Source organism: Parus major, chromosome 1 (assembly GCF_001522545.3).
Source record: "Parus major isolate Abel chromosome 1, Parus_major1.1, whole genome shotgun sequence".
Taxonomy (NCBI): Eukaryota; Metazoa; Chordata; class Aves; order Passeriformes; family Paridae; genus Parus; species Parus major.
In genome coordinates, this window is record NC_031768.1 from 72,037,706 (window position 1) to 72,158,870 (window position 121,165).

Consider the following 121,165-nt stretch of genomic DNA (forward strand, 5'->3'; position numbering starts at 1 on the left):
ATCACGCCCATGGAAATCCCTTAGCCATGGATGTCATGGCACAGCTCACGGAAATCCCTCACTAAATATGTCATGGCATAACTGATGGCTGTAGGTCTCATTCTACAGAAGTCACAGGACCATGGGGTAGCTCAGACTGGGAGTGACCTCAAGAGGCCACTGGTTTGACCTTCTGCTTACAGCAGATCAACTCTGTGATCAGTGATTCTCCAGCTGGGTCTGGAGAACCTCCAAAGACTGCATAATCTGCACATCTGACTGTCTGTCCTCATAGGAAAGATTTTTCTCCTTATAGCCAAGCTGAAGCTCTGCTGTGTCAGCTTCTCTTTGTTTCTTACCCTTCCTCCCTGCATGACTGTAAAAAACCCATCTCCATTCCCTCTCCATAGGCATTAGGGGCTGCTGCTAGATGCCCCCAAAACTGTTGCTGCTCCTGGCTTAGCAAGCCCAGGCTCCCCAGCACCCTGGGGCCCTCACCTGAACTCATTCATTTATCAATGTCCTCGGGTGCAGTAATCAGGTGTGACCTAAAGAGTGCTGAGTAGGTGGAAGTAATGACTGCCTGTGCTCTCTCTTTCTGCCCCTGTTTGTACAGCCCAGGCCACTGCTGGCCATCGTTGTTACTGGGGTTTGCTGCTGGCCTGTGCCCCTCTCACTGCCCACCAGGACCTACAGGGTCTTTCCCACAGACCTGCTCCTTGGGCAGCTTTGAGTCTGTGATGTTGCAAAGGATCCTTTGATACACATTTTGCATTTGCCATTGCTTAATATTTTTTTGTTGTAGTCAGCCCATTCCTCCATGTCCCTTGGAGTGGCAGTGGGGGCTCAATTTGTAGTCATTTCACTGGTTGAAAAAGGTCTCTGTTCCCTCCTCTCACCCACTGGTAAAGATTCCAAACAGATTCTTGGGATAGGTCCCAGTGCAGATTGCTTTGGTATTTCCCTTGTTGCCAAACTCCAGGTAAAGATGACTTATTACTCAATCACTCTCTAAACCCCAAAATCTATCCAGACTACAAACCACCTGACTTTTTCCCATTCCTACTGTAACATCCCATCTTGAATACAAGAATATAATGGAAAAAAACTTGAATAAGTTTAGCCTTGCTAAACTCAATGAAGGTAACATCTGCTGCTCTGACATCTGACACAGTCTGCAACACAGTCATAGGTGGAAATTGGCTGGCCAGGCATGACTGATGCCTGGCAAATCCATGCCTACTGCTACCCGTCACTTTCTTCTCCTTCCTGCACCCAGAAATATGCTAGCCACATGACATTTCCAGGCACCAAAGGAAATCTGACTGGCTTGTGCTTCCCTGGTTGTCCTCTGGCCTTTTCTGAAGATGTTTTGAAGAAGTTTCAGAACAAATGAGAAGGAAGACCTTATTTAGGCCTCTAAATCTACACCTAGTGTTTAAAAAACATTTCCCAAATTATCTTTATTCATCATCATACCCAGAGATGTCTCATACCCATTTAACAGTGCTGGAGAGTTTGATCAGTTTTGATCACAATTTTACAATATCACAATGAATTCTAGTTTATGTGAAAAAGCATTTTATCTTCCAATTCCCTCAGGTGTTGTGAGAGAAGATGAGGGTGTTTGGTACACCACCATGTAAAGTTACCCATATAAAATCTGTTGATCTGGGAAATTATAGCAAAAATCTATTTGTCTGTTTGATGCAAGCCCATATTTTTAGAGAGATGATAAGGCTGTTCTTCAGAAGCTGTCATATTCAGCTTTTTAACATCTTCTTTGTGGGTAGATTTATTATAGTCCTTTAATCACAGACAGAGAACATCAAAAGGTTTACAGAAGTTCATGAGTCTCCATGCCCAAACTGCAAGGCATCTGAGACTAATTTACAACTTCACACTGAAAAAACAAAATGTAAATGTCAAGTGCAGCTCCTCATATACAGCTAGAAAGAAAATAAAAGTCATGCAATTTATTCTGGAACAAATTATTTTGGAATTCCTGGAGAGCATATTGAAATACGCGTGACTCCACGCACAAGTCCTCAGAAACCCAAATGAAAGAACATTCATTGGCATTACAGGACTGGTCAGGATGTTCCAAACACTGTACATAATGTTGTAAACACTGCAATACCATCTCTTTTACACATCAATCAGTCATAAAAGGGAACATCTATATATATCCTGTGGAAGCCAGAGACGAAGGCCTTCCCTATAGCTCAGGACTCAGACTTTGAGCAGCAGCCAGCAGCTCCAAGTAAATACTTTATGAAACAGCTACTGTTAGATGAAAAATACATGTTGCTCAATTGAGACCCACTGGTGGGTGAGGAGAAAAGATTGAAATTAGGATGATTAAACTGAGAAAAAGTGCTATAATTGTGGCACCATCAAATTTACAGTAGCAGTTAACTTGTCTGAAGCTACTAATAAATTATTAGCATCCTGAAAAAAAGAATCTGTGGTAGAGGTTGATACTACAGTGTATTTCTTGCAATAATCTTTAGTATTTATTAGTTCCAGTCTGCAAACTGCTTGAAAAAGAAATTACTATTAATTTAATCTCTTTTCTCCCATCTAACTGAACATGGATTCAGATATTTGATTTTACAGTATATTTAAATTTATGTAGGTAAGATATGACTAATAAAATAAGGCTATACATACATCTTTGCCAAACAGCAACAAGGGTTTGTACCCAAAAGTCTGTGTGATTAATTTAAGAAATAACTTTTCAGAAAAGATCAAATACTGCTTCTAGTCACTCCATAAGCTATTCTACGTCTCTGATATGCTGCTACTTACTCATATTTATCTCTATCTCACACTTTAATATGTATTACTTGTCAGCAAAAAGCTTAAAAATTAGTTTGTGATAATTTTACTCTTTTTAGGTGAATAAGTAGTTTTGAGTTAAAATTGAAAAAGTGTTATGACTATCCAATCAGTTTTCTCCTGTGCTGAGGGAAACAAAGAAAGGCTCTGTAAAATGAAAAAAAATCTACTGAAGAGTTAGTTTATCCTATAAAAATGAATCAACCTCTCTCTATTGTTACTGTTTTGTCTTGTTCAGCAGGCTGTTATTTTCTGAAATAATATTCATTTGTGAGACAGGAGGGAATTTCTTCTGCTTGCTTTCATCTTCAAAATGCTGGCTGTCTAGTCTAGGCCATGTAGCCATTTCCTAAAGGAGGCTTTGCTTGAAACCTCAGAATGGTTTCTCATTTAGACAGGCAACTCTCTTTCTCTGATGGAAGCCCTGGTCAGCTCAGTTGAACTGCATATTTAGCTTTTAGACACCTTGAATGCATTTGTGAGGATGTAAGAAATTCTACTTATACACAGGAAACTTAATTCATAAGAAGCATGAAATGTCATTGATAAAATGACACAGGAACAAATATAATCTGTGGCTGAGATTTTACAAATGCTTCTGAAGGTGCATAACCTAATCCCTGGGAGTCGTTCTACACGTGCTAGGAGAGCTAAGTCCATGAGCAGATGTATGAGTGGAAGTGTATGCTGGGGTATTTGAGGTACATGTAGTCAACAGCAGGAAATTTTTTAGCATCTGCCTTTTGCAAGAGACCTTGGTATGACAAAGTGGTTTAAAAGTATAAAATGAAATTTTGTAGTATCAAGACCAGGCAATCCAAGGTGGAAAAGAAAAGATGAGTGCAAGTTCCAGTTTTATACACAAGATATTCTCTTCCAGTTAACCAAATGGCAAAGAGTATGTCACCATGTGATTAATAGCTAAATATAATATGCTGCTGCATAAACAACCACTGTAAATATAGCTATCTTCACAGCAGGGGAAGCCTGAGCACATATAACAGCAGGCTAGCTGACAGCCAGAGAGATTACAGTATTTCATTTTCATGCACAAGTCTCAGTTGGAGTGGCTGCGGTCAGCAAGAAACTGCTTCTAATATGTTTGGCTGGACCTTGAAGTTAATCTATTGCCTGCTGCCAGATTTACCAGGCAGGCTTTAATGGTCCATTGATTTTAATGGACTCTTAATCAACGTGGCAAATTATAACTCATAAGGCCACCAGGAACAGAGACACAGGAGAGTATAGGACAGCACTGGTTTGATGTAGGCAGCAGTCATTGGAGAGAGGTATCTCAGTTACATGTACAATATTACTATTCTCTTTCCATATCCTCTGAGCATACAGCAAGCATAAAACCAAAATATCATATAGTTGCCTGCAATGGCAATGTTTATTCCCCCTTCCCACATCAGAAATAAAACTTTCTTCGTGGATTTAGGTGGGCCAGAAAATTACATGCTAAAATACAGAGTTCTGTACCACTGTCTTAAAAATACAAAAGTAGATCACAGCAGAAAGCAAGTTCAAGCTTGTCTGTTCAGACTGTTCTGTTTTTCATCTGCACAGGAGGAATACAGCTGGCTAACTCCTCCAAAGTTAAGCACATCATTCACACCAGTCTCCAGGCTTTTTCCTGAGCTAATTCCTTCCTCAGAAGAAATCATACTGCCTATCTTCAACACCTCATCTCCAGGTAAATGTACTTTTCCCTGAGGGCTTGTTAGGTAAGATCCCCAGAAGCTTGAGCACCTTTGGCTTTTGAATAGAATCATAAAGTCTTTTAGATTGGAAATCACCTTTAAGATCACTTAAATCCAACCTTGACCCCACCACTGCCCAATTCACCACTAAACCATGTCCCCAAGTGCCACATCTACGTGTCTTTTAAACACCTCTGAAGAGGAATTAGAAAACTTGGGGGTGTGGACCTAGTGCACTGTATAGCCACAGTAAACTCTGACAGCAAGGAAATAAAGGTGAACCCAGGCATGGCACTAATTTCAGCTCCTCATCACGTTCACGATTGTGTTGGTGTAACAGATGCTATTCCTGTAGAAGAAGATAAACTTTGTAGTGTTGGAACATTGTCCAGTGGGGAAATATAGTATAATAGCAAATGACAAATAGTTGCAACATTGTAAAAGCCATATGCACTTTGTTTCTTATATGCATATTGATTTTCATGTTCCAGAAAGATAAATTTAGCCTGGCACATGTCCAGGTTATACACCTAGGAGAAGTGAGGAATGTAGAAATGATCATGCAAGAGATGACTGGAAAAATTTGGCTTGTTTAAAACAGGAAAGTAAAAACTGAGAAGAGAAACAGTTTTGATTTATATGTAACATCAGGGGGTAGTTGTCTACCAAGAATGAAGCTGCAGGGCAGTTCTAGCAGAAGAATAAATGAGTACAGCCATGAATAGATTTCAGAAAAAAACCTGTTTGCACGAATAAGAATTATGTCCTAGCAACAGTTTTTCGACAGGAACAATGTGAGCAAAAACCAAAGCTACTTTTAAGATGCAATTCAGTATTTTAAGAAAAGGATTGTATAATGTGTTGGCGTGTGACATCAAGGGATGGAGCCTGATAAATCTAAAAGTTCCTTCCCATCCTGCATTTCCTGTAGCCAGCATGTTGTGATGCTGGTTTGACAGTGCAAAAAGGTTACAGGTGCTTTTCGTAATCCTTAGACAGAGCCAGGTTACATGATGCAAAGAACAGGGACGACGAGTACTCCAGGACCAAGATGTCCTTGGAAAATGCTAAGTTATTTTTTTCAGTTAAAGTCAGGTCTCCCAAGTATCAGTGTTTTTTGAAAGCTGATATATGATAAGATTAAATCCAGTAGTTATAAATTGCAGTGACAGGTGTTCAGCTGGAGATAGAAGCAAAGAAAGTAATTTTGGGAAGCTAGTGAACAAAACACAGTACACACTTAGACCAAGGAAGCCATTTTTAAGATGCCAACAGACAAAGCGAAAAAGTTGAACATGTGGGGCCATAAAACTTCCCAGTATCCTTACTGCAGTTTGCAAAATCCCAGGCTTCACAACAGTTGGAAGCTTGTGGTACAAGCTCTCCCCTAGATCCTATCTCCCGTGGATTGACACTGTTGGATGGGTAGAAAGAAGAGACAAAAATGCTACTGCTGAAGTTTTTTGGTCCTTCATTTTTTAATGGTGACCAGGACTCAAAAACCCGTATAAAGCTCAAGGAGATTTAGAAGGTTTTGAAAACAAGGAAAAGAAAATGTTCTCAAAAGTAAGAGGAGTCCTGTTTTCTCTGAAAGGCTTTACACTTTCCCACGCAATACTCTTTTTCCATAGGGATTCCAAAGAAGTCTGCAAGTGCAAGAACAGTGAATAAAATGAATTAATGAGTAGTCAGGATAAAATGTTGAGAATGGATGGTAGCTCCTCAGAGAGACAGACAGATTTGCTCAGGTCAGTGTTTCCCGTGGCCAGGGTGTGGCAGGCTCCCAAGCCACCTGCTGTCACCTGGGAGCAGGGTTTGACACAACACCTCTGACAGCAACTCTGATAAACAGCCCTTGGGGGTTTTTGCAGCTAAACCAAACTCTGACACTTTTGAAGCTCTCAGTTTACAAAACAAACTTGTGTAAGCATTTCATTCATCAAAAACCACAGTGGGTTATGGCAGCTGCTTTACAATCCTAAGGGACCCTGGAGCAGACCTTTTGGCAGCTCTGCATCCAGCACTCGCTATCCGGCAGTCCATGTTCTGTGGCTCCTAAGTGGAAGTGACAGTCTGTCATGACCTAGAGGACAGCCAGCCACCCTCCCAGTCACAGAGGAAATGAAGAACGTCCTTCTTGGATATGAGAGCTTCAGAAATGCAAAAGCCCTTGAGATTCAGGGTGTTATTTATAAGACTCAGTGAATGAGAGGCCCAGAGGCTTCAGCTGGGAATTGGGGATGAGACAGGAGCTCTGTTCCTCTAAAACAACAACTGCTAACCTTACAGAGGCCCAAGGGCTGGGCTCAGCACAGGGCTGAGCACCTTCTAGGCTGTTTCAGACAGGGGTTAGAGTGACCAGCTGGTACAGCCAGAGGAAATCCCTTTGCTTTCTGTAGGCCAGATGTAAGCCATTTGGTTGGATCCTTCGCTTAATATTTTGACTAATTCCTTCCAGGTATTCCAGTCCCTTTGCAACTGCACCGTGGGGCCAGTCTGGGCTGATGAGGCAGTCTGGGGGCCTTACAAGAGAGTCTCAGGATTATAAAAGTTAATGACAAAGAGGTTTTTCACAGAGCCACAGGTTCAGCACATAGCAGATTTCAGGGTACTCCTCTGCAAAGAGCAGAGTATAAATACGTGTTTGTACATACAAAGACTCTGTTGTCTAAAAGATGCATCCAGAAGCCCTGTGTTTGCTGCCCAAAGGCACTGTCCTGGCTGTGGTGTGAGGAACAGGAAGAGCTGGGTGCTTTTTCTGACCAGCAAGGGGATAGACAGGATGGACAGACAGATCCTAGTACTGCCATGCCAGTGCTCATTTCAGTCCCAACAACACTGGAAACTACCCACAGCTTCCTAATAAAAACTGCTAGGTGGGTAAAATAAATATCTTTTATTAGACAGATCGATATTGTTTTTCCAAGCCTGAGTAACTCATTTAATAAAAGGATGCAACCTCTAGCCTCAAGTCTTAGGATACTTTAAATGGGCCTTATAAACATTTAATGCAGTATACAAATGGAATCTGTGGGGTCTTTAACCTTGGACAGCCTGGAGTATGGACTTACCCACAGGTATTTCTCCACTCTAAGTGGTCTTAGAAAAATGAATATAGCTTCAAAAAAGTTTATTTGGTCTTCACAAGGTAGTAAAGTATGTAGAGGATATTATAACAGCATAAATAATGAAAACTGTGACCAGGTGTAAAGTATGACAGACAGAAATGACAGTATATTGTAGAGCATCAGTCAAATTATGTATGAGTTGAATGTGATGGGTCCATCCCTAACAGGAGAAATAACAGTGGCTCAAATATCACCAGTAACATCTCTCCCTAGAATCATAACATAATTTTAGGAAGGTTCAATTTTCACTTGAAATTCAACACAAGATATATCCTTCAGCAATCCCTGCATTTATCCAGGGTCTATTCCCCACTGATAAGAAGATCAGATTTTTTTTTTTCTGTAGAGTACAAGATCTTTTAAGAAACATGAGAGAGACATAGCTGAAGCTCTGATTCTTGCCTGCAATTCTGCATGAAATTTATCACAAAGAACAGCTCTGATCAGGTACTGCACTCATTTGGGGTCCCTAGATTTTGAGTCTTGGAAGAGACTAGATTTTCCAGTTTGTTTACTAATCTTTGGTGTCATTGTTTTTGATGACTGTCACTGTTCCACAGTAGTTTGTTTTCCTTTTGCAACTTCTGTACACAAGGAAAAAAACATTTTTAAATAGCAGTAAACTTCAAAGTCATAATTGGCAGAAGGGGAAGAGCAATGGGTTTTTAATATTTTTTTAAAGGTTTGAATTTCAAGTTGAGAGCATCACTTCATGCTAATGAGACAAAGTAAGAGGTAGAAAACATGCAAATGCACTAGGAGAAGGCTAGGTTGGCACTGTTTACAATTAACTAATGATTATTAATTCCCCTGATACTCATTGTAATAATGGTAATTATGATTTACTAATTTTGTTTCATTTTGGAGGCTGTTAACCTTTGATTTCCCAAGCTTTTCCTGGCAATTTACATTAATTACTGTCCACCTTCTCTCTAGTTTCTCTACTGAAACTAAAAAAATTAACAGCCTTTAAATTCTGCTGCAGAACTCTTTTTCAATTGACTTGCAAACTAATTGGAATGGAAGTGTTTCTGGTGCCTGTCTTCCCCATCATCACACCTCTCAAAATTTGAGTTTTGTTGAAAGAAACTTATTCTTCCTTTTTCTACCTTGACTTGCAGACATGCTTTTCCCCTTTGCTGCCTCCAGGAACTGACTTATATTCCAGCCCAGATCCTTACCTTTGTACATGGCTCCACTCAGTCTCGTATTTTCTTGAGTCCAGCATCTAAGCTACCGACTCATTTCCTGGCCTTTTCTGCTGAGGGTCATTTGCTGCCTCTTCATCCACATCCATCTGCTCGACTCCCCAGCTCCTTGCACAAGTAACCTTCTCTATTAAGTCCTCCGAATAAAGTCAGTGAAGACCACTCAGTTGAAGATCTAGATCATTGTCACAAATTATGGGTTATCTACATAATGCAGATGTAGGAAGAATAAGCTTGACATTATTAATTTGATACAGAGATAAAAGCTTTCTTTCTAAAATCTAGCAATGGCTACCTCTTATGAAGCTCATACCCATCCCAACCTACACTTATTCTGGACAATTAAAACCATGCAGGAATTTCCAGATTTTCAAATTATTTTTTTATCAGATTTTTTACCAAAAAAATCCCCTCAGAATCCTCATGTTACTAGTACTGATAGAGCCTGGGAAACCTTCGGTGATCTCTGTTGTAGTGACTCCAGACTTTCAAAGTTTGTTGAGTCCATTTTAGGGAATTTTTAAACTGTAGTTTCCAGAAGCTGAAGTAAATCTATGATTCATACTAATACCTCTTTTTTTTTTTTGTTTTCTCCTCCTCCAGCAAGTTCAGAATTAAGCTGTCTCAGTCCTCTGGTTGTTGCCTGGCTGGTGTAAAGGCCACACTGCAGCTCAGCTCCCCATGAACCTTGGCAATTACAATGAAGCAGCCAGTGCCACCCTGACCTCTGGGAGACAAATTATTCTGTGAAATTCCTCCTGGAGAGCTGACTTGACCTGGTTGTTTCCCACCAGCACAGCTGTGGCTTGTGGGCCTGTGCAGAGTGGTGAGGTAGCAGAGCAGACAGTGGCTGAGATGCAAACTTTGCATTTGCTTTGGGGCTGCCAGCTTTGTGAGACACAAAGCCTCAAGTCTGCAGAGCAGAAGAGACCAGAGCTATGGGCCAAGTGCCACATTCCCTTTTGGTCCCACTGCTGGACAGTGAAACCAAATCAGCCTGGAATGTGCCAGAGGGCTCTCTAGGGCCAATGTGCCAGCAAAGCTGCTTTGCAGCGCTCCTTGCCTTCATTTCAGTCACTTAATCAGATTTTCTGTGTTCCTTACTGGCAGATCAGCTGTCCATGTCTTCAGTGTCCTTCCACAAAGAGGCCCAAGGACTAAACCTGTGATAATGCAAGCACATAAATATATTTGCATACCACTTTCTTTAGCAGAAAACAAGTTTTTCCAGGCCTTGTGTAGATGAGAAGAGCAATTATTGATGCAACAATACTGTGGCAGTGTTTGCAGAAGCTTTCACATCCAACTGCTACTTCACTATTGGAAATAAATCCACAAACCACAGTTTGTACCTACTTGCAATCAGAGTCCCTTTCATCTGTTAGTACCTAAAGCAAAAAATGAAGAACTGAAAGAAAAAAAAAAAGCTTTTTTGCCGGTATCATATCTCTGAGGCCTTAGGTTTCCTTCTTCACATGTCCCTAAAGTGCTTGGGAATGCAGGAACATTCCACAAATAATGGGAAATTCTGAAATTCCCTTACCCTGCCTAACAGCAGATACAGAGTGAGAGGTATTTATGCAGCAGAGGGAGGCAGGAATATGAAACACAGTCCTGGATTTCCATCTGGCTGCTCTAGCCACTCAAACCATGCTCCCAAAATGTAGGTACAGAGCTGGGCTGTTGGGAAGGGACTCAGGAGCTGGAATAGCTGAGAATAAGGTGGAGCCCAGAAAAATTGTAATGAGCATCATGAGAATGCATGTCTAGTACAAACAAGGACATTTCTTCCTTCAGTGCCTTCTAGATTTTCCATGACATAGGTCCAGGAAATTTGTACTTGTAGAGGAAACTCATCAGGACTGATGGTAAATTCTCACCCCTAAATAGGGTGATTTATTCAGTATGAACATCACCTTTTTTGAGGAAAAACCTCACCTTTCAGCCCACTGAGAAAACCAAGGTGCTGACTTTTCCTTCAAAGCTCAGGAAAACAACAAGTATGTCAGATGCCCATACTCCAGAGCCCCTGGTTCACTACGCAGAGAAGCACTTGGAAGCTGAGATGTTGCTGAAGGAGTTGGTGCTGGGAGGCAGCCTGACCTTTTGCAAAATAACAAAAAGAGGCTGAGGGATGTTCCTGTTAGATATGAGGATAATATCTGCCCCATGGCATGCCCAGAAGGAACTGAAAGTATAGGTCAGGTGGATCACTGTTAGAGAGCACTCATGGCAAGGAGGGGGTTCTCAGCTTTGTTAGAAGGAGAGAAACAACAATTATTCATCAAACATTAAGAACTTTGGGGAAAAGGAGAGGAACAAGGATATTGTGTTATCTGGAGAAATTCAGAAAAGAAAGGGGAAAAGGGAGGTGAAATATCGATATAAGATGGATGTGCAAAGAGGGCTTTCTCTTGTGGGAATGGGAGTGAAAAATTTGCTAACACCTTCCAGTGCAGTTCATCTGTTTTTCTTGTTATTCTCCCTGAAAATAAAAATGCACCAGATGGATATGGTTAACCAAATCCCTTGAGGAGAAAGGTTTTAATTTCCTTCCTTTGTTTCTCTTCACCTTTATCAACACTAAGGAGGGGATGGGACCAAAACAAATTCACAGAACCATTCATCAGCAGCCCAGGGGAAGTCAAATCCCTGTGCAAAGGTTTCACTGGCAGAGGGACAAATACATGCCACATGCCAATGGCAGCCCATTGTCTGGACTTCCTGCATATTAATTATCCTGCCTGATATTTTATGTTGCAAATATGGCAATAGGAGAGTGGCATCCTCATGGTGCAATGTGATATCAATATGCCATAAACAGCAGCAAGACAATGTCTGAAAGCAATTAAGGGCTACAGTATACGACTCAATCATTGCATTTAAGATGATTTGAAATAGTCTAGTTTGGCTCCCGCAGATATGAATAAGGGTTTGTCTATTTAAATTCCCAGGAAAGCTCATCTGAATTTATTTCTGAATGATATAGCATAACCCCCTGCATGCAGGATTATAACTGCCTTTGATGATACAATTTAGTTCACTCCCAAAGGAGCAGTGGATCAAAAACTCTCATTAAGGACAGGTTGTCTGTTTAAGATTACAAAGATCTTCATTTGCAGTTCCTGTGGTGGGGGTGACTGAGCAGCAGGTGGCATGTCTCATCCCTTGGTTTTTGTTTCTTGTGGTCTCTGGGTGAAAGGACATATTTTGGGTTTGAATGACTTTGCTGGCATACAGTGCTTCTTCTAGGGAGGCTTGAGTTGCAAAGAGTAGCTTTTGGAGAAACTCAGATGTGTTCTCTGGTGGTCACATGTCCAGGGCTTGCTTTGACATGAGCAAGGAAAGGATATCCCCCCAACTCAGGCATCTGGGAGCAGAGGTGTGTCCCCTGGTTAGACACTGAGTGCTGCACAGGAGCTGTGGGGCTGTTCTACCTCTCCCTGTACAGGCTGGAAAGTCCCAAGCACAGAACGAATGCGGAAGGAGGGAGATCCCTGTGAAAGGTGAAAGGCAACTTTTTGAAGTTATTCTTCTAAACATAAACATAACTATTTAGCTGCTTGTACAATGGAGGCATTGATCTTTGTTGAAGTATTAATTAATTCACACGGTATTAAATTTAGGACTTATTTATTTATTTTTCGTGAGTAGGTGTTTTATCTGCGGGAAGTTATAACAGGCACTGATCTGATCTTTACCAGTGGGAATATGTTCCTGCAGCTGTTCACACTGGGAGGAGCTCCAGCAATGTCACTGATTTTACTCTCTCTCTAGCAACACCCCACTTGCTCTCTTAGACCAAACACCTGCCCCACTAATGTGGAATTGCTCATATCTCAGCTGCTTCATTAATCACACTGATGTTTGGGTATTTTGCATTTCTAATCAAACCCCTAGCTGCCATATCAATATCCAATTGATTGATTATGTTTACAGAGCTAGTGAATGCTTTGCAAGAATACTGATAAACTTTCCACTTAAAAAGCAAGACTGCATCATCTGTATTTAACCAAAAGAGAAAAATCCAGATTCTCAGTATTAGGAAGAACCAGAACACCAACCACTTAATTTCACTGAGTTATTCTGTGCTGAATCTCATAATTTCTGTTTGATTTAGGCAAACTTCAAAAAGGCATTTGGACACATGGGGAGATGCAGAACAAACCATTTTCTTCTGCATTTTGCTTCAATACTTTATAACCTCCTTAAAATATATTTGCAGCTAATTTCTCATGTAAATTTGCCTAGCCTTGCTTTGAATCATTATTTCTTGTTATGCCATTGTCCATAATCATAAAGTGAATGAAATAACACTTCTATTCCCAGTTAATATTCCTTTTGAGGTCCCCTTAAACTACTCTTTCCTGAGCTAAAGTGATGGTACTCTTTACAGCTCTCATGGAATTGTATCTCCTCTAGTCTCCACAATTTTTTGCACTCTCAGCAGCGTTTCATTGTTCTTTTAATAAAAGTATGCCAGAATATAACATAATCCTAGACCTATTCTTGCCAATTTTGTACATAAAGGTAAAAACCATCTTTCCACCCTTAATCATTACTTCCCTCTTTACACTGTCAAGAATGTTTTTAACCCTTTCTATCACAAAATGCTGAGCAGTTTGTGCATTCTGACTTCCCTGAATGCTTTCTAGAATTACTTTCCACAACCTTCAACCCCTATCTGGGTGCCAAAAACCAATTCTTTTTTGGCCAAAACAAATACTGCAGGCTGTACTCAGACACACAAGACACAAATGCTGCCTGCATGCATGTTAGGCCTTCCAGGTGAATATAAATTTAGCCATGTCAGTTCACAGCCAGCACAGGAACAGACAGATATGAACATTGCAATGACTTTCTTGTTCATACGGAGATAACTCTTCTTGAGTTCAAAAAAGCCTAAAAACTTGTATGGACTCCATCATCTAGAAACCTGACTCCCTTGCAAGGTCTTCTTTATTCATGCAGAAAACACACCTGGATACATTCAGATATCCATACTGGTGTCTGAAGAAGAAAAAGAAGTCACTGATGCATAAAAAAAAGCTCTTACATTAAATACTCTGCAACTTTCCCCATCCTTGGCATGGAGAACACCCAAGTTCCTGTGTTACTGGCTATCCAGTGGGAGGCCACCCTCCAGTCCTTCAGATAAACTTATTCTGTGCTTTGTAAAGCAATGAGGGATTTGATACACAATAGCTAATATTTTAGCTGAGGATTTGGCACTTGCTTGTACAGGGGGAAAACTGAGGTCTAGTCCCTGCTCTGAGGGCAATACACATATTAGACTGGAAGGGATTTGTTAAAGTGATAAACTGCTTCTTATTCCAGGAGCAGAAATCCTAACAAGCAAAATGTTTGCCCCAAACTGATCCCTGGACTGTGCTTAGATTAATTTATGGCAACAAAGTTTCTGCTCTGTGCAGTATTCATTCCGTTTAAATGAGTAACAATCAAAATGTTTTAAAATATAGCTTTATCTAGGGTGGAATTATTTACCATAAATACTTTGCATCAAGTTTTGATTAAGTTTCATAAGGCCTTGTTTATTTTGTCTGTCTACAGGACAATGTCAAGTAAGCTATGACATGAGTTATAGAACAATATTTCTGGTAATAATTTGGTTACACACTGGATCACTTTTCTCCACTGCAGTCCTACTTTTTCCAAATGTTTTATCTCCAATAGCAGCTTCAAAAATTTTTTTTGTGCACTGGTGGTAGTTAATTATGACCTCTAATGAGCCTGCTGAATTACACCAATCAAGAAATACATTTACTGGGGCTTTCCACGGATGCAGCTATATTGGTGTACTGAATATATACCCTCAAAAAACCCCACAGGCTTCCTAACTGCTCTGTGCTAGTGATTAGACAAGATTAACATTTCATGGGAACTGTGTCAGCACGAATGTGAATGTGGAAAAATTGAGCACAGTGATAATACTTTGTGGTGAACAAGTTTTCAATCAATGATTCAAAATTATAGCATGTTATCTTTCCTCAGCTAAAATTGCAGAGGCTGCAGATAAAATGTTGACTTTATTTTCCATATTTGACTGGAGATTATGTATTTTCCTGTACTGACAGCTCAGAATTTTCATTAAAGATTAGTCCTATTCACATCACTTTTGTAGCAAACACTAAGAAAAGTATTTAAAAAGTATACTCCAAGTCAACTTTTGTGTCTCCAGCCACAGGCAAGAGTACATAGCTTTCCACTTTGCCCATTGCTACTGTTTTGGGGTGGTGATAGGGATGAGCAGTGTGGAGGAGTGGTCATGGTTATCAGGAGACAACGCACCAGCCTGTGCCTGGTTGTGAAAAGGATGGTAGAATCATGTCCCCAGCCTTCCCCTTCATGAACCAGTCATGTCCACACCTCTGCCCTCAAATCCTGGTCTCAATGCCACCATGCTGCTAAACTTTCCTGACTTCTTGTGATCCTCTCTTCAAACAACAGTGCCCTTAGTGTTGTGAAGCACAGGACTACAGATGGATGAGGCTGTCTCATTCACAGGGGAGATGACATAGGGGAAGTGATGAGGCTTCTGCAATCCTGCCAGGGGTTTCCTGCCAGACAGTGGAGGGGAAACATGGGACATGGAAAACAGGAGTACTCAGAATAATTACTTTTGTCAAAAGACTGAAGAACAAACTTTGTCAAAACCTCACAGGTTTGTGGTTTTGGCAGTTTGTTGAAATCCTGGTACTGAGCAGTGGCTTGTTGCAAACCTTTAGGGCGTGGTGCAGATGTCCCCAAATTTTCAATAATCTGTTAAATCCTCCCCTACCTCACAGCAAAGGCTCAAAGACAAATAGACACACCTTAAAATAAGGCAATGAGCTTCTATTAATGACAACTACATGCACAAACATTGGAATCAGATGCACAGCACAACTAACAACATGGTCTCTGTGCTCCCCACAGCACAGCAAACAGAAACAGCCAACAGTGGCAAGAACTTCCACAGCTGACCTTCCCAATCTTATCCTTGAAGATTCATGGGGAGTGAGTGAGTGAATGAGTGAGTGAGTGAGTGAGTGAGTGAGTGAGTGAGTGAGTGAGTGAGTGAGTGAGTTGTGGCTGGTGCTGTCAGGTAAGGGTGGCCAGACAAACTTTTATTTTTTCAGAAAACTCCAGCTATCCTTCCTCTTAAGGTGCTCTTGTCTCCAACTGGCAGCTCATGAGGGACTCCCAACAACAAGTTCGACAAGGTTTAGAGTCTTAGACAGCAGGAGGTCCAGTGCACATTGGGGGGAACAAGTCAAAGCCAAAGCAATTGTTGCAGAAAGGTGCATGGAAAGAGGCTGAAAACTCAGGACAGAATACACATGCTTAATAGTGATGGAGACAATGGAGACACACCACAACATGTGGTCCCAAATACCACATGGAGCAACACAGCAGGACCTTTGTCTCAGGCTCAGCTCTGGAACACTACACAGGTCTGTCCTGGGCCTGTTTTTCTCCAACACCTTTACCAAAGCTCTGCAGGACGTGACAGAAGGTTTGCTCATTAATTTTCCAGATGACATCAGACTGGGGACACAGTTGTTATGCTCACCAGCAGGGCTGCCATTCAGCTGCAGAGACCTTGTCTGGCAGGAGGAACAGGCTGATGGAGACCCCGTGTAGTTTCACAAGGACAAATGTAAAATCCTACATATGGGATGGTGGGGACCTGTGCAACAAGATGGATGGTTTGGGTGGGCAGCAAACTGAACATGGGCCAGCAGTAAGTCCTGACAGCAGCAATAGCCCATGGCTGAATGAACAGGGGCAGAGACAGAGATCAGGGGGAGTATTCAGCTCCCTGCTTGGCACTCATTACACGATATCTAGACATAGCACTTTTCTCCTCTCTCACTAGAAAGAGGACACCAATAAATCGGAGTGAGCTCAGGATAGATGCTGGGGCTGGAGCGTGCATCCTGTGAGGAGATGTTGGACAACCCCCACAAGGGAAGTGGACTTGTTTAACTGGAACAAAGATGGCTTTAAGTGGCCTAGCAGCAGCTAGTGCCTGTAGGAAAGTCACTGAGGATACCTTCAGAGTGGGACTAGGCAGGAAGAAAGACAAAAAAGGCATAAAAGTTGAGATGTAAGAGTTTCAACCTGGGCATAAGGAGACACCCTTTGTCCATGAGGACAATTGGCCAGAGGACAGAGAGGTTTTGCAGTCTCTGGCTTTTGAGGCTTTCAAGATTGAACTGTATGAACCACTCAACAACCTAGTCTGAACTCAGAGTTGACCTCCTGTGAGCTGGAGATTGGACCAGAGACATGTGAGGTCCCTCCCAGCCTGAGTTATTCTGTGCATTTATTAGAAAACTATCCCCTCCCCATCACTGGATAACACTGCCCTACTCTTACTAGATATGGCCACCAGTGATGGAAAGTTAACTAATAAGTAAAAGTAGTCCCAAATAAATACAAAGTAATTAGAAAACAAGTGAAATTAGGTGAAACAGAAAATTAGGTGAAACAAAGGAGACTCCTGTGTAAAGACAACATTTCACCCCTACATCAAACCTGTAGGTATGAGAGGAGAGGAGCAGCAAAAAGCCTGATTTATGTCTCCATTTATGGTAGTGTAACACCAATAACACTGCATGTTAATGGTAGAAGCTCTCAAGCAGGCTGGTCAAACACTGGAGCATATTTCTCAGAGAAATTGTGGTCTTCACTCTTAAAGATACAACTTGGCTATATGTGCTCTGATCTAACTTTGAAGGTGCATCTCATTTCAAAGCTGGCCTTTTTTTGGAGAGGCGTTAAGAGCAAGTGGCCTCCTGAAACCCTGTGCAACATAAAACACAAGAAGAGAAACCTCTCAAGAGAGCTGAGATCTAGGCAAGAAAGATGGTGCCGGGAGAGCACTGAGGAAATACAGATGAACCCTAATAAGCATGGAAAGCTTTAGCAAGACTCCTGACTGTCTCTTACTCCTTCTCCATTGGTTCTTCTCCCCTCAAGAGAGCAGTGCTCACCTCACCAAGAGATGGGGCAGAAGGCTGAGAACATTAATAACCTTTTCAGTTACAAGTCCATCATGTGAAGATCTTACTATGAGAAAATGAGGTCCTTGGTCATATCACATGGGGCAAAAATATGTAGCTTCTTCCTTAAGAACCACTCTTTCTGGAGACATCTGATATAATTTGATAGTATTTGTTTTGTCTCTGGTGGCAAGGCATCAGCTGAAGATGTGATTTCTATGACGTATATCAGATAGGAGAACCTCATCTAAATCAGATGTGGCTCAGCTTTTCCAGCTGATGTGGCTGAATGCAGCCCACAGGAGTTCAGCAGAACATCCATCTTCCATCTGCCTGCAAAAGGGTAGGCAGGGATCTGGGATCTCCCTCCTTGCTTTTGAAACACCTTGCTCAAATGATTTTAGAGACCTGCCAGAGAGTGCAGCTGAAAAATGCTTGATGCTCATTTTGTGTGAATAGAGATGACTGAAATAATATCAAGAGTAGCAGAGGCTGCTGTTTCTGAAGTGAGCACTGAGGATAGTTCAGGTCACCTAAGGGAAGTGGTGGTGCTGGAGGATATGATGGAGGTGTCACATGTCCCCAGCTCCCCTTTTGCAAGCAGTGATTGCTGCTGCTCACAGCTGCAGCATCTGCTGCTGGAAAGGCTGGAAGCACCTACAAATCTTTCACGATGGAACTTAAAGGGAAATACCCCCTGGCTCCAGCTGACACCAAGTAAAGCGAGGCATTGCTCTGCAGCTCTGTGCAGGTAAGGGGAACTGCTGTCCTCAGCCTCCCCACCACCCTCAGGTATGCTTTTAACCAGGCAGCTTCAAGGAAGCAGGTTCATGACCACAATCTGGAAACTTGCTCTGCCTTCACTAATGTCCCAAAGGTTTCTGATACAGCTATAAAGCATAAATAAAACCCATAAATAAACAATCTGTGACAGAAATGAGGCATTTTAACTGATGTGTGGGGATCTAATTTTTGTTTCTTATCTGCCTTTGAACATTTGCTACAGTTCTGCTTTTTATCCCAAGTGGGTAGGAATATTTATAAAACCTGAAAAATACCTTGCTTTCATTTTTTCAATCTAGCCATAAGTTCAGATAAAACATGCCTGCTACAGGGTGCAGTGCCCTGTGTTGTGGCAGAAGATTGTTATGAAAGAGTAAGGTGAAACATAACTTCTGATAATGCAATGCATTGGATTCAGGAGTTGACAGGACTGTTACTAGAAATAAATTAAGCTTTTGGCACATGACAAGAACATGGGTTCTTGTCTCTGAGGCTCAGGATGTTTCCTCCCTATTGGGGCAGACTCCATTTTTCTGTGATGCTTGTACTGCAGTGACCTTCTTCAGGATTTATTACAGCTCTAGATGGCACAAGGAAAGCTAAATAATAATGACAGATTCATGCCCCCAGGGAGCATTCAGTTTAAGAAAAGCACACTAAAAGAGATGGCAAGGCACAAAAGATGTAGGAAGAAGAACAAGATATCCAGAGAAGAAGATGCTTCCATCCAGCTTTATACTTGCTGTCTCTGCCCCTTGTTGCTGTCAGAGTCAGACAGCATCTCTGATGATGAGTTGGTAGAAGCCAAAGTGATGTAGCCCTAAGCCAGAGTTCTGAGTTCCTGCTCCCAGGGCACATGGCAACATGCAGACGTGTCAGTGTTCCTGGTGGAGATGCAGGCAGGGCATTGTCACAGATGGACGAGTGTCTGTTGCTGGTGTGACAGATGAGCAATGGATCTAATTATATAACTGGAAGAGGAGAGCCATCTTGCACTCTTCTGAGGTCTAGGGAAGTCATTGCAAAGCTGCTGTGTAGTACAAGGAGTAGTGTAACATTAGCTGCTCTACAGCACTGCAATACATCACGCACGTACCCATTTCATGGCCACCCTAATATATGTCACTGCCTTTGCTTGCCAGTCCATCACTTGAAAAAAGGGACAGGAGGTGTAAAAAGCCTCAGTCACATAACTGCACTGAGAGTGTAAGTTTCACACAATTCATACAGAGAGCAGTGAACTGTAGCAAGGACTTATATTCACTTTCCCTTGACTGCTCAGCTGCTATTCATAAAAGAGCATGGAAAAACAATTCCAGCTGACTGCATGTCCTAATGCATTTGTGTTCCTGTAATCATTCTGTTTCATCTTGATTATAACCAGAATGCGTAGAGCAATGAGAGAGGGGGAAAGGCAGCAGAAAGGAAGCATATTAGCATATATGCTAATATATGCTATATTAGCATATAGCTATATTATAGCTATATAATAGATAGATACTAATATATATATACAATGATATATATTAAGGCACATGGAAAATGACATGATTGGTGACAGTCAACATGGATTCATTAAGAGCAGGGTGCCTGACAAATTTGGTGGCCTTCTACAATGGGATTACAACATTGGTGGATGAGGGAAGAGCAACAGCCATAATCTAGTGCACAAATTTACAATGTCCTGTACAATATTCTTGTCTTTAATCTGCAGAGATGTGGATTTGACAGATGGACCAGTTGGTGGATAGGAATTGTGCAGACACTGAAATAGCTGCAGTCAGCAGCTCAATGTCCAAGTGTCGAGCAGCATGAGTGGCATCCCTCAGGGGTTGGTGCTGTGACTGGTGCTGTTTAACAACTTTGTCAGAGACGTGGAAAGTGGCATTGAGTGCACCCTCAGCAAGTTTGCCAGTGACACCAAGCTGTGTGGTCTGATTGACATGCTGGAGGGAGGGGATGCCATCCAGAGAGACCTTGACAGGCTTGAGAGGTGGCAATTCACAAAACACAATACACAGTGGAGTGATGGGCATGCAGAAGCATGCACTCTCCTAGCTTTCACTGTGCATGGAAAAGCTGCTAATGAGATTGAGTTATCCAATACAGTCAGCTAACTACGTTACCCTTGGGCTGCAGAGGCGTTTGAGGTTTTGCAAACCTACAGTTTTTCCTTTTATGAGAAATGGCTATATGGAACAGGCAGAAAAACTGATTATATTTCTAATCCTCATAAAAAGTGTTTTAAAGAAACTATCTATAGATATTAAAAGATAGAATTTTTACCATATTTTTTTACTCTAGCTTAGCTAACAGATTTCCTGCCGCTTCAGTATTGGATCTACATATCCTAGGACATAAGGCACTGCATTGTTAGTCAGTGCTTAATGACCTTCTGACCTGAATGACTTTTATATTTCCATCTGAATTCCCCAAGGATAACCCTGCCATTTGGTCCTGGGTGTAAACAGATCATACAAGAGGTATGTGAAGGACCAGTTGTGTAAAGATAAGGATGTGGCTGCATGGATCAAAAGCAGCTTACCTCCAGTAAGGAGGGGTGTCTAGGGTGCTGGAAATGTGTCTGGCACCTTTAGCTGTGGTGGGCATTGCAGGGTTACACAGAGTCTACAGCAAATCAGTGTGGTCACCCATTATCACATTCCTGAGTCCAAGAAAGCAAGAAATTCATCACTGCAGACTTGTTGAGGATCTTGCTGCTGCTCTGCTGTTTTTGACTGTCTGTACAGGCACACTTTCATATGTCAGATGCCTCAGCAGGGCAAAACAGAGACATAAGCACAGCCTACTTGTGGAGTGTATATCTGTCATGGGTCACACTTTCTTTTTTTCCCAGGTCTTACACTACTCTCTTCCTCTTCATCTGCTGATAACAGTTTTCAGAAGGTTGAAGCCCTTGGACTGCTGGTGTGATCAGGAAGAATTCATGTTTCACTAGTGCTTTTTATTGGAATTGTTGATTATTATTATCTGCAGCATCTTCTCGAGTCTGTGGGCCTTTTGTGCCCTGCAGGATTTTTGAGAAAAAGGCTTTGTAAAAGTTTTGGAAACAGGACTCTAGACAAAATTGAATGTACAAATAGGCTTCTAAAATCTTCATCATGACAACTCTCAAATTCTTAATCTTGGGCTAGTACAGCTCCTTATGTGCTAGGTACTTCACAAATGCAGAAAAAAGCCCCAGACATGTTTTCTTGATATATCTGGCACCCAGGCACAAAGATTTTGTTTCTTCATTTTTGTATCACTTTAATAAAGAATTTTAAGAAACAAGTAAAGGATACACCTTTGAAATTGGAGCATAGACTGGAATAATGCTCAAGTAATAACGCTCAAGTGTAAATCTGGTGGTACCTACATACCTCAGTAGACAACTGCCTTGGATTAAAGCTTTTCATTTCTAATAGATTTTCTCTGGCTATGCTTGCTACAAATCTTGCCCTTGAAATGAATCTAACTTGCTGGGACTTAAAAGGAACCTACACATATTATTTTCCAAAATCCCATTACATTTTAATAACATTTCTACTTCTAACGGACTGTGGTGTCTTGAAAAGCTCAGCTTGAATTCCCAATTTCCAGTGGTGTCACTAAGTCAATGCTATCACAGAATCAAATCTATGGTGATTCCTTCCAGAAAGTTGAGTGTTAATTTTAATTTTTGTTAGCAGATCCTGTCCTGCACTTCAGTGGTTTAGGACTTCCCAATTGCTTGGCTTGTTTTTGTTTTTTGGCTTGTTTTCATGGTATTTTTTTTATCATCCTTGATATCTCTGAATATAGAGTGACACTCATACTTGACACCATGAAGAGGAAAAATTGATGAGTCACAGCAGCTCCAATTTCCCACCTGCATCAGCAATGGAGAAATATCCAACTAGGAATAACCATGTACTTTATAGTCAGCTTTTCCCATTCCTATCACCCTGAGCTACAGGTATTTTCTAAACTGCAATTTGCAAATGTGCAAAAAAAAAGCCAAAACCAAAACACTTCAAGTTTTAAGTTATGAAGGGATAGTCAAGACACGCTGTTCATCAGCCATCACCAGAACTGTCCCTTTTCCTGGCCTCTTCCAATCAGCCTGAGTTCTATTTCCCTTTGTTCACCACCCCTAAGATGGGCTGGAGGAGGATGCTGCAGTCTGATAAGGTCATTGTATCTCACATGCATTCCATGGAGTAATATTACTAAGGTAAAAAATCTTTTACCTCTTTTACATTCCCCTGATATCTCTGCTGGGCTCCCAGGAGAGCTGTATACAGATGTTTTGAACCTACAGATGTTGGTATGTATGGTCAGCCTGTAATGTATTTCTCACAGGCTGTCCAGCACTACATAGCCAGACTTGCAGTGAAAGCTCAGTGTGGGAGTGGGGGGAGCTGGAGCAGCTGCTGTGCTTGGGGTGCTCCAAGGCTGGAGCCTTGCCAATGGTGGCTCTTGCCAATGAATTCACCAGAACTTTTCAGGATTTAACGTCTGGGAGATAGAGGGTGGGATTACTGCAGAAGGGGAGTGAGTTTGGACTTCACAGCACATGGGACTGCAGATCTGTCCATCTCTTTGGAATAAAATCATATCAGTGAGAATTTAACTGGGGTTAAAATCCTCACTATTTATACAGTCATCACCAACCCTTTTCTCTCTACATTTTAATTGTCTTTAGCTGTTCCTATCTAACTGTTGGAGAGCATTTGCATGCCTTCCTGCTTTTAAATAGTATGATAAAATATATGGACAGCTGAGGTTCTGTTGTGCTTGCAGCATTTCTGGTGAATACACATACAGATATATGTTTGCTGGATAAATTCAGAAATACCTCAAGGGCATTGTCACAGTGGGAGACACTGATTTCCTCAGGAACACTCTGCTGAGCACTCCTCACTGGAACATTCTGAGGATCCTTGGCTCAGCTCTCTGCTCAGCATTGTGTGGTCTTTCCCTGACAACATCTCCATTCATATTTCACCAACATTTCTTTTGCACTAAGTGCCTTGCAAGATGTGGGGAACACTTCAGAGCCCTTGCCCTCTGATGGACTGTAAGGGATAACTTTGGAAGGATGTGCAACCTGGTCCCAGGGGCCATCCTTTTGGCCATTAGCTTTCACAGGCTGTGGTAAGGCAGGACACTGTTATACCTGCACGCACGAGGCCACCTCTGTGAGGGTGAGCATCACTGCCAGAGGAACCTGGTTTCTATCATGTCACAAGTAATTGCAGATTTTGAACCCACAGTGTCATGGTCCCTGTGTCCAGAACCCTTTCTAGGTTCAAGGACTGCCCCTGACCCCTGCTGAAGCCTGAGGACTGTCATAGCAATGGTGTCCTTCTACTTTTGCTGCTTCACAAAAGCAGAAGGAGCTCACATGTCAGGGCAGGAAGGTGCTTGTCCAGGCTCATGTTCTCCCAAGGGACTGATGGGTGAGGTGGCCTTCTGAACATCCAGGCAAACAGGGGGCTGGAGCCAGCCACGCTCCAATGGGCAGTTGTGCAGAAACCCTTCTCCTTCACCCACTCAACTCAGCAAAACTGCAGGCACTGGCTCCACACCATGCTCCATCCCACCACTGAAGAAATTATTACAACAGCTCTATGCCATCAAATTAAATTAGCATTTTTCACATCTAGGACATCACACTTGTTGGAGATGGAGAGGTCAGAAAGTGACTCGCTCACAAGGATTCATCCACTGTGTCTCACCTTCCCACCTCCCACCTTCTCCCAGTGGGACTGAGGGAAAGCCCCTGGTGCCAGGCTGGGAGGCTGGGGACAATCACCTCCAGGGCAGCCAGCAACTACCTCATAATGACACAAGAATGGACCAGGTACTCTGTCTTCCAATTAGGGACATAACTCGGGCTCTACACTTCCAGCCTACTATTTCCAAACATTTTACTGGTTGTCTGTCTCTCACAGCTGAGAGCAGACTCAGGATGGCAAATTCTGATTGGAGTCATCTTCAGTGTGTACTAAAGAGAGTCAAAATGGTGAAGGGTGACCAAAGTCATATTTGTAGCAAGTAGAACTAGGAATATCACTTCAATGCAGAGTAGTTAGAAATCACAATAGTTTCTGTCTTGTGGTGAGCTGTGTGGTTTGCTCTCAGTGTACAAGGAGCTGCATTGACTTGGCAGTGGTCTTCATGCTCTTCTCCCTTACTCTGTTATCTTCCTGCAGCAAGGGAAGACTCTCCAGGTACATGTTCTAAAGGGTTCTTTGCACTTCTGCACACATATTCAGTCCTGCAGTGGGGATAATAAAAAGTGAATAGAAAATTAACATGTTTGTAAATGTTTTGTTAAAAACAAAGAGCAATATGTAAAAGCTAGCTTTCACACACAGATTCAACTCAGATACTATGGAGCCGAAAGAAGTTGAAATACTAACCCAGAGCTAGAAAGTAAAATCTACCCTATATTATTTGATCTTTTTTCCCTGACTGGATAAGCTTCTGAAAACCAATTATTTTAAAAAATCAAAAATCAAACATGATGCTTCTTTTTGTATAATGATCTCTGCATTACTGGGTTAATCATGCCAGAATCACTTGCAAATTATCCAAACATACCTGAGACTGGATAAATTTGCCAGAAAATATGAACTATGATTTTAATATAAAATTTAATGAGGGAGAAGAGAAACAAGAATTTAAATATGGGAAAAATACATGTTGGCTTCTAAAAAAAGTTAAAGTGTAATATTTAGGTGAAATTATGGGTGTTTTTTCCCCTACAGATAATAACTCTGTGGCAGAAGCTGTTGATCAGCTCTTGCAATGTTTCATGGCTGTGGTGATAAGAGAACGGTGAAACAGCCAGGTCCTTTTGAGTCTGATGTGTAACACTGTCACCATCTCAAGCTCTCTGTTTTCCTCTTTGAGGTTTTCCTGCCACCTTGCTTTAAAACACAAGCTTTAAACTGGAGTTGTTTGGTTACTGTCAGACATTGTGCCCAAAGAGAAATGTTTTACCTTTTTAGTTTTTATTTCAAGCAGCTGTATTCTTTTAAAGTTCATACTTTTTACCATCAGCTGTGGTTGCAGACAGCCAGTTGATTGTCAACAATTTCTTACAGCACTGATTCATCTCTCGGTGTCTTTTCATTTTTCCATCAAAAAGTATTTGAAAGTAAAAATGTTGACCAATTCTATTGTGTTCTCTGAAACATTAAAAGAACAGTGGTTATGAAGTCTTATAACAAGCTGTCATGTCTTCCTTTCTTCAGCTTTTGACCACAGATGAGCTCACTGATTAGGATGCAGGATTTGTGCTGTTAGATGAATATAGGAAAGAAATCAGAATGCCTGATGCCACAAGCAATTACAGTAGGAAAAGGAGTGAGAGAAAGAGTGAGAAAAAAATATTTAGGGTAATAAATGTAGCTGTCTTTGGAAGAAGCCCCTCAAAATCATAACAATACTTACTTTCAGCTGCAAGAAAATTGTAGTGCTATTTCACTGGCAGTGGTATTTCAGATCAAATAAGCTCAGGAGTACTATTTAAACCTGAGTCAGTAGTTCCCCTTCACTGTGTGTTTGGCTCACCTTATGGAAAGGCTTTCAAGTGTGCAAACTAGCTTCCTTCTGGATGAAACAGAACCAGGAGATATTTCTCATGAATTCACCAATGTCTCTGATGGGTGTTCATCCTTGGGGCCAGACTGGATCTAGTCTGAGGGAAACTGCCTTGAAATGGGAGAAACATGGGTTCCCACAGCTCAGCACTAAAGCTTCTGCACAGACCCATTCCAAGGCGGTGCAGACACAGTCTATGACTAAAGAAAGGTGGCAGAGTACTCCCTGAAATCAGCCAACACTGTAATATTCAGAAATCAGATACCTACAGTGAGCTATTCTATTCTATTCTATTCTATTCTATTCTATTCTATTCTATTCTATTCTATTCTATTCTATTCTATTCTATTCTATTCTATTCTATTCTATTCTATNTTCTATTCTATTCTATTCTATTCTATTCTATTCTATTCTATTCTATTCTATTCTATTCTATTCTATTCTATTCTATTCTATTCTGCAGTGGCCCATCACCATCCCTGAAAAATCCCACTGTCTTCCAGGAGCACTTTAGTCAATATGAGTAAAGTTTGTCAACATTTACACCGGGGATAATCAAGAGCTTATTGTTCCCCAGCTCTCCAGAACTGAACAAGAAGCTGCAATAATGAAATTCTCTTATTGATTCAACTGATCAAAATGTATTTGCATCAGTAGCTCAGGATAATTGGAGCACATTATAACAAAACAACTGATTGGTAGTATAATGCTGTTCAGAATATAAATACAAAATCCTTTCATGCATTTAATATTTCCTTTAATCACTATCTTGGCGCCATCTTCAATTTTGCTGAACGCCCTTCAAGCTGGGAAGCCTGAAGCTCTTTAAATCTGTTCTTATATTTACAGACCCTCTTAGACTGCCTGACAATGTGAACTTTTAACTTTGAATCAGACTGAAAATCAGTGTGAGATAATGCTTCTTCTTCCCTGTCCTCTGTTAGGACATTACTTTTTATTTGTTTCCTTAGCAGAGAAACAGAAGGACTTGACAAATGTAGAACTGCAGCCTTTTCCCTCCACAATGCACTAGTATGGCCTCATTTCCAGACTTAGCTTGGTTGCATCGTGAAGATTTCTGGTGCAGGGAGCCCCACACTTCTTCAGGCAGCAAGTATGGAAGACAAGGCAGAAAAACCTGCTTCTCTGTCCCGAATTCCCCAGACCTTAGCTGCTATTCACTACTAAAAGGAAACCATCTATTTTCTTTTTGCAGTACCTGATCTCCAAGAAGACATACTTTTAAGAAGCAAGACAAAAAAAAAAAGTGTCAATAAGGTACTCCTAGTTTGATATTTTGTAGTTAGGCACACTTGTACCATTGGAAGAACAGATGTTGACAGCAGGTCAGATAGACATATGGAACATATAAAATATGGTGTGCAACCAACAGATACCAGCAAGGTTAATAAGATTGAAAATGCAAATACGCAGCCCTTCAAGGGCCAGCATAGTTCTCCTGAGTGTTACAAGTGCTTAAGTCTTGCTGAAGGTAATTAGAGTTGAAGGTCCTCTGAATTTTTCAGAAGATCTAAAACATTTATCTTTGGACCAGATTCTTTTTTGCTAAGGGAAACTGTTCCTCTTTCCTCTTCTTGGTAACTTCTCTGGTTTTGTCACAGATTTCCTCCCTTCTCACCTTAATCTCTTGAAGACAGGTTTGCACATTTTGCCAAATCAGTGAGCAAGATCAGGAGAATGACAGATCAGACCATATGTCAAGAATCTCTCCAATAGTCAGTACTATAAAAATACACCTAGCTTTTTGGATGACGCTTCATAATCTTTCCTTCAAGGTTGTAATTTAGTTTTTGACAGGAGCAATCACATATTATATCTTAAAATCCCACTCATGTATTCACAGATACAGTGAGATTCCAAATTATATTAGTCCATTGAATTAATAACTAACATAAGTGTCTGTTGACATTGTTGGAATGCATTGTAAATTCCTTCCATATCAGAAACATTGTGAATAAACTCAACTCTAACCCTAGAAAAGTGCTGAAAAATTCTGTGAAAGCAAATTGATTTTGTCTCTGCTCTGGAACGGGTCCCTGGTGCACCCATTAGAGCAGAAGCAAGGCTTGCCAAATAAGCACTAAATGCCTCAAAGAGCTATCCATGATGTCCAGTTGAGCTTCCTCTGGTACTTGTTGGCACAGCAATTATGATCAAACTAGGCAATTTAACTCAGATTGTACACAGCATGGAATAAGATCCTATATTTATACAGATTTACTTGTTTGTAGAAGTGTTCCTGAGGTGAATAGAGAAATTTCCATATGGAAGGTGGAGATCACTGTGTTAAGAAATGATGTTTCTCTGATCTGAGGAGTTTTATTTTTGCTTTCTGCCTAGATCACTGAGCTCTTGACAGTCTTCTTGCAACCATACTCAGAATTCTTACCTGTTCTTGCTGCCCTCATGCAGAATTTGCTATCAATTGTAAAATCACAAAGTGCATACGTATGTCAAAGGAACCCCCCACATTAGCTCTTCTTTTTGTGGAAGCACCACAGCTCTTACCCATAAGAAAGTCAACACATCTGTTCTCCTCAGTATGTGACAATAATGCAAATTGAGATTTTGCTCATAAACAGAGAAGAAAACTGTTTTGATGTTGTACAGAGTTCATTTATGTCACCTACAAATGGGCAGAAACGTGTCATCTGTGCTCCCTTATGTTGTTCAGATGAGACACAGAGTCTATTTTTTTCTTCTGCTGCTTGTTTTTACCTTAGCAATATGAAAAATATGTCAAGCTGAGGCTGGCCTTGGATTGTCTGAAGTCTTTTAAGTTCTCAGGGGTGAATCAGCACTGCTTGCCTGTCTTGCAGCTCCCATGGTTTGTGTTTTTCATGTTTAGTCAGACTGTGGGCCCAGTCCCACAGTGAGCTGCCTGTGAGCAGATGACTGCTCCTGTATGCAATTCAGGTGGGGAAAGAGCTTGAGCACTGTGTGCATCCTATCATGTCCCAGAAGATTTGACGTGTTCCTGTTCCCTTGTCTAGAAGAAAGCAATGACACGGTGACTGCCAACGTGTTTGCTGTATCTTACCCACAAATATTCATCAGTTCTGTAACAGAAAGCATTCAAACAAGCAGCTTTTCCAGGAATCAAACCCAGAGCAGCAAAACTGCTTCCAGGACTAGCTCTAAGAGCAAGTAAAAGTTTCATGGCTAAGTCTATGACAAAGAAAAGGCCTCTCTCTAAATGTGTAATATTGGCATCTGATGATGCTAGCCCTGATAATGTCATTTTGCATTTCCTGTTAGAAAAGGCTTTGAAGGTGCAACTCTGAATGCATCTGAAAATGAAACAATCTATTGCCAACCATAAACACCTGGCATTTCAAACTTAAGTGAAACAGAGGAAATGCAAGTTGTTAACAAAGACTTCTCCTGCAATATGGTTAATGATTACAGTTAAATGTATGTCAACAAGGGTAAAACAAAAGACTGTCTTAAATGAATTAATAAAGATTTAATTGTCTGAATCAGGTTTTATTTACTGGAGTATTATTTGTTACAAATTCTGTTTCATTTTTGCTCTGTTTCCAGCAATCAGTGTCATTCACAAAACATAGGGAAAACAAATTTCAATCTGAGCAGAAAACAAAACAACCACCACCAACAAAAAGTAAACAGACAAAATCCCTGGAGTTTTTCACATATCAGAGATTAACAGGCTGTACTATCCACTTTGCCTTTTAACACCTCTTCAGCTGTGTCAACACTTACGGATGCAAGGTTCCATATCCAGAATTCCCTCAAGCTTCAGGTTAGCTAAATGCAGACCTGCAGTTTCAGTCAGGGGGGCAGCAGCCGGACCAACAGGGTCCCAATCTGAGCCAACTTGTTCTGTTGCCAGCTCCAGATAAGCAGTTACAAAGCTGTGTTACACAACTGGTAGTAATGGCTTTTCACTCTGTGTCAGGTGCTTACCATCTGGCCTCTTGCCTTTATGAGGTCTAACTCAGAAGAAAAAAGCAAAAGCAGCTTTGTGGTGGAATGGACTGTGGCCAAAATTTAGGGAAACATTTCTGAGCACACCTAAATTGAAGAGTGCAACTTATCCTAGTCACTTCAGGGAAGGATGAGCTTGCTCCCTTCACTGAATTGCACTTTTGGGTTCTGCAGAAAAAATTTAAGTAAGCTGTGCTTCAGAAGCTTATGGTATAGCAGGATGATGATGTAGCTTAAAGAAACACAATTCTACTTACAAGGAAGAGAAATGGCAAGACAATGTCTTGCTCCAATGCGTGTACTTCAATCTGTTAAAATTTTGGAAAGAAAGGACCACCTGTTTTCAGAGTGAAGTTTTAGTGAAATTCTCCTCCAATATTTTGACACCTTGATATTTGCATTTCTCTTGTCTTTTAAAAAAACCCCACAACTCTGTGTACTGAAACAAGCTAGCAGCAAACTTCTCACAGCTTTTGGCAGCTTGTATTCCAGATGGCCTGGACAAAACCATAAGATATTATATAAAAGACCCAATTCTAGAAGTCAGTGCATGGAAGATATTTCAGGTGATGACATGAAGATTTTTACCATGGCATGTGTAATGTCTCCCTGGGCTGATATCATCAGTTGCTAAACTCTTGGTGGGTTTAAGCCACATTCATCAACTTTACTATTCCACTTAGCATCTGTCTTGCTCTCCTAATACATACTGCTAACCAGATGGCCTCAGAAAACACAGCCATGTGAAGTCTGATCCCACTTAATTCTTACACACTTCATGCTTTGGACATTTTTGGGTTTGCATCAAAACAAGGCCTCATCAAGTAGCAGGAAAGTAGAAGTTGATTCAGTCCACAATTGTGGCCTTGATGTATATGACTGAGAAAAGACAATGATGTCTCTAATACACAACTTTAAAAACCTGTTTGAATGGGAGTACAGCTGTGCCAAATAATATTTTCAAGTATTACAAGGTTTTATCTTTTATTATAGCATGAGAATCCATGATGGAGGCTTCTGAGGATCAGAGTACATAAAAGTCTTGCTAAGCTTTTCATATAAATGACTGTAATATGATCCTTTTAAAGGAACTTCTACATGGTTAAAGCCTTCTAGTCATTGCCATGCCCTTTGTAGAAGAAAGAGCATGTTTCCTTTTCTTATCTTCCTTTTTTGAGGGATCTTCTATATCTGGGTAAGGAGGGATTATGAAAATAGGTGTATGGCTTTTCTCACTACAATTCCTATGCACTTCTTTATACTAAGACCCTATTTAAAAAGACAATCTGTTCAATACCTAGAGCACAAACCCAATGTTAGGCCAAGGTACAGCTTGGTGTCAAGACTGAGAGCAACCTTTCATTCAGATGAACCATGGTATTTGCTATTCTGAAATTGATTGGACAGGACACATGCTTGCCTGTAATTTGTCAAAAAGCCTTGACAGATAAATGTATAGTTAGAGGGGATGGCAATCAGCAATTGGAAATTCTGCCCTACCTCAGTCCATCATTCTGCAGCCTCTAAGTCCAAGAGGCAGCTTCTGGCGGTTTGCAGGTGGATGTCACCGACAGACATGAAACTAATCAGGCTTAGGAAATACTCCTAAAGTTTGCTTTTTTTCCCCTCACCTTGGAGAACCTGAGAAATATTTTAGAATGAAAATGTGACTTGACACCTTGCAGAGGGAAATAAGCCCTCTCCGGGTATTTTTCTCCTGCTGATCCATGATGTGTGCAGTGATTCATGCACAGGCTTAGAAGTGTCAGGAGCTCTTTCCACAGATGTCTGCTCCTACAGCAAACAAACTTGCAATGTGATTGTCACCCAGCACACCGTCTTCTTATCCTACTGGAAAAAAATGCAATCAGGGGCAGCATTGGTCAGGGCCCTACAAGATTTGTTGTGGAGTAGCCTCATTTGCACCAATGACTCCTGATTTATGCCAGCAAATGTGAGTATAGAATGAGACCCTTTTGCACTAATTTAACATCCTTCCTGCTGCGATGTTTTACCCATCCTGGGTCAGATGTGCAGTCAACAAGAGTCCCACTGGTGCTGTAGCAAGCAGTTCGGGTGGAAATTCAATCTCTCCCATAAGACCTATGCTGAAGACTGCCAAAATGAGCCTGAACTCTTGGAGTTCAATTCACCAGCTGTTTCTGAGGGGATGCTGTGGTGCAGGGTCATATAAGGCAGCCACTGGAAATGGCTGTCCTCAAGGTACCTGGAATTTATCTTCAGAACACGGCATTTAGGAGGACCAGGTCATGTATATTTTCTTCAGTCTCATGTGTGTATTCAGTCATTCTTTAGGACTTCTTTGTAAAAAGATCTGCATCTGTCCTGTGAAACCAGGTTCACTTTTGGACGTGCTGTAATTGTGAAGCATCTGCACCTCACAGTCATTTTGTTGAACATCTTTCTGCTTTTGTAGCACAAACATCAGAAAGCCTAAGCTGCCCCCTTCCCCACTGGGGAAACTAAGGACACCTATGAGCATTTGACATTTCAGTCTAATCCAATTTACATAAGGATCTTCATCCGCTGTCACAGGGCAGCAAATTCACTAGAGTTGCTCCTGCAGGACTACGGGGTCATGCTTTGTGCAGTGAGAGCAATGTGTTGGCAGCCTCAGGGGAGAAACATCCACCAGAAAGTGCAGAGCTGAGGCTTGGTCCTCTCTGACTTGCGTGGGTTGCACCAGGGTAGCTCTCTAAGAAATTATGGAAGACAATTGCAAAGTGGGTCCATCCTTTTTACCTCGCTGCTACCCACCAAAATCTCTGAGCCGTATGTACTGAGGCCAGTGAGAGGACAAACACAGCCCTTAACAACATTTTACCCTGCACTCTCTCTGTCTTACCAGTGTCTGACCCCGACCATGACGTTACAAAACATGTCCAACCTTGGGCAGCTCTCCCTCTCCTAAGAACCTGGATGTCCAGGGACCAAGCTGTGTCCCAGGGGCCAGCTGGTGCAGCATAGCCCATGTCCATGCAGCTGTCTCATAGCACCACCCATGATGGCCACATCCAAACTCTGTACACAGAGCCCTCCCCGGTCCATGCTAACCCTTGGCTGTGCCTATGGTCAAACCCCCGTGGGGAATATGGGACATGGGCTGGGACTGAAGTCCATCTCCTGGCCTGGTTAGCCTGCAAGGAGCACAGGAGGAGGAGAGAAATGGAACTCTAGAGATAGGGTTCTTCCACTCCTGTGGAAGATATCCTGTTCCAGCTGCTTGGGAGTACTGAAGATGTGGAAGAGTGGGAGCAGTAGGGAGTTCCTTGCTCCTTCCCCAACCAGCCAGTGGGATGGTGGCAGAGCACTGGCTGAGGATACTTTGAGCCTGTACATGAATGGACATGAATTCTGCCCCTACCCTTTACCCTACCCAGGCTGGCAGGTGCCAAGGGTGCAGGAGCAGGGTGCACACATCTTGGGGGAAGAAAGGAAGCGGGAAGTGGTGGGGGAGACCAGGGAGCATCATGCTCTGCCCACACTCAGGCAGGGAGAGGGCAGGTGTAGAAGGCACTTGGTAGATGTGCCTTCCTTACGCCTATGCTGCTAACCCTCTCAGTCCCACCTTGTTCCTGGGTTCCTTGTTCCCTATAAATGACTCAAGGGAAGTAGAAAGACAACCGTCCCTGTGGCCTCATAGCAGAGGACCACAAACCAGCCAGACCATTTCACCAGAAACATCCTCTGTGCCATAGTCCAGCCTCAGCTCTGACCTAACAGCCAGCAAGGAGGTGTTGGATGGATGAACATACAGTGCCTCTCATCCACGTCACCACTTCCGATATGCTTTATCTGGTGGGACCATTTGATCCACCACTGGTCTGCTCTTTATTAATTGCACATGGACATGGAAGATTGAACAATTGCAGCTGTCTTTGGATATGGTGGCTTCATTATCTGGTTGGTTTTATCAATGGAGCAAGAAAAATGTAGGTCACAAAGACACTGGTTCCCTGAGGTGTGCCCATCAATGACCACAGCTGGCAGAAAGCTGCGGGTTAATGTCCACTGTCTAGATGGATCACATGCAAAAACACAGCCTAGAAAGAAATGCTCTGGGTTCCAGTTGTTTTTCATTCTCTGTGGGTTTGTAAAGATAAATGGGGTTCAATACTGAATCGAAGTAGATTTTCAGGGGGTTTAGACAAAACAGAAATTCTCTGTTAGCACTGCCAACCTACATTTATTCAGCTAACAAACACTGTTCCTGAAAAAACTGTCAGATAGGGCTGTCATCTGAATCAAAGTAAATAAAGAGGCTGCCAAATTTGCCTAAAAAATCCCAGTAATTGCCTGTGTATTCTTTATTTGTGTCAGGTGATGGGGAAAGCAGGGAAAATGAGAAACGGGGCATTAAAAGACAGCAACAGAGAGACACTAAGATAGTTAAGAAAAACTATAATTAATGTCAGTGCTGAATAATAACCTATTCAAAGGAAAATACATATTTTAATTTACAGGATGATTTGATCTCAGTACCATTACAAAGAAGCTCTCACCTGCTACTAATATTCTTCTAAATTTTCAAGATTATTAATGATATGAAAGTATAATAGAAAATGTATGAATCAGATGGCTTAATGTTGTGGTTTAACCCCAGATATTAACTGAACACCACACAGTCCCTTGTTCATTGTCCATCCAGTGGGATGTCAGGAAGAGAACTGGAGGGGTAAAGGTGAGAAAATTAATGGGCTGAGATAAGAACAGTTTAATGATTGTAATTAAAGGAACATCAGTACTATTATTATTATTGTTATTATTATTATTATTACTACAATTACTATTATTATTACTACTATTATTACTATTATTATTACTACTACTATTATGTATTGAAAAGGAAACGAACAAAGAGAAATAAGTCCAAAAAAAGACTATGCAAATGAAAACAGTTTGTCACCACCAACTGACCAATGCCCTGCAAGTCCCTGAGAAGCAGCTGCCCTCTCACCACTCTTGCCCCCTAACTTTATTGCTGAGCATGACACCACATGGTCTGGGACATCCTTTTGGTCAGCTGGAGTCAATTGTCTGGCTGTGCCCTGTCTCAGCTCCTTGCACACCCCCAGCCCACTCTCTGGTAGGGTGGGGTGAGGAACAGAAAAGGCCTTGGCTCTGTGTAAGCCCTGCTCAACAATAACAAAAACATCCCTGTGTTATCAAAACTGTGTCCAGCATAAATCAAAAACACAGCTCCATAGCAGATACTGTGAAGAAATTTATCTCTTCATTTATTTTCTTTTATCCAGCCATAACCAGCACGCTTAAATACAACTTGCACAATAGAAGGCTACGGAAAGATTTTAATGAGCAAATGAGCTTTGATCAGCATGTGGTGATTTCTGGAACATGACAACATCTCTGCCAACAGCAGATGCAGGGCTGCCAGAAGTAAGTGCTAGACAACCTTGGTCTTCACTCTACTTTTAGGGAACTTACTTTCCCCAAAATATGCATTTCTTATACATCCTTGCCCAGGTACACATTCTCAAAGTGAAGCCCAGACTATTTCTCATAGGGAAACACAAACAACAGAGATGGATCACAGGATAACAACAACAAATGAATGGGACTTCTGAAGCCTCTGCACCTTTTAGTGACAACTGCAATGCTCTCAGGGCCCAGGAGACCATAGCATGTAAGGTAACTTTTTGTTTCTACACTGAGACTGTCTTTGAAGCACTGGCTGCAGGGAGATGGAGGTTCTGAAGAGGGAGGATGAGCACATGAGGCTGGTAACCTGCTCAGCTAACACTACCAAAGTCAGAAAAAGAATACATGTAGAGAATGAATATGGCATAAATCAGAAAATCACTTCCACTGGTGGACTCTAGAAAAAGAGTGTTTTTTGGCAGGTGCCACACAGTTACTCCTAGTACTGTTGGCATCAGTTGTGACGTCTCAAGAAACATAGGTAGCCTCAAGTGCTGGCTTTCTGGCACAAATTGCCTACTGCTTACTCTGCTTACTCCAGACTGAGTACAGCAGAGCACAGATCATTTCCACCTGCCCAGATCTGTTTGATCCTTTTATTGTTAATCAAATATCTGCCTGATAATCCTGCCCTGGTGTCTTGGCCTAGAAAGCTAAACATTTGGTCTCCAGTAGATGTGAGAAATGGGTACTGCTGGCAAAGAGATCTGAGTAGGCTCTGGGAGTGCTGCTCCAGCTCTCTGCCCCTGCAGCTCTCACTGCTGTGTGGGGTCTGATCTCAGGGTCAACACTTCCTAAGGTTTCTCTAATAACGAGAAATAAAATATTTGCCACTTACAAAATTTAATTTTAAAATATTTTTAAAAGCCCATTGTTTTAAAAGGAGTAAAACTCTAGTTTTTCGGTCCCCATCAACAAGGGGACAAATCACTATGTGCTTTATTCTGCTTTTCTTATGAGCTTTTTTTTTCAATGAGCTACTGTCAGCTTCTCAAAATATTTATCTAGATGAAGTTCTTAGCATTCTCCTTTCTTTCCACATTATTCCAAGTTTCTCTTTGTGGAGAGAAATAATAATGCTGAAGTGGAAGTGTTTCTTGTGAAGCGCTGAGATGCCTAAATTGACAGAAGATTGGAGAAAAGTACCTGAAGGACTACAGGAAGGAGTCACTGTAGCAAATAATTGATTACCCAGAGGCTGAGGATCCAACATCTCTGAAGAATCAAGTCGTGTCTGGATCTGGTAAAACACTGCACAGAGTTCTGGAAGATTTTCTTTGCTGAAGTCCAAGCACCTTGTGCTCTTCAGTGACATTCATCTTAGCTGCTTCCTGCCTGCTCTAATATTTTGGAGATGCTGTTCCTTACAGGAATGCCCTCACTGACAGAGAAGCAAGGTACTTCTTGTTCTTTTCACAGTAGGGCTTGATCCTGTTGCTGTTCAGGGAAGTGTCTTCAATGCAGGATCAGAATCCCTGCTGAGTCAGTGTGCCTGGTCACCAGCTACCCACCAGAGCTGTCAGTGGGGATTATCTCAGCTAACAATTCTGTGGATAGATACCTACTGGGAGGAAAAGTGATCATCCGAGCTGCTCCACTGGTAACATGGGCCCTTCACAACAACAATCCATAAACCAAAACAGACTACTTATATTACACAGTGTTTTGAATTTAGTCTGTGCTAGTAAATTCCTTAAAACACAGGACTTACCCCCTAGGAGTGCCCACCTTTTCCACTGATTGCAGAACAATTCAGCAAAACTAGTTTTGACCTAACATTTAGATAGCTGAAGTTCAGCAAAATTAATTTTCACCTTCAGTGATTGCAGGTAATTCCAGTCAAAACTTTTCCATTATATTTCCCCAAAGCTTTTCCTTCAGAAGACATTTATCAGACAGGAATCTGGCATTAACCATTTGCATTGTGCTGTTGGACAATAAAGGCTATTGCTTTGCTCCAACAGTTCAGTCACTGTCTCCCCATTTCAACTTTGCCTGCATCATCACATAAATTTCAAAGGTGGATCTCATAGGGGCAGTCCAGATGATAATCAGGGAAAAATCTGTGATAGGGTATCATTATACCACTGTAAACAGCGTAATTTTCTCCACTGTACTGTTATGAAATACTCCACTCTTAGACATTTATGAGGTTTGGTCACAGATATTCCACTGCTTTGTTCTTGTTTCTTTTGGTGTTTAATGGTGCCTTTTTCATGCTGCAGCCACTCTCTGTAAAACGCAATAATCCAGTCATTCATTCAGACTCTGATGGGTTTTGGTAGGCTATTCTCACACCATACCTAGCTCAGAGACTGTGGTGTCTTTCCATCGTGCTACTACAAGTACCATGTATCATCCCTTTCTGTTGCATCTGTCTGACTCAGTTTCATACTAATAGATGGTCATGTGTGTTTCTTTCTGTATTCTTGCAATGCAGATTTCCACTGTGCCTGGGAAGTGGATTAATCTTATCCAAATTCTGAAGTGATAGAAAAGGCCTTTAGAGCTTACCAATCCATTTCATTCATATCTCCTGAATAACTCCTGGTTATTCCTTCACTTTTTCCTACACAGACTCATTCCTGTGTCCTCTTGAATGCTTTGTGAAACTGAAGTAATATCAATAAGCTCAGAGGTTTAACAACTACAAGCCATGACTGTCCCCAGCTTTGCCAGGAAGCTGGCAAACACTTGGTGATTAGGAGCAGAAATATCTGGTCTTGTTTTAACATGCAAGGAAATATCAGAAGGTGAGAGATCAGCCAATGGGCAGTAGATACAATAGAACCTTCTTCAGGGTCATATATTCTCCTCTGGGCACTCGACATTTGCTGATACTACTTTGTTCGCTAAATTGACCTGGAGTAGGTTTTCATAGCACCTTGTCACTCAAATCTGCTTAATACTGTTTTTGAGGGAAAAGAAGAAAAAAATTCAGCCTGACTCAGTCCTTAATAGTTATCTTCTCTAGTTAAACCTTCCTCAGATCACCTTGACCTACAAGACTGGCAAGAATGGGTTGATGAGTAAATTCAGGATGTGCAGCAAAGAGGTCAAGGGAGGTCCCTGGGGATTTGAGAGGAGCTTGCCATCCAGCTCGCTACTCAGACAGTTTGGACAGTTTCTTTTTGCCTGCAATAGTTCTGCTTCTTGTCTGCCTAAAATAAATTATAAATAGTTCAAAAGAGCAACTCCACTGCTTTTGGAATAGAACAGACTGCTCTGAATAAATAACAGATATTACAGAAATGTCTTGGTCTGGGAAAAATTCTTTCCCTGCCTAGAAAAGCTGTCTTAGCAACAACCTTCTTCAAAATATAGAGCCAAGCACTGAACCGTTCTATCCATACACTCAACTGGCCAAATTCCCCATGGAAAAGTCGAGTTCAGCTCTGCTGGAGTAATTGGAGCTACTGATTTCCATCTGCCAAGCAGCACTGGCAGTATACACCTGGGGAAGAGACCTGAACACATTTGTAGTCATTCGAATACATACATACAATCCTTCCTTCCCTGGCTCCCCATGGGTGCAAGTCTGCATTGTTGTTTAAAGGAGAGAAGAGTAATCAGATCTTGTGTATGGAAAAATAAACAACATAGGAACCAACCTGAGTCAACAGCTAGCTTAACTTGGTGTTGCCTGTAAACAACTGAGGATGCACTCTATCCCCTCACCCAGATCATTGATAAAGATATTAATCAGGGCTGGCGTGAATACCTCAGAGCCCTGGGGAACACCACTAGTGACCAGCCCCCAGTTGGTTGCAACTCCATTCCCCACCACTCTCTGGGACCGACCATCCATCCATCCATCCATCATCCATCCATCCATCCATCCATCATCCATCCATCCATCCATCCATCCATCCATCCATCCATCCGTCCATCCATCCATCCATCCATCCATCCATCCATCCATCCATTTTTTCAGTTTTATGCCCAGTGAAGAGTACACCCATCCAAGCCATGAGCAGCCAGTTTCTCCAGGAAAATTCTGTGGGAAGTGGTGTCAAAGGCTTTACTGAAGTCCAGGTAGACAACAACCATGTACATTCCTCATCCCAGACCTGGGGATCCTAAGACTTCTCACAGCTGCTTATAGAGTACTTGGTCTGCTTCTTCATCCAGGTTGGGTGGTCTATAACAGTCTCCCACCTGGATATCTGCTCTGCTGACCTTCCCCCTGATTCTCACCCATAAATGATTGCTTGGTTTTTCAACAACACTAGTGTCAGGCTCTTCTAGAATGTATTTTAAAATGAGGATTGTAAGGTATGCCTTCAACCTGTCAAATAATTTTCAGATCAACAGATGATTGCTGAATACACAACACAGTCAACCCATGTTACTGTTAGAGTTAGAACCCAAAACTTCAAGCACCTGTGCCTTCCTCAATGACTTGGACAGCATGGGACCATGGAGGGGTGGGGTGCAGCAGTGGTTTCAGAAGATACTAACCTCCAGATAACTATTATTCCCTCCCTCCTTCTCTCTCCTCTGCAGCTGGACATGACTGCCTTTACAAATCAAGTGTGTGCCCTTCTAGCCTGTTTTAGTAGAGCTAATTCTTTAAACTTGAATTACAGGAGCATCATTTCAAGACCTGCAAACTGGGTCACAGATGGGAGGAGGGAAGAGATGAGAGAAATTTTTATATGACTACACCTACAAAAGCCTGTCAGACTGCAGTACTGCATGTTAGCATCACAAAGTACAGTACCATTGAATTTTTAGACAGCAAGATGAGTTTGTACCTCCAGTGACCATTAAGCAAGCTCATTTAAATACTTCTCACTATCCTTACCCAAAAGCATTTCCTTGTAATGGAAATAATTGACCAAAGACACTTCATCCCTTCTATTCAGATTATCTTTGTGTACAGAATAAAAGTTTCCATTGACTGAGAGTTGACACTATGACTAATATAAGACCTTTCTCTGATTCCCACAAATTAGGTGTGTGCTTTGAAATTATTGTAATTTTCTCACTGTGATGCACATCAGAGCAAATTCTTCCACTTTTTGACGATTTCAGTGTGTCTGGAAATTTAGTATAATCAGGGTAAATGTAGTTAACACTTTTACCAGACAAATGTTACTTTGGCTGGAGTCTGAGCTGGAAACTTACTCAGGTTTCACAACCCCCAGATTTGTCTGAATCCAAGCAGATTCCTAATGACACGCAGCCATCCATGTGAAATTTTAAGTCACACTCTCTCTACTTACATCTCTGCAGCTAAACACAAAGTCGGGGCCCAACCCTGGACCTGGAGGCCAAGTGACAGGGAGCATCCTGCACCCAGCTGGTGGCCTGTCTGCAGCAGATTTCTCTGAGGGAGAGCAGGTGGGAGCATGGAGGACACAGCCAGGGAAAGGATTATCAACTAAGCAGTGCAGTTGGTGCTCAGGGTTCCACCTGAGCTTCTGGAACCCCTTTGCTTGTCCATTCAGCCTTGGTGGGAACAATCTGAAGTCGGGATGGGCTGTGAAGGGTTGGGTCCCCCAGTCCATCTGCACAAGACTGATGGCCTCATGTGGAAGCTGGTCCTCACATTCTCCCCCTCAAGCTCACCGTGCTTTTGTCCTCTGCCAAGAGTGCCAGTAACACTTCTGAGAGCCCAGCATGGAAAGCAGAGCCATGACAGCCAACACAAGTGGCAGTATGACATGGAGCTGGCATGGAGCCATGAGAGGTAGGAGGCACCTCTCTGGAGAAAAAGACAGAAAACTGCTGTTGTTATGATAATAGTCTGGGAATTAGTTACTGTTGACTTATTTATTGGTCTAATTAATTTCTTGTCTTTAATAAACTGTTGCATATTAGTCATTTAATTAATGTTTGTGAGTGGAAAGACTGACTCATTTGGTGTAATATAAGGCTTAGCATCACTTTCCCAGGTTTCTGGCTTGGGTTTGGAGAGCAGTTTTTTAATAATCCCTTTATATTTAGGTCTGAAGCCTTGTCTCTGCCTCTTGAAATAAGAGAGGAGATATGACTTCTCAGTGAGTAGTTACACTTTCTCCATCCATCCTCACCCAATGAGCAAAATCTGCTCGCACCCAAGAGCCACAGTGCTCACCCTGGAATGAGAAAAAGTTCCCCCTGCTCCCAACTTACCTACCAGCCTCTTCCTCAGGGAACTACGGAGCAGCAGAGAGATGGCAGGTGGCAGCAGTCTGACGGCATCCCACTGCTCTGTGTCACAGCAAGTGTGTGAGGGAGGATGATGGAGACAATTCCAAAGAAGTGAACTGGCATCTTCTCTGCCTCGACAGAGAACTGCTCTGCTCAGAGAAATCTCACATGGCTCAGTCACCCAGGGCTCTTTTTACCTCCTCTGTTGCTTCACTTTTTCACAGGCAATGCACCAGCCCTGCATTTTCACGCAATCTCTCCAATTCTTCCCATGTGCCTTGCAATACTGCTTCCTGCCATAGCTGGGATCTTACTGGTTTAACTTTGGCTCATCAAGGGGATATCAAGTGGTCCTTCACTTTCAGTCAGAGCAAGAAGGAAGTTTAGCCCATCAGGTCTTCAACAAGACCTTCAAGTAGCTGTTTCCAGTGTCTGGTAATTCAGTTTCATTAGAAATCTGGAAGTATGCCTGTGCTGCAAGTCCGATTTAAATCGCTCAGTACATGACCAGAATGTCCTGCTCATATAATCAAAGACATACAGATGTCTGGGGGTGGGGTTGAAGAGAGAAATACCTCCACAGACCTGAAAGTTTAGTGGTGAATTCAGCCTCTGTCTCTCTGTTGTAGCACACTGGGACAGGTCCTGTGTCCAGAGCTCACAGATACTGGATGGCTACCCATGAACAGCAGTTCTGTGTCCTGACACAGTGCATCACCAAGACCTTGATGGGGCTTCCTGCCCTTCTCAGGCCTCCCTGCATTCCTGCATGTGCAGTCACTCCATGCTTATATATTTTCCCCCTAATATTCAGATTAAGGAAAAGCTAGACTGGCACTTTCTATGGTTAGTCCCCTGTGAGAAGTTATTTTGTCAAAATCTCTCAGATTCCCACTGATTTTCTTCCAGTGGGGTTGATTTTGAATGTGGAAGAGAATAAAACCTGGCATGCTCTCCTGCAAAAGTTACCAGCCCCCCTCTCTCTGCACTGCCTAGCTGAGGACTGCAAGGTCATCAGCCATTGAGTATCTGCCCCTATTGCAAGAGGTCTCTGCCCGTGGTTCTGCATCACAGCACACCTCCACATTGCAGTGCTGTTTAGCAGTCCACATCCTGATTATTTTCTCACTCTACAGATGTTCTGCAGCACAGCATGCTGCCTTGCTAAGGGTAAATTGTGTTTTCAGGTCATTGTTTTTTCAGGCTCCAAAAGGTTTTTGCACACATAGCACATAAATTAAACATTATTGATGCTATTACTATGATTGCATGTTCCAGTTCCCAGGCTTATTTTAATGATGTACATTATGAAAAAGACATGTTGGCATAACAGTGAATATTATGCTGCTCTCCATGGCATTTCATTTCATAGATTGACACGAGAAGTCTATGATGAAGACTAATTTCACAATAAGATCATGTCACTTGTTGCCTGTCATAAATTGAATGTCATACGCAGTCATCTATTCTACATTCTTGACTTCATTCTAATTACCGTTCTTACACAACTGACTGTGACTGAGGTACCCTGTAGCAAACAAGATTGTCTTTACCTTTGTCCTTTAATACATGTCAAATCTATGGAGCACAGGCCAAGATTTGACCTTAAATGAATATAAACTCCGGTTTTGCTGTCAGTAGCCACCATTCTTTTAATGTATGAAACTGGGTGTATTGGGGAGCTTTGTGCATGCAGCCTGCTCTCTCCTATCTGGTTAATTTCATAATGCCTTGTAATGGCAGAGCTTTCAATTTAGTCCAGACATTTTTTTTCCAGCTGATTTACTATGGTTTCAGTTCTACACAGAGATGATTGAATAAAGTAACATAAATCTCCGAATGATTAGAAAATGTGATCATTTATTACATGGACAATCAGTTTATTTAAAAACATAATTAGTTTGTACCTCAGGAAACCTTTCCCTGGTTGTGATAAACTATAAATAATTACTGCCTCTCCTTCAGTGAAATTAAAAGCCACACAATTCTACTAGGAATGTGTGATTTGTTGGAGGAAAGGGTTTCTGTTTTCCCCACTGTGTTTTAAGCAGATTGATTTTTCTTTCTTTTCATCCCTTAAGATGGAGAGAAATAGAACAGAAAGATAAGATAGCATAATGTGAGTAGAATTACCAGTTATGGTGGGAATCTACTTCACAGTTGTCCTACTAATCAAATAGGAGACAAAATCTTTAGTGATGATAGCAGGTGTTAATGCTCTGCCAGAAGCAGACTGACCACCATTCCCAATCCTACCAGCTGCATCCTAAAAGCTTCCCTGGCTGAGAGCCACAAGACATATTAAACACTTTGAAGATCTGGGATAGGAGGAACAGTTCACATGTGAGAGCTGACAATGTGTGCTTTAGAAGGTGGAGAAGTTTTTCTGTGTTGATGGATGTGTGCTGGTGGGTTGCAGGGGGACTCAGTGTCATTGGACTCGGGATTCTCTGATAACTTACACCTCCTGGCATATTTCAAAAGCCAGGGATCCACACAGAATCATAATAGTTGAGTTGGAAGGCACCTTTAAAGGTGCCAATGTAGTCCAAATCACCGCACAATGAGCAGGAACATCTTCAGGTAGGTCACATTGCTCAGAGCCCTGTCCAGCCTCACTTTGAATGTGTCAAGGGATGGGGCATCTACAACCTCTTTGGGCATCCTGTTGTTTTTAGAGCTGCATGGCAGCATCTTATAGACAAACACCTCTGCTTATCTGCTGTGTGATGCAAGAGTGAATGGCATAATGCCCAAATGCAGCTCGGGAGCACACACTGGTAACTGAGTCCCTGTTCTCACAGGTATGCATGGCTAATAGAGATGTATGGATGAATTTGTGGAGCCTGACCTCAGATGGGATAAATTCAATACCAGTTAGCTGGAACAAGAGTTCCACATGCTGGTTCTGTCACCTGCTTTGTCTGCACTCTTCCCTATGTGAGAACTTGTTTCTATGGAAGGCTGTTCCCAACCCTGTCACAAAGATGCCATCTCCTTGGCTTTTTACTGTGGTTCACTCATTTGTGAAATGAGTGTAACAATTACTTGCTTGACAAGGAAGTCAGAAGCATTCATGCATTCATGCCTCTAAAGCCTTTCAGGATCCTTACCAAAGAGGAATGTCAGGCATCATTATTCACACAAACTGTTGTGAGCCAGATATCTAATTCTGGGGGATTTCATGCTTTGTCTTGCTGCAGTGGCAATGAGAATGAAATTCACTTTCTGGTCACATAATAATATGGAGGTTCTGAATTTTCCAACCAATTTATCTATGTGCAAATAATAAGCTTCTCTTGATGGTCACACAATTGTTGGAAGATACTGTCAGAGTTAGACTATATGTTGTAGATGAACAGCACAGGCAATATATATGTACACCGATAAGACATGATTAATTTGTATTTGTTTCTGGCATGTCCATTCAGCTCTTAGATACTGTGGAGTCTGTTACCAGCAGAGCCATTTCCTTATCAAAAATAATCAGTCATTCAATGCAATCTGCTCTCACCCTTAGCATTTATTTTATTCTTAATTACCATGCTGTCAGCTTTGTCCCTGTAGCATAAATTGCTTTGTCCATCAATACGCTTATAAAACACTGAAATATTAAACTCCTGATAAGCAAAGTCAAGTGTACAAGAAGAAGAAAGTGAGGAGTAAGAGAGGGAAGGCAAGAGACTAGCAAGCTCTCCAGTCTTTCAGCCATCTCTGGAAGCTAATACTCAGTGCTTGCCCAATAGGCAGTGAGGAGGAAGGCAAAAGAGCAAAATGAGGCACAGCAAAGAAGACTTGTTTGGCTGATGCTAAATATTTAGGACCTGAGTCCAGGTCCACTGAATCAACTAAAAGGCTTCTCTGGAAACCCATTCACTTGGATTAAGCTCTTGGTTTCCTAGAAAAGCAGCTTTTTATCAGCTCTTACAGCTGGTCTGATTCAGAAACAAGAAGGTCAAGTGACTTTGCAGAGATGACATGGTGATGGAGTGTCTCATTTCAGGTTAAACCTAAAACTATTCTCGTTGTCATATCTATCTACCTACCTAGGCATTTATAAAACATCCATCATTGTGGTATCTCAAAATTTACACAGTTGCTTAAGCAGTCTGAAAAGCTCTTCTCCACGACAGACTCATACTTGCTGACTGGAGAGGGAGCTATTCTTTTTCATTCCCCTGCTGTCTCCAAGGTATTGAAAGAAGAGCAAACTCTTTTTTTGCCATTGCTATGGAGAAGAGAATTACACTATCCAGGCTTGTTGACTACTAGCTGTGCAAGACAAACATTGCTAATAAAAATATGTCTTATTTAAAAATAAGCTGCTTTCCTAAATAGAAATGCTAAGTAGCAACAAAGCATCTCCCTCTTTTTGCTAACAGATTGGACCTCTTATGTCTTATTTTCTATTTGTCCCTGGCTGAAGTCAGTAAGATAAAGGAACATATTGTTTGTCTGGCCAAGTATGTTCTTTATTTGCAGCCACCTCAAATAACATTTTATATGTCTCCTACTCCCAGATGTTGTGTCTCAAACCTGTATCATCAGCTTTGGCAAGGAAAAGATAACTTGTCTAGTCTCTGGCAATATCTAGCTTTATAACCTGACATAACCTTGCAGATGCTTATTCTGTGGAAGGGCAAAAGATATCTCAAAAAACTTATTAGAAATCAGCATGCCAAAAGGTTAGGGAAAACAGATAATAACTAAAATACAGAAGCTTATATGTGAAACTCAAATAGCTCAATGCAGAACCAGCTTGAGAAGAAAATTGTATGGTGGGGGTGGAAATCAGGAGGAATTTTTCTTCAAAAATATGACAACCCACCTACAATCATTCACCACCTTATTATTAAAAAGATAATAGAGATAAAGCACAGAATACACCCTCTGTAGTCATTTGATTACTGCAGTCAGATCAAGATCCAAAAATAGATTACTGCCCTTTTGGTCTGTTGTATGTTTTAGTAAGCTACATGCTATGAATGTGACTAAGTGGGTTGTCTTTTAATTAATTCCAACTTTTTCTGTATTTTTTTCACATCTCTTCTTCTGCTTGAATATCCTGACTTGGTCCTGGATATACCTAAGGGATCTAATTTATGTAAACTACCCAATTATCCTTCAACTGCTGTCTATCCCATTTGCAATTTATAAATGAATATGAGTCCGGGGTGTGTAATTATATGAATAATCACAAAATGAAATTGAAGAAGACCCACAATATTTCTTTGATTATCATCGTATCATAGAATCATATCCTAGAATGATTTTGGTTTGACGGGACCTCAAAACCACCTTGTTTCAACTCCCCTTGCCATGAGCAGGGACACCTTTCACTAGACCAGGTTGCTCAGAGCTCCATCCAACCTGGCCTTGGACAATTCCAGGGATGTGGCATCCACAGCTTCTCTGGGAAACCTTCTCCAGTGTTTCATCATCCTCACAAGTTAGCTTTGCTACAAACAAGACCATACAAAACTAGAATGTATCCTGGCTCCTCTCACCTCAGTCACACATTTATTTCAGAGGCACACTCCCCGGATTTAAGGGCACCAGTACCCTTTCCAAGTTTATGCTTGATAATGTTCATAAACAGAGTCCTTCAACAAGTGGGGCATCACACTACAGAGCTTTAGAGTGGAGAGAAGCAGAAAGGCAGGTCTCATAATTGTAATGTCAGGATAGCTATACTGTTCATGTCAGAAAAAGGGATACTGGAGACCAAGAAAATTTGTGGATCATCAAAGGCTTAATACTTTAGATTGGGCTGTCTCAGGGACATTTTTAGATGACCCAGTCATCATCACAGCTGATGAGAAACAAAACAAGCTCCTCATGTACATCCAGGAAAAGACATTATTCTGGTGACTCATGCCAGACAGTCGTAATCCTCTCATGTCCTCAACAAGCAGTACAGTATACACAAATACAAAAATAGCACTTGACTAATGAGCGTCTCAGAAAGTTGTGGCCAGGCAGCTACTGTGCAAAACAGACCTTGTCTAGTAAGTCTGAACCTGAGGTTTGTGGGTTGTACTCCATCTCTGACAGACAAGAAGTCCTACAGTAAGACATTAACATACTGCAGCAGCTCATGTACCAGGTAATCTGCTTATCCTCCCCATCCTCTTCTCATTTGAGGTACAAGGGTTGATAATCACCTCTGAAATGATGGTTTAATGTACCCTCCAGAATGTGCAAAATTAATTATGGTAATTCTGGCACGCAGAAAAACATCCTGGTTAGTTCTTGGTCTCAAAAATGCCTTTTTATGGGAAGTTCCAGAGCTGACCTATTGGTTTTATGAATGATTTCCTTTAAGTGACTTTTTTCTTTTTTGAAAGTTCTATTTTTTCCAACCTATTATTTCTATAGCAATAATTATCCCATTATCATCTTCTTTTCTTTTTTACCTCTTCTTGACCTCCTTATAAGGACTTTAGTAACGTCCATATAAATAGTTCAGATTACTTATTTTCAGGCTATTGACTGTCTGGGAAATGTTAACCTCTACCCAGACTTTCTCACCTTTCTTTGTCTTTAAAGTTTGCAGCAAAATGCTTAGTTTGCACTTGTTCTCAGGTGTCATTAATGTCACATCTGTCTAAAGAGTCCCCTCCCTGTTCTAGTGTCAGTGAGCAAGCAAAGAGCTACATGTGCTGTTATCCTGGTCATCCATAAGGCCTTTGATACAGGCCATCACACCTTTTAAGTTACCTTTAAAGTTGTGGGTTTGATGGATGGGTTGTTAGGTGGATAAGGAATTGGCTGGACGGCCACACTCAAAGAGTTACAGTCCATGGATGCATGGAGGTTCCAAGAGGACACTAGTAACAAGTGGTGTCCCTCAAGGATCCATTCTGGCCCCAGTACTCCTAAATACCTTCATCTCTGAGGTAGACAGTGGGATTGATTGCACCCTAAGCAAGTCTGCAGGTGACACCGAGTGGTGTAGCTGATGTGCTAGAGGGAAGAGAGGTCATCCAGAGTGATCTTGATAGGCTTGAGGAGTGGGCTCCTGCAGATGAAATTCCACAAAGCCAAGTGCAAGGCCTTGCCCATGGGTCAGGGCAGTCCCCATTATCAAGTCAGATTAGAGGATGAATGGATTGAGAGCGGTCATGCAGAGAAGGACTTGGTGGTGCTGGTGGGTGAGAGGCTGGCCATGAGCTGTCAGTGTGCACTCCCAGCCCAGAAAGCCAAAGGTGTCCTGGGCTGCATCCAGAGCAGCGTGGGCAGCAGGGCCAGGGAGGGGATTCTGCCCCTCTGCTCTGCTCTGCTCAGACCCCACCTGCAGGGCTGCAGCAGCTCTGGGGTCCCAGCACAGGGAGCACATGGACCTGCTGGAGCCGGTCCAGAGGAGGGACACAAAAATGATCAGAGAGAAGGAACACTTCTGATATGAAGACAGGCTGAGACAGTTGGGATTGTTCTCTTAAATTCCCATACTGGATCAGCACTCTCCCTCTGCTGGGGTCCCTCAAAGATTTCTGGGATGGGCAGCTAAAAAACCTGTAGGTCTCAGTTGATCAGAGCTGATTTCATTGTGTGATGGCCAACCTGGGTGCAACATCTCAGAAGAGACTGGCTGCAGCACAAGCCAGATCCTGTCATCTGCAGGATTGGTGTCCAAAAGAGTTCGTAAAGGACTGTGCTGTAAACCTGTTGTAGAGGCATAAAAAAGTTTCAGCAAGACAGATCAAAGGAGCTCAGCAGCTTAGATCTGTTACTGCACACACTACTATCACTGCAGATTGGTAGGTAGGAAGAGATGACACAGATGGGTTGCTGAAGATTGCATGGATTGTTTTGGTGACCTTCAGTTGTGATAAATAATTGGATGGTTGCAGCTTCTGATGGCTAAGAGCCACCATGGTTGGTGGCTTCCCAAAACAGTTTGAGGTTGTCAAAAATGATATGTCAAAATCCATGAAACGATGCAAATTCACAAAAACTTTTCCAAATACATGATGGAAAGGAAGGGTGTATTGAAAAAAAAAAATAAGAGGAATACATGCCAGACTAAACTGAGCTTTTTTCATGAGGATATCCAAGGACTGAGGAGAGCTGTATCCTGCTTCTCAGAGATACCACACTGGCGCTGGATGCACCTGGCCAGGGAGCTCCTTCAGCTGAGCTTTATGACGAGGCAGCAGAGGCAGCAGTTACAGGCAGAGGGTTATGATTCTGGCAGCAGCAGATAGCACTGTCTGGATTTACAAAGAATGTCCTGATTCTTACCCTCAACTTGCCTGTTGTAGTTTTATTTTTTTCCTAGATGTGGTGTATTTCATAAATGCAAATATTAATGGATATGCTTATGACTCATATATGTAAACATTCAGTGCTACACCACATTATATAGATGAATGACTCAAAGATGACACTCAACACAGCATTTATGTGTTCTTCTGCATGTTTTTCTGTTCACAGAGGTTTGTTTATTTTCTCTCTCTCTCTCTCAAGTTCAAAGTATGCTACTTGAATAGCCCAGAAAAGAAGAGACATATAACTGAATATGTGCTTTGTTCATCTTTGTGAGGATCTGATTTCTCTCTGCCACATTCATGTTAGTTAAGCCAAAAAAACACCTATTGTACCTTGACAGCAGGACCATCTGGAGTTCATTCTTGTAATTATTTTCAAACACAGACAGTCATCTTCTGGGAATTAGGTATTTTAAGGCATCACAGGACACGTTTATCAGTTTATTGCGAAAAAAATGTTGACTTTCGTATAATTCTGAAAAAGATATTTTCAACATCATAACAAATAATCCTGATATAGAGAAAGTGGGGAATGTGTGGTGGCCCACCTGCAAGATGGGAATTGGAGATGACAGTCAGGGACAATTGATTTTCCCCTCTAAATGCTTGCAGAGTGTCTTTTTCATTGCAACTCTTCTGTCAATTCTTTGCAGGAATTGCATCTGGGAAATTAAAGATATTCAAACTTGAAAGGAATTGCAATGCAAATGCATTAGCATCAAGACTTATTTGCATCTAGATACATATTCTGATTGCATCTTTTATAGGTGAGTAGAGAACACAGTGTTTGTGGGTTTTATGGGGATGCACTATGAGCTGATATTGCCCAGGCAGAATTTAGAAATTGATATACCTAGTATAATCATATGCTTTTCTGCTTGACACTCAAGAAATGTAGGCTTGCTGGGCCTGATTTCCAAAAGCAACCAAACAACTTAGAAGTCCATGATCAAAAAGAGCAGTAAAAAACAGATTTTCAAAGGAAGTGAAAGAACTAAGGAGGCTTGCAAAGCCTTGAGACAGGTTAGGAGCCCAGGTCTACTTTTCAATGCCTTGTCCAATTGTCCTTTTAGCTGCTCTGCAGTAAGCGATTACCCGTATATTTAGATGCTTGGATATCCTTGAAAATCTGTCCCTACACACAGAAAACATCATCAAGATTTCAGCACACTGGAATGATAAAATATTTATTTTCTCCCTAGGAGCTTTTGATAATTACCTGTCCTCTGTCATCCTTATTTACTAGTTAATGAAGCACTGCTCCCAGGGACTGAAGAGGCGGCATTCATTTTTCTCAGTGTTAGACATTTCCAGTTAGACATTACCACAGTTATTCCCCATTCTGATGGAAAGTAAAAAGCACTACCAGTACATGATTTATTTGACCTGTGTAAGACAGCTACATAAATATGAGGTGAATCATGCTTGGAGATGCTTCTTTCTCTCCAGTTCTCTGTCAACAAAATCAAGAGAAACAGCTCAGGTGTATATGTCTAGATTAAAAATACAACATCAGGAGAAATACAATCAGCAGATCCAGGGAGATTACTGTTATTATTTCCAACTATTTGGCAATAGAACACCAAGTCCTGTTCAAGAGGGATGGGGAGATGAAAAGGGTCCAGAAAGGTGACCAAAATGGTCAGTGGTCAAGGACCTAAAGTGGACAAACTCCAAGGAGATACTGTGGAGGTTACTATATTTAGTGTGGGGAAGACTAAGGAAAGATACCATGACAGCTGACAGCTGCTCAAAATGCAGTTGGAAAGATGGCAGTACAAATCTCATCCCTCTAGTGGCTGGTGAGGTGAGAAGGGACAACAGCCACAAACTGAAGTGGGCAAGGTTCAGGCTGGATTTTAGCAAAACAATTCTCAGCGGTAGGATTCTTTAGCAGAGGAACAAGGTGTCCAGACATGTGAAAAACTTCTCCAATTCGGGAGGTGCTCAAGACTCAGTTAGAGAGAGCCTTGGCTGATCTGGCCTGGTAACAAGTTAGTCCTACATTGGTTGAAGGTTGGCTTAGAGACATCCAGGTCATGTCACCAACATGACTTTAGCAGACAAAATCTCTTTCAATCTGAGAAGCTGTCTGAACTGGTGGTGTTTGCAATTTTTCTGAAATGCTTACACTACCCATCTCCAGGTCTTTTCTCATTCCTGAGAGCACATACGATCATTTGCATTTTCAAATCTCCTGGCACCCAGAGGAATATTCTTCTTTCAGTGTATCAATGATGTAAGACTGATGTGAAGAAATTAAACAGATACTCAACAAAAAACTGAAATTCAGGATTTTTTCTTGCAACTACCAGAAATTCAGGGGAGGTTCTTGCCATAAGGACAATTTGACCCATCCCCACCAGAACATTATAATCCTGACTGGCATTTTGTTCTGGTTTGTTTTTAAATTCTAATATGCAGAGGCAGCATAATGCATTGGGAACCCTTTTTTGGTCAGCTGGAACTGCTCTATGGAAACTTGTTAAAACATGTAACAATTTTCCATATTTTTTAGGTTTTTTGTTTGTTTGTTTGTTTGTTTTATTTTTTTAAAACTAACACTAAGAGGTAAGAAGTAGTTCTTATTTATTCACTTGCTTGTGTTGTAGATCTCTAGGGATTTTGCCATCTGTCCCCTTACAGAGATAGGCATGTGTCATCTTGTGCTGAGGGTGATAAGTGATGTATAGGAGAAAGCTTAAAAGCTCCATTACAAGGTAGTGGAAATTTCTCTGCTTCCTGAAATATAATGACTAAATATTTTAATCATGTTACTTTAATCATGCTGACTTGGTAATGAATAATCTGCACCCTTCTTGTTATGTATAACCTGCTCCATTCTAGTTATGTATTAGTGTTTTCTTAAAACCCCTTGTGTTATACACATGCATGCACACATGCCTACTACAAATATTTATGTGGAGATTCCCACTGGTCAAAAATGCATTAGAGATACCCCCAGAGAATTGTGAAAACCAGATTCCTTTTTCCACTGATCAAGATTCAGAAATAAAATGTCTTCAAACACCAGGAATATATTTGCAAGGATTGTAGGCTTTGTTCCAGATGCTTAGATAAATATAAAACTCTGAAACCTTTCACTTGGCTATTATGAACAGTTATGCAAAGTCTGACTTCTTCTAAGTCAGTAATTGAAATGAGGTATGTGTGTGGAAGCTGAATAGAAATGTTACACTGAAAATAAGATGAACAGCTAAAATGGAAGCTTCCTCAGATGCTAAATATTTAATTTCTACTCATGAGGATAGCTTTAGTGTACATCATTTAAAATTATTCTTTCTCTGAGGTCATGGTAATTTTGGAAGCACAAGAGCTCAGAAGATTTCTGTTCATCTTTTTATGAAAGAGAAAACTCAAGCCAAAACAAGCCAAAATAAGCCCAAACAAGCCAAAACAACAAAGGCAGGGTTGAGAACAGTGAAACAGAGTTGAGAGTGGGGTGAAATCACACTAAAGGGTAAAGACAAAGCACAAATGTTACACCACTGCTTCCTGTTTCTTCCTCTCCTTGGCTCTGCTTTCCACAATTTTACTAATTCACTCAGACTAAACAAATAGGATGCTCAGAATTTGATTCACTGTGACTCTCTGGGGTCTATAGCCCCATTCCAGTGAATGCAATTTTGTGCAGCAGCCTGGCAGACACAAATTGAAGAAGAAGGTGAGCAGCCTTCCCTTCCACAACTCCACTGATCCCCACGACCTTACTTGCACCATGCTTCTGGGAAATATGAGTGGATTCCCATGGCTCTGTGTACTTTGTGGACATGTGAAAGGCTACAGTGTCTCACTGAGTGGTAAAAAATAAGGACCTTTGAACACAGGGCACAAACCACTGCAGAATATTATAACTTGAGAGATGAATTCATAATGCAAATATCTTGAGACTCCAACTACAAGAGGAAACAGAAACAAGTTTCTAAAAGGCCATTTGCAGCTTGTTTCTACTAAAATAAGGAGAGTGGAGTAATCTTTCTAATGCTGCCATTCTGTCTCTCTGGTGAAAAGATGTACTGAATCTCAGGGCAATTAATTTGTCATCCAACATCCCTGTCTACTTTAACTTTGTATGGGCTGAATTGTGACCAGCAGAGCCACAGTTTTGGAACACCACACTCACGTGGAAAAGTGCTGTTTTCCATGCTCAAGAGTTCCATGACGGTTTATGAAAGAAACCAGAACCACGTAATTTTATGGCTGGAAATGTTTTCTGGGTTTGTTTTGTTGCTGTGTTACGACAGCACAACACCATGAATGAAAGAGAGATTCAAATATGGCTCTGAAGACACGTTCTAGGAGACAGGACTCACAACCTGGAGTATGGGTAAACATCCAGGTATATGTGGCACAAGGAAATACTGAATGCAGTATTATTATTATTTAGCTATGGCACCTGAAGTAGTCTTGCTTTTCTAGCGCTGGAGCAAACTGTCCCTGATGGGAGCAGGTCTGTTCTCTGGAGAAAAAGGCCACAGTCCCCAGTCGTGCTGCTTCCTGACCCCAGCATGGTTCTGCAGAGTCAGTGTGGATGGCACTCTCACCACACAGCTGGGAAGCAAGGCAGGCATACATCCTGGCCCCACTGAAATCACTGGCAGGCTGAAGGGCAGGATTTATCATTGACCCAGCTACATCCAGAAGTCCACACCACCTAATTTTCAAACACTCGTGGTTACAAAGGTGGAACTCAGCCCTGCTATAAACAGAAACAAGACACATAGGTAAAATAGAAATCAGAGAAGTTGTGTTTAACTGCACCAGTTCTGATTTTTGCTTTTGGATTTTCGTAGTTCCAAAAACATACTGACTACAGAGTCCGTGCATTTCAACTTTAATGAGGTCAATACTAATATGTAGCATGAATTAATCCATTAGACAATTAAACCTTTACTTCTGTAAAACACAATATGCAAGTGTGTGTATGTGAGAGAGTATATTAGTGTGTACCTCCTCCAGTTAGGTACTAATGCTATGGCCTGGCAACTGAAAAAATCAATTTGTATACAATGATTATATTATATCTCCTAATTTCATGAAAATTCTGGGACTATGGATTCATATTGATTTCTTTATGCCATTTTAGGCTTTATTCTTATAATTGATTTCAGCAGTCATTTAGAAATATATCTCAGTAAAACTGAATGAAATCTATGCAAGCAGATCTTCTGTAACACAAATTAGCCCTAATATTTCTCACTGATTAAGTATGACAGATATGCAGTTTTACTGTTTGTCATCATGCAGGGAAGAAAGGTATGAGGGCCCCTATGAATTACAAGAAATGAGAAAATACCATAAATTCTTGGACTACTGGATGATTAATACATTAAGTTTTGCACAGAATCAAATGGAATTATGGAAAGTTTCATTTAATATAAATCTGATAATAGTGTTATGGTTGTACTGCAGCATGCTGTGGTACATATGGCCAACACAATGACCAGCCATGAGCAAATCTTCCCTGTATCAAGGACACCTCCTGAATCTGTACTCTGTTGTTTACGTGGAACACTGAGAATGAAGAAATGGCAGGCATTCAGAACTAATGAGAAGAGGAACTTAAGATAATGTGAGCAATATCCTTTTTGATAAAAAAAGTACTGCAACACAGTGGCACTGCTTACCCAAGTTCATCAGGATGATCCCTCTGAATTTCCAAAGGGATTTAGAATTTAGTGTTATAACCTAAAGCCCAATGATTGCAGCTCTGATCTAAAAGAAAAATTGAGAAGCTGGGTTTTTTAATGCCTATAAGGAGATCAAAGGGTCTCCTTAGCAGATGCTTGTGAGTTTCATAAAATTAGGTATTTTTAGGATGTTTCAGACTACACTATCCAAAAGTAAACAATACTGGTTTAAGTTTGTAAGACAATATGAACACCTAGGGAGAGTCTTACTGCATTTCTTTACGTAAAATAACAACAACAACTTAAATGCCCTTAGGGGATGCGGGAATAATTAAGTGTTTTTCAGTGTGTTATGAAGGAGGTCAGACTAGATAATCATAAAGGCTTCACCTGACCTTGATAGTCTCCAAAATCTTGAGAAGCTCGTGGGAAAGGAGCAGGAAGATACACAGATGGCTGTGAGTGGAAGTGGGAGTGGATGCTGACCTTCAGCTCTGTGTGAGCCGTGTGTCAGGGTTATGGCAAAATTCATCATAGTACAAGACTAAAAGATTTGTGTGATACAAGATTAAACTGGTAGAAAAGCCATAAATTTCCTGCTTCCATCTAGAACAGAAACTGGTGGTTTGGGGTTTTTTGTTTATTTGTTTGTTTGTGCCAGGTCTCTTAGTAAATATATTGCAGCAGATGGAAGAGCTATTTCCTTCTTTCTTATTCCCTGTTTCATTACTGGGAGCACTGGAGTCCAATACCGTCTGCCCAGAGGCGAGAGTTTACTCAGCTACTGAGTGAAATGTCACCTCACATCAGCTCACATATCAACTTCAGCTGAAAGAAAACTCCCTCTCTGATAAGATGTTCCTACATCTCCCCAAGTGTTCATGTCTTATCTTTCTTGGGAAACTTATTAGTGGTGCAAAAAGCATTGTATTCAAAATAGTCAGTCTATGAAATGATGTCAATATGCCCAACTAGTTTCCACATAACCCAATCCTCCTCCTCATGGTTATTCCTGTCAGTCTTGTACTCTGGAAGAGCTTAGCAGTGAATCAAGAGCTCGTAATGCCAGGTACTGTACAAACCTAGAATGTAAAGGTGTGTGCAAGGCATTCAGAACCAGCAACAAAAGCCAACAGAGGATGCAAAAAAATACTGGTAAATAGGAAGAAGAAGAAGTTGTGTCTGTGGCCAGGTAATTTGAGCACACCACTAGTCCATGTGGAGTTGTTGTGGGTCTAATGGGAAAGAAGAGGTTATGAAGGCCTGAGAGAGTAATGCTTGAGGCAAACTAATGCACCATGACTGTCCCAAATGCAAAGGACAGCAGGCACAAATGTATGAAAAGACACATTTGGAAGGTATCCAGGTTAGGAAAGAATGCTTGCAACAGGTGAGGGTCTGGTAGTAACTGAGATGGGTCTCAGAACTGACCTTTCAGTGCAAGGATGAAAGCAGTCCATTAAAGAAGTCAGAAAAAAATAAGTAGGTTGAATTTCTGTAGTATCAGAAAGGCACCTGTCAAGGATTTTAAAAAGAGAATTATGTAGTCAGTAATAGGAATATCATCTCCTTTTTAACTCCATGGTGACTGGGTGCTGACAGGGCAAGACAGTATTTAGCAGAGTACAGAAAAAGGAAGGTTGATTGTGGAGAAAGGAATTTCAGTTACCTGGAAACCTTCAAGCAACGACCAAAATATTGCTGCATCCAAAAATTGATTATTTTCTATTAATCTGTTCATAAATCCTGGTGTTCCTGTTTTTTTTATTTATAGTTATGCTGGCAGCACAAAACAGGCACATAATTTATCTTGAACAGTCTTGTATCAGAGACACAGTCTGAACCCTCACCTGTTACCCTAACCTGTAAATTTCTTGAGAGGAAGAAATTCTGGCTGCTTGTTCAGGATCCTTCTCCTGAGGAGAAGTACCCAGTCCCTTCTCAGAGAGGTGAATCAGAGAGAAAACAGTATATTTGTGAGCAAAAGTGCTGGGTTAATTCTTGCCATGGATGAGAGGGTTTCCAAAGACAGGGCTTGCCTCTGCCTCCCAAGGCTGGCCCAGAGCAGCTGAAAATCTGACTTGTTCTCTTTTGTGATTTCATACAATTTTCTTAGGATTAAATCTTTTGCATTCAGCATAGCTTCTTAATGTCTTCTGCATTGCTCTCTGGTTTGCTCCTCACTTCATTTTAGTGAGCTTTTAGTGAGTATTTTAGTGAGTATTTAGTGAGTATTTTAGTGAGTATTTTTTAGATACAGTTTACCAATGGATTTTGACTTTTTGAAATTTATTTTGTCATAGCAAAATATCTTCTTTCTTCTGGGCTGCCTTTCAAACATCTCTTTTTGAAACTGGGTCCCAAATTGTAATTAAAGGAACCTCTTGTTTGGCCCATAAATTAAAATGTTCTGAATACTTTATTTTTCTGTCCATTTCAAGGCATCAAGCCAAACAAGAAACACTGAAAGCTGTCCAGACATATCCTTTACTCTTTTGTCTTTCTTCTCTGCATGAGTTGCTTCTCCAAGAGACAGAGCTACAGCAGTTCTTGCCACAGGTCTTCTTGCCACAATCCTGGGACATCTCATTGGAAGTACTCTCTTCAGAATGAGTGACCTCATGGCAGGGCAGTGACATCAATGACAGCACATAAGCACATTAACTGAGTGGCAACCTGGACTTTTCTGTCCTGCTCCTGAACTGTTGGACAAAGACAGGAGTGGGCTTGCAATGTCATACACTTTTGTCAACTAAGTTGAAGTTGTGTTAAACATTTGATCTTGTTCATAGGAGATTAGACACCTGGATAAATTAGATATTAAGATAAACCTGATCTTTAAAATACTTGTAAAAACTCAGATTTGAATGAAAAAATTACAAATAGCAGCAATACCACCTCTCATCCTCTTTCCATCCCTCTTTTTTGGGCATCTTTAGCTGTGTGAAAGGCACTCTGCATGGAGAGTCACCTTTGTTGCCTCTGTTCCATAGCTGCCCCATAGCTTCTCCTGACGATTTTGCAGCACCCACAGCAGCCTGAGCTGTGGCTACACCACCAGGAGCTGGGCTCTGGGGCCTTGGATGCAGGGGGCTGACCCTGGGGTGGTGTGAGGGGGTGGCTGCCAGGGTGGTAGATAGAGGTTTCTATCTGCAGTTTGTGGGAGTAAACCTCTATCTGCAGTGTGTCTGAGTCAAAGCCTGAATCTTCCATGCGGAAGAGCAATACTCCATATTCATTTCAGCAAATAACAGTTTCAATCCTGACATAACGAGGCCAATAGGATCTGCTAGGGAAGTACGTTTCAACATCCTCCACCCACTTCTGCATCACACCCAAACCATTATTCCTTCTCTTTGCTCTCACTCTCTGTTTCTGAAGTTTTGTTATTTAACACAGAATGTCAGATTTCCTACTAGCACAGTAAACTTCAGTGATGCTGCAATGGAAACCAGTCTGGCCCAGTTGTAGAGTGCAAACATGGCAGAGCAGTCAGTGCCAACTGAGAAAAGACTAAAAAAATGGGGATGAGGAGCCACAGATCAGAGAAGAACCGGAAGAGAAGGAGAATTTACATTGAACAGCTGGTGCCATAGTGATTGACTGTGTTGGGCCCCACCAGATTTACCTCTGTGCCTCAGTGACAGGTACGTCTGAGACAAGGCTGTCTCTGGACCTTGATCTCCAAGCCATAAGAGAGCCTTGATCTCTAAGCCATGAAGGCTGGTGTGCCAAAAGAGACACTGCCAGAATTGCATCTTCTGCCAACCCCACAAAAAGCAGGCCTAGATTGGAAAGGGTTTAAAACTTCTGGGAAATTTTGATGTATTTGGTCCTACCAAACTTTTTGGAGTGACAATGATGAAGGTACTTATTGAGGTCAAAACAGTGTGGCACAATGTGATTTTAATTTTTGAGGAGCTTGAGAAAACAGAACGTAATAAATTACATACATAATTTGTATGTACTGAATGAGGCCAGGTCCCTGCAGCATCACAATGCCTGTACAGAACATGACTGAAAAAAGCTGCATACTTTTAGTTTGGGAACTTCCATGCTTTCCAGCTACCTGCTTTTTCCATACCTTCATAATATCCCTCCTACGGTTGTGCAGCACTGGGGAGCCTGTTGTCTGCCCTACCACTCATTCTGGCTCCTGCCCAGCACAAATGCTTCTTTGACAGGCCCAGAGTATTCAGATTCTTTTATTGTACAACTTGTTTCCCCACTCAGCTGTAGCTGCTCAAGACTTGAGGAGGAGGAAGGCCTTTGTCCCCTCTTGGAGAAGCAAGTGTGCTAGGATGTGCCAATGGGAGCTCTATGTCTGTTTGAAAGCTGTCCAACAAGATTCACTGAGGTCCATGAGCAGGGATGAGTCACACCTAACCACCTAACCTCAACATCAGACCTTGCAATTAATTCACTCCTTACCAACCCTAGCATGACATTATAACTCAGAAAGCTGGAAATGCTACCTTAAAAAAAAGTTTTGAGCCCATCAGTCACTGCTCTTCCTGAAGGTCAGCAGATGTTGTGACTGAATTGTGCCCAGCATTCCTCTTCTCCCTGCACTATCCATCCTATCCACCACCCTCAATGGCAGATATTTACTACGGTGTTCACAAGAACTGTGCAGCTATTTCTACATCCTTTTATGAGGAACCCTTTTTTCCTCCAGGAGACTCTTACTTACCAGGTTCTGTCTAAGACTTGATGGAACCGAAGAAAGAACTGACAGCAAAAGTACAGTGTTTATACCAATGCAATAATGTGAATTGAAAGAAATAATTTGAATTGCTATAAAATAAAATGGGAACAAGAAAATGCTCTGAATGTACATACACATACATATTTAGACACACATATGAAATCACAGAATTGTTGATGTTGGAAGGGACATTTGGAGTTCATCTTTTCCAACCCCACTGCTCACAGTAACCTATAGAAGGTTGCTCAGGATATTGTCCATTCAGGTTTTGAATATCTCCAAAGATGGAGGCTCCACCATCTCTCTGGAAAAACCTGTTCGTGCATTCAACTACTCTCACAATAAAAAAACCCAAAAGTTTAAATGAATTTTCTTGTATTCTATTTGTGCCCATTGCCTTTTCACCTGTCTCTGGGCACTGAGAAATCTGTGTCATCATTACTGCCTCACATCAGACATTTTGCACATAAAGGGAAGATATTCTTGAACTTTCTCTTTTCCAGGATGAACACCCCCAGCTCTCAGACCCTACTTGCATCAGTCCCTTACTCATTTTTGTGGTGCTTTCCCGAACTCATCCCAGTATATCCAGGCATCTCTTGCGGTGGAAAGCCCAGCACAGAGCCCAAGACTGCAGCTGTGCCTCACCAGAGCTGAGTAGAGAAGGATTGCCTTGGTAGTGATGTTCCTCCAGGTGCAGTCCAGCCACATGGTTTATCAAACAGTTCTCTCAGTTTTGCATTTTCTGCAAATTTGCTGAAGTTGTGCTCTGTCCCATTGTACCGATCATGAATGAAGGTATTTGACCATGTTGGCCACAGTATCAGCCCATGGGGTACAGAGCTGGTCTCCAACTGGACTTCATGCTGCTGATTGAAAATCTCTGAGCCCAGCAATTCAGCCAATTTTCAGTGCCTTTCACTGCTCATTTATCTAGTCCATGCTCCATCAGCTTGACAATGAGGATGTTATGGGAGAGAGTGTCAAAAGTCTTAGTAAAGCAAAAATAAGCAACATCTAGTGCTCTCTCCTCATCCATTGAGCAAGTCATCTCCCTGTAGAGGGCTATCGGGTCAGTCATGCCTGATTTCCCCTTTGTAAATCCATCTTATCTACTCCTAATTACCTTATTGTCCTTTTTATATATATAAATACACAAATACACGCATGCACAAACATACTTACACATATATACATATTCACATATGTACTATATATAGCAATGCAAAATATTCCACACATATATATGGTTCAAATAATCCAAAATTCTTAGGCCCTAGGCATCATTGCAGAAAATTCTTTAACAGAATTTGCTTACACTTATATGTATTTAAAAACCCAAAACCCAACAACAAATCAAACCAGCAAACGAGGTTTTAGCATGAATAGAAAAAATGGGTCAGCCAATGAATCTAGATAAATCTAAAGAATGCCAGCATTCAGAACAGCATATTCTAGCTGTCCTGTCTAAAGGAGATACCACACATGAACTGTGAGCTGCATTCAAAGGTGAGTGCCAGCTGAAGGATTCAGACCCAGGAGATGTCAGCTCTGTGGGATGGGCTTTACTCTGACATGACTGGCAACAGCTTTGCACAAGCAGCAGGCTTCCAGTCTGAGCTGCTATTTGAAATGTTATTAGTCTTTTCTTGGAGTGTATTTGCCTTGGTTACAAGATCAATTCCCTAGATAGTACCAGAAGATGATGGCAACACGCCTTTGCTCCAGTACAAATGTGTGCACTGATTAATATTTGTGAATCTCTTTCAAAATTGGAAGGGTTATACAACTGCAAATTAGACTCTGATTTTAGTATTCTGAGATTCAATCAGAAGATACTGTCATTCTTAATGCTGCAGATCCCCAAATGCCTGAAGGTTCCTTGACTTTTTAGGTTTCACAGGCTTAGTCATTTCTCCAGGATTTTCCATTGTCTCCAAATGCTCAGAGGGGCACAGATGAGAGCCCCTGAGCTGGTCACTCTGCTCAGCTGCACATCTGCTGACACCCTGGAAACCTCTCTGTTTCCTCTTTTCTGAACTGCTAATCCAGTTTAGTTATGCTTATGCTTTTCTTTTCAGACCATGCAAGGATATGCACACTCAATAGTCTGCTGTCTGTTATTGCTACCAGAGCAGGTGCTGGAATCTAGGATTGTGCTGCTCACTATTCTAATCTGACTGCGAACGAGATAACTGCTCTAAATCTGGTTGCTGGTTTGTGATGAACAGAGACAGCCAAGATCCATCTGGGAAGTCAATCTGCAGGTCACCATCAGGTCCAGGGATCCCTGTGCACCTCCCTGGGGACAGAGATGGGTAGAAGCCAGACCAGGACATGGGCATGTGGACGGGAAAGGCTCAGTGGAGCCCATGGCCAGGCAGGGCAGGACTGTGGGATCCATAGACTGGCCCTGCTGCAGGATCACTGGGGCAGGGTTTTGGTCTTGGGGAGCTGCCATGGGGTCCTGAGCCCTGGGCAGGGTGGGGCGAACCCTGGAGAGGGAATTAGGGCCACCAAAACCTACTGGAGCAGTCAGGGCACTGACACACACATCTCCAGACAATCCTTCTGAGCTCTGATTTTGATTTTGCTTTCCAAAATACTGTGATAATAATTTTATGGTAATAATCTAAATTAAGTCAATTAGGCTAAAATTAAAGTAGTACCTTGAATGACAGGGGAACATTATTTACCTTATTCTACTGCCTGAGGACTCCTAAATGCACCAGTAAGTAAATACATTTAAATTCAGCTGACAGTATTTGCAACAAGTGTAGACATGAAGAATGCTGATGAGTGCATAAATAATTTCATTTCCATTCAGTCATTCCAAGCAAAGTGGAATGCTGCAAGTGAACAATTTCTGCTTTCCAGACTTAGACTTCAGCCTCATCAAAAGCCAGCAGAGAAATGAATTATCCTTTCCCAGCCCCCCATTCTGCCTGTAAGGGTGCAGGAGCAGAGTTCTGCTCAATGCTGTGGGGCTCTACAAATCTGTTTGCACATGGAAAAACTACTCAGGGGACAGGCTTTGCATCCATTAGCCTGGTTGGTTTGCTTGGGCTTTGCTTCTAAGTTAAATCTGTGCCAAGGTGAAGTTTTGACAGTAGCAACTCTACTGCCTATATCCTTTGGAAAGCCTTATTAATGGCAAAAATGTGGAAATGGGAGCCAGAACTCCCATCTAGCTTCAGAGAACTCAGAATGAAAAAGGTACTTTGTCAAACTAGCCCATCTTGGCAAAAGCCAAAACTATTATTTTTGTCAGTAAACACTTTAGGACTGGGCCCAAGATGTCTACAGCATTATAATTAAGAAATTTGAAAATAATTCAAGTGGTCAAGAGAGGAAAAAATACTTTCTGCTTCTATCCTGCCACTCCACACATGAACTAGCAGGGATGGTGACGAATCCTCCTTTCCAGAGCATCTCATGGCAGAACTGTGTTTTAAATGGAAGGAGAAATGTCTTCCTTTTTTTTTTTTTCCACCTACACCTGCATCTCACCTGTTAAATTGTCAGAGGGAAATAGAATCCTTGAATCATAGGATAATTTTAAATTGGAAAGAACCTCTAAGATCACTGAGTCCAACCACTAAGCTGGCATCACCATGTTTATCACTAAACCATGTCCCTAAATGCAACATCTACACACCCTTTTAATATCTTCAGGGATGGCTACTCAATCACTTCTCTGGCAGCCTGTTACAGTGCTTCACAACCTCTTCAGGTATGAAATTCTTCCCCGATATCCAATCTAAACCTCCCCTGGCACAACCTGAGGCCATTTCCTCCTATCCTATTGCTTGTTACCTGGAGAAGAGGCCAACACCCACCTGGCTACACCCTCCTTTCAGGCAGTTGGAGAGAGCAATAACATTCTCCCTGAGCCTCTTTTCCTCCTTGCTAAGCAGCCCCAATTCCCTCACCCACTCATCATTCCCTAGACCTTTCACCATCTTTTGTATCTCTGTTTTGGACACACTCCAGCAACACTCAGAAATAGTCTGAAAGGAACTGTTTTTTCCAAATGGAAGCAGGTCATTTTAGTAACAGCTGAGTTTGAAAGGAGTGCCATTTCCAGAGGTATTTGTTTAGCACTGGTGAGGCTAGACATTTGTCCAGTTCCAGGCCACCCACTTAAAAGATGATTAGGGAGAAGCAGAGCATTTCTAGATTTCAGTGCCTGCTCTGATACTTATAATGAAAAATGACAAGCATGAAGCTTTTGAGCCTGCATACCCTTGTATGTTGTGTAAAGAAAGGCATAAATAAAACCAAAATGGATGACATTTTGCAGCCCTCATCACCACAGATACAACTGACAATGGAGGAAAAATGTGTCTATAAACATAAAAATATAGACATTTGTGTGCCTTATAGTGTTAGCAAAGCAAGTAAATAAAAATTGCTATTGCAGTATATAAAAAGTGAAGGCTTGAATCACTGTTATTAGAGTTGATGCACATTCCTTTTAGTCATGTTTTGTTCCAAGAAGATACCAATCATGACTGTGTGCTTTAGTTACTGAATGTTAAGGAGAAAAATAAGTAGGTTCCCTGGAATCTCTGAAACACAGTGACAACTACAGAAAATGTGCTTTTAGCTAGGGCAATTCTTTTCAAGGTGGGGATAAATGTAATCTGTAATACAGCATTAAGGACCTGGATATCCCAATCTAGTTTTACAGGACTCAAGGAACCCCATAAAACCTTGGTGGTACTCCAAGCATAGTTTTAGATATGATATATCTGTAAGACAGATGAAGGGACAATGTTATGAACAGGACACAGACAGGACTTCAAAGCCTACCTCCTCAAAGATCTTTTCACATGCTCAAAGTCTCCTTTGCCAAAAACCAGAGTTTTCACAATCACCACTCCTCTAAACCCACAGGCAGCAAAAATTTGGAAAAGGGTGAACCCTGACAATGCTCCAGAGCTCTCTGTCCCTAGAACTTTTCAAGACCCAGCTTTTGAAGTACTGGGCAGCTTAGTCCAACCTCAAACTGACCCTGCTGTGAGCAAGAGGTTGAACCAGAGACATCCTGAGATACCTTGCAAACCTGAATTACTCTGTGATTCTACAGCTACATATGGTATATGGGAGGCCTGAGCATCAAACTGGGCAGCATATTCAGTGATACAGACTAAATACTGCAACCTCTCCTTGGCGTTGTTACACTCTAGGTTCTTTGTTATCTTCGTAATCCCTTTATGGACTCTCTCAAATTTCTCCCCAGACATCTTGAAGTGGGATCACTCAAGTCTGCATACTGAGGATGAGGATTGTCTCTATCACAGCACATGAAAAGCAACTGGTAAAGTAAATGGTAAAGGATCAGAGTGCCCCAGAAACAGTGGGTGTTCTGTTTAGTTAATGTTAACATCTTTGACTACCTGGCAGTATAGGTAGGAAATACCTTAATCACATATGTAAAGGAGTCTGAACAGGGAGGTTAGATGGCAATAATAAATATATAAGAGCAGCATTATTAACTATTCTAGCAGGATTTCAGGAAGTTAGGAATACAAAGAGGAAGTAAGGTGAGATTCAGTCTGGAAAAATAAAAGCTAAACACTGAAAACCTGAGCTAAATGAAAGCATAGCAGTTGTTGGGGAGGCTCACTATCTGATGAAAGTAACAGATGAACTAAGAGTATTTGAGTGAGATCAGGACAATGGGACCACCTGAAGTCTCTCCAAACTGTATATTGTTGTGATCCTTTTTTCCCCTTCACGTCATTTCTTATTCCTGCCTTCTCTCTCCAACTGCTCTGTGTTGGAACAAAAATGAAGAACGATGCCTTAGCCATCTAACATTTCACCTTCTGCAAAACTGTTGAGAGCCTAGGAGTGGCAAGGAAGTGAAAAGCAGTGGCTAAGCAGTTGAACAAGAAGTTAGCATGAGGCACAAGAAAAAGGGGGTGCAAACCCTCTATTTCTCCAAAAGCAAAATTATAGAAACAGCAGGAGGGCAGAAAGTTGCCTTATCTTATAACTTTTCCTTGCCCTTTTGTGGATGTTTGCCCTCTTTGTCTTGAAGGATGACTTACAGCAAAATCAGCACATTTTAGTTAGCCTTTGGACTTTTCTCTGAAAAATCTAGTTATTTCTAGCCTTAGTGATGTAAAAAAAGGCTGCCAAATAAGAACATTTTTCCTTACAAAATTTCCTTGAGCTGAAGGTAAAAAACGAAAACTGTTTGTAAAAGAGGTCCATAAATCATCAAAGGAATTAATCTTTTTATTCTTTTCTGCATCTGTAATAAAGGATTTACAGTACTTCAGAGCTGCTCAAGGACTGATATTCCTGTTCTCAAACCCCAAGCTTTGTTTCACTGTTTAATGCAGTACAACAACAGCGCTGAGTTTGTAACTCTCCTCTTTATTCCATTAAATACAAAATGAACCCAATCCCTGCAGGTAGTCTCTTGCACATTCAAAAACATCTGCTACCAGGCAAGGGAGGCAAAGAAAAGGCAGAAGGAACTTTCAAACTTTTAAAGGTAAAAAAGCATCCAGGAAGTTTTAAGTGCAATGTATTCAGGTGTGAAAGAAGACCCATTTTCACGTGTGTGAGGAGACATTGTGAAGGAAAGGTGCTGTGAAATTGTGGAAGCTGTTGGGCCTGAAACAAGGAGCAGCACAGCCGAAGCAGGATGCTCGATCTCTTTGTCCGTGTTTGTCTGTCCACTCACCAGCCAGGGGAAGCACCCACCTGCTCCCACTCCAGTCGCAGCCCACAGGCTACAATTAATCCCTTAACATGACCTCTACATACCACTGTGTGTGCTTAATTAATTGTCTTTCCATCTATGAATGGCAGGGGCAGCTTCTGGAAAAAATCTGTGGAATTGTACTTAAGGAGCAACCTTGGAAGTCCAGATAAAGAGATGAAGGTACTAGAGACAAATTCAGAGAAGAAAAGGTTTAAATACAAAGACTTGTCTCTGAAAATCTGCTGAATGAAATTTTTTCCCCTGGGTGCATACTGCCTTGAAAAGCCTGGGTTCTTAACCTGACTTTCACAAACAGGCAAATGTGGTTATGAGGGCTCAGTGAAAAGTTATTTTGCCTTATTTTCCACCTCTTTAAGGCTTGAATTAAATATCTTCTAGATATTTAATCCAAGCATCAAAACTAATAATAGGATAGAGGATAGATGATACCTTATACCTAAAGATTTTAATAGGTTTTAGTGAAACTAATAAATTGAAATTTTTGAAATGGGCTTTATATCAGAACATGTGTGATTTTATGAAGTTAAATATATTTGTGCCTGCATTTTACATTGAAAGGGACCCAAGTAGAGAGTCTGCAAACGTCATATCAGAGGTGTCTGTAAAAAGCTATGCTCCTGTGACTGCCAGAAGACCATATTGTCCAGCTCTTGAAAAATGTGTAGACTACCAACTTGAACACACTGGATGTCACTGAAATTGGCAAGGCTCAGCTAGAGGAATGCTCTTCAGCTCATTTCTTCAACCACTCTCATTTTGTGTGCCTTTGTTTTTTGATATGACAGATACTGAAGACCTCACTGAAAATTCCAGCTCTTTAGTCTTTAGAAGCTACAAGAGACAATGAGCTTGAGAGTAGATCTGGACAAATACAATCTTGAATAGCTGTGACTAAGAAAATCAAAACAATTAAATTAAATAAAATTAAATATTTCTCTGAAAGAAAGACAAGTAATTTGGTTAAACACAAGATGTTATTCACCTGCATTAGTTTTTAATTTCAGTGAAGAAAGAAAGGAAGGAAAAAAATTGCTTGGATTTGACCCAAAATACTGGTAAAGTGATAGTTTGAATAACACACTGTATGGGAAAACACATTAGACAGGACCAATTCTGCAGTACAAGTCTGGCCAGAAAATGATGCTCAAACCATGCTCTAGGCTAGAGACTGGATATGAACCCTACTTTTATAGTTCAATTGACCTTTTAACCCAGTTTTATCCAGGAGCACCAAATCTTGATACAGACCATAGGAAGAACTAATTTGAGGGATTAAATAACACATCCATAGTAGGCGCTAAATAATATATCCCTAAGTGTCCAGAAACTGTATTAGTGGATTTCTTTAATTTCTAAAGAAAGTATTGCAAAGCATAAAGAATAAAAAGGATGAATAACATATCACTTTGCAGTGTATCAGAAAGAGGGTTTCTTTAAGCTAAAAGTATATTAGTTTCCTTAAATACTTTTGCAATTATCAGATTGCTACAATGCATAATACTCAGCTGAAATCCCAGTTTAATTACCACTTTTATGTTTAAATTTGATTCTTTATCCGTAAAATACTGTGAGGCCTCCTGATTGTATTTAATATCCTCACTCGGATGCTCTGCATGTACCCTGAGCAATGCTCACATGAAGCAATGCTGAGTTACACTTTCCAAGTGCCACCTCATCTCATGCAAAGGAAATTAGATTCTTTTTTTTAATTTAATCACGGTTCTATTTAATTAAAGTCTTAAGAATTGTTTTGTTTTTGAAAAAATTATTTAATAGAGGCTTTCGGATAAATCATTCACTAGGAGTTTGAATTTTGGACAAGATATTCTAGGCTACGAATAAATTTATAATTGCTGGCAGGACCAAAATGTTAAAGAGCTGGATGACAGCGGCGAGAAAAGCTTCTTTATTTCTGCCTTAGAAGAGCTGTAAAAGGAAAGAGTTTGTGATTCTTCTCTGGGTGTCTTTGCTATTCATCTTGTGTGCATGGGTTTGGGGAGGGAGACTAATGGAAGAACTGTTTATGCTTCTTATTCCTCTTCCATATTTTTTTGCATTTGCATTATTCCTGAATAATTTTCTTTCCTTCAGTCTAGTTAAATAAAAGCATTTGATCTAGGAATCTAGTGGAGGACACTGTGATGTTGAGAAGCTTCATGGAAATGACTCCTGACTGCAGGCATCACTGACTCAGGAGCATTCAGCTTGAGAGACTGAGAGCAGCAAGATCTGCTGAGCGCTCCAGCTCTGAGAATCTGCTTCATTACCACCCATTTTTAAAGCATCACAATGGAGCAGCCAGCCACTCTGGGGATAGTAGCTGGGTGTCAAACACCTCAGCAGGCATTTTCAAGCAGTGATAACTGATCTCTCAATAAGTCTGCTTTCAAGAACTCCTGCTCTGCAGGTTGAAACATCTGGGAAATAAAATGCAGAGGATCAGTAGGCAAACTCACAGGGAAGGAGGGAGTGGAGAAGAAAGACAAGGTATTTCTCATCAAAAACATTTCACAAGATTAAACCCAAAGGCATAATGTGCATAATGCTTTTCTCCTTAAACAGAAGAGCATTGACACACGGAAAGGTAAGAAAGTACCAAGAGGATTACAAAATTGGATTCGCTAGGATAAAAAAGAGACGCAGACTTAAGTCACTGAGAAGTACAGTTAGTCTGGAAGAAGAAAATGCAGACAGCTCCCTGCTTTGGAGACTGAATTTGGCTTCCAGAGCAATGCTTACATCCATTTTGAATGGAAAAAGAATCCTAATCATCCTGTATCTGAGGAATTAGAAGGAATATCAAATCAGGACTTGAACTCCAGGACACATTCTGCATACCATATTTGCAGCTCATGCATATTCTACTCAGCCTCTGGGTACTTCCAGTGGGGGTTTTGTTGCTAACAACTCTTCTCAAACTGTTCTCTGCTTTTGCACACTTTATTTTCAGTATTATTTGTTTTTCATCTCACTATTTTACTCAGCAATATGTGAATGGTCTTGAAGTCCACTTAGGAATATTGTATACTTGGTCTCCTTGACCCATCAACCTGGCTTCCCATTTTCTGGATGCCTACTCCAGCTCCTGCTTGCCTTGAGAGCCAGCCCATGCTCATGGGTGTTAGGCACAGGCCAGACATGCTGTTTTGGCTGCAGGTATCTGAAAGATCCCTGCTCTCAGCCAGTCTCAAACTGCTCATCAGCCCTCTCGTCTCCTTACAGCAGGATAACTGCATCTACAGCTGCTTCATCAGCTCATCCCGTCGGAAAGATGCGTTTTATAAACGTGCACAGCGGTGCTTAGGGTAAGTCAGGTTATTTTGGCAGAAACCACTCCAGGAGCAGCGAAACAAGAAGACACCAATCCCTTGTTGGGAGGCTGGGGAAGGCAATCAGGGGCAGCAGAGGGCTGGCTAAGAGAGGTCATGTGCTCTACCCTGTGTAACTTGCAACTGCTCCTTATATTTGACCTTAAACACATGAAATAAATACACATAGGACTCTGCATGTCCAGTATTTTAAAATATATTTATCTTGTTTCTTTGCTTGCCTTGATTCCCATAAATCAACAGGATTTTTTAAATAAAAAATAAAAAGTAAAAAGCATTTTTTTTCTCTTTTTAATGCACATATTAGACTGTAAGATTTTTGAGAGAGAAACTTTCTAGTTTGGCCTTGAAGAAGTCTTCATGCATTGCCACTCCTTACTGTGTCAAGACCTCTAGGCAATATTCTACTGCAAGCAATAAACCCTATTACCATCTTGAAATTTCTTAGTTGCACTGAAGCATTCTCCAACACTCTAATAGTTTGTTTCAATTTTAAGAGATTTTCCATACAGCATGTTCTAAGCAGCAGAATTAGATATGGAAAAATCTGTTGAAAGGACCTGCTGAGCCCAAACTGTTTAAAATTGAACAATCACACAAGTGAGATTCACATTATAGTGCTCTTTAATTTTGACAAATTGTATGTTCCCTGGAAGAGATTCCACAGCATGAAAACCTTGCATTGCAACTTAGCAATTAGGTTTACCACCATGCAAACCATCAAAGTCTTGTGATACTGAGTAGTCAGGGTCAGAATTGGAAAACAAACAGAACAAAAGATATTTATGAAATTATGAACCCCTTTGGAAGAAAAAAAGAGAAAGCTTATTTTAAACATAATGTCATCCAGTTAGAAAACATTATAAATAAATAAAGAAGAAACATTAGCTTCCTAGGAAGTTCACTTACTTGCAAGCACAATCCCTTCAAAACCCAATTTTTCTTTTTTTTATTTTTAACATTATCATTACCTAAGTTTGCAATTAATACATCTTGTATTCTTCTGACATCACATTTAGAATTATTCCTTTGAGAATCTTCTGCAGTTACAGGAGCATGCCCTGAAAAAGCATTGCCAACCATAGTAATAAATATAAACTCCTTCAATTTCTAAGATACATTCTGTTTTTCTTAAAACTAATTTTTATTTCAAACCACGTAAATGCAGCTAGTTTAGTGACTTTCTTTCTATCATTTGCCTGTTTATGATACTCTGTTTCACCACCTTGCTGTCTATTTTAGCTGTAATTTTTTGCTAGGCCTTTGGTTTTATTGGGCTTATGGTCTGTGGAGAACCATGCACTAATGATAACATTAAAATATTTGCAAATACTGACACAAAATCTTTTTAAAACATACTTAAAGGCTAGGTTTGACCATAAAATATGTTTTGTATTAATTTACCAATACTGTTTTCCCCTGACATTTCTAGCCCTCTGCCACTATAATTGAACGACCAACACACTCAAAATCTTTAGAAAAGGATCTTTCCACACATACTCTCAATGAATACAATGCACAGAGGTTGACAAAATAAACTCATTTCATTATGAAAGTAATTAAAACACCAGTGTTTTCATCAACATTCAAACATCTGGAAAGTGGATTTGGTTGTGTGGGGTTTTTTTTCCAATAAAAAACCTTTTTTTTCTGTTTTTTTTTAAGTCCAAGTGTTTTGCAGAAAAAAACCAACCTGTGAGCTCCCAGTAGTTGTTACGTGCCATGGCAGTTTGAGCTTGGTTCTCTGGAATGCTTTATAGATCAGAGTTCCAGAGGGCTTGCTAAATGACCACAATCAGAATAGATTCCCTTCAGTTGCAACACATAACAAATTGTATACAAGACAAATTAAGTGTGCTCTACTCTCTCAGCTTGCAAGCCCTTGTGACCATGGTGGGGAGTTCACCATCAGCACGACCAGGTAAAACAGCATTTCCCACAGCTGAAGGGTCTGCTGGCAGGGAAAGGCTTGCCCCATTCTCCCCAGCACAAGAGCCAGTATGTTCCCAGTACAGGAAAGGAAAATTCTATCCCTCTGTGCCTGGCAGCGGTTCTGCACAGCCTCCGGAGTGCTCTTTCACACCCACACTGCAGGCCCAGGCTTCTGGTCAATCCTTCTGACCATGGGAAGACTAGAAAATGGAGCCTGTAAAACAATGTGAATGGACCCAGTATTGGTGTCACTGGTGATTAACAGCAGTCAAAGTAGTAAATGAAGATACTAATTGTTTCTCTGTCCAGACCATAATCTTAAACATAACACTAACCAAAGCCAGGGAGCAGGCAAGTGGGTGATAAATGCATGTAATATATATAATTTGCATACAGACTAGAAACCCACAGCAGTATTTTTTACATTCAGTTTTTCAATTATGTGTTTACATCACTCTTAGGCCTATTTCTGATCTTTGCTCATGTTCTGACCAGTCCAATTTATTTCCATTTCAGCTCATGAAGAGGTTCTTTAGCCTGTGGTAAAATACAGTGCAAAAAAAATCAGTCTACTGAACCTGGAAAAACAAATTCCTTCCTAACAATCTGGCACATACTGATTTCAAAATTTACCCAGCTCCCTAAAACCAGCCTGGTTAATAAAGGGCAATGAGACAGGTTTTGAGAGGGTCAGATGACTGTCACATTTCCAGCCATATGTTATCATTCCTTATCAAGATGCAACCTTGTGGAAAAGATTAAATCTTTCGTTAAACTTTTTTATGCACTTGCAGGGTAAAAGGGAAAGTCAGTGGTCTTTGAATGAAGGTTTGTTGTCAAATTTTAACATAGGTTCATTCCACGGTTTCCAAGGGGTAAAAATACGCCAGATGGATGCCAAGTGAGTATTTCTTCTAGGCACAATGCAAGACTCAGCACCACAAAATAATTTGTGGAAGAGTTTTTCATCCTTTTCCGAGGCTCCCAGAAAAGTGGCTGGGAATGTATTCTGCAGTGTTGTAAGCCACACTCAATTTCTCGTGCAGTCTTCCCCTACCTCCATCTCAAACCCTATTGCTCTTATCTTTTCACGGACCTGTAGGGACTGCTGCCAAATATTCCCATATCAAATGCAAGATTTTGATAATTCAATGTGCATTTCTAAGGAAGTACTTTCAGCTTGCAGAATAGAAGCAGGGCTTAGTGATCAATTCCCTGCTACCCGATCTGCTCTGAGAATATATCCCTTGTGGCATCTCTTACATTCTGAGTCTTCACGGGGATTTCATGGCTCGTGGGGCATAGCTCTTTGCCATGAGTCCCACAGCTTTTCCATCTTGTCTGCTGTTAAAGTTTCTTAGCTATTCTCTTAGCTTTTTCCCTCACTCACTGAGCAGTACTTCTGGTATTAAAAGCTCTTGCAGCTGCTCTTTTCATGTTTGTGTGCCTATTCTTCCCTGGTCTGCTGCAATCTCCTCTGTGCTGCCGGTATGTAGGTCAGCATCACTTTTGCTCAAGCCTCTGTTAGCGAGTGATCTGGGCCTGAGTGTAAGTTCTGCTGATGAACTGGTTGTCTCTTTTGCCAAAAATTATTCTGCCTCTTATTAATTCTTCTTTTAACATTCAGTATATGCGATGTTCAGCAAAACTGTGATCTGCAGTAATAAAAGCTTCATCTGCTTGCCCTTGTTCTTGGCACCTCCTAGCAAATTTGGCCTTTTCATGTATTATATTTTGCTTGTCTGTGACATTGACTTCAAAAATATCTTTTTTTCCTTTTTTTTTCATCTTTTTTTCTTTCTTTGGTGAGAGACACAGACAGGCAACAGCAGCAGGAGTAGCCAGGGAAAATACCAAGATGGTATACTACATCATATTATTATACCTTTCTGAATGAACTCCAGAATTTTTCAGCTTCAGCAGCAGCTAAATTGCCAAAATCAATATTCTGCTTGTTCCTTTGTCTGCCCAGGAACCTGAAGTAAAACCCTATGTAGGAGTGGTGCTACAGCAGAAACATAAAGCAGTAATGAGATGAGAGGTGATGGCATAGTAATGGGTGGTTGCTTCTAATAATCTCTGAGTAGCAGTCTTCATACTCACCCACAATAGATGTGGTAGATGACAAAGAGAGTTAGACAGCTCTGTGACATTAAGCCCTGTGTCAGCCCCTACAGACACATTCCCTTTTCACCAGCACCTTTTGCCTTTTCTCTGTCTTCTTCCCTTGCAAAAAAACTGTTAATGGCAGCTACAAAAGGCAGTCACCTAAATGTGCATGTCATCGTGTAAGTTTTCCATGGCTTCAAACCTCAGCAGGTTTTTTTACTACTGTAAGCACTGCTATTTTTAGCTGCATATTAACTACTAAGAAATGTTGAAACTTTATTTGTTTTGTTTTGGATTGGTCTGGGTTGGTTTTTTAGTAGGAAGAAAATGCCTCCCATTTCATTAGAACCACAGGAAAACAAAGTATGACTGTCAACTGTTCATAATAATCAGCTGCGTGGCATCTTTCAATCAAGTGTCAAAGGCATTAAGAAATTAATGCTTACAATATAGTTAGAAAGGATTTTTGTAAGAATGCTTGCTACTTGTGCTGCCAGTTTGATAGCATCATAATTTTTATGGTAAATAATAATACCAGCAATCATCATTATCAGAAACACAATAAATCAAAACTGACTTATCTAAAAGTGGGATTTCCCACAGGATATGCAATTCCAAGACTGCAGCTTTGACTGAAGAGGATTGTTTAGATTTTTCTGCAAAATTCTCAGGTTTGCAGTATTTTGCACAACCTTGTGCTTGGTAATAATATGTATAGCCCTCCTTCAACCGTTCTGGCTTTCTATTCCTTTTTTCATGTTGTCTGTGTGAAGTTGATAGCAAATTCTGCATTTCTTTCAGTGATCAGAAACAACGATCAATCAAAGAGCATCACATTCTGTGTTTCTCTGTCTGGAGCAAGGAGACAGCCCAAGAAGAATGAACACATTAAAAAAAACCCTGTGTGGTGGGTTTGTTTCTGTCTTTTCCTCTCTTTTGTGTACAATATAGCTCTCAGGGTGATTTCCATGTATATTTAGCATAAAAAGTGTGGTAGTCTGTTTCTTCTAACATTATGAAATTCAAAGAGATAAGGCTGGAACACTGCACTTGAGAGCCTGACATTAAATAAACATGGCCCCTGGATAAATAGTTAGTACTTCAGAAAATGAGGCCACCTACTTAAGTGCTAAGTGTGGGTTTACATGTCTCTTTCTATAAACAGCCAGGCTTGAACATTTTAACCCAGTGCATAAATCCTCAGGTAATTAAACTGGACAGTGTATCTGTGCTTCACTGGTACAAGAACATAAACCCAAGGAGAGATTTGCCCTGGGAAAAATATGAGATATATCTTCAGATAACCAGTTTGTCTTCAGAGATGCTAGGGGGGAAGTGAAGATTTTTTTGAGATTTCTGAAGTCCATCTTAGGTTTCAGTTGGAAGGATGTATGAAGATCTAAAATTTCAAGGCAAATATGTTCTAAAAAATTGAGCTTTGGATGAAGCAAAGCTATTTATGTTGATCAAATTAGAAATTATTAATTTCCATTTTTATTGCAGTACGTGCATAAAATAAGATACAATAACAACATTTTAGGCCATTTGGAAATCAGGAAATTAATTTGAAAACTACCTGTTTCTGCAGAAAATTTTTCACATTATTGAATCGGAGTTTTCAATGGAAGATGTCCCTCAGAAAAGTGTTTGACTACATGAGATCCAACACCAAGCAAGAAGCTGAAGCCTTTATGTCCAAGATCATGTGAAGAGTGTTGTATCTTCCACGCTGCTACTGTGTGGACACACAGAAACCTACAGTCATGATCCAGCAATGAACTAGCAAGGACTTTAACCCTGCCACTGTAGTTGAAAGCAGTTAGGAACAGCTCAGACAGAGAAAGATGTTCTTGAGACCAAGCACAAAAAGAACTTGAAGAGTTAAGCTGTAAATTAAAACTGATAGCAGTTGTATGGGTCTGAAATGAATTATTGCAAAACTTTTTTCTGTAACGTAATCCAAACTATATTTTAATTGGATTCTGATGTTTTCTTTTTCAAGGAGACAGCTGGAGTTCCATCTGGCCTCATTTCTCATAACACAATCTATTTTGTACTATAATACTTTCAATATGGTAATTACTATTGTTGGTTGTAAAAAACCATAAAGTTTCAGTCTGAACAATTTCATCTGGCCTTTCAATAAAGCTGACTCAACTTTCAGGATGCTGTTGCTCAGCATATTAAAAATTATGCATCACCGAAAACAACAATAAATAGCCAGAAAAAATTATATAATTGTCTGGTATTTGAGCATGTTCCTTAAAAACAGATGATTCAAATGCAAAAAACATTCACTAAAAACAGAAACTGTATTGAAATCCACTTTTGGCTTTATTAGTGGTAAAATCCAAATTTGCTGCTTATGATATGGTTTTCCACAAGGAACAACTGTATTTAGGTCATTAGAAAGACAAAATATTGAACAAAAGAATACTGAGTATGTTACCTATTACAGCAATAAGCCTCCAGCCTTGCACATCAGCTCCAAGGCAATGCCCTCCACCACAGCCAGGCTACTAAAGATGTTTAGCCCCACTGTTGGTCTGACATGCAGGAGCTGTCCAACCTCAGGAAATCATCAGTCCAAAGGACAGAAGGAAGTTTATTAAACAGAAGTTTAATATCCTGGAAGTTATTTCCTCTCTCTGTTTAATCTACAAAGACTGCATGGTTGTTTCTACAGTACACAGAAGTGCTTGGAGACAAAGTCACATCCATCAGGCCTAACTGGACAGAAAAACTGGATGTAATAGGAGTGTTTGAGACCTCTTGTGCTGAGATAGATAATGCTGAGGATGGACACAGGGGTTGAATAAATAATAGGTAATGCACAAAGGGGCTGAAGCGATCTCAACCTGCCAGGACATGCTGGTAGTGACAACAACAAAACATATTTTAAGCATTACTTGCAAGCTGGAGTAGTTCCCAATGCAAAACTTGTGCGTGTGTCATATGACCACAGTGAAACTGTTCCTTTTGCTGCTTTAATGATCAAACACAGAGAATATTTTTTTCAAAGTGCAGCTGTGCCATGTATTCATGTTCTGTACCTAGAGGATGAAGGGTACAGAAAATGTCAGAGTGTTTCTTCCATTCCTCAAACCACCTCCAACATCAGGCATATGGGGAAAATCAGGGAGTAAAGCTACAGGGAGCAGAACTCACTATGGGACTTCCACTTGTGCTTCACTGGGGCTGCATCTTTCCAGTGATACTGCAGGGAGTCTGTAGGGAAGAGAGGGCAGTGCCAACCCCTCCATGATGTAACAGGAGGTCAGGATCTGTCCAGCTCCCTGTAATCCAGCTTGGCTAGTTATTTATTGCCCATTTCAGTACCAAAAGGGTCCATAGATAAATGCTTACATAACCTTTGTTTCACTTAATATTTGCAAGGGAAAGTCTGGAGAGCTGAGCACTGGAGCTTAATCTGTGTACTGTGCTCTAAGAGGCCTGCAGATGGATGAGCAGTGAAATGGATTGTTTCTTCATCCCTTTGGTGGCTTCATTTGAGAGAATAGAAATAAGACTGTCTATATCATACTAATGTCCACAAAATTACATTCCCAGATATTACTGTCTCGAAAACCTCAGCAACCATGATGGCTTTAAGAAAAAGCCAGCTTGATATTTAGATTTATTAATGTTCCTGCCTAAGGCAATTCAGTTTGGGGCATATTTTCAGGCTTTATGTGTTCAAGGTTTTGTGAGTGCTTTGGTTTTGTTGGTTTTTTTTATTATTTTTAGAAATAAGTCTGTTTCCACTCAGGAAAAAAAAAAACAGGCATTTGATGCATAGGCCATAGGGAGGGAGGAAGGGAGGAAGGGAGGAAGGAAGGTTGGTTTTGTGACTCATTGGAGTCTCCTCTCTGTTATAGGAGTTTCACATTCAAGTTAATGTTTGATTTCAGTGATTGAACACTGCTATGAAAAGAGAAGTGTTCAAAACCCAGGAGACCAGTGTTTCCAATCAGAGCAACTGGAACTTGAGCCCAGAGTGCAAACATTAATGAAGACATGTTTGCAGAGCAGCTACAGACCCAGATAGATTCTCAATGAAAAGTAAATCAGAGTCAGTATATTTAACAATTTTATGCTCTTTACTAATGTCATTTGGACTAAGTTCTTGTACTGAGTTAAGAGATTAAGGGACTGATTCAGGCTGGCACGAAGTGCTGCAGTAGAGTGCTTTCAGCAAATGGTTGAGTTTCTGAGCAAATAATCCACTGTGAAGCACTGCAATCCTCACCTCCAGGGCTAATACGCTATAGCCTGTAATTACTGAGAGCTGTCTATCCAGTTTGGAAGTATTCTGTTGGAGAGGAAAACATTTAATCCTCCTTAGTATCCTGTTGGTCAGGTCATCATGAGTGGGAACGTGGTGCAATCTGGCAGGCAGCATTTTGCCTTTCTGAGAAACTGTTTGTGCTTTGCATAGAAGGTCCATTAATGGAATTAATGTAGGTTTAGTTTCAGCAGGGTCTGTTTTCCTATGTGAAGGGTGTTGGTGGTTCTAGAAATCAGAACATACTGTCCCTCACTTCCCTGGGATTAATAACTAGGTCATTTGAAGCAAACAGGGTTGTTTTCCATCATGCCAGATGAAGAGGAAATTAATTTCAAGAACATAATGGTTTTAAACTGACAGTAGGCTTAGACAGACATTAGGAAGAAATTCTTCACTGTCAGGGCAGTGAGGCACTGCCACAGGTTTCCCAGAGATGCTGTGGATGCCCCATCCCTGGGAGTGTCCAAGGACAGTTTGAATGGAGCAACATGGTCTAGTGGAAGGTGTCCCTGCCCATGGCAGGGGGGTTGGAACTAGATGGCCTTTAAGGTTCATTCCAACTCAAAAATATTCTGTGATAACATGGGAGCCCTTCTGTGTGAGACTCAAAGGTCCACACAGCCCACTGTCCTGTCCACTACAGCAACCAGGGGCAAAGAAAGGATGTAAGAAATAAGGCTGATACAGAGTGACATGGTTTTGGTCTGACCCTCCTGAGCCAAGACTTCCTGATAGCATAGAATGGAATTTCAGTTATTGCAAATGCAGTTTTATTTCTGTTATTCAGAATAAAAATTGAATCCAGATCTTAAACCTGTACGTCTGTAGATGACTGATTTTCTTCCACTTGGTAAAATACCTGAGGGGGAAGGGAAAACAGGCTAGCTATACTTTCTGTTGTCATCTAATTAAGCTCTGCAAACATTTTTTTCCCCTTTTAATTATTGTTTTGTGTCATTACTAACTACCAGCTTTGGACATAGGACTTCTAAACTGCACATTCCTTACAGTGCTCAGAGATTTAGCTGCTCACACAGCTTGAATTCAAATTATGGTGATACACTTTTCTTCTGGTTTTGGGATCTGATCAGAATTGTGATCAGCACCAGAAAATAATCAGTTCCCTGGATACTTCCCCAGGGAGCATGCAACCCATGGATGTCCCAAGGGAACACACCATCTGGGTGATTTGTCCAGACAGCCCCCTGGAAACAACTGAGGGTGAACCTTAGGGTCAGATGTCAGAAGATCATCCTACTAGCAAACCTGGGAGAAGCAGCAGCTTCCTGAGAGAAACTCCTTCAATCTAAGCCTGTGAATCTTCTCCCACAGCAATGAGAACCCCAGGAAGAGGCAACAGGGATTGCTCGTTTGCTATTTTGCTCATTAGAGCTTATTTCTTTTGTTGCCAACTGAGCTGGCAGCTCTCTCTGTTGATGGAACTGGGAGAATAACAAACTCAGACTCCCTAAGTAAAAAGCAGCATTTTGCCTTTTGCTTTTTTTTAGAATGGTTTGTTCCTCTCTGCTTCTACCCTCTTTTCTGTGCCTTCTTCCTACTTGCTTTAGCAGTGTTTATTTACAGGCTGCACAGCAATGACCTCTCACCTTCAACCAGATATTCGGGCTCCTTTTTGCCAAGCTTTTTGTTATAAACCCCCAAAAGTCTTCACCTCAAAACCTACATGTTGGCTTTACAGTCTTTGTTCTACAACTCCTCTGGAGGTCCAGGGATTATTTCTAGGGGATCTAGGAAAGGAGCTAAGAAGAGGCAGCCTATCACCAGCTCACTCAGCATCCTTGAACAGGGCCCTCGTGTTTCCCAGAAATTTATTCATCTATCCACAAATCAAAAAGGCTGAAATTTCTGGCTTACTCTACAGCCATGAGATATGAAATGTTAAGAAGAAATAAAAATTATATAATCACTCCTTGATGACAGAGAAACAGCAGCAGACCCTGCAGCATAAAGGAGTAACCCCTGTCACACAGGTGAGACCAATGCCCAGGCTCACAGAGAGGAGCTGCCCCCCACAAGTCACCCAGGACTCTGAGGAAGCCAGGGTATTTTTCAGACCTGCCCCTTTGGAAGAAGATAACCACACCATGAGGTCCTGCCAGCAGTGTTTTCATTCAGCCTCTGCCACGACAGAGAGCACAGGTCTGTTCTCAGCTCTACCACACCATGGAGCTTAACAAGTCTTAGCACAGTAAGCTGTTCTCCAGCCCCTGCTCCCTTCCTCAGCTCTTCCTCCTTTGCTTCCTCTGTTTCTTTCTTCCTGCTACTTCATTTTATTCCCCTCACTCTTGTTGGCAGATAATTTATCTCCTGCACTTTCCTAGACATTTCAAAGATGTCTTAGTATTAAAGGCATGCTTTGTAAGGGCAAACTGTAAATTCTTTATTAGAAAAGCAAATTAGTCAGGATTTTAAAGCTGCTCAATAAACAAACAGCTCAACACAATTTGGCAGGTTTCAGGGAAAACTTGACCTTGCTGAGCTATCACATTCACATTCAGGATATTCCTCTAAGGTATGAAGAGTGTGCAATCCTTTAAAACAAATAAACAAACAAACAAAACACCAACAAAACAAAAAACAAAAAGAGAGATAAAGTAATATGGTAAACGAAAGAGAAGTTATTTTCTCTTTCTTCATACAACATGCTATTTCAGCTTTAACCAGCTTGCCACATATCTGTGACTGAATACTGTGGAGCTCTTGATCATTTCACTAAGGTGTGATGATTTTCCTAGCCATCACAGCTGCATATTGCATGCAAAATTCAGAATGTATTAAGATTATAAACCACAGATAGATACCGGCTTTGAGTCTATAAAAAATCATGGCAAATAATCCTTGTTTACCTGGTGTGTGGTTTTTTCTTTAAACTCTCTGTCATCTTCTTCAAGAGTCAAAGAAACAAGGATTAGACAGAATTAAAACTTGGAGACAAATACGTTTCAAATTTATTACAATAACCAGACTATATTGTTCAAGAATAATTTAAAGATCCCAGTCAACATTTATGAAAACTGTAGAAAGCTTTTATGCAAAACATTTGCAAACTTGTTGTTGACTGATCCCTCCAAACGCAGAGCAGAAAATTCACGTACAATTGTTGCTATCAGTTTCCTTGCACTTTTAGAAAAAATAAACACCAGTCTCTTTCTAATTGCCAGAGGGATGAATTAGTCATTTGCAGTAGAAAACGGAATAAAGAAGTCTTTAAATTATTAAATAAATGAACATCACCCAAATCTTGCTAGGTAGAGTGAGAGAATTTGACAATATCCAATAGCTCAGAGATTTGTATTTCACTACAGAGAAATAATAACACCTCTACATTTAAGTTTGCAGCTGCAATACCTGCAAATGCTTTTGCATTATGTTCAGACCATCTATTTTTTGTGACATTGATGGAATTTCCAAAATGCTTTTGCACAAGCATATTATCCTGTAGCTGTATTTCCCTGTGCTGGCTCTCTACAACTGAATTAAGCTCATGTGAGTTTTTCTGTATAGACTGCCTTCAGAGATAATCCTTAACCATACCAGGAGATGAAGCTGTTTCCATTCCTAGCTACACACCTCTCACATAAACAAGTTCAAAATTCTAAGATCAAAACAAACCATAGGTCTTTGTAGGTTAAGAAATCAGCTTAGTTTTATCTGTAGAGCTAACCCACTCATCACTTTGGGCTTTAGGGTTGATGGAGAACGGGAGTAGAAACATCTTTTGGAATTGGGGATCACTTTCTTTTAAACAGAGTGCTGATACTAAGCTGTAAAAAGAGGAGAAAAGGCTCCCCTGCTCTAGGAAACACTGCCCATCCAAAAGTTACTGATAGAAATGTACCAGGGAAGGAGCATCTTTAAAACAGAATCCCTAATTCTGACTTGAATCACCTGATTTTCATCAGTGTTTCCAGCCCATAGGAAGCTGATCCTAAGGCTGTGTTTTCCCCATCTAGCTTGTTCAAAAACACGTCTTGCTTCAGTGAGAAAGCAGTCTGAGAAACTAGCCCAGCACAGATTTTTCTAAAGAACCTTCATGTTGTCTGAGAATTTTTTTCAGTGGTTACTGCTGGAAAAAAAGATTCTCTGCAAATAAAACCACTGTAACGACTTGGGTCATGTTTGAAAGCAGCTGTGAAATGCCTTTCATGAATTGTCTTAGCACATCAACAAAGATATGTGGAAGTAATTGCCAAGTTTGGCTTTTATCTTGTATTCCTGTCAATATTCCTGTGTGTATTTCTAATTGGCAGGGAGGTTCTTCATGTTTTTTGCATTCTGCCATAAAGACAGGAAACTTCTTTTGACCGTGTTTAAGGACTCTATTACCTGATTTGACATGAATGGTCATCCATGGAACATAATTGAATTTATGCTCACATAATTTATTCTGTTTCTTCTATTTTTTTTCTCAGAAGCTGTTGCTATAGAAAGAAATGCAATGCCATTAGCTCTGTACAGATTACTTTGGAAGCAAGCAAGACAGCAGAGTGAAGAGAGTTCTGAGATCTTTAGGAGATTTATTTTGAAACCAATGTATCTTCTGTATCTCCATACTTTGATTTAATCCTACCAAAAAATCACCTGGAGTTAAATTTTTCAAGGTGTTCAACAGCTAAAGCTCAGAGAGATTTTCTTAGTGTAATTTATTTGATTCCAATATAGTGATTTCATGCTCTATGGGTTTACAGTGACACTGAAAAAGACCTGAATTTGTCCTTCATGCAGCAACATTCTATAGCCATGGAAAGAACTGATAGCATCTATCAAATGTTCCTAAACAGAAGTTTGCATGAAAGATTCTACCCTCAACAGACAGTCCCAGCAGTATGACTGGTGGCTCCATGGGATCAGAGGTGATTAACACCCTAGGGATGAATTACCTTTCTGGCTTTTTTTTGGGCTGAGCTTCACAGATCACAGCATTTCTGCAATAATAATTACTGAAGGTGAAAAAACAACTCAAAATTATTATTTCAGAAAAAAAATCCAGAAAATATTTTTTGGTCCCTTCAAATAACTTAGATTAAAGAAAGATTTTGAAGAAATTAAAAAAAAAAGGAGAGGGCAGGGAAAGTGTCAATGCCAAGCTTCAGCTTTATTCATACTTTGAAAGAATAAGAGGTTTACTAGTGCCTGGATTTTTTGAGTCTTATTTCCACTGCATTTTGGTGTTATTCCTGCACTTGATAAATAATACATTATGCTACCACTGCTTGTGAAAGACCAGGTATGTCTGTCATGTAGCATGGTCTTTACTGTGGTTTGCTTATAGGGAAAATAATACAGAGATGGAAGGCCCCTTCAGGCTGCTCTAGAGCACTGGCTCATCAGCAATGTGGCTGCACCAGAGTTTGAATTCTGATGGACAGCTCTGCACCACTGCTGCCATTGCATGTAGGTGCCTATTGGTTGTTGTAGGATTCACTGAGCAGCATCTACTTGGGTTTGTATCCTGCATCTGTTCCTGGCATCAGCAGCACTGCTGCTCTCAAGTGTGTCAATGCTGGGAACAGCTGGAGAAGAGCAGGCAGTGAGGAGGAGCTGCTGCACCATGCTGTTCTCCACACGGCTCTTTAACATCCCATAGACTGTAATTTTGAGAAGCAGGAGCCAAAGGGATGGTACAGAGCACCTGGTGTTTTCTTTAACTGGAGTGAGCAGGTGGAAAGGGAAATAACAATACAGAAGGAGGAGGTTTCATTAAGAATCTCCCTAGCTGTTGTTCTAGCCAAGAAAGCAAGCAGCAATTTGACAAGAAACTTAACTTGTGCCAGCTCATGTGATCAATGGCTGATATTCAGCACCTTGGGACTTAATTCCAGTGAATTTGAAATACGGTCTACATAGTGAGGAGAAAAAAATGATTAGGACAGATTCCTGTCCCTAGTGACAGACAGTCTCAGCAAGACAGCCATGACAAGAAAACCTGCTTTTGCATGATAAACGACACAGTGCTCTCAGCTGGCTGTACATATTGCAGCCAGTGTTGCTGTGATTTGAGGGAAGCACAAACAGCATCGTTCTTTACAAGGATCTAATTCTAATAATTAATTATGAGATACAGGGAACTGAAGAGACCAAGAGGAAATGGAGAGGGGGAGCAGACAAGGCTTTGACTTTGTATCTTATACCTTAGGCCTCCAGTCTGAAGTGAATCAGCTGTACAAATCTATGTGGGCCAGCCTTGGTAACCTTGCAACCTTAAAGCTGTTTGCTTTGGAGGTGGTCACTGCCCACTGCCTTGTTCTGCACTCAGTTTAGCCCACACTTCATCTTGATTCACCAGTATGCAATCAGCTTGAACAATGCAAGAAGCTGAATTCAAAAACAAATAATATTAATGAAAAGCACACATCCCTCTCTCTCTCTAAGTCTACTGCCATTCTGTTTCCAGCAGAGGAACATTACTAGTGGGCTGCATTTTATAGCTCTGAATTTTCTTCCTCCCTTCTGGAATTCATTGCGGTCATGGGTTTCATAGCTGAAAAATATACCACGTAAAACCATTCAATTTTTCTCTGGTTGGTATTTTCTTTGCTTGTTTGCTGCCTGAGCAATATTACTGTCTGCCTGTTAGATCTTGCATTATGCAATAAGACTTCTAGGGAGACCCACTGAGATCAAAGTTACACCAGGAGTGAAGGACAGTACCCTCTGTCTCTTGCCACTGGTTTCTTCCTATCTTACAATGACCTCCTCATTTAGACTGGGGAGATGACAGCCTGTAGAAAGTTGCACTGATGGAAAAATATCAGGAATATAAGTTTCAGTTTATGGATTAAAATTAAGAAGGAAATAAAATTTTCTCAAAAGGGCAAATGCTGACTTACAAACACAGTGCTTGTACTGGTACATTGAGTTGCTGTCTAATCTTTTTCCTCTTTTACAATCTCCACATTAAGTGGAATTTCCACAGCCCCAGTTTCTGTAATTATTTTCTCTTAATCCAGGAAAAGAAGACAGGCGAGAACTGAATCTATGAGAAAACAGTAACCCTTAAACATGTTATTGATAGCAGGTATAGGCTAACTCCTGAAATTATGAAAATATATAGATACAATTCTGGAAATAGTACAGTATTTTTGAACAGCTCTGGGATTTTATGGTACGATTAAATCTAGTGATTAAATTATCTAATGCAAAACTTGCTGTTAGGAATGGCTGAGCAGTGCATATGTTCTGAAGCATAGCTACCAGTTTCTCCCTCCCATGACAATCAACACAAAAGATTAACATTTTAAATGTGTGATTTGTTTAAAGAAAAAGCAAGGGCATTATCTATTATTGTTGAATTTGATGGTTGGTCACAGTTTTAAGATAAATGAGGAAAAAGTACAAATACAAAACAATAATACACAAACAAAGCTAACTGCAAATGAAAGAGTTGAGCATTTCTTCAGGGCTGAGAGTTGTCAAATCTTCTCCCACCATTGTTGCAAGTATCAGTTCAAAAATCTAAAGGTTTTTGAACAAAAAGAACCATGAGAAATTGATTAGAGAAAGCATCTGAAGAAATAGGAGGATATTAAACAAACAAGACTTTAGAAAGGAAATCAGGAAAAAAATCCCGATGATTATATTTTGCCAACTGAAGAATAATTTCCCAGAGGAAAATCTGTAATCTCTCTCGTTGAAATGATTGAAAGTGAAGTTGAATAAAGTACAGGCAGTCTTATATAAGGACATAATTGGTCTTTCACACTGTATTTTTATTATTCTGTGCTACTGTTTCCATCATTTTGTGCTCTACAATTACTGTCAATAGCAAGACAGAAATCAACCTTGCAAAAAAGAAAGCATCCGGAGCAAGAATAAACAATTAGCTCTTTCCCTAAAGGTTTGTCTCCTCTACCGTATATTTATTTTTAATAGTATAGTTACAGAAGCCCAGAGGCTGGAGTTCTCCGTCTTTTACAAGCTAAGAATTGTGCACTCATTTAGAAACTGAGAAACTCCCAAGAGGACAATGACAACATGCCTCACCTTCATTTTAAACAGACTGTTCCCAGGCAGTGTGTTCTGTTCATGGTGGGACACAGCAGACCACAGCTCTGGTCATTGCCCTCCTATTCCCTAATCCCTGACTGCATTTGGATTAGTGAGCCCCTGATCATGATCCAGCATCTCCTCTGGTGCCCAAGAAGGCCGATGGCATCCTGGCCTGGATCAGCAGTGGTGTGGCCAGCAGGAGCAGGGCAGTGACCGTCCCCCTGGACTCGGCACTGCTGAGGCCACACCTCAAATGCTGTGCTCAGTTCTGGGCCCCTCAGTGCAAGAAAGACATTGAGGGGCTGGAGCGTGTCCAGAGAAGGGCAGCGGAGCTGGGGAAGGCTCTGGGGCACAAGTGCTGTGAGGAGCAGCTGAGGGAGCTGGGGGTGTTTAGCCTGGAGAAAAGGAGCCTCAGGGGGGACCTCATCACTCTCTGGAACTGCCTGAAAGGAGGGTGCAGCCAGCTGGGGGTCAGCCTGTTCTTCCAGGGAACAAGTGAGAGGGACAAGAAAAAATGTCCTCAACTTGTGCTGGAGAAGGTTTAGATTGGATACTAGAAAATATTTCTTGACTGAAAGACTTGTTGTCAAGAACTGGGAGAGGCTGCCCAAGGAACTGGTGTAGTCAGCACCCCTGGAAGTATTTAAAAGACATGTATATGTGGGAGTCAGGCATGGTTTAGTGACAGACTGGGCAGTGCTGGGTTAACGTTTGGCTTGATGATTTTAGAGGTCCTTTCCAACCTTAAAGATTTTATGATTCTTTGCTTATTGTGAAGCAGGACACAAAAATGTTCAGATTTACCTTTGGTGACCTACCTGTGATTTAGTGGGAATAAAAGGAAACCTTTATTACTGTACAGGGAAGATGAGCCCATTACATAGTGTTAAAAGCAGTGAAGTAATCAGAGAAGCTTTGCCAGCGTCTGCAGACTGTATGGGCAGCCCCATGCAGATTTGCAGGTGTACTTTCCCCACACTGGAGAGGCTTCAGGTTCCCCTTTGGACCACAGAAGTAATTTCTTTGGTGATATTTGTGCAGAAGCACACTTGGGCCATGCAAACCATCCCCAACAGCTGTGCATGTCCCCAGTACAGCCACAGGCAGCACACACCGCCTTTTGCACTGCCCTGCTTCGTGACTGACTGCCACAGCCTACACAGCATAAAGATGGCTGCAGGCCCCTTCCTCTTCAATTTGAACCTCCTTCTCATCATACTGCCTACTGTGTCCAAAGATCTAGCACCACGGGACCCGCTCAGCCATTGTGCTCAGGTGAGCTAAGCAGAGAACATGTGGGGGACAGGGATCAGATACACCTTCCTCTACTCCTGCTCCATTTCTGCACTGAGGGAGAGTTCCCTCCTTACCTGGCTGCTTCATCCAGCTTGCTCCAAGAATAGGCCCAGAAGTACTTTTGGCTCTGTCTAATGTCCCCCCTGTTTGTTAGCAAGGCTTAGTGGGAAACACCAGTGCCCATTGCCAGCAGCACAAACACACCCCTTCACAGCCAGCACAAGGAGCAGCACCTGTGAGCCTTTGGGGTTCACCACACATCCCACCACCCATCCCCTGCCCGCCTGCTCAGACCTGTGAAAAGGTACAGGCACGTGCCCCTCTCCATGCGAGTCAGGGGGATTTGCCTTCCTGTGCTGTGGCTACACATTTACCCAACACTTTCCACACACAAACAGTCGGCCCACGAGCACAGATGGTGCATGATTCACTCTGGGGCTCTGATCACTGACTGCTGCTGGCTTGGGATCGGGCCCACAGCACCAGGAAATTACCGCAGGCAGTTGTACCAGTCCGTAATGATTCTGCAGCCAAAGGCTCCGGCTGCCCTGCCTTGAGTGGCAGCTTGGAACAAGGGGACCAGTACAGGACAGTAGGACTTCAAACATCTCCTTACTTCTGGCAATACCAAAAGTGGAAGAAAAAAGCTCAAGCTGTGAAGGGCTACGCACTGGATCAGCACAGCAGACTGCTGCAGCCATCCTTCAACCCTCCCAGTGCTTGTGGTCCTGCTGGCACTCGGTACATCCCACTGGATCCAGGGACAGTCTGGTAGAAGCAGCCAGGTCAGCAGCTGGGACACTGGCCCTTCTGCTGCTGGAAATGCTCAGCATAATTAATTCAGGGACAGATGCAGCTGTTTGACTTACCTGTACTACAGCGGGTTGGAATTTGTGCCTTTAGCATGTAGATGTTTTTTCCCTGTCATTATTAACAACCCTAGGAGAAGGTTGCTTTCTTTAAACACCTAGAAAATACTGCAAACCCTGAGTCATCCTTCTAGATGGGATGCCCAGATTATCACAGGTAAGATTTTGTGAATGTGTTGTCATGGCCACCCAGTGACATGCAATTTAAAGCTGCCTGTAGGGATGTTAGCCCGACAATGACTTTAGAGAACAAACTTCAAGTGGCAAAAGGGGTGCAAACAAACACCTCTCTTTTGGTGACACATGGGCCCATGGCCTCTCAGGACTTTGCAAACAGAGCACTGGCTTTGTTCTGAAGCCCTCACCCAAAGGCCATCAGACAGCCAGGTGGAGGACACCCTTTACCACTCCAAAGGTATTACCCACCTCTGTGCTGCCTAGACAGTAAATACATCTCCATGGACCAAGGGAGAGCATTGATTTAGGAATGACCAGGCACTTCATGTTGGCACAGCTCTTCAGGCTTCTCTTTGTTATAAATAATTAAGCACAAAACCAAAACAGCTGGGAACTGCAGTGGACATCTCTGACCTAAGAGCAACCAGCATATGGACAATACTGGGGGACACATTCTCTTAGATTAATGAGCCAGCTTGGTGCTGTGGAAAAGCTTCCCTGATACTTTTTTTTGTTTGTAAATAATTACAAATATTTTGCCCAGATGGTGTTTACATAGCTGCCTAAAACACTCTAGTATTAATGGAGTTTCAAATTTAAAAAACAATTGTGACAAGTACTAGCAATTTCTAGATAGCTATCTCTAGGTACTAATTCAGAGCTTCTATGAAGCATTGTTATAAATAGATTTGTATGGGAACTTTTTAAAATAAAATTTTAAGGTAGGCAGCAGTTTAAAAAATTACCCCTTTTTAGTTGTATTTGCTTAAAATAGAAATCATTAGCTAACAAAATCAGTGTCTCACTGGTGGTGGGATCAGAGTTGTGCCTGCATTGTAAAATAAATAGTTAAACTATACTATTTAGCCTTTAATTAAAATTTCTACAATAACCTAGAAGTCAAGAAATATTTGTTATTTCCAAACTGTGAGTGGAAGGAAGAATATTTACAGAATAAATTTTCTTAAATGTTGATTTATATGCTGTAGAAATACTAATTTAATTTTAAAATAAGCTTTTTAGATGTGTTTTTCCATTAAAAAAGCCCAAACACGTTTTCATCTCATTTGACTGTCTTAACACGTCCTTAAAATAATGAATACATAGTTATGCCTACACACACAAAATAAACAGTGCATGCAGAATAGCTATGTGATGTTAACCTTGCTATTTATTAAAGGAAGCACTTGCTTATCTTTGTAAAAAAACTTCAGAAAACAAAAAGTTATTCACTCTATAAAAAGTCAGTGTAATAAAAATCATTGAAGTGCAAGACAACAGATTTATTCCAATGTAGCTTCATGTTTTGAAGCAAACAGCAAAAATATACATTTCAGATTTAGTCTGATGATGTTTAAAAAGGTATTTTCACTGTATTTATTAACAGTCAAACACAGACCACCTGCAGCAAAACAACTGCTGATTACAGGATAGGAGCAGAACTGGGCTTTGTGTTTGTCACAGGCAGAAACCAAGGTTTTTTGAGGAGGTACTGTTAGCAATGTCACAGCAGAGTTTGGACGTGACTGGGTTGGAAGAGACTTCAGGAGGTAATACAGGTCTGTCTCCCACTCCAAGCGAATGCAGGTCAAGTATGGAATACAGCAGGCATGGATTTTCAAGAATCTGACTCAAAGAAAGAAGCAATAGTAGCTGTGAAGGAGAATAGCCCAACCAAAGCCAAGTTTCTGCAGTATCCTGACATGAATCAAGCACTTTTAGATTCTACAGGAGGAAGCACACCTTCTTTTCAAGACTAGCACCCAGCTCAATGGCCTGACTCATGTTCTGGCCAGGCAGAAGTTTAGAGACACCCTGCATGAGTTGGCTCCTCACAGAGATGTGTTGCTATCCCTGACTGGCAGCTGGATGTTGTTCATAAAGCAGCTGCTGCTGAGGCCGTATTGTTGGCAGCCAAACAATTTAATCCCCAATAATCAGCTGTAATGCCATAGGGAGAGATGTCCCCTACAAGGAAATAGCAGAAGCATGCTGTAGTTTGCACATGCAACACCCACCATTTAGGTTTTCATTCAGGGGATTTAATATTTCTTTTGTTTCCTGCCTTCACTGAAGTTCTCTGAAAACCAGAAAAAAATCTTGTATGCAATGTGCTACATGTAATGTGAGGATTTTCTGTACACAAATTGAAAAAAAATACAGCCAGAGTTGACATGTTTCTGGGATAGGCACTACCACTCTCCATTCCAAGAACTTTTCAACAAATTGGCTGTTCAGAAAGGAAATGGATTTTCCTCAAGCTGCTATACCCCCTTCCCTGTCATACCTGGCCATACTGCAGGCTAAGAATGCTTCAAGAATGACCTTCACTTGCACCCAGCTGCTATGCAAAATTAATTGGACTATTTAAATTCAACTAGCTGTGATTATCCAGAGCTCAGTAAAGTTCAAGAAACTGATAAAACCTCAGAAAAATATGCAATTATAATCTGGAATTAAACAGTGAACTCTAGACACAGACATAAAAAAGGAGCAATTGACACATTTATTCATTTTAAGAAGATATGCTGAAGATAGCAGCTGTTCATCAAAAGACAATAAGGCCAGAATATTTTTTTTAATTCCTAAAGAGATTAAATAAGGAACTTGAATGTCTGGATTTCAACTGAGCAATTTGCATGAAGTCACTGGTGCTGCTGGGTCAGTCTGGTGGGGAGCTCAGCATGTCAAAGGGTCATTAAATGCTGTTTGGGGGTGGACAAGGCTTTCTGACCCAAGAGGTCCTGTTCCTTCATGAGGCTTGGTAATGTTCTCTACCATAATTGTTCTCCTCCTACTCTGTATCTTTTCCTTAAGAGGCACAGTGCACTTCAGGACGGAGCTACTGAGTGCCAAAAGGCTTGTCCAGGAAGGTGCAGCATCCATGAGAATCCTGGACTAATTGCTACTCCCAGGTACCCTTTTCAGATCTGTAAAGGAAGCAAACTGATCCCAAGACAATACTGAGTATGTCACAGTCTCATGCAGTAGAGAAGGGATAACAGAGAATGGTCGTTGTGTTAAAATAGAAATTCATTGTTTTGTAGGGTCGGTGGGATTTTATGGGACTTTTCATGCCTGGAGCAATTCAATGACAGCTACAGATGACCATTTCCAAGTTTATGATCAACTACCTCATCTTTTCAGGCCAGCAGTGTTTGCCATGTACATGTGATGGAATTATCCATCACAGAACGTAAGATATCTCTGACACACAACCATGATCTGCAGCCACATTTGTGGAAGGCAGTGTAAACACACCGCAGCCATTGTTCTGACAATTTATATTGCTAAGAGAAAATGTAGACTTTAAAACCAAAGGGAGAATGAACACATAGAGCAATTGCTTTCTTGGATATTTGAGCCTGGTTCTTGCTGAATTAACTTCACCACTCCACAAACTCTGCAACTGCCAGATGTATAAAGTGATTTCAGTGATAGCAAAGAGATTTTAATTTCTGTTGAATGATTGCAATTTATTGAGCTCATTTTGCAGGCGATGTTTTGAGGCAAAAAACATTCACCTTAGCAAAAACTTGTTCAGTCAAGTTGGGGGGTGAGAAGCACAGTCTGGGAGGCTTTCTCCATCCCTGTCTTCCTGCCTCTCTGGGAAGATTCTGCCTCAATCCCTGCCATGTCTCAGCATGGGTAGCCTGGTGCAATGTTTTTGAGAGATAATGATACCAAGGTCGGTTTTAGGAAACAGAGAATCAAAAATACAGAATTCTGTGAATCCTGTGACATATTTCATCTTGACTGAACTATGTGGCTAATCCCAGTGAAGCCTCCAGAAGTCACTATACACAGGCAGCTGTGATATACTGAGCACAGAGGTCCTGCATCTACCACTGCCTCAAACAGAAATGCACAGCCTGAAATTTTTAGTGAGTCAAAATCCTGGAACTTCAGGCAAATAAGCAAGTGCTTAGTGTTAATCGTGTACATTATTCATCTTTATCAATTGAATCTGTTAAAGGTGAGCTTGAAGCAGTCCTAAAATTAGTGGAGAAGGGAGATAAAGAGAGGAAAATGTATTGATATTATTCTCCTGGTCATATAAATAAATAAAATAAAACACTTGTGATCTTTTTGCTGTTTCTTGACATCCAGGCTGTACCCAAAATGCAGTTGCATCAAGGGTGGATTACCCTGACATATTTTCCCAGCAATATCACATGACAGCTGCTAGCAGGGAAAGAAAAAAAAAAAAGCTAAAAGGAATTGCATAGTGTTTGAGAGCAGGCTTAGAGGAAGGGCTGACTTTCCCAGACTGTTGATATCCAGCCATTCTAGAGCTGCTGACTGCAAATTCCCCAGTTAACCACAGTCCCTTGTGTTGTTACAGACTCCTCTGCTGAGATTAGCAACCGTTATTTATTTATCTTTGCTGAGTTAACTTGTACATTCAAAAAGGAATAGATAACAAAGGTTAACTAATGAAGGCAGGATTTGCCCTAACTTAACAGATAAAAATTAGATCAACATGACTTCACAAAATGAGATACCTATTTTCCACGGAGATTTGGCATTTAAGAGGGTTTATTTGTTACAGCTTAGTCTAGTGTCAGCTGCACAAACATCACAGCATTTTGTGTTACATCACCCCTCAACACCAAGTACAGCCTAAGGCTGCAATAAACTACCAGGAGTGACCAGCTATTCATTGTCTTGGATCAATCATTTCAGTGGAGAATGTAGGATGTTCTGCTGGCACAAGAACTGTTACCTTCAGTACAATTAAGGGTGACTTGGCTGTCCTCTGGGAAAACCCTGCTCCCGTGTTCATAGTAATTTAGAATCACATCAGGCTACCACGGTCATTGTCAGCCTAGCAGAGTGTTTCATAGGTCATTTTCCCAAAGTTAAATGGCTTAAAATTGAAAAAAGAAGAAGTCCAAGGTTGCCAAAATTAGTTGTCTGTAGTGGCATGTAGCCCTGATGTCAAGAGTTACTAACAGGAGTGAGTGCTGCTGGTGGAAATCAGGCTTTTCCATGACTCTGCTCTGGGATTGTACCAGGCATTATCAGTAGGCCACCCACTGCTGAAAGCAAGGTTAATTCTTACTATTGAAAAGGCCTTAGGGAGTCCTTTCATTGATTTCATCTCTCTGGAAGTAAAGCCCACTGCCTTTTAATCTGTTTATAGAGACAACATGAAAGACTGTCTTCTCCTCTACAAATGTATTTTCCATATTTGAAGACTGCTGTCATATCATCTCCTTGCATTTTCTTTTCTGGCATAAACTATAACAATTCATTCATCTGTCACTCTTAGGCCACGTCATTTAGAAGCCTTTTGCAATTCCTCCAGATCTTTCTCAAAATACAGCTTCCCAAACTAAACACTATATCCATTCTGAATAGGGAGATTATTTCCAAGGATCCCTTTTTAAGATCAACCCAATTCTTGGTTTTCTTGTTGTCATAGCATAAAAACATTGACTTGTGGTTATCTTATAAACCATGGCAAACCCCATGTCCCTTTTTTTGGAAACAGTACTTAATCTGTGTTTTCCCCATTCAATTTTTATGCAACAGATGAGTCCTTTCTGAAATAGACACCCCATCAGCTTTAAGAACTTTTCTCAGTTTTCTCCATATAATTCCAAATTCAATTTCCAATTTCCATGTACTTTCACGTGTCTTTGTCATATGAGATTTTAACAAGCATATTCTCTACCTCATCTTCCTCTTACCATTTCACACAGATCTAGAACCCAGGACCAGTCTTCAAAGGTATTGCTCTTATCTTAGCAGTAAACCCCAGGCAGCGGCAGTTTGAGTGCAATTGGCTGTAGCCCAGCTCTCCCTCTAGCTGTTCTCATTTATTTAACCCAAGTGCAAGGCCCTTGGGGAAAGGTTCATGACATGAACTCAGTTTTGTGAATCTCCATGGCCCTACAGTCTTCCTTTAGGAGGGTGACACTTCACACAATCAAAAACAATGGGACCTACAAAGAGTTGCATTTACACCAGGTTTATGAAACTATCCTTGCCATTTCTTTGCTGGTCTTAGACATTTCAATTCCCACATTAATAGGCTGGCTTGAGCACAAGGCCTTCTATTTCATATATGAACATAAGGGCAGAGCCATGACAAAGAATAGCTCATTGCTGACATGCTCATTTATTTCAAACAGCAATTAAATCAGTTGTATATATATCAAACCAATGATAAGCCTTGACATTTCTCCATGTAAGTGGCACCCTCACAGAATATTTAAGCATACACAGTTAGAATTACAACTTTAGCAATATGTTTGACTCAGTATTATAAACAGAATAAGGATGATCTTTGGGACAGAGAGTGTATAACTGACATATACTAGATAGGATTCCCTAAGAAATGTCAGATGAGAATAATGAAATGTTTTTCACTTCATATCATTATCAAAATCACCTCACACTCCTATTTTCCTTCTCTCAGACCCTGCCATGGACATAGGATGCTGCCCAAAGCCCAGGTGTTTCCTAGGTGTCCAGGTCTCAACTTTCCATAAATCAATCTAGTTTGGGCTGTGTATTATGAAATACTTCAGGGAACAAACCTGCACAAATATGGATCATTTCCTGGCAGAAGAACTGGAGGACAAGTTCAAAGAAACCAAAATTATCTGTAAATGAGAGTTTGGCTTTCAGCATATGCTGAATAGAAATGCCCTTGACCGTTTCACAGGATGGACTTCTCACCAAACCACATGATCACTTTTATTGCTAAGAGCTCAGTGTAATAAGCAGGAAATATCCACTTTTTTTTTTTTTTGTCAAGAGGTGATAAACTCCCTTACTCTGTTTGGGTTATTTTCTGTCCATTGCTTCCATAAGAAATTAAAGAGTCATCTGCTTTGCCACACTGTCTGTGGCACTCCAGCTGGACTTCAAGCTTGTTTATGCTATGTACATTTAAAACAAACTTGGCAGATGGAACAGTGGGTTCTTCCAACATACACCTGCCTCAGGTCTCCCAAGCTGTGACATATGGCTTGTAGGTAATTGACTGCCTCAGAAAATTATCCCATGCACACAACAACTTGGCCTTGAGTAGGCCCAAATTTTTTACCAGTATTTCAAAAAGCTTGTGTAGGAAAATGGCATCTTTCCTATTTCAAAAGACAAACACACCAGAAACACTTTCATCAGATGCTTTTAAATTTGCCATTCATAGTCAAACTCTGCTGCATTTGGGCAGAAGCTAGTTTTACAAGTTCAAGTGGCCATAAATGCTAGCTAGAATTAAGAAAGATAGTGCAGGAACTTTAGCTTTGATTCATCACTTTGTGATCAATTTAATACCAGACAAATTTCATCAGAGCTCCACAATAACCTGACAGGAATTAGTGATGGGTAATACTAATACTACAAAGGGAAAACTCAGACTTTTAAAATTAATCAGTAATTCATTCATGTGTTGCAAGAGCAGGACTGAACCATAAAAATTTTAATAATAAGCCTGAATTTCAAAGATGCCCCATTGCTATAATACTAATGAAACTACCAATTTTCCAGGTCCCCTTGGCTTATCAGAGTTCCACCAGCTGATGACCAGGACAGAATCTGGTGGCAGGTTACAGCTCTGCTGGCTGTTCCTACTGATGCATGTGCCGTGCAGTGGGAATACTCTGAAGGCCCAGAATCGGGCCAGAAAGGCAACCTAGCAATGAGGACTTTACTTAGTAAAGAAAACCTTACCCATAGCACGGAACGAGTATGAAATGGCCTAGTCCTTTTTTTTCTGCAACTATTTCATGTCAGTCTCCATAGCACCGGCTGACACAGTGATGGGGAATGACCCTTCTTTACTCACCGTATCAATTTACTGTCACCATTTCTGTTGCTTTGTTATTTTCCCCTTAGCTGTTTGTCTTTTCTAGTCCTTTAGTTCACTCATGTGAAAGTACTGGGGCAGTCATTCCAAAAGAGAAATGGAAAGCTGTAATCAAAATGAGTGGGATGTAATTTATCTATCACATAGATTGTCATCAATGGTTTTATGCAAAGAATCCACCAAAAAAGAGCTTGTACTGATACACATGGATTTCTCAAATCCATGACAGTAATGATTATTGGGTTTTGACCTCAATTTGGATTTTCATTTTCCTCTTGAGAAGAAAAGCCCTCTTCATTTTGTTTCCAACACACTCCCTGCCTTGCTCATGAAGAACAAGGTTGAAAATGTAAATATGTTCAGTTTGCTTGTTCTTGAAGGTTTGATGTTAGAAAAAATTTGCTGATAAAAGTTCTTCTTCAAGTATTTTAGATGAGATGCTGCAGTGCTAGAAAGCAGTGTATGGAAAGCTTTATAAGCTATATAAAATATTGGCTCCTAGTGCTGCAGAATAAGGCTTTTTTAGCATTCTGAAGGACCACGTTCCTGAAACAAATTACTGTCTATGTCCTTTGATGCCACCTTTCTGGAAAAAAAGATAGTTCAGCTGTGTAAGGAGGTCTTTCATGTCAAGAGAGATGGCTGGCTGGCTTTCCCAAATGCCCCTAATTTGCAATTTTCTCCCCTCTTACCACCTGAAAAATGCAACTGAGTGACAGGAATACTCACAAGCGACTCACATTTATGGACATAGAGATACAGATATAGGCATCTATAAACATATAAATATTTATTGCCAGAGGTTGATGAATCAAGGAGTTCAGTAGAGGTGAGGCAGCTGCAGCTCCATGTCCCTGTATCAAGAAAATAGTAGGGAAATGGAGTTTAATGAGAAGTTGGACCAGGCATTGCTGACCAGGCTCAGGGCATAGCCAGACAAGTGTGCTGACCAGAATACATAAGCATAAGTTCATACATAAGCACCTCCTTTTCTTCCTTTTTTTCACTTTTGCACATTCATTCCTGCCCAGACCACCTCAATCCTATTTCCCACCTCCCTGAATAGCCATAAAAAGTCATGTACTGTCTCCTAATGTACTTCCTCAGCATCACACAATGTCTCAAACCCACCCCACTGGCAGTCAGCCTGTCGCTCTGAAAAGCACTTTGGAAAGCCTCTTCCTTTGGCTGTTTATCAGCCCCTGGGGCTGAGAATTCCCTGTGACAGCCTGCAAGGGCTCCTATCTCTCACTGGTTTACTGGGACTCCCTCCTCTCCCATTTTGCCCAAGGACACTCTAACACAGTGCACATCTATAGATTTACCTCCTTTTCCCGCAGGCTGCTGCTGCCACTCAGATCATGTGCAGTACAGGAAAAGCAGTCGAGATCTTCCTAGTACCAGGAGAACTGAATAAAATTTGTAGTGAGAGAAGTCAGCATTCTCTGATTCTGCACCCCCTTTAGAAGCTTACCTAAACCAGATTTTGAGTTTTCAGTTAGGAATGATAAGTTCACCTTCACATTGCTTCACTTACCTTATGATGTGTTTTATCTTCTTTTCTGAAACAAACTTTTAATTAACAGAGTGACCTTGTCTAGGTCACTTCATCTCTCCGTGTTTCTCTTCGCCCTTTTGTTCAATTAAGACAATAAAACAATGCACCCACATGGGTATTGTGAAACTTAATTAACTGATGTGTGCAGGACACTCTGAGGTTCTGCAAAGGAGAGCACTGTAAGCATAGAAAATTAATGTTAGGATGAGTGTTGCATAATAACCTGACACAGCATCTGTAAATGAACAATTTTTTAAAAATCACTTCAGATTTTCTGATGCATTGCCATAGGTTCTGCCACAAGGCCTTCACTGTTAAGTGGCCAAAAGCATAAAAGAGGGGAGTAGCCTGCAGTCCCAGGTTAATTGCTCAATTAACTAGAATAGCTTATAGTTGGACTTGGTGATCTTGAGGCCATTTTCCATTCTAAATGGGTCTATGATTTGCAGAACACAAGTTCCACTCAGTTTAATGCTTATGTGTTCTCACCTATATTCATCTAAATCTTCACATTATTCTCAGTCCTACCATTAGAATAACAGGTACAAATTGACCCTAAAATCTGTGCAAAATAGCATCAAACAACCTGGAAAGTTTTTTAAAACTAGTTTCTTTTACAAATCTGCTCAAAGCATATCTGATGATCTAGTTTTACCTACTAGATTTCCATTTCAGGAGTATCCCTACCACAGCTTCTGCCAATGCACTTTGTTCTGAGTTCTAGTCTAAGGCAAAGCTTGGGTGAAGCTCAGTAGGTGCAGACATAAGAAAGCAATTAAATACCACACCACTCAAAGAAAGAATGGAATTCTACATAGTAAAATCAGAAAAAGATTATGTGAAATTTCCATACTTTAAAATAAGTTCATTTTGTAGTTTATTATACATATTATATATTATTTTTTACAATATTTAAAACGACTTTACAATAAGTATGTAGCTGTGTAGTTGAGTTAACTTCCTTGATTATGACAAAAAAATCACAACCAAGGAATGAAGTTCAGATTTTCAGTGTAAGACATAGTAGGTGCCAGGATTCTAGTGATGCCACAGTCCTTGGAAGCCAGGTGATGCACAGTTAATTTTTAGACAGTTACCAGGCAACAGCTGGGACTAACAGAAGGCCACGAACAACTCCTTAATTTTCTTTCCTGAATCTGAGCTGCTGGATTTATATGTCAACTATTTTTCCATCAGAGGTCTTAGCCATTGAAAAAAGATCATACGTACATTGGTTAGATTAGATAAGTGATTTTCTTTAGCAGATCTAAGTACTCAATAAATCTGTTCCTTTTTAAGTATAATATAAAATTGGTCTTTCCATTTTCATGTGCTTAGAGCTAAGAAATTCTACCTGACAGAAAGAAGTGAAGAAAAACCTCAGAGCCATTCTGTGATATTGCAAAAGACATAAGCCTGTGATTTTTCTTTTTGTTTGGATTTTCTTCTACCTGTCATTTCTGTTTCGACATGTTTCTCAAATTCCTGCTATCAACCTTTCTAATAATTAATGCTAAAATAAGAATGAGGGTTTAACACACAATGAAACATTCAGCTGTGCTGCAGTTTTTTCTATTTCTCCCCTTTGCTTTCACCAACAAACAACTGAGTTTGATATGCTTACAAAAGAGAAAAAATTGCATGTTTGCCTGGAGTAGGAGAGAACTCAACTTGAGGATCAAAATGTATTTTCCTCTATTATGGTTCCATAGTAGCACTAATTTGTCAAACTGTCATTTACATGCCAAAACCACACTTCATACTCAAGTCATCCAGAGTCAGACCTCAACATACAGAGAAAAAAATTAAATAGGAACAAATGGAAGTTTCCTTCTATTTTAGCTATTTATTATAAAAAAAAAAGGTGTTTCATGTAACCTAATCACTCTTGTATTTTTAGTACATAATCATCATCACAATATCTCTCTCACAGCACAGTCAACAACTGTAGCTCCTCACATGACGAGGTTTCTATATCCAGCAGTGTGATCTCATCTCTAAGAGGAACTGCATGAAACCATTGCCACAAAAAATGTGAGCCCAGTGTTTCAAATATAAGGCATGAAACCCCATATCATTTTTCTTCTTGAGGAAAATGGAAGATACAAACAAGGAAAGGCTCTAATTTCCCTACTTCACATACTGTGTATTTCCACTCTGCCATGTGTCATTGTCCGCAGGTCATCAGGAACGTGAGTTTATTTCTACGATTATTTATGACTATTACTGCGCTAGCTTCTACACATAATCTATCCCGTTCAATTGCAAACCCAGCTTGTTCAGCACTGCAGGAACATTAAATATCAGGTTGTCAACTTGTAGGGTCGAGTCATTGCAAAGGACTTAGTGTGCAGCTACCTCCCAGAGGTTCTTTTGAATGTTTCTGGTGTTAGTGTCACTGTAAAGTATAACCTGCCACACAATGTGTGGGTTGCTTGAAAGGCTTAAGTGCTACAACACACAGGAACTGGATGCTTTGCTAGGCATCTTATTCAAAGCTAAGCTGAGATGGTGTTTCTTACTCCAGTTTTCTGTAGCATCTGGCATTTTACAAACATTGATCAACTATGCCTAACATTTCCCTTATATAGGGATGTGTTAGCAACCCCACTAACTGTCCCTAATGTGTGGGACAAAACTGAAATAGGCAGTGGTTGAAAAAAATATTTTACTTCTTGGAAGTCAATATCCATGAAGCTGACTGTGAGTCCTTGAAGATCAAGCTCTGGCTTCATAATTGTTTTGAGCTGACCTAAATCTGGGCTGGTATTTCAAGGGACAGCTCTACCTTCTGCTCTCTGGCCCCAGCCACATTTTCTCATTTGTGCCAACACAAGATGTTGTGGGGATGCACAGAAGGCAGGATCAGGGAATTTACCTAACTGGAAATACAGAAAAGAAACAACCAGGCAGATGGTTTAGTCACATCAAATGGACCATGGAACTGAACCCTCAGGTTTAATGCCCCAGCATTCTGCTTTGGAAGAGCTACACTTGAGTAGCAGGGGGAGAAAAAACTGAAAGGACTCTTAGCTGTGCTGTGCCTGTTCATCATGGGTTGGATGAGCAAAACCCTTACTGTGCACAGGGACTTGGGCTCTCCCTGCCGGAGTGGCCCAGAGCTCACACACAATCCACACTGGAGAGTTCCTCTGTGCACTCTCTGCAGGAGCACAGGCTCAAACTTGGCTAACAGCAGCAGTAAGGGGGGCACTGGTTGAACTGGGGGAGAATCTTTGGGGCAAATAGCCCTCCATCTTGGCTAGAATGGTAAAGAGCTCCTTTTGCTGCTCTGCTCTCCCTCCTGCTCTGTGAGATGGTCCAGTTCTCTCACTTCTCCTGCTTCAGTCCGTCAGCACTGAGGTGACACTCTCTGTCATCCCTCCTCAAATAATCCATGCTTCCCATCACTCCCCACCTTCCTTTTTCTTGTGCAAGCAATACGGGTTTTCTCCTTCGCCACAAATATCCCCTGAGTTTCCACCTCCTCACCCCTTCTTACCCTGGCCCCACAAGCTCCTGTGCCTGGGGATACTCAGTATCCTCCAGCTCCAGGCCGTATTTTTGAACAGCCAAGCTCAGGGCAAATCCAGAGTACACTCCAAATCCTTCTATGTTGACTTGAATGGGCTCAAAATGCTTGTCAACATTTTGTCTCAAACTCTAAATGGCCATCCAAGAATGGAAGGGGTCCTCCATCCCCCACTATGAGTCAAAAAGAAAGATGGCAACTTGAATAAAACTTCTGTGAAAAAATTGTTTTGTCCTATTAAAGCAGATTTCAGCTAATTGGAAACAATACACTGTGGGTTTTCTAAAATAGTTTAACCAAAATGTTCCCCTTTGGCTATGTTTATCATTGAAACACAGCCATTTTATGAAACAAAAAGAGAGCACTTGGCCTGGTTTGCAGCCAATATGCTGAAGGCTTCAGAAACAGTTTTATCATCATTTAAATCAAATAACAATGCTGAACATTTTAAGAAAACAAGGGTGAACTATGTAGGATCCTTTCAATAGATGATACCTCTGACTAGTTCACAAAATTTTTTATGCCCAAGTGGATCTGAACTAGTTGGTTGTTTCCTTTTGTCTTATACTACTAAGGAAGGACAACAACTTGAGAGGGGGGAAAAAAGGATGTCATCAATCTTCAATTTTTTTTTTCTCTTACTTGTATAGAATGCCAATGAATATATTGCATTTCTACCAGTATTTTATATTGTGATAAGCATCTATTAGTTTTTGGAAGTGGTCATCTCTCTCTTCACTGTGCAGAGATACAAAGCATCCTTCTTAGGACAGAGGCCAGATTCACCTTTCTTAAATTGTAACATTTACTTAAATTGCCTCCCATCTGAGCCTGAGTTGTCCTTCTGATGGTTATCTCCTTCCATTAACTACAAAGCAAACACACAGGTCAAAAGCAATCAAAACAGACATCTCACTGCAGCACTTCCTCAGGGAGGAGGCACCAATGTCTGTGGGTACTCTCTTCAGGCATTGTGCTCTTGTTCTTGTGTGCCTCTGTTAGGTGGACTGGACCATGCAATTTGATGATAAAAAGGCAAAGTCTGAGTTGTGGGAAATATAAGAAACTAAGGGGTCTGGAAAAATATTTTCCAGCAGAAAAAAATGTTTCTTAAAATGTACTTGATGTTTATTCATCTGCAAAAGCCTTGGCAGGCATTCAGTGTCACCTACACACTGGGAAAGGATCTTATTGTTTTATTCCCAGTGGTAGCACTGATGTGTGACCTTGGACAGATGACTTCCCAATTCTATGGCCTGTGCTCCTGTCCACCTTTTAACTCTTCTGTCTGTTTAGATTATGAATTTTCTGCTACAAGGACTGTGGTGTTACACGATAATAAAATGTGACAAGACAAATCTGTGTCACGAGAACCAGAGTTCTTCAGAAGAATTGCCCTCTTCCAAGGCTCTTCCCCTAGAGGATGTAGACAGAGAGGGTTGGTTGAGAATGTTCTCAGCAGTAACAGAACAAGAGTTAGAAGGAACTCAAGACTGAAAGCTCTCTTTGGCCTGAAGGTGACTTGGAGGCATGACGAGCTCTGGGTAAAGGTCCTGTAGAGGCTTAGGGGCATGTACTGCACAACAACTCATTAAGTCCCAATGGAACTTTGCTACAGGATTGGGAAGCAATCCCACTGATCTGCAGAGTTAAGAAATGAGGACTTGTGAAGAGTGGCTGTACAAAGCCTTCAGATTCAGTTAATGCTTTTAGAGCCTACCATGGGACATATTAAGGAACCTCACATTCATTCTGTGTGTGTCATGCACGGACTGAGGCATCACACCTGATCAGAGAAATTCCATTTACATTAAGAGTCTTTGCACCTCTAGAATTACCCATTAAAGCAACACAAATCTAATTTTCAGTCCCCTGAAATCTGAATAGTCTCAGTATAAATGATTTTGAAGACCTAAATGTCAATCCCTATCCCTTTTAATCTACAAAAGTGAGACAATGCCTCCAGTTTCCCTTCCCCTTCCCCTCCAAAGCTATGCAAAATCTATCTACCACTTTTCTTGTGATCTAGACTTTGGATATTCAGAAACTGAAATTAGAAATCATTTTTAAACCCTTCCAGGTTATAAGGAGCTGCACTAATCCCAGACTACAACAGGAAAGTCTTACAGCTGTGTTGACCAACTCTGACAAGAGCCTGTAACACTTTACTCTGAAATTGGTTTCAGTTCCCCAGAGACAATTCTGTTAAAGCTGAGTGCCATTTGCAAACAGGAACTGTTGCATTGTCCTTGAATTGTCTTGAACTGTTGAATTGTCCATTGAAAAAGGCACATGAAAATACACCTCAACATTTTATGAAGTACTACAGTTTGTTCGCATTAATTTTTGAATGCATAAGAATGACCAAATGTGATGATATGTGATCAGTGATTAATGAACTGCTCACCAGTAAAAGACAGGTTCTTCATTCTGGTACAGCAGAAGTGACACAGGGCTGATGAGTTCATGATATTTCTTCCAGATCTGTTTTCTGTTATTGCATGGTTATAACACTCTATCATATAAGGAATGCTCATGCATGCAGAAAAATTCCATGAGCACTCACCCTCACTACAGTTGTCCTTTAAAATATTTTTTTAAGTGTCTGAAACACGTTAACTTGTTTAGCACTTAGATTTTAAATTTGGCAGTTAGTGTCATAATTTTACAACTTTTCTACATGATTAGGTTAATTTTATGATCATCCAGAACAGTAGCTGCTTTAACATTGTACTGAAATGCAGCAGTTCAGGTTCTTATCTTTTAGATTAGTTTTCTTGTAAAAATGATCTAAAAATCTCCTTGAATATGTTTCCTCCATTAACTGCCCACAATTCTAAAAAGACAATACGAAGTACTTGGATTTTCAACAGTCCAGTAAATTTAATAGAAAAGCATGCTATTTCCTATTAATATTCTACATGCTTACCCTCTCTAATAAGCAATCCAAAGCACTGCATGGGCAGTTAGGAAAAAGAAGCCTCAGTACACTGGATCCTTTGAAATGAGCAGATTATTCTGACATGCTGAAATTTTACATGATGCACTTAAAAGCTTGCTTGTAAGAAGCTTTTGGCACAGTGCCCAGTGAACCAGAAAAATTTTCATCAAAATTAGGGTAAAATAGTAGTATTTAGCATTACATAAGAAACTATTATTATTGCATCAGCTTCTGGTTTTAATTACAATGTCTTTGCTAGAAGAAGCTTGTTGGTCATTTGCTCATCCTTCCTCCATTCCTTCCCATCCCTGTCTCTACTGTGACTACTTTCACCTCTCTCCCTCTTCTTTCAGGCACATGATTTCATGGTGGCACAGATGACACATGGCTAAAGCTTGCCTGAGCACTCCAGCATGCAATGCATATGCACCAGTGACACAGAATAATGGGGGCGAGGGAAAGGCTTACTAGTGGCTAAATAGAACTGCTAGTCAGGCTTTAAGAACTGTGCTGAATAGAGCAAGGACAAGGAGCTCTGACAATGTGATGGTCTCACCTAGGAAAAAATTCCTCTCTGACCCCAATCTGGTAATCATTTTATTCACAAGTGCACGGTATGCCTAAAGAATGCCACAGGAGATCAGCTCCCCTTGGACATAAATCCTGCTTATAGCTATGATCAATGTCAAATGCATTAGAGAGAAACAAAAAGATTTTTTTTAAAGCCCAAATACTCATCAAAGGAGAAACCTGGTGGTTCTTACAGAGTGCAGATAAGCATTAGAAGTTCTAACATGGATTGATACAGCAGTAATGTATCACAAACACAGAGCCCACCAGGCCAGTTTCAGATCCCTCAGATGTCTCAAGAACCACTAGATCAGTAGAATATCTCCAGTGACCTCTCACAAACCTGATAGTGTCGCTCATGTTTTACTGCATACCCACCTTACGGAAGCTGTACTAATAATTAACATCTCTGCCTAAGGTTACCAACAGACACTTTGTAAGGGACACTCAGTGGTTCATTTCAGCCCAGGTAAATAAAGCCACCTCCATTCTACCTATCTAACATAACCCATTAACTCTCAGAAGAAGTTGCACTGAAAAGAGGGCAGGACTATTGCAAACAATAAAATATTCTGCTTGAGTTTCCATTCCATGTCAGAAAATATTAAATTAATCCATGCAAGATAAGGAACCATCAGTCAGAAAAAGCTGATAAAAACCCATCCCAGCACAGCATTAGACATGATACTTATTTTTCTGACTGGAGGGTTAATATTACAATGGACTGAGGGAGAATTTTAACTCAGCTGTCCAACATCTGAGGATTCTTTTCTTTTGTCCAGGGCTGAAGAATCTCTTCCAACATCTGAGGAGAAGACCATGCTTGTGAGTCCCAGGCACAAACAGTAATCAAGTCCCCAGGGATTTCTGCTTGGGTTAAATATTTGATTTTACCTAGCTTTAAACTCTACTTATTAACTACAACTAGATAGCTTGAGAAATCTCATCCAGCCTAACAGCTTTTACAGCACCCATTCTCATGCATGTCACCATTCTGCCAGGTCACCAACACTAAAACAAGAGGCTGAATAGAGCAGCACCAGAGCTGAAGGACTCAAGGTTGCTAGACCTCCACAGCTGATTAAAGACCAGGGCAACAGTGGGTGCAGAGGATTTGCTGGGAAGTGAATCTCAGAGATAAATGAGAAATCTGGAAGCCCAAACTGGCTTTAAACAGAATATCTGTTCTTTTTCTTCACCCACACAAATGAGTCTCCTGGTACGTCACCAGATGTGCTGGGAACTGGTTTCCAGCTAAAATCTGCAGCAGCCAGTGAACAGTGAACAAGTGAACTGACCAGAGACTTCAGTCTCCTGAGTGGTGCATGTATCACCTGCCTTCAGTTCACACTAAAATGTGCAGGTTTTTTTACATTTATTAATGATTTACAGGCCAGTGCCACCATTACTCTGTGTCTTAGAGAACAGCACATCATGTATTTCTACATGTATGTCTACATCCGAGTACAGAATAGTTTTGCCACTGCTGGCAACTCTGCAGCAGATGTATAGCTTGAAAACTGTGTAATTTGTGAGCAGTGACAAAACTGAGGTTATAATTCTATAATTCTCATTATAGAAGGAACCTTTAAAGGGAATATCACTGTCCATGGATGATGACTTTTACAAGTGTTTTGCTGTTTCTGGTGAGCAAAAAACATCACATATACTGATAATATTATTGTAATGGAAATACACTGCAGCTGGAGAAGCAAAATCCAAGACAATACAACCTCTTCCATGAGGCTAACAGCAATACATCATCACACATGAGTTTCATGTCAAATAAAGCCACTGGAAATTAAACACAGCTGACACTATTTCAACAAGTGTTCTAATTCTCTTATAATCAAGCGCATTAACAACACACCATATTCATTTTCAGTGGCTTCAGCTTCTCAGCCTCACATATTAGAACAATTCAACACATCTGGGACTGAATTAATGTCACAAACAATTTCATCCACTTAGAATGATCCTCTCACTTTGCATTACATAGAAGAGAGTTCTCAGAGCAAATGCTCAGTATTACAACAGCCAGGGGCTCAGCTACTTAGAGCATGGGATTCACTTTGAGAAACCTGGTCCTGGGGGCAGCTGTTGGAGAAGGGGAAGAGCATCTTTGGTCTCAGACTTGCCAATTTGGTAAAGAGGGCTTTAAATTAAAGTCAGAGGTCCCTTCCAAACCAAGTTATTCTATGAATACCCTCTCCCTTGTTTCAGTCACCCTTAGAATTGAAAAGAGTTTTTATTAATTAGAGGCATATCCTCTGTGTTTATGCAGCACCATTTTTGTGCCTGGTACATGTGAACAGTCACTACCCCATGGAGCTGATAGTTTAAATTGTGCAGATAGCAGATCACATCTTCATAAACTTGTTATAGATATGAATAGAAAAAAAAGGCAGAGCAATACAAAACCACAGGGAGTAAATACGCCTGTTTTGCAATGGAATCTGGGATAGGCTATGCAAGGATATAACTGCTTTTTTAATAAGTGTATCAACTGTAATACAGAATTGGGTGGGGGTGGAGAGGGTTTTCACTAGATCAAATGCTGTGGAGATATATATAAAGCTACTTCAAATAAAAGATCTGGACACTGCAGCTTTTGAGTCTTGCTCCCTAGTGCATTAGTTAGGCTTCATCCAACTATGGATTTATGTGGTTAAATCAGGAAATAGTCCCAAAGGCAGACTCAAATTCCCACACCTAGATGCTGCTTAAGCAACTGGATAAGTTTAAGAATCCAAGTGATGCCTTATGTTTCCTAATTTCTCAGAGTTTGCTGCTCCTTCTTTCTTCCCATAGCCATGAGACTACTATCAGTGACTTAGAGTTCATCAGGAAAGCAAAGCCTGGAAGAAGTTTCCCCGCCATTTTTGCTTTTATTGTTCATTTCACAGCTTCCTTTCTACTTATCACTACACTTCCACTGCACAAAGGCTTTGATTCTTTCAGTAACTTCTTCCTTTCCTCCAAAATGCAAGTGCTTTAGCTGTTTCAGTCTGACCTGCACCACTCAGGAAGCAATTTCTATATCCGTCCATGAGGTTACCTGATGGAGCAGATATTGCAAGAGTACTTCATGCCTTTCTTCAGACTACTGAATTTCACTCCTGTGAATCTATATATACTAACAAGTCACTTTTCTAGAATAGGTGGCCATTTTCTCCCAGTAGGATGTTGGATAATATCTCTCTCTCTCTGTACAACAAACATGTAAATGAAGAACAGATTCCTTGGCTTCATACAATTGTCAGGACAATTGCATTTAAATTGCATTTAAACTTCAGGCTGTACACATATACATCCTGCTGCTCTGTGATGTTTCCAAAAGCTCACAGAGAGTGCCACTAGATGATTTTTTAGAGCACTGCTATCCTGTTTCCACCCAGTAATTTGTAAAGTTTAGTCTTTGATCTATAGAAATGCTGTTTGTGAATCTCACAATACTTTTAGCTTATTACCAATCTTAATTATAGTTGAAAACCCTGAGTTGATTCACTGATATTCTCTTTCCCAAAACTGCCTTCTTTGCACACTTCTTAACCTTTCAGATCATCTCTTGAAATGAAGCATGCAGGTGAGGAGACTGAAGTACTGTTTGAGGCAGCCTGTACCATTATGCAGCTAACAGCTCTTGTCAAGTGTATTCCAAGACTTCTATCAGTCAAATGTGTCATGCAGTAGTGAAGGTGTGCTATGAAAAAGCAAAGAGAAACCCTCACCTCTGGGAAATGCTAGTCTTGTAACAAAAGTATGGAAATGGTTTTCTTTCAGTTGTCAATTTCTATGCAATATTTCTGCAAAATAAATATTTTCCTTTACAAAAAAAATATATTTCATGGTGAAAAATTTATTTTGTAGATCAATAGATTAAAGCCTAAAGGAAAGTGATCAAATCATCTTGTCCAATCTCCTGTAGAGATCCATCTGAGGAATGTCATTAACCAAAAATCTTTGCATCAACCTTATAACTTCTTTAAAAGTAATGGCATTTCAAAATAACAGCTTGAACGATAAGAATCTGCCACAGCTCAATTATCTCTGCTATCCATATTATACAGCATCAGCTTCTGCACTGTCACATCAAGATATTCAATTTTGACCAATTAACTTCCATGAAAAACATCTTTCCCTTGTAAGATTGTGCACAAATCACCTTTCAATTTTTTCTTGGGTAAATAGAACAGATTGAGTTTTTCAGGTTCTCACTAGAAGGCATATTCCCTGCACTATGGTGTGGCTGTTTTGTGAATTATTTATCAACTGAAAAAAATATGCCAGCTTGCTTCAGTGCTTTGCCTTGTTACTATCTGCATACCCTAGGAAACACTTATTGATAAGCATGAATGCTATTCTCTTTTTCTTAGGGCAAATGAAAATGAAAATTCCTTCTGAGATTAGGCTGTAAGATAATTTTTTTGGTGCCACTTGCTTACACTCTTATAAATATCCACAAGTTTCAATAACTGATGTTACTTTTTTTTTTTTTTACTGACACAAATGAAGCAGTTACGAAAGAACAAATAACCCCAAACTTTTATGAAAACCTCATTAACTTGAAAGTTAAATGTTGGGCTTCAAGAAGAGTCATCAGACCAAAATTTGTGTGAGAGAATTTGTACATGAATTATAAACAGACATACACATATATCTATATATATATGTGTATCTATATCTTTATATAAGCACAAAAAACTGGGGACCATATTTGGCCTCTGTTTGCAGCTCACTAAGAAGCTCTCTGATGCAGACATTTGAGCAGAGAAATATTTGGAGGCACGGCACAAGATTTATTTTTTTGTTGTTGTTAAAGAGGTATTGGAGTGGGAAATGGTGAAGAAAGGCAAGGGTAAATCTATAAAAATAGGGTGGGGGACTTTTTGTGAGGCAAAATTCCATAGTGACTAGAAACATCTCATTTATTTCAGCTGACACTTTCTGAGTAACTACAGGGCTGCATATGTAACACTTCCTCATACTTTTCCCCCAGGACACAGTTTTGTTTGCACTCCCAGTGCTGTGAATTTATAACTGAGGCATCATTTGGGTTATTGCATGCCATAGGAACTGTATTTTCACAGATGGCTCACCTTCGTTGCCAGATGTCTGTTTTTTACAGTGTCCTAATAACTACTGCATATGCTAACTTCATTCTGTATATTATAAAAATATTGCCTTTAAGGGACAAATCTTGTATTTTTCGGCTACTTTTGTACTTACTGAAAAAACTTACAAAAGCATGAATTGAATTCACCAGCACTTGCAAGCTGGAAATCAGCTATGACTCCTAAAAATGAATGCTTCTGAGCCACTGGACCTACCAGGCAGGAGATGTGAATTACTGGATTAAAATCCTGTTTGTGACAGACTGTAGATAATTTTGCAGCTATATGCCTCCAGATCCCATTTTAGTCTTAGAGATCTATTCAACTTCTGAACAACTTTCATGCAAACATCACAATTATCAAACAAACCCTTAATTTATTGCTTCAAAAGATTACAGTCTGGAAAACCAAAGGAAACAGACAATGCCTGGGGGGCTGAAGAAAGAGCGTGTAAACAGCACAGATGGGCTTCAGAGATATTGTTGAGCAGCATTGCCAAATCCAAACATTTCAAAACTCTGAGTCAGGCACCAAAAAAATCTTGAAATTTACTTACAATTCATGAGATGTGAAAAATAACTCCTTTCAGTAACGCCTGCATTATAGTGCAGGCATATTCCCTGCCCAACCACCTGTCAATTGTCCTCCCCCAGCAGTTTTTGTGTCCATTGGCTAATATCAGCTGCGTCTGAGGGAAGAACAGAGAGCTGAACATTGTTGGCTCCTTAGAAAATAGGTGGGTGGCTGGTCTGGGGATCAAGGAAAGGAAGGCAAGGATAACTGGGGCTTTGTTTGCACTGGTCAAATTGCTCCTCACCTGCTAGCCGGGCAGGTCAGGAGTGGGAGCTTGTGTGGAGCTGGTCATACAGAGGAACAAGGGGATATCTGAGGAAACATGAAGGATCTCCTTGGAAAGGTAGAGGAGGATGCAAGCCAATGCAGCTTTATACCACAGGGTACGAAGAAAGTTGTGGGCATTGTGGCAGTGAGGTGTGCCAGAGCCCAAGAGCCAGCTGGAGCTCCACAACCCCAGAAGGCTATCACTATTTTAATCCCAGATGTCCATGACAGGGATCAAAGCACATGGTCTCATTAGCTCTTCTTCACACAACTGTTCTGAAGAGTTTGGTGCCCCTGCACCCTTTCCCAAGTGGAGGATGCCTCTTCCACAGCATACCCAGGGGCTGTTGTTGCCTTGTGATTCACTAGCTCATTTGCCACACATCTGTGCAGGTGTACCAGAACTTGCTTCAGAGTAAAGTAAGTTAGTGAAGGTAAAGTGGTGTAGAAGAGGGCAGGAGACAGGGAGGTAAGTGGAAGCCTCATTGTGCTGAGATGTTAGTTGAGCCAAGGTACTGTGAAGTAAAGCCTGGAGATATTCCTTAACAAATCACCAGTTCTAACCCAGCAAAATCTTTGTTTCTGAAACTTGTTTTTTTCCCCATGCCTTCCATGATAGGAGGTGAGTGTTTTCATTTTGCTGCTGACAGCTCGTGCCATCTCAACTTCACCAACCCCGTCAGCCTGAGGAAATCTGAATTCCTCCTCCTGGCCCCACACTGCAACAACTGGTGCACATCAGCAGAGAAGAAACACAGTTCTCTGGTGGTGAAGTCCCCAATCTATGAACACATAAAGATTTGTCAGCCTGGTGTCTTTCAGAAGCATACCTTTCTCACATGGATTACAGCATCCTGTTGCTTACTTTTATTTTGACAAATTTTGAGTTTCTGTTTTCCAGAGCATCAGAAGAAATTTTTTGAAAAGAAACAAAAGAGGTCTAATTGGAGCACAGCAATCTCAAGAGCTTCTCTGGAAGCTGTAAAAAGTTTTCACTTATAAAAGAACATTATGTACAGATCTTATACCAAGAGTTGTGTAATGCTATTTTGTTTTCTCACTTGCAAATATATAGGCCTGAGGAACTGCCCTTAGACCTGCAGTACGGCTACAGTGCTGTGCAAACAGTCCTGACACCCATCTGTCACATAGCACCCACTTTCTCCACTCCTACACTAGGTTCATCCTCATCCCTTTATCTCAGGACCAACTGGCTTCAGAGCAGCTCTGTCAGATAGCTAATGGCTCATAGTCAGCTCACTTCCAGCAGTACATACATAAATCCAAAATAGCTCAAGTGGTGAGCTGAGATCTTTTGAACTTGCTTCATTGTAGACAGGTAAAAATTCGTAGCCATCTCAGGATTTAATAGGTATCTTTCTTTCAGTTTGGATGCAATCATTGTTTACAGATTTTTGCAGTGACCCCATGTGATCATCTGGGCTGTTGTCCTCCTTTATACATCATGTTTACCCAGATTGAATGAGCTCTAAAAAGTGTGCTGGAAGTGAAGGCTCCCCAGTGCTATTGCTGAGGCCTGTCCAAAGGATGATTTAATAGAAACTCTATTTCTATAATGAAAACAACTAGACTTTAAAGAGTTTAACTGGAGTTCATAAACAAATACAGGGCCACTGATTGAGCAGCAAAGTAAAAGGATGTGTCTAAAAGCATTCAAGACCACATGTAATAGTGATTGTGATAATCTGATTTGAAAGAAGAAGATGTGGACTGAGTGGCTATCCATTACTAGACATTCAGTTGATCTTATCTGTCTCACATGTTTTACATATATTTGTATATTAACACTCATAATCATATCCTCTCCCTTATTTTGTCTCTTTTCTATAGTAACTGATGCTTTTCTTTACAGTAGTGTTCCTGATATGAAAGAATGATGATTTCTCAGCAGTTCCAGCCTGTGGCCTTGTGTTGGCAGCTTAATCAGGAAATGTGATGCTGTTCCAAAGCCAGTAGATTATGCTGGGAATGGTGCCGGTACTTCTGAGGTTATTTTGAAGTCTAGCACTTTCTCAAAAACTTCTGTCTTGCTGCAGAGTGGTTGGGCTCTGGGTAAATGTGTGACAAGCTGGACCAAGATGACAGCAAAGTCCTACAGAATCTTTGCAGAAATCCAACCAACTGATCACTTACAGTGAGGAATTTCCTAATGTCAGAGATAGGCTGAGATTACCCATTAGGAGGAAGAGACAAGCCAGGCCAACATAGCCTATCCCTAGTGGGGAGAGCAGAGGCTCTCTAGGGGAAAGTCAGATAGCAGGATGCAACAAAAGCAAAAGAAAAGTGAGCAAAAGTGTGTCACATGTAGGTAATCCCGTGTGATCCTTCACCGTATGGATGGTGAGTGAAAAGACAGGAGAAATCTGTGTGACCTAGAAATACTGTGCAGTCAAGAGTCTGATGACACTGGCAAGGGATAGACAGCCAGCAGAGAGTGAGACCTGGTATTCTCTTGATCAAGGCCCCACTGTATTCAATTTCAATTAGTGATGAATTTCATCAATTTCATTAGTGATGGGTTTACTCCCAAGAATTATCTTTCCCTATATTCCTATTACCTTAGTCAGCACTCTGCTTAAAACCATACAGGGCTGTTTTCTGCACTGAGAAAAGAAGTGCTATGTGTGATGAAATGGTAAAATAAACATTCATTTTCTTGGCTCTCCTCCATAATACGTATTCCACTTCAAATTAAAAATTAAATTGAGCCTCTTGGTGTGACTGTTCAAGCATCTTGCCCAGCCATCCGTCTCCCAGCTGTGCAGTGTGCCACTTGGATCTCGCTGCCAAGTGTAAGCACTTGAACAATCCAAGCCAGGTGATTACAGCATAAAGACTCTTTTAAGTTGTATTATGCTATCAGTATTTTTTTATGTAGATGATGCTTAATTTATTCATTTCAGGGCTGTATATTTGCAGGTTCCAACTCTGTTTAATAGATAAGTTACATTATTATATAAAGAGCTTGGAAGCCAAGAGCCTCACAGCGTGAGTGACAGAGCCAGGAACAAAATTAAGGCACTCCTTTAGAATCCTAAATTCATCCCACAGCCCTTCCTGCTTTTACTGTATTATAGAGCTAATATTTTCACCTTCTAACCTATTATGCTGGCCCCTTGTTTATAGCACTCATAATCCCCTAGGATACCTTTTGAAAAGTTTTAACCTGTACTTGGTCTCTGACTGTGTAGTAAGGAAAGGTAAAAGCATAAAAGCAAAGCAATGTGTTTTACATAAGCTCTTTCAAAAGATTTTAGGTTAAAATTTTCCTTGATTGGAGGTGGTATGAAAAGCAGAGGTCAAAGAATGACTGTGAAACAACCACAAAAAGTCTGCATGATTTCTTTCTGCTGTACGATTGTAAAATGTTCCTGTTTGTACGTCTGTATTTTGCAGTATTTGCTTTAAAGTCATTGTCCTCTTAGAAAAGTAAGATAATGAACAGATTATATTGCTCCATTTCAAGGAAGGAAACAACAAAGAAAAGCCAACTGGAACACCGGATTATATAAATAAAGGCAATTTTTACTGACAGGGTTCTGATCCAAATATTTATTTATTTCCTAACTCATACAAAATTGATGCTTGTAGAGGTATTAGGTTAAAAGGGTTGGAAAATTAATTCTTCTAATCATCCACAGAGAACATATAGTACTGATGAAGCAATGAAAATCTCTTTGACTTGAATAAGAAATACATTACATATAATTTACAGAAATAAGATCTAGTGTCATGTAGAAAATGACATTTTAGAGCAACAGGATCAGCAAGGACTTTGATACTTGTCTCTGCTGTGGCTGGAATGGGTCGCCCTTCACCCAGGTCCATCCAGTGGAAGGGGAGGCTTCCCTTCCACAGCTCCAGACAAGAAAGCCAACCACTTCCATTGCCAGGCATTTCACCTGTTTGCCTGCCAGTCACCTCTCTTCTCAAGGCTCATACACCATCCAGTTCTTGCAAGTTTGTAACACGTTTTCTACACTAATGAGTTTGGCTGGATTCAGACCAGAGACCTACATCTAAAAGACTAAGAACAGAAGGAGGCTCTGTTCTACTAGGAATTTAGTTCACAATCAGATGGAAAACTTGGCTTAGGGGAAAAAATGTTAGATACCTGAAAGAGATGAGCAAGTCAATCCTGGATAAAAGTAGCTCTTTCTAACTTTTAATAAAAATGAAAGTGCTATTAAAGGTTTGTATATGTGTCATGCCAAATTCTATAGAGATGAGAAATTAAATGAAATGGTATCTAAGTCCTTATAAATTTTGCTATTTACACAAAAGAGGAAAAATAACATTTCCTACATCATTTGTCATATTTCCCTTCATATCTTGCATACTCGTTAAAATGTAGGGTTTCAAGTACCCATAGAAAAAATATGAACGTGCAGAGAGAATAACCACAAGAAAGGAAAAAAAGCAACCAACTCCTATAACTGCATTTAAAATAACTCACTCCTATCTAAAGAGTCAAATCATGTTCTTTTTTCCTCCCTACATAAAGGTTGCACTCATATTCATAGTAACAGAAGAAAAAAAAGCACAGTTGCTTCGTAACACTGGACACAGCTTTCCAGAAACAAGATAGCAATTACTCAGAAATTCTATGGAAAACATTAATCACAGAGTAACTTGCTATTTACATTAAAGATGCAGCCTCTAAAATTAACCTTAAATTTAAAAATAAAGACTTTTTTTTTTGTCATAGGATAGTTTTGTCAATAATGTGAAGTCTCTGTTCTTTGCTTTTTGTCCAGCATTTCTTTTGAGATATATATCTATAAATTTACAGATATACATCTGAGAGAGATGTATCAAAAGTTAAAACGTGTCTGGATGGAGAGCCCGGCAAATTTAATCTGAAACCACATTTGCAGTAGACAAACCCCCAAAGAAAAGAATGCCGGCATGATAAATTTGAATGAAATGACATTCCCTGTCCATGATCCGCGCCTCAGTGCCTCAGTCCACAGAAGCTGGGCTAACAGGAGCAGTGCAGGTTCCCGGTGCCACCAGGCTGAAGCACCTGGCCCTCGTGGGAGGCAGCGGTTTCCATCCCCGTAGAGACTGCTAGGACAGGTGCAGAGCAGGGCCAGCGGCGATGTGGAGAGCTGACACCCTCTGTCTGGACTACAGATGGGATCCCAGTCAGTGCAAGCCACTCCTGTTGATGCCAGCGGGAGCCGGACGAATCCCCAGGGCAGCAGCAGGCTCTGAGGACGGGAGTGCAGGACGAGGCATCACTGGTGCTCCAGTGCAGTCCCAGCATGGCCATCACATTGCCCATCAGCTCTGCTCCCACTAGGCTCTACAAAAGGAGTCACTGCTGTCGTGCTTCCTCCACGGAACAACGCCTGGACCAGACAGGAACTATTGTGCTCCACAGCACTTCTTATTCTTACACATGCAGGATGCTAGTGGCCAACCAGCTCCAAATCAGAACCAGGAAAATCCAGCCGGAGCATGTGCCCCCTAACAGAGCAAAGACAGTCTGTGCTTCCATCAGTCAGCACTCAGCTGCCCCGTTGTCATTGTCACTCGTCGAAACCAGTGCAAACTCACAGGAAAAAGAATGTCCGCATCAAGAGGGTAAAAATCTTTCCTCGTGTTCAAGAAAGCTACAAGCATTTACCCGGCATCTCTATCAAATATTGTAGAAAAGGTTACACAAAAATATTTAAATATATGGATACAGATACATAGATATTACACTTGCATAAAGTATGTATTTTCAAAACCCTTTGGGCAGTTTCACATTTAGCTGAAAATGTATGCTTTAGAAATATGAACAATTTCCTACTCTTTTCTAGTTTAAGTAGGAAGGGGAGGGGAAAGAAGCATCAGCCTTATTAATACTGAATGCTAAGTGCAGAAGTTTAGCTGTAGCTGTAGGGTTTTGAAGCAATTGATTTGACAGAACCTCCAAGCATAAACTCTGTTTTAAAAATCCACATCTATTCCCTAGATTGCTTATTGTTTCATGAAAATGAAAACCTACGTGTCCTGCTTGTATCAGCTAGATCTCCTGAGACCGTTCAATTAAACCTCATAAGCTTGCAATACCTCAAGATAGGGCTGTGTACTGGGAATATGCATGAACCTTATTGCAGTAATTCTGTGTGATAATAGGAATTTACAACTTCTCATATCTTGTCTAATTTAAGTTTAGAAATAAAAAACCTTAAATGACACCACAAGAAGCTCACAGTTCTGCAAAAAAATTAAAGTCAGTATGAAATTTTACTAATAGACCATATAATTTACACAGATTTACATACAGAGATATTAAAATATTAAATCAAAGCTAATTAACAAAGGATAGAGTTTTACATGATAATATTTTAACTCTAGTCACACTTTCGCAACTACTTTCAGTGGCATGAGATTATATAAATAATACATATACCTGTATATCCATAATATATATATCAAGATATATATATATTTCTCCATCCTTCTTTTTTTTCTTCAAAAATAGGGCAATTTTATAACCGCAATGAGATGTGACAAGCAGTACACTTCTGGGGAATTATTGCATGCCTTGAGTGCATAAGGCAGAAGGAAGAGTATCTGACTTCAGACACTAAAGAAGTGGAATCATCAACCAGAAATGCACTGGAGTGATTTGGAACATCTTATTGCTTTTATAAAACTCCAAATTATACACTGTTGGTCTGGCATGGGAGGGGGGGCGGGGAAAGGGGGGACAGGGGTGGTTTAAAGGCACAAAATAAAGGGGAAAGTAATACCTCTCTATTTAGTGGAGATCAACGCTCAGGAAGCTCCATTAGTGCTCGCTGAACACTCCTCATTGTCCTAAATCTACTCCCTGTGGTGCAATACTGTGCCGCAGTTGCATAAGGAGGTTAAACACAAAAGTTCATGCATCCTTTATTAGGGAAAACAAAACAAAGCCAATTTCCTTGCCCAGCAACAACGAAGTACCCAATATCAGCAAGGGCCAGCCGTGGCTCCCGTGCTTGCAAGCAGCCCTCGCTCAGTCGCACGCACGGCAGCTCGCCACACTAACCTCCGCGGATGGAGCGGCTCCTTGGGCTGCCTGCTACAGCTCTTCCCCAAAACCATGGAGGCACGGATCCAAACCTAACAGCAATTTCCCATCACACCAGGAAAGATCAGGAAGCGAGAAAAGTGGGGAACAGAAATACTGCCCTGAAATCTCTGCATTTTGGGGGTATTACAAGAGTGTGGAGGACTTTGCCACTCTCTTTCCCAGTTTTAAACTGGTCAATGACATTCACTTGCAGATTACGGTTCCAGTACTCCTGGTCTTTGCATCTGGGATTTTTTTAGTCAGCCACCCTAGCAGACAGAGAATGTCAGAGAAGAAGTACAAAGGATACAGAATATTTAAAAAGCGGGTACTATTACTATATCCTCAAATCACTTTAAATGATGGAACAGAAAGGAAAAAAAAAAAAATAATAAATCCCTCGGGATCACTTTTCCTTTGCTGTAATTTTCAGATGTTAGTATGTACAGTAGAGGGCTGCCTCTGCTACGATACCACACTATATGTTTCAAAGTTTGGATACGGCATGCTGTTAAGGCACCTTCAAGTAATGGTCACTGATTTATTCACTAAGCAAAGACGCATTTTCTGTAAACCACACTGCGTCCTCCAACACACACAGTACCAGCAGCCACTCACACCCGCCATCCAGAGACAACAAAACTCTCTGTATTTGCCAGGGATAAACGACACCAGTTCTAAGCAGTCACTTCAAAAATAAGTATCTGCCAGGGTTTGGGAGCGGACGTTTTGCACGACTGCATTATTTGTTTCCCAAGAGAGGGAACACGATAAAATTAAGTGTTGTCCATCCCTAATTGTCTACAAGATTAGAAGGGTTGAAAACACACATCAGCCTAAAAAAGTAGAAGCAAGATCTCTGTACTGCTGCAGGATTCCTCGCTGGGAGACAAAGCTGTAAAGGCAGGCATTCAGTGCAGGGTGCCTGGTGCAGAACTAGATTGCTTCAGGACCAACAGGAGGTACAAAGACAACCTCTCCTGGGAGGGGACAGGCAAGTTACTGCACATCACCTCTCCCTTCCACACTGAACGGTACTGGGTTTGGGCTTCACGGTTCATGGCATGGGGAAGGGGATGCTTTTCAAGATGAAGGGAGCTGATGGGAGAGGAATGCTCAGGCACCACTCTATGCAGACAGCTGACTCCATCCCAGAGAGTGAGTGGGTCACTCAGTGCTGCAGCTGGGGGCACAGGGCCACGGGGTCGGAGGGTGCTTGCAGTTAAGCCCGATGGCCATTTCTACACTAAGCAATTTTCCAGTTCTGGAAAAGAGTGAGAAAGGTGGGACAGGGGCATAGATCCCAGCACAAAAGGAGAGACCACAGTGTACCACCAGTCTACTCCAAGATGATACAAGGGTCCCAAGGCACCCACCAGACCTGCCTCTCCCCCCATACCCCAACCCACACCAGGTAACAATGACACAGGGTGCAGTGGGAATCCCAAGAGCAGTGGGAAACCAAATTATCCCTGTACTTGGGGTAATAATGTCCAGAGAAAAGGGACCCCCTACCCCTGACCCTCTCGTGCAGGTGGATGACTTGATATTTAGTGGCTGTGTGCAGCTCCTTCTCCAGTAAAAAGATGCATCCTTTCCTCACACAGTCAATGAGAAACGTAATGTGATCTGTCGTGCGCTTGAATCATGGGCTTGTTCGTTCATTTGAATTAGCAATGTTTTCTTCTTCTTCGGGGACTAGAATAATCACTCAGATATTTACAAACATCAATCAGTGCCTTCGCGAGGTCTCCCCCAAACCGTCACGACAAAATCACCGTCTGCAGGAGCCCCGCGCCAGCTGTGTCCAAACAAGCCTGTGCTTGCTGAGAGCTGGGGGCTGCCGAGGGAGAGGAGCGCTGGATTTCCAAGTCCTGGGGGGGTCTTCCCAGTCGGCTGTCTCTTCCTTGGGGTGCCTCTCCCCGCACCACTGTCCCAGGGTGCTGGCTGCTGCTATTGCTGCTGCGGGCACAATGGTCCCGTTCATACTCCTCCTGAGCCTTTTGCATTTTCCGTTTCTTCATCTTCCTCTTGTGGATGTGGAAGGTGGTGAGGGAGAGGAGGATCAGGCAGAAGATGAGGGTGACCAGGACAATTAAAACCAGGGTGGACGAGAAGGACTGAAAGAGTTGACCCACTTGCGTGATGCAGGTGCTGCTGGTATTTAAGGTGGCAGATGTCCTGTTCAGAAGACAAGGCGGCAGGGAGAGCCTCAACTCTTTGGAGAGCTTGGCACTCATTGAGGAGGCTACGGAAGACGAGGATCTTCCTCCCCGCTCTGAAGACGTCTAAATTTCAGTCGGTGTCGGGCTGCTGGCGGGCGCTTGCTGGAAATGCCCGGGATGCTGCCGGCTCAGCCTCCCGCTCGCTCTGAAGTACCCGAGCAGCCTGCAAAGGGAGCCGGACACATCAGCGCCCCGAGGCACCCACCCTGCGCAGCTCCCCCCGCCCCAAGCCCGGCTGCGGCAGCCTCCGCCCTGCGCCCCGCTCCGAGCGGCCCCGGCTCCCTGCCG

The 121,165-nt window shown here is 41.1% G+C and overlaps 1 protein-coding gene and 1 non-coding gene across 2 annotated transcripts in view; both read right to left on the minus strand.

Annotated features, from left to right (window-relative positions):
• Positions 1–20,216: 20,216 nt before the first annotated feature.
• LOC107212341 lies at positions 20,217–76,414 on the minus strand. The gene is made up of 3 exons (XR_001524429.2): positions 76,134–76,414; positions 25,644–25,831; positions 20,217–24,915 (listed from the first exon to the last, which is right to left on the minus strand). It is a non-coding gene; the product is annotated as an uncharacterized LOC107212341 (transcript).
• A 38,712-nt stretch (positions 76,415–115,126) lies between these two features.
• C1H11orf87 (chromosome 1 C11orf87 homolog) overlaps positions 115,127–121,165 on the minus strand; it is a 27,524-nt gene continuing 21,485 nt past the window's right edge. The window contains exon 2 of the mRNA XM_015645448.3: positions 115,127–121,040. Within this exon, the coding sequence (XP_015500934.1) occupies positions 120,416–120,892 (477 nt within the window). The 5' untranslated portion in view covers positions 120,893–121,040 and the 3' untranslated portion in view covers positions 115,127–120,415. The remainder of the gene's footprint in view (positions 121,041–121,165) is intronic.